Raw genomic sequence first — 144,179 nt, 5'->3', positions numbered from 1 at the left:
GACAGACTTTACTTTCAACGGAGTTATATGGTCACAGAATAATTGATTAGAAGATACAGATTCTCTATATACCCTCTGTACCCATATATGCAAGCTTCCCTTACTACCAACATCTCACATCACAGTAGTACATTTGTTACAATTGATGAATCAACACTGACAGATCTTAATCATCTGAAGTCCATAGTTCATATTAAGTTTCATGCTTGATGCACATTCTACGTGTTTTGACAAATGTATAATGACATGTATATATCATTACAATATCATACAGAATACTTTCACTGCCCCCAAATCCTGTGCTCCACTCACTTATCTTCCCCTTCCCTCTAACTGCTGGAAATCCTTGCTTTTTAAATTATCTCTACAGTTTTGCCTTTTCTAGAATGTCTTATAGTTGGAATTATGCAGTATGTAATCTTTTCAGATCAGCTTCTTTCACTTACTAATATTTATTCAAATTTCCATCATGTTTCATGGCTTGATTGCTCGTATCTTTTTTTTTTTTTTTTTTTTTTTTTTTTTTTTGAGACAAAGTCTCACTCTTGTCCCTCAGGCTGGAGTGCAATGGCACAATCTCGGCTCACTGCAACCTCTGTCTCCTGGGTTCAAGTGATTCTCCTGCCTCAGCCTCCTTAGTAGCTGGGATTACAGGCGCCTGCCACAACGCCAGGCTAATTTTGTACTTTTAGTAGAGATGCGGTTTCATCATGTTGGCCAGGCTGAACTCCTGACCTCAGGTGATCTGCCAGCCTTGGCCTCCCAAAGTGCTTGGATTACAGGCGTGAGCCACCTCACCCAGCTGCTCATATATTTTTAATACTGAATAATCTTCTATTGTCTGGATGTACCACAGGTTTTTAGAAATCCATTCAACTACTGAGGGACATCTTGATTACTTCCAAGTTTTGGCAGTTATGAATAAAGCTGTAATAAACACTTATATGGTGATTTCTGTGTGGAAAAAAAAAGTTTTATACCAAAGGTCAACTAGATTTTTGTTTCTCTTCTATATTATGTTCTAGGAGATTTACAGTTTTGCTCTTTATATTTAGGTAATTAATCCATTTTGAGTTATTTTTTGTGAAAGATAAAAGACCTGTACCTAGATTTATTAATTTTTGCATGTAGATGGTTGCACTGGTCTGTTTGCACACTACTGATAAAGACATACCTGAGACTGGGAAATCTACGGAAGAAAGAGGTTTAATGGACTTATATTTTCACATTGGTTGGGGAGGTCTCACAATCATGGCAGAAGGCATAAGGAGCAAGTCACATCTTACATGGTTGTCAGCAGGAAAAAAGAGAGCTTATGCAGGAAAACTCCCCCTTATGAAACCATCAGATGTCACGAGACTTATTCACTATCATGAGAATAGCATGGGAAAGACCCATGCCCATGGTTCAATCACCTCCCACTGGGTCCCTCCCACAACACATAGAAATTCAAGATGAAATTTGGGTGGGGACACAGCCAAGTCATATCATTCCACCCCTGACCCTTCCTAAATCTCATGTTCTCACATTTCAAAACCAATCATGCCTTCTTAACAGTCCCCCAAAACCTTTACTCAATTCAGCATTTACTCAAAAGTCTGCAGTCCAGAGTCTCATCTGAGACAAGGCAAGTCCCTTCCGCCTATGAGCCTGCAAAATCCAAAGGAAGTTAGTTGCTTCCTAGATACAATGGGTGTACAGGCATTGGGTAATTACAACCAATGGAGAAATCAGCCAAAACAAAGGGGTTACCGGCCCCATGCAAGTCCAAAATCCAGTGGTGCAGTCAAATCTTAAAACTTCAAAAATGATCTCCTTTGACTCCATGTCTCATATCCAAGTCGCACTGATACAAGAGGTGGACTTCCATGACCTTAGGCAGTTCTGCCTTTGTGGCTTTGCAGGGTATAGCCCCCATCCTGTCTGTCTTCACAAGCTGGTGTTGAGTGCCTGAAGTTTTTCCAGGCACACGTGGCAAGCTGTCAGTGTATCTACCATTCTGGGGTCAGGAGTATGGTGGTCCTCTTCTCACAGCTCATACTAGGCAGTGCCCCAGTAGAGATTCTGTGTGGGACTCTGACCCCACATCTCCCTTCTGCACTGCCCTAGCAGAGGTTCTCCATGAGGGCCCTGCCCCTGCAGCAAATGTCTGCCTGGGCGTCCAGGCATTTCCATACATCTTCTGAAACAGGCTGAGGTTCAACTGTCAGGCTGCAGATTTTACAAATTTTATGGTCTGGTTCCCTTTTAAAACTGAATATCTTTAATAGCATTCAGGTCACATCTTGAATGCTTTGCTGCTTAGAAATTTCTTCTGCCAGACACCCTAAATCATTTCTCTTAAGCTCAAAGTTCCACAAATCTCTAGGGCAGGGGCAAAATGCTGCTAGTCTCTTTGCTAAAACATAACAACAGTATCTTTACTTAAGTTCCCAGCAAGTTCCTCATCTCCATCTGAGACCACCTTAGCCTGGATTTCATTGTCCATATCATTATCAGCATTTTTTGTCAAATCCATTCAATGAGTCTAGGGAGTTCCAAATCTTCCCACATTTTCCTGTCTTCTTCTAAACCCTCCAAACTCTTCCAACTTCTATCTGTTACCCCTTTTCAAAGTTGCTTCTACATTTTCATGTATCTTTTCAGCAGCACCCCACTCTACTGGTACCAATTTACTGTATTAGTTCGTTTTCACACTGCTGATGAAGACATACCTGAGACTGGGCAATTTACAAAAGAAAGAGGTTTAATGAGCTCTCAGTTCCACTTGGCTGGGGAGGTCTCACAATCATGGCAGAAAGTGAAAAGCACGTCTTACATGGTGGCAGACAAGAGAAGAGATCTTGTGGAGGGAAACTTCCCTTTATAAAACCACCAGATCTGGTGAGACTTTTTCACCATCATGAGAATAGCATGGTAAAGACTCACTCCCATGATTCAGTTTCCTCCCACTGGGTCCCTTCTACAACACATAGGGATTGTGGGAGTTATAATTCAAGACGAGATTTGGGTGAGGACACAGCCAAATCATATCAACATAATTTGTTTAAGCAATTACATTTTCTCCATTGTATTGCTTCTGCTTTTTAAAAAAAGTCATTTGACTCTATTTAAGTGGGTCTATTTCTGGACTCTCTGTTCTACTTCATTGACCCATTGACCTATTTGTCTATTTTATTTTATTTTGTATCAGTAATACAGTATGTTGATTTGTAGCTTTAAGTAAGTCTGAAGGTGAGTAGTATCAGTCCCCTGACTTCGATTTCCTTCAATATTATGTTGGCTATTCTGGGTCTTTAGTCTCTCAATGTAAATATTATTAGTTTATCAATATCCACAAAACAATTTGCTAGAATTTTGATTGGGATTCCATGGAATTTATAAATGAAATTGGGAAAGACTAACATGTTGACAGTATTGAAGTTTCCTATTTATGAACTAGAATGTCTCTCCAATTTTTGGTTTCTATTTAATTTCTTTTGTGAGAGTTTCATAGTTTTCTTCATATAGATATTTAGATCTTATATATATTTTGTTAGATTTATAACTAAATATTTTCAATTTAAAATTCCATTTTTTTCATTACTGATAGTTAGGAAAGTGATTGACTTTTGTATATTAACTTTGTGTCCTGCAACTTTGCTATAACTGCTTACTAGTTCCAGGCTTTTGCTATACAGGCTTACTAGTTTTCTTTTCTTTTTGGTCGGTTATTTCAGATTTTCTACATAGACAGTTATGCCATCTGAGAACAATGACAATTTAATTTTTTTTTCTCAATCTACATACCATGTATTTTATCTTCTCATCTTATTGTACTAGCTGGAACTTCCAAGACAATGTTGAAAAGAAGTGGTAAGAAGACATTCTTATATTTTCCTGGTCTTAATAGAAAAGTTTTCAGTTTTTCATCATTAAGTAGGATATTTGCTGAGGTTTCAATAGACATTCTTCATAAAGTTGAGAAAGTTCCCTCTCTTTCTACTTTTCTGAGAGTGGCTGCTGGGTTGTATCAAATGTTTTTCCTGTATCTATTGATATGAACATGTGCCTTTTCTTCCTTACCTTGTTGATGTGACATGTTACATTACCTTCTTTTTGAACCTTGAACCAGTCTTGCATTGCTGGGATAAATCCCACTTGGTTATGGTGTATAATTCTCTTAATGCATTGCTGAATTCAATTTTCTAATATTTTGTTGAGGATTTTTTATCTGTGTTCATGAGAGACATTTTTCTGTAGTTTTCTTTTTTTGTAATATCTTTGTTTGGTTTTGGTATTGGGGCAATACTGAACTCACAGAATGAATTAGGAAATACTTCCCCTGTGTCCATCTTTTGGAAGAGATTGTAGAGAATTGGTATAATTTTTTACTTAAATACATGGTAGAATTCACCACTGAATACATTTGAGTCAATTAAACCATTACTTTAAATTCATTTATTATACTTTTCTAGAATTCATGGAAGTGATATTTAAAAACATTTGTTTGATCTGCCATGGCTATAGAGAAATACAACAATTATGAAATAATTGACATAATAAGAACCATTTTTGCAGTGGATTTTCATTTTGACAATGGAAAAAACTAGAAGAAAAAGATGATATGGTGATTTGGAAATAAGAGGTTTGCTACGTCTCCAGATGACCTATCATAAACAATCTGAATCAAGGGGAAATTGTAGAGAGAATCAGGTGCTGCTTGTGTTTCCTAATCCAAGAAAGGATAAAGATTTAAAAAATGTTTAGCCAGCGATACATTTGATTCATATAATAGACTGTTGTTTTTACCATACAATTCTTATTGGAGTTTGTGACTTTTAAGTTGAGTACATGCCAAAGAGACAATAATAAGATTTTGTTAGGTGATTTTGAGAGTAATGGAGATTGGCATAGACTACGTATCAGAATAGAAATTGAAAATATGGTAAGCACTGAAGGATAACTTTGACTGATATTCTAGCTGTTAATTACATGTGAGCAACTGCATGAAAATTTCCAGAGATGACAGAGAGTGACTTTGAATGTGACTAGAAATTATTATATGAGTAAGTAAGGTTAGAAACCTTTTTTGACAGGATTATAGCTACTACCATTAACTTATTTTTACCTCCAGGGAAAATAAACCTTGGAAAAACTTAGGCACATCTCATTTATTAGCTTTATTATAATCATATTGTCCCTTTTGCAATGAACTTCAAGTCCCCTTTGAAAATACTGTGACATAAATCTTTTATATAACTTACTATTCAGATTGAGTAAATTGAATCATATAGTTAAATATTTTCAGGTTAGAGAAAAATGGGAGGTCTTATTCAATAATGTTAATGATGTACTGATCTCAGGTATATATTTTATTGTAAAAGGCCAATTAAGGAATGCAGAATAGAATTTTCTAATATTTGATAGCATGGTAGTATTTCAAAATGTAGATTAAACACTTAACAGGTAAACTAATTGAGAAGAGTCATGGAAAGACTGTAGGGTATATTTAGAAATTAAAGATACTACACTATAGAAGAGTTAATACTCAAAGTACATGTATTTTTTAAACTACTTGATTCAAGATTAACATGAATTTATTGTAGTCAAGAAAATGTAGTTTTAGTAAGAGGATAAACACATTGATAGATTGAATATAAGAGAGAAAACTATAAGTACAACCACCAACATCATTTTCCACAAATGGCGCTGAGACAATTAGATATCCACATGCAAAAAAGAACTTCAAGTCATACCTTAAACTAAATTTGAAACTAAATTGAAATGATTCATAGGCATAAATTTAAAACCTAAAACTGTAAAACTTTCAGAAAATATAAATATTCAGAAATTTTAATTTCTTAGGCCACAAAACGCATCATTCATAAAAGAAAAATCTAATACAATAGAAGTTATCAAAGTTTTAAAATTATGGTCTTCAAAATACGTCACTTTTTTCCAAAGAAGAAGAAATGACAAGCCACAGACAGGTAGAAAATATTTGCAAAGTACAGAGGTGACAAAGGACTGGTAACCAAGTTATGTAAAGAACTTTCAAATCTCATTATAAAGAAAATAAACAATCCAATTAAAAGGTGAATGTTTGTCACAGTATTTTACTGAAGAAGATATACAACTAGTAAATAAGCACATAAATGTCGTAAGTCATTAAGGAAATGGAAATTAAAACTCCAATAGATAGTACCATGCACCTATTAGCATGGATCAAATAAATAAAAACTGACACTAATAAATTCTGTTGAAGTTGAAGAATAACAGTGCTCTCAGATAATGTTGGTAGGAATGCAAAATACTACATCCATATTGCAAATCAGTTTGACAGAGCATCTCTTATAAACTTACACATTCCCATCCTACCCAGAAATCCTCTCCTAGATACTTAACCGAGAGCAATGAGGACACATGTTCATGTAAAACCTGTATGCCAACATTTAGAGCTGCTCTATTGATAATATCACATACTAGAAATAACATGAACTGGTAGATTGGTAAGTGATATGATTTAGATTTGTGTCCCCATCAAAATCTCATGTTGAATCATAATACCCAGTGTTGGAGGTGGGGTCTGGTAGGAGGTGATTGTGTCACGGGGGCAGATGCCCCTGACCCCATTGCTGCTCTTGTGATAGTGAGTGCTCAGATCTGATTATTTAAAAGTGTGTAACACCTTCCCCCCTCTCTCTTCCTCCTGCTCTGCCCATGTAAGATGTGGCTGCTTCTCCTTCACTCTTTTGCCTGACTTATTACACTTAACATAATGATCTCCAGTTACACCCATGTTGTTGCAAATGACAGGATATCATTTTTCTTATGGATGAATAGTACTCCATTGTGTGCATGTACCACATTTTACTTAACCATGTATCTGTTGATGGACACTTAGTTTGCTTCCAAATCTTGGCTATTGTGAATAGTGCTACAATAAACATGAGACTGTAGATATTTATTCAATATACCATTTTTTTTTCTTTTGGATATATACCTGGGAGTCGAATTGCAGGATCATATGGTAGCTCAATTTTAGATTTTTGAGGAACTGCTAAATTGTTCTCCATGGTGATTGCACTAATTTCTATCTCTAGCAAGAGTGCACAGTGGTTCCCTTTTCTAAACACCCATCCTCTGCGGCACTTGTTATTGTCTGCCTTTTGAATCAAAGCCATTTTAACTGGGAAGTGATATCTCATTGTACTTTTGATTTGCATTTCTCTGATGATCACTGGTGTTGAGCACTTTTTCCTACATCTCTTTGCCATTGAATGTCTTCTTCCGAGAAATGTCCATTGATAGCTTTTGTACATTTCACAATTATTAAATTATTAAATTATTATACAGCGTTGTTTTAGGTCCTTATATATTCTTGTTATTGAACCCTTGTCAAGCGGATAGTTTGTAAATATTTTCTCCCACTCTGTGGGTTTTCTCTTCACATTGTTGATTGTTTCCTTCACTGTGTAGAAGCTTTTTAACTTGGTGTGATCTCATTTGTCAATATTTGCTTTGGTTACCTGTTCTTGTGGGATATTACTCAAGAAAAATTTGCCCAGTTCAATATCCTGGAGATTTTCCCCAATATTTTCTTGTAGTAGTTTCATAGTTTTAAGTCTTAGACTTAACTCTTTAATCCATTTTTATTTGATTTTTGCATATGGCCAAAGATAGAGGTCGAATTTCATTCTTCGGCATATGGAGACTCAGGTTTCCCAATACCATTTATAGAAGAGACTGTCCTTCCCTAACGTATGTTCTTGGCACTTTTATTGAAAATGAGTTCGCTGTAAATGTATTGTTATGTTTCTGGGTCCTTTATTCTGTTCCATTGGTTTATGTGTCCATTTTAATGTCAGTACCATGCTGTTTGGTTACTACTATACCTCTGTAGTAGAATTTGAAGTCATATAATGTCATTTCTCCAGTATTTTTTTTTCTTTTGCTCAGGATATCTTTGACCGTACTGAATGTTTTGTGGTTCCATATATGTTGAGCTGATATCCAAGTTGCGCAATAAAATCCTCTTTACTTTTCCCCCTCCTCTCCTCAAATTGAATTAAAAGGTATTTTTTGGAACTGTGAACTGTGCTGCCTGGGATTGGGGTAGGGGTGGTGCAAGTACTCCGTTAGCTGCTCAGTCTCATATCTTACTAGGTAACATGCTCCCCAAATCGACTGGCTTTGAACCCAGCAGAGCCCTAGGACTTGTCTAAGAGTTGCATTCCTTGTGTCGTAGACAGTCTTTCAAGTTTATTCAGGACCCCAGAGCACTTTTTAGCCTGCTATGGGAAAGCTCACTGAACCTCAAGTTCTGACTGCTGGGATGGGCGATTCCACTCTGGCTAGGGCTTGTGTGAATACTCCCTTCAAGAATGTTTGCTGATTTCTGCCTGGTGTTGGCAGCCCTGAGTTCCAGTGCAAAGTTCCACAATCGCTATTCTCTTCCTCCCACAGGCACACAGAATCACTATGCTGTTCCTCCCACAGGCCCACAGATTATCTCTTTTTGCCAAGTGTCTTCTACCGGGAGGCGGGGGAGGGCTGATGTTGCCAGTTCAAGACTGTCTTTCCTATCCTCTTCAGTGCATCTTTCAGTGATATAAAGTTAAAATCAGGTACTGGCATCAATGACCTGATTTTTGTTTCTTATGAAGGTGCTCTTTTTTTCTGTAGATAATTGTAAAATTTGGTGTTCCTATAGGGAGGACAGTCAGTGGATAATTCTAGTCACTCATCTTTCTCCACCTCTAAAATCCAACAAGAGTTTCCTCTGAATTTGTTTTATACTTCTAGTTATGTATTATAAATTGAAATATATAATAAAAATTGATATTATATAATGAAATTTACAGTGCAGGGTGTATACCTTATGTTTATAGTTTAATCAACTTTGACAAGTTCTTACACATGTGTAACCCACAACACCATTACATAGAAAATTTTCGTCACTCCATAAAGTTCCATTGCACCCCTTCTTAGTCAATCCCCACCCCTCTATCTTGAGGCAAATTTGGACTTTTATCACTATAGCTTAGTTTCACTTGTTCTAGAACTTCATGTAAGTAGAATCATATGATATAATCTTTTGTGTCTGGTTTCTTTAACCATAATAATTTTGAGATACATTCACTATTGGTGAGGAGTGTTCCATTTTATAATTGTTTGTTTATCCATTTTCTGTTCTTAAGTATTCTGGGCTTTAGCTAGTATGAATTTAGCTATTGTAAATAATTTTGTATGAACATTTTATGTGGGCATATGTTTTAATTTATCTTGCACACCTACATAAAAGATGAATCACTAGGTCACAGAAGAAGTAAATATGCATGGTTATGAGAAATTATTAATTTTCCATGTTTATTTTTATCATGTTACTCAACCACTACTAATTAGAAAAGCTCCAGTTGCTGTATATTCATAGTAACCTGTGGTTTTGTCAATCTTTTAAAATTTTAGCCATTTTAGGAATGTATGGTAGTCACCTATTTTGATTTTATGTTTCCTTGACAACTAATAATGTTGGGCACATTTTTACATGCTTATTAGCTATTTTGTCATTCTTTTTCATACATCTGTTCAGAATTTTGACCATTTTTAATTGATTTTTCTTTGTGTTACTGATGTATAATTCTTTATCTAGTCTGATTATGAGTCCTTTTTCTGGTATATGGATTGGAAATAATTTTCCCCACTCTATGGCTTGCCAATCATTTTCTTAATGGTTCTTTTGAAAAATAGAACTTTTAATTTTGTGAAATTTCAATTATTATTTTTCTTTCATATTTTTGTACTTTTGTGCTAGTTCATATATTTAATGTCAAATAAAATACCAAATAACAGGATACGCTTACCAACAAAGTATATATTTTGATGATAAACTTTTCATAGGCTCAGTAGAAAAAGCACAGGTGCCTATTCAAGTATAAAGCCATTGAGAGGGCAAATTGAATCTATCCACTATGAATAGCATTACAAATGTTATTATATGCTGTGCAATATAACTTAGCCAAACACTCAAGATAAAATACTAAAGAACAATTGATATTCAGGTTATAGCAAAAGACAGCAAAAACCCAAAGGAATGTTTAAGTAGCATGGATGAAAAATATTCTGTCCTGTCCAAATTTTAAAAAAAATGAAGGAATAAAATAACTTGAGGATATTGTGTGATCTGAAATAAAAATAATTTTCTCAGAGGTTCCAGATCTTAAAGTGATATGTATTTTAACTCATTCAATTATTTACTCCCATATTCCCTGAATTTGATCCATTCATTTATTCAAGAAATATTGATTGAAGAGCTACTGTGAACTTTGATTTGATCCAATAATGAAGAAATGCTAAAGTAAAGCCTCTGAGTTAAATCAGGAGAGGGTACTATTTGCATCATTCTGTTACTTCATTAGGTTTTTAAGTATTTTATTTTTTTAAAATTGACATAAAATTGTATATTTTTAGTGTACACACAATGGTAACTTGAAATGTATACACATTGTGGAATAGCTAAATCAAGCTAATTAACATACTTTACCTGACGTAGTTATCATTTTTTGATGAGAACACTTAAAATCTACTCTCAGCATTTCTCAAGAATACAATATACTGTTGTTAACTACAATCATTTCAAAGGTTACTCTTAAAAGAAGAAAAAGGACAAAGAGAAAGAGAAGGAAGAAAGAGGAGGGAAAACAAGACAGCTAATTATTTGTGAGTCTACCAGAGAAACATTTAAGAACTATAGTTTCTAGGCTGGGCGCAGTGGCTCATGCCTGTAATCCCAGCACTTTGGGAGGCTGAGGTGAGCGGTCACTTTAGGTTAGGAGTTCAAGACCAGCTTGGCTAACATGGTGAAACTCCATCTCTACTAAAAATACAGAAACAAAATTAGCTGAGCATGCTGGTGGGCGTCTGTAATCCCAGCTACTTGGAAGGCTAAGGCAGGGGAATCGCTTGAACCTGGGAGGCTGAGGTTGCAGTGAACCCAGATTACAACATTGCACTCCAGCCTGAGTGACAAAGTGAGACACAATTTCAAAACAAACAAACAAAAAAAAAGACAAAAAAAACACCACCACCAACAAAAAACTATAGTTTCTAATCAATTGACTTGGCAACATAAGCTAAACAGTGGCTGTTTTATTTTATTTTACCAAATCTACCTAAGGAAGGAATATTTCTAATCTAGGGATTTCATTGGCTCTTGTTTGTTCTCTATACTATTTTTCTTTCATGTAGATCATAGTAGGTACTTTATAACTTATATGTATACACTAGGCAGGCAAGTAAACGACCCTGAACTATAAATTAAAGAACAATTAGTGACAAAAGGAAAATATAATATGAGATACTTCTCATTTCTTTACCACTTGGCTTCTAGATATTTCAATATTTTCCAAGTATTTATTTGAGACTAAGCTGATTAAACTATTTCTGAATGTATCATCTTTATGACTTTTAAAGCAGCGGTCCCCACATTCTGCGTCACGGACTGGTACAGGTCTGTGGCCTGTTAGAAACTGGGCTGCACAGCAGAAGGTGAGCAGCAGGTGAATCAGCATTATTGCGGGCGTTTTGTCTCATGTTAGATCAGCGACTTCACATTCTCATAGGAGTGCGAACCTTATTGTGAACTAGGCATGCGAGGAATCTAGGCTGTGCTTACTTTTATGAGAATCTAACTAATGCCTGATGATCTGAGGTGGAACAACTTCATCCCCAAACCACCACCCTCATCCGTGGAAAAGTTGTCTTCCATGAAACCAGTCCCTGGTGATCAAAGGTTGGGGACTGCTGTTTTAAAGAATAAGTACACTAAGTCAAGGTGCTATGAAGTTGTTAAAGTTTAAGGGACATTCTTAAGAAGGAATTACTTAAGTAAATATTACTCTTCTCGCTTTCAAGGACGTGAAAAAGTAAAGGATGGTCTAGCACTATATTACATTTTTTTGACTTGTACTAAATATATGTACTTAGAAGATTTACATCTATAACTAGAAAGTATACTAATCCAAGGTCTGGTTATTAGGCCAGAGTCTTGTTCAGTTATTTTTATATCTGTCAAAAGTTAAAGTAATATTGCCTCCTTTTTAGTAAGATTCTACGAGAGTTTTTTAACTATTAAAGTGATTTCTTAAGGAGTAGCTCTTGTACTTCCTCTACTCTCTTTTTCAGTTTCCATAAATAGTTGTTTTCTTAGCATTACTCCAAATACAGTTCTTTGGTGTGCAAAAAAAAAAAAAAAAAAAAAAAAAAAAAAAAAAAAAAAAAAGAATAAGTAATGGCTGTGCGCGGTGGCTTACGCCTGCTATCCCAGCAGTTTGGGAGGCCGAGGCAGGCGGATCACAAGATCAGGAGATGGAGACCATCCTGGCGAACACGGTGAAACTCTGTCTCCACTAAAAAATACAAAAAATTAGCCGGGCGTGGTGGCAGGCACCTGTAGTCACAGCAACTCAGGAGGCTAAGGCAGGAGAACGGCGTGAACCCTGGAGGCGGAGCTTGCAGTGAGCTGAGATCGCGCCACTGCACTCCAGCCTGGGCAACAGAGAGACTCCGTCTCAAAAAAAAAAAAAAAAAAAAAAAAGTCATTGCATCGAGAAAGTTCTGCATTGTTCTGAGTGATATTCTTCAATCTCAATTTACTAATAAGTTTCATTTTAGAGGTAGGTGATGTGATGACTCATCTTTAGATATGCTGTCTTATTTCTAAAATATTTACAAGAACTGACTTAAGTTTCCATTTTTTATAGTTTTATACTTCCAACTATTGTGTAGGTCATAATTCCCACTGCTTAAAGTAGGAAAATGATTGTTACAAATGTCGTATTATTTTAGAAGACATTAGACAGAAAAGATTCCCAGTTGAGTAGAAGTTCTTACCGCCCCCCTCTCCATGGATTTTATTGCTTTTTCCTAAGGGAACATTTGCATATCTGAGCATGGACTGTGGACCAGGCTTACATAAGTAGGAAGAGTTTGCTGGGCTAAAGATAAGCCAGTGGAGCTCTTGATTGCTGCATTGGCTGGTGTGACAGTTTGAAACCTGGAAAGGCCTAAATATAGGGCTGCCAATTTTCTCCCACTGGACTTTAGCTGAATGCTGAGGCAGTTAGGGGTTGGATGGAAACGTGCAATGAAGCTCCATACAGTTAAACAGTGCTTAAAAGTCATAGTCCTGGCAGATGGAAGGATGTTTAATAACATCAGACAAGTTGTGCCCTTAAAATCTTTGAAACCAGAGTGAAAATGAGACAAACGCAAACTGTAACCCATCCCTGAGATGCTTATTTCTTGATTGGATGAAGGTGATCCATCCATCATTCTGGCTACCTGTACAAGAAAAAGGCTTAATATCTCCGGGGAAATGCGCATCAAATTCAGCTTTTATGTCATTTTAGAAACAGTCTGGCATTTAGACAAAATTGGGTAGATACGTTAAGAAGCAATAATATGTGACCCAGTGCATATATTATTGAAAAACAGAGGCAATAAAACCATATATTTATATGATTTATATGTTAAATGAACAAAAAGAACTTTAGTATTGCTACTATAAGCATGTAAAAGAGCATGAAGAGAAGTTTAATTATACTGCATAAAAATTAATAAATTTACCAGAGAAATGATATGCATTAAAAAAGTACATAAACACTGAAAAATCCAATATTTGTAAGCATTCCCTGGATGTGTTCAGCATTAAAAACAAACAGCTAAAGAAAATCAATAGAACCTATTAAAACTAAAGCTTAGAGAAAAATAGTGAAAAAAAAGAAAACCAGAGTAAAACAAAACACCATGAAATACATAAAGAGACACTGTAAAAGATTTTACCACATACACTTAGGAGTTCTAGAAGAAAAGGAGAGAAAGAATATGGCAAGAAACTATGCTTCAGGAAATAATTATATATATTTTTTCAAAATGGATGAAGGTAATCAACTACACATTAAAGCATTGCATTACATTTCAAAAAGAATTTTGGAATTAGTTTTTAAAACACATCAAAATCAAATTGCTGAAAATGAAAGAGCAAGAGAAAATCTGAAACGAAAAAAAAGAAAAAGCAAAACCAGTTGAGGAAAAAAGATAAATTTTTTCCAAAAGGGCAACACTGAACCTGACGACAGACTTCTTAACAGAATTATGAAAGCCAGAAAACAATAAATGGACAACTTTAATGTGATAAGCAAAAAGTTTTGCTGACTAGATTTCTATAACCAGCAAAATATACCTGAAAAACCAAGGTGCAAGATAAAGATTTCAAAAAAACACAAGTTGAGAGAAATTGTGACCAACAGAGTCATACTACCTTAGATACTAAAAGATCTTTGAATGGAAGATTAATAAAGATCCCAGGTGGAGACAGGAAAGTTAAAGACAAAATAAATAATAATTAAAATTGAAAAGTATGCCGGTTTCCAGAAATAATGTCAATAATTATTAAAGGAACAATTGTGATGTTTTATGGATTATTTATTTTTTAAAAATTCTTCTCAAAATAATAATGGTAATACACATTTTTAGTATGTTTTCTATGAGTTTTTGAAAATAGATTCATGTAACTGTGACCACAAATGTGTTACAGAGCAATTTCCCTCCAAGCATCCTTATGTATTTTAGAGTTCTTTATATATTCAGGATTGAATCCTATTTTGAATATGTGGTTTCAAAATATTTTCACCCAGTCAGTTGCTTCTCATCAAACAGGTGGAAGATACTTGACAAATTATGTACAAGACCTGTGTGCTGAAAAGCATAAACCATGTATGATGGTTAGTTTCATGTGTCAACTTGACTGGATGATGGGATGCCCAGAGACTCAGTTAAAAATGATTTCTGAGTCTATCTGTGCAGGTGTTTCTGGAGGAGATCTGTATTTGAATAAGTAGATGGAGTAAAGCAGATTGCCCTCCCAAATATGGGTGGGCATAATCCAACCCAGTGAGGTCCTGAACACAATAAAAAGCCAGGGGAAAAGAGAATTCACTCTTTCTACTTGGCTACTTGAGCTGGAACTTTGGTTTCCTGACCTCAAACTGGAGTTTATATTATTGATGTTTCTGGTTCTCAGGCCTTTGGCCTTGGGCCAGGGCTACACTTTCAGGTTTTCTTGGGATCCAGTTTGCAGAAGGCAGATCATAGTACTTCCTAGCCCTTCTATAATCACAGGAGCTATTTCCTTATAACTACACACACACACACACACACAGACATGTGCACACATATATATGTCCATATCCTACTGGTCCTGTTTCTTTGGAGAACACTGACTAATACACCATGTTTGTAGTAATTAAAGAGACTAAATTGAAAGATTTATTATGATCATGGATTAGATGACTCAATATTGCTAAGCTATCAATCATTCCTAAAATTGATTCACAGATTTAAAATAATTCCAAATTTCTGGCGTCTTTTTTCTTAAAAATTGACATGCTGACTTAATTATTTACATTTGAAAATGCAAAGGAAAATATCTAACCAAAAGACGTTTTGAAAAAAAAGAGCAAAGTTGGAGGATTTCACTATCTGAAAAAAATCTTAGTAAAAAACTGTTGCATTCAAGACAGTAGGGTGTTGGCATAAATAAACACATGTAGCTCAATGAATTTCTCCAACATAGGGGATCTACAAGTACACTAATTATCTATCTATCTATCTATCTATCTATCTATCTATCTATCTATCTATCCATCCATCTATTATCTATCTATCTATCTGGCAAATTGATTTTCAACAATGGTATCAAAGTAATTCAGTGTGGAAAGGATAGTCTTTTCATCAAGTGGTGCTGAAACAATTAAATATTAATTAAAAAATAAACCACACCGTCTGTCTTCTTCACACCAAATACAAAAAGAGGCTTTTGTTTCTATTGCTTTGTGTCAGTATATTTTTGAGATTGATCCATTTTGTGATGAGTCATTGCAACAGTTCTTTCTTTTCATCACTGTGTAGTAGTCCACTTTATTATTATAACAACCTGTTCTTTTTAACAGCTTTATTGAGATAAAGTTCACCTATCATTAAATTCACTCTTTTAAATAGTTAAGTTAAAAGGCTTTTAGTATATTCTCAGAGTTGTGCAACTATCATCATTATTTAATTTTAAAAATTTTTCATTGCATGTTCACTTCATTCTTATTATTCTGAGGTAGTATAATACAAAATAATTATATTCTGAAATGTGGAGGTAAAACATGAAAATTTAGAAGAAAAAAAATTAGAATGGTATAGGCAAAGATTTGTTAGACAGGACACAGGAAAAAGTACTATCTATAGAAGACAACATAAAGTTAACTTGATCTAAATCAAAATTTTCTACTCTTCAAAAGTTATTAAGAAAATTTAAAGGCAAGTTACATGTATTGAAATAAAATAGATTATACATATATATTCTAAAGTCTTATGCCATGAATATATAAAAAACTCTTACAACTCAATATGGAGAAGACAAAAAACTCCAGTGAAAAATAATCAAGTATTTGAGTACATGTTTCACAAAGGAAGATTAACAATTAGCCAGTATTTAAATTACTGATGCTTAATATCAGTAATTATCAAGGACATGTAAATTAAATCTACGATGTAATTCTACTATACAACTTCAATAATGGTTAATGTTAATAGTACTGACAATATCAAGTATTGAAGAGATTATGTTGCAATTTTAATATGCACCAATTATAATATGTGGCTCTCCTATATTACTGGAGATATTGAAGAATTGTACAACCAATTTGGAAAAATGTTTAGCAATTTTTAGTTGTCCAAATTTACAATTCATGTAACTCAGAAATTAATGTAAATGATGTCAAATAAACAAGAATTTTCATAGCATATTTCATTATGGCCCCAAAGTGGAAGCAAATGAATGCTATCAATGGGTGAATGAATAGGTAAACTGTGGTATATCTTGTATTACTTCATTTATTTGAAACATCCGGAATATACAAATTCATAGAGCCAGAAAATAGGTAAGTGGTTTCCAGGGGCTGAGGAGCAAGGTTATGGGGACTGACTGCTAAAGTGTTTGGAATTTCTTCTTAGAGCAATGAAAAAGTTTTAAAATTAAATAATGACGATAGTTGTACAACTCTGAGAATATACTCAAAATCTTTTAATTTAGCGATTTAAAAGGGTGAATTTAATGGTATGTAAACTATAGCTCAATAAAGCTGTTAAAAGAACAAACATAATAATAAAACGGACTACTACACAACATTAAAGAGAATGAATTGCTACCATGACTCATCACAAAATGGATCAATCTCAAAAATACACTGACACAGAGAAATAGAAACAAAAGAGGGAATTCTGTTTTACTTCATTTACATATATATATATATATATATATATATATATATATATATTTTTTTTTTTTTTTTTTTAAGACAAAGTCTCGCTCTGTCGCCCAGGCTGGAGTGCAGTGGCGCGATCTCAGCTCACTGCAAGCTCCGCCTCCCAGGTTCACGCCATTTTCTTGCCTCAGCCTCCTGAGCAGCTGGGACTACAGACCCCGGCCACCAAGCCCGGCTAACTTTTTTTTTTATTTTTTAGTGAAGACGAGGTTTCACCGTGTTAGCCAGGATTGTCTAGATCCTCTGACCTCATGATCAGCCCGCCTCAGCCTCCCAAAGTGCTAGGATTACAGTCGTGAGCCACCGTGCCCGGCCCATTTACATGTTTTTAAGAAGATGTAACATATAGAGATGATCACAGGTCACAACAGTTAGTCTACACTAATAATAACTGGAGGTATTCTGGAAGGTGGCATACATGGAAAGCGTCATCTTAGTGCATGCATGGAAAAGCATCATCTTAAGGAAATGTTTTATGTCTTCGTCGGTTTGATTATATGAATGTATATATTTTTATGTTAACATTTCTGAGACACACACAAAGGATTGGTACACTTTATGCAACTTATTGTATATATAATATCTTGTAAAAAGAGTCCAATTTGTTGTTATATTGTGAAATGTTATCAGAAACTGTATAAAGTAGTCCATTTTTTGATTACTTAAGTGGTTATATAAAAATTACTCTTCTTAATTATTTTTCTTTCTGTGCTTATTAATAATGATTTAACTGCAAATAATACAATGTCTCACTCTTTTGTTTTCTCAACCTTGATGGGACTATGGGTAAGAAAAAGCTTATTAGGCAAATATTGCACAGCTTCAGGTTTTAGGGATATAATTTTTTGCTCTAACTAATACTCTTATGGTGACCCCATTTGTAATTCCAAAAGAGAAAAAAATATAATGTTGAAATGATGTGTAATAAACTATGCTTAGAATATTATAAGTGAAAAAATATTTTGCAAAATACCATGGGATGAAAAGGTAGGGAGATATGAATTTGGAGTAGTATATTTTATATATATATATATATATATATATATATATATATATATATATAAATAAATAGGTGATGGTTGGAATTTTTCAGAAGTAACTTAAATGCTAATGTATCTGGTCAAATCTTTCAGCTGGGAAACAAGTGGGCCTGTTTTTGTTGTTTGTTCTCCCAGCTTCTAATTTCTGTCTACCAAGAAAAATCATTTTATGAATTAATAAAAGCTTTCCAGAATGAAAATAAAGGGATACACAGCTTAATGGCTAGAATGTGTTGCCAGGATTTTGTAATTTATACAGTTTGTTATGACTAGAACAATGTTCCAATGCACTGAACTTTAATGATGAAATATCAGCTTCCTACTGAGCAGTTCAGGAGCCAGGCCCACACCTCTTTGCTTATAGAAGAGTCATCATTCATATCCACCTCCAGCAAGCAAAATTGTGAAGCTGGTATGATGATATTATGCACTGTTCATCTTCCAAATAAAAATAAAAAACATTTACAAATAAAACATTTTGAAATGTTCCGTACTTCAATTTTCTTCAACACTGAAGAAAAGGGTGGCAGAAGATGAAAAGATCTGGTAAGAAAGACCCAGATGAACCTTTTTATTTTATCTTGAATTCAAGCCCTTTCAAAACAATGTGTTTACTGTTCCTGAAAAAATCACAATTTTTTAAGTCATTACTTTTCATGTTGACCCATGAGTAATAGATGCAGTCCAATTCAGTGACTAAGGGAGATCAAAGGTGGCTTGATATTAAAGTCAAGCTACAAAGAATAAAAGACTTTCCATGTCACCACCTAAATAATAATATCTTTAATGTTCTTAGTTTATCCATGAGGCACTAGAATAATTAATTTGATTAATGAGTGAATTATTATTATCAAGGGATTTGTTTCAAGTAATTCAAAGCAGGATTATGGCTTTTACCAAGTTAATCACTACTACCTGTGATATCCTTTCCTTTTTATTCACTTGTTCTTAGAAACTAATTTTGTAGAAAATAAAAACTCAGACAGGAAATGCATCTTTAGAGAATGGGGACACACAGAACACCTGTCATTGGATCCTACTTTGTGAACCCACAGTGACTGGACTTTTGATTCAGACCTAGATGTTAACTTAAAATATACACATGTGCACTCTTACCAATTTTTTACCATGAGCCCACTGATACTTCCCCTTGATATTTCTTGTGTGTGCTTATCCATAATATCTTATTTTCCATTTCCAGTGTTATTTTTATTTAGAGGGGAGTGAGAAATCAAAAGGCGTTGCAAAGTGATTGATGGCATCATCATTCATTAATTTTATAAATCATTTCTAGGTTTATACATTTGTTCCTAAGTAGTGCATTTTTTAAAAATTATTTTAGGTTTGGGGGTACACGTGAAGATTTGTTAAATAGGTAAAATTGTGTCATGGGGCTTTATTGTACATATGATTACATCACACAGGTATTAACTCAGTACCCAATAGTTATCTTTTCTTCTCCTCTCTCTCTTCCTACCCTCCCCCTGTCAAGTAGACCCCAGGGTCTGTTGTTTCCTTCTTTGTGTTCATAAGTTCTTACCCTTTAGCTCCCACTTACAAGTGAGAACATTCGAGTTGGTTTCCTGTTCCTGCATTAGTTTGCTAAAGATAATAACCTCTTACTGCATGTTCCTGCAAAATACATGATCGTGCTCTCTCTTTTTTTATGGCTGCATAATATTGCATGGTGTATATGTACCACATTTTCTTTATGAAGTCTGTAATTGATGGGCATTTAGGTCGATTCCATGTCTTTGCTATTGGGAATAGTGCTGCAATGAGCATTCGTATGCATGTGTCTTTATAGTAGAATGACTTATATTCTTCTGGGCATATGCCTGGTAATGGGATTGCTGGGTCGAATGGTACATCTGCTTTTACCTCTTTGAGGAACCGCCATACTGCTTTCTGCAACACTCCCACCAACAATGTGTAAGAGTTCCCTTTTCTCCATGACCTCACCAGCATCTGTTATTTTTTTGACTTTTTGCTAATGATCATTCTGACTGGTGTGAGATGATATCTCATTGGGTTTTTCATTTGCTTTTCTCTAGCGATCAATGATGTTGAGCTTATTTTTCATATGCTTGTTGGCTGAATGTATGTATTCTTTTGAGAAGTGTCTGTTCATGTCCTTTGGTTACTTTTTAAATGGGGTTGTTTTATTTTCCCTTGTAAATTTGTTTAAGTTTTTTGTAGATGCTGGATATTAGACCTTTGTCCAATGCATAATTTACAAAAATTTTCCCCATTATGTAGGTTGTCTGTTCACTTTGTTGATAGTTTCCTCTGCTGTGCAGAAGCTCTTTAGTTTAATTAGATCCCATTTGTCAATTTTTGCTTTGTCGCAATTGCTTTTGGTGTCTTTGTCATGAAATCTTTGTCTGTTCCCATGTCCTGGATGGTATTACCTAGGTTGTCTTTCAGGGTTTATATAGTTTTGGGTTTTACATTTCAGTCTTTAATCCATATTGAGTTGATTTTTGTATATTGTGTGAGGAAGGGATCCAACTTCAATCTTCTGCATCTGACTAGCCAGTTATTCCAGCAACATTTATTGAATAGGGAGTCTTTTTCCCATTACTTGTGTCTGTCAGCTTTGTCTCAGATCAGATGGTAGTAGACGTGTGGCCTTATTTCTGGGCTCTCTATTCTGTTCCATTGGTCTATGTGTCGGTTTTTGTACCAATACTATGCTGTTTTGGTCACTGTAGCCTTGTAGTATAGTTTGAAGTCAGGTAATGTGATTCCTCCAGCTTTGTGCTGTTGTTGTTTGTTTTGTTTTGTTTTGTTTTTGTTTTGCTTAGGATTGCCTTGACTATTTGGGCAATTTTTTTGGTTCCATATACATTTTAAAATACTTTTTGTAGTTCTGTGGAGAATGCCACTGGTAGTTTGACAGAAATAGCATTGAATCTGTAAATTGCTTTGGGCAGTATAGTCATTTTAATGATATTGATTCTTTTTATCCATGAGCATAAAATGTTTTCCATTTGTTTGTGCTTTATCTGATCCCTTCAACCAGTGTTTCCTAATTCTCACTGTAGAGATTTTTCACCTCCCTGGTTAGCTGTATTCCTAAGTCGTTTTTTTTCTGTGTGGCAATTGAGAATGGGATTTAAGTAGTGCATTTTGAAATACTGTTTTCTGGTGGTAACAGGTAAGGACAACATTGTCTCAAACACTTAACTTGGTTTCCTTCAAAAAACTATCATTTTCTATTCATATTTACTTATTTTACACATTTTTAACAAAGCTATGTAGTCACAACAACTTTACATAAAGGTATAGAGCTAGCGGAAACAGAAGAACATGGGTTTATGGGAAAATAAGACACCATGCTTTAATGTCCCACGGTTTCTTAGCTGGTGTTCAGTGAGCAACAGATAGGATGAACTTCTCTGTTAAATGATGAAGTGAATGTCACTTAAGAGAGGATCTACTGTTTAAAATGAAAATAAAATCAGCTATATTCATTCATTCTAGTATCTGACTGGATATGAAATCTCAGATGTGATTCTTAACCAATGATTTGAGGAAGTTCTAAAATGCAGTTGGTTATTATCCTGTTTAATAAAATCTACTTATTTAGATATAAACTGTCTGGAAACTTCACAGGGAAGATGTTCAAATAGTATTTAAAAGAGAAGAGAAGATAGAAGGAGGAGAAAGTAAACATGGCTGGTCCCTTTAGATTTGCTAGAATGCTTCACTTTTAAAGGTTCATTGGTGTTTACTCTTGCTCCCATTTTTTTTTCCTGTAATCATGTCTGATGGAATATGTCCAAAGATTCACTTATCTAATGTGAAAAAATACATTTTTCATTTATTTTGTATAAATAGTGTTGTATGGTAGTCTCTATAATGCCTTATCCTCTCACCATAAGAAAAGTGCAAGATACAGACCATTTTAATGTCCCGATTTGCTACCTATAAGTGTAGCTGAAGAAAGTATAAAAGTATTGCATACTTTTAGGTTTGTTTTAATATTATTTTATTAATTAGATATAATTAATTCTCTGTATAATACATAAGATTGATAATAGTAACCATTTTAATGTGTTTTACATGTTTAAACTTGTAAGTGGAGATTTTGAAGATCCATGTTCTTGTGTTAGAAGGTGAAGAAAGATAAAATATAACTACAGAGTATTTTGAAAGGCATGTTTTAATATTACATAAGTAAAATAAAAACAGTAATTTATAGAGTAGTAAGGATATCCCAAAAGATGTACTGACCAACACAATACACAGTCCAAATTTAAATGGTATTTTGTCAGATTTTAGGAAAATCTCAGCAAGTACTATGGTATGAACATCTGTGTCCCTCCAAGATTCCTGTTGAAAGTTAATCCCCAATGGAACAGTTTTTAAGAGGTGGGGCCTTTAGGAGGTGGTAAGACTATGAGAGATCTGCCCTCAAGGATAGGATTAGTGTCCTTTAGGCTGGAGGGAGCTAGCTAGACCCGTTGTGTTTTTCATCTCTTTTGCTGTGTGAGGACACAGTGTTCATCCCTTTTTCTCTCTTCCACCATGTGAGGACACCTAGATGATGTCATTTTATGAGGAAAGGGCCTTCATCAGACTCTGATCCCACTGGTGCCTTGATCTTGGACTTCCTACTCTCCAGAACTGTGAGAAATAGATTTTTATTTTTAAATTACCTAGTCTCAGGTATTTTGTGATAGCAGCAAAAAGAGAGCTAGTATGAGACCTCTAGAGCATGGGAAAGAAAATAGCAAGAGGAAAGATGTTTAGATTTTAAGCTTACACCTGCCCAAGAATTACTTGGGTTACTCAGTAAATATGCATATCTCTTGTTTCCAATAGATTTTCTAATTCAGTAGATCCATGGTGATGTGTAGGGATCTACCTTTTAAATATTAGACTGTTAGAACTACTAAAATGTAATCTCTGTGAAAGTAGAAAAAAAATTATTTGTAACTTTTCTTCTTCATTGATATATCCTCAAAAGCTAGGACATTTCCTGGAATACAGTATGTTTTCAATAAAAGTTTGTTGAATAAACAAACTTACAAGATAACAATAGTACACGTTGAAAACTAAAGAAAGTTTTAAAAAATACTATTATCTTAGGCACATCATTAAAACATCAACTTTGGCAGAGAGGTGGAACAAGATGACTGAATAGAAGGCTCTACTGATCATTCCCCACCACTTCAATGGGAACACCAAGTTTGACATCTACACAAAGGGAGCACCGTCAAAGGAAAAAAAAATCAAGTGAGCACTGACAATGCCTGGTTTTGAGGGTAGGAAAAATAGTCTTAAATTCCTGACATCATCCCTCTCCCATTCCCCAGCAGCAGCTGTGTGGCATGGAGGGCTGTGCACTTGGGAGGGAAACTACAGTGATTGTGATGCTTTGCATTGAACTTGGTGCTTCCTTGTCACAGTGGAAAGCAGAACTAGACTGTACTTATCTAATGCTTCCCTACAGAGGAAATGTTTGGACAGACCTTAGCCAGAGGGGAATGGTCATCCCAGTGGTCAAAATTTGAGTTCCAGCAAGCCTAGCTCCTAAGTGCTGAGCTGGTCTCAGAGCCAGTGGACTTGGGGGATATGCACCCTATTGAGATACCAGCAAGGGTGGCGAAGGGAGTGCTTGCATCATCCCTTTCCCAACCCCAGGCAGCACAGCTCACAGCTCCAAAAGAGACCCCTTCCTTCTACTTGAGGAGAGGAGAGGAAAGAGTAAACAGGACTTTTTCTTGCATCTTGAATAAGAGCTCAGCCACAATAGAGTAGAGCCCCAATAAAGGATATAAGGCCCCATTGCAAGCCCTAGCTCCCAGATGACATTTCTAGATCCATCCTGGGCCACAAGGGAACATACTGCTTTGAAGGAAAGGATCCAGTCCAAGCAGAATCTATCACCTACTGACTAATGAGTACTTGGGACCTGAAGAACCAGCAGCAATACCCAGCTGTGAGATATGAATGAGATTCATAGACATGCTGGCATCAGGAAGAACCAGCACATTCCCAGCTGTGGAGGCTATGAGGAGAAACTCCTTCTATTTAAGAAAAGCAAAGGGAAAAGCAAAGGGGACTTTGTGTTGCATCTTAGGTACCAGCTCAGCCATGGTAGGGTTGAGCACCAAGCAGGCACATCAGGTCCCCAGTCACAGGCCTTGGTTCATGCATGGCATTTTAGGGCCTGCCCTAGGCCAAGGGGAGCCCACTGCCATGAAGAATGAGTCCCAGGCCTGGCAGCACTCACCACAAGCTGACTAAAGATCCTTTGGGCATTAACTGAACTTTGGCAGTAGCCTGTTAGTACTTCCCATGGGCTTATGATGGTGGAGGCCATGGGGTGAGGCTCCTCTGCCTTTAGAAAGGGAAGGAAGAATGGGGAAGGATTCCATTTTGTGGTTTGAGTACCAGCTCAGCTCCAGGGGAACAGAATGCAAGGTAAATTTCTAAAGATTTTTCTTCAGTACCTGGCTCCTAGATGGCATCTCTAGACCCACCCAGGGCCTGGGGGAACTTGCTACCCTGAAAGGAAGGGCACAATACTGGCTGGCTTTACCACCTGCTGATTGTAGAGACCCAGGACCTTGAACGAACATAGGTAGTAGCCTAGTAGTGGTCACATTGAACATTGGGCAAGAACTAGAGCTGTGCTGACTTCAGTTCTGATTCAGCGGTGTCCCAGGGGTGATGGCTACAAAGGTGCTTGTGTTATGCCATCCTCAGCTCCAGGAAGCTCAGCACAAAAAGAGAAACTCCACTGGTTTTGGAGAAAGTAAGGAATGAGAACAAGAGTCTCTGCCTGGTAATCCAGATAATTCTTCCAGATCTTATCCAAGACTACTTAAGTGGTACTTCTATGAGTCTACAAGGATCACAGTGTTGCTGGGCTTGGGGTGCCACTTAATGCATATACAGTTTAGATCACAACTCCCAAGTCCTTTTGAATACTTAAGAAGCCTTCCCAAGGAGAAATGGTACAAACAAGCCCAGTCGGTGATGACTGTAATAAGTACCTATCATATGGTGTCAATGCTCAGACACCAAAGAACTTCCACAAGCATCAAGAACATTCAGGGAACATGATCTCACCAAATAGAGTAAATAAGGCACAAGGAACCAATCCTGGAGAAACAGATACGTGACATTTCAGACAGAGTATTATTATGAAAATAGCTGTTTTGAAGAAACTCAAAGAAATTCAAGATAACACAGAGAAGGAATTCAGAATCTTATAAGGTATATTTAACAAAGAAAGTAAAATAATTAAAATGAATCAAGAAGAAATTCTGGAGTTGAAAAATACAATTGACAAACTGAAGAATGCATCAGAGTCTATTAATAGCAGATTCAATCAAGCAGGAGAAAGAATTAGTGAGCTTGAAGACAGGCTATTTGAAATACGCAGAGGACACAAAAGAAAAAAAGAATAAAAATAAAGAACACCTTCAGGATCTAGAAAATAGCGTCAAAAGGGAAAAATCTAAGAGTTATTGGCCTTTGATGGGAGGTAGAGGAAGGGATGGAGTAGAAAGTTTATCTGAGGGGATAATAACAGAGAAACTCAAACCTATAGAAAGATATACATATCCAAGGATAAGAAGGTTATAGAATGCCAATGTGATTTAACCAAAAGAAGACTACCTGAAGGCATTTAATAATCAAACTTCCAAAAGTGAAGGAATAAGAAAGGATTCTGAAAGTAGCAAGATAAAAAAAATAAATAAATAACATACAATGGAGCTTCAGTATGTCTGGCAGCAGACATTTCTGTGGAAACCTTAAGGTCAGGACAGAGTGGCATGACATAGTTAAAGTACTAAAAGAAAAAAAAAAAGCTTATACTTTAGAATAGTACATTCAGGGTAGATATTCTTCAAACATGAAGGAGAGACAAAGACTCAGACAAACAAAAGCTGAGGGATTTCATCAACACCAGGCCTGTCCTCCAAGAGATGCTAAAAGGAATACATTAATCACAAGAAAAATAGATGTAAATGAGTAAAAAGAAATCATCGGAAGGTACAAAACTCACTGGTAATAGTAAGTAGACTGAAAAACACAGAATATAAAAACACTGTAGCTGTGTTGTGTAAAGTATCCTTGTCTTAAGTAGAAAGAATAAAACAGGAACCAATCAAAAACAATAACTACAACAACTTTTCAAGACATAGATTGTATGATAAGATATAAATAGAAATAACAATAAGGAAGTGTGAGAGGAATTTTAAGTGTAGAGTTTTTATCAGTTTTCTTTTTGCTTGTTGGTTTGTTTACTTATGCAAGCAGTGTTAAGTTTTTATCAACTGAAAATGTGTTATAAGATATTATTTGCAAGCCTCATGGTAACCTGAAATCAAAAAAACATATAATGTACACATGAAAAAAAAAAAGCCAGACATTAAATCACAGCACCTGAGAAAATCACCTTTGCTAAAAGGAAGACAGGTAAGAGGAAAAGAAGGAAGAACAGACCACAAAACCACCAGAAAATAAATAACAAAATAGCAGGAGTAAGTTCTTACTTATCAATAATAACATTGATTATAAGTTGACTAAACTTTCAAATTAAAAAACAGAGTGATTGAATGAATAAAAAACCAAGAGTCAATAATCTGTTGCCTACAAGAAGCACATTGCACCTATAAAGACATACAAAAACTGAAAATGAAGGGATGGAAAGATATATTTCATGCAAATGAAAATTTAAAAAAAAAGAATAGGAGTAGGTATAGTTACATCAGACAAAATAGGTTTCAAGACAAAACTGTAAGAAGAGACAAAGTAGGTCACTATGTACGAATAAGGGATCAATTCACCAGGAGGATATAAACGTTATAAAAATATATATACCCAACACTGGAGCACTTAGACATATAACAGAAATATTATTAGAGCTAAACGAAGAGATAGACCACAATACAATAATAGCTGCAGATTCCATTATTCCACTTTTAGCACTGGACAGATTTTAGACAGAAAATTTTAAAAAATCAGACTTACCTACACTATAGATCAAATAAACCTAGTTAGATATTTAAAGACCATTTTGTCCAAGAGCTGCAGAACGCACATTCTTTTCCTTAGTACATGAGTCATTCTCAATAATAAGCCATATGTTATGTCACAAAACAAGTCTTAAAACATTCATAAAATTGAAATGCTCTCAAGTATCTTCTCTGAGCATGATGAAGTAAAACTAGAAATCAATAACAAATGAATTTTGAAAAATATAAAAGCACATGGAGATTAAACAATATGCTCCTGAATGACCAGTGGGTCAAAGAAGAAATTAAAACGAAATTGAAAAATTTATTGAAACAAATGATAATGGAAACATAACATACCAAAATCTATGGGATATAGCAAAAGGAGAACTAAGATGGAAGTTTATAGCTATGAATGTCTATATCAGAAAAGAAGACAAAATTTAAATAAAAAAGTTTAATAACATATCTTAAAAAACTAGACCATCAAGAACAAATCAAACAGAAATTAGTAGAAGAAAACATTAAAATTCAGAGTAGAGATAAATAAATTTAAATGAAGAAAACAATACCAAATATCAATGAAACAAAAAGATGCTTTTTGAAAAGATAAACAAATTGACAAAATTTTAGCCAGACTAAGAAAATAAAAAAAGATCCAAATAAATATATTCAGAGATGAAAGAGGAGACATTACAACCAATACAATAGAAATTCAAAGAATCCTTAGTAGCTACTATGAGAAACTATATGCTAATTAATTGGAAAATCTGGAAGAAATAAATTTCTAGACATATACAACTTTTCAAGATTGAACCATGAAGAAATCTAAAGCTGACTAGACAAATAATAACAAGATTGAATCCATAATAAGTCTTCTAGTAAAAAAAAGTCAGGCAGGAATCCAATTGGTTTGCCCTGGATTCTGCCAAACATTTAAAGAATTAGTACCCCATCCTATTCAAAAGATTCTGAAAAATAGAGGAGGAGGGAATACTTCCATTCTCATACTATGAGGCCAGTGTTACGCTGATACCAAACTGAGGCAAAGACATCAAAAAAGAAAGCTACAGGCCAATATCATTGATTAATATTAATGCAAAAATCAAAATACTATTAAGACAAATTCAACAACACATGAAAAAGATCATTCATCACGACCAAGTGATATTGATCCCAGAGATGCAAAGATATTCTACATATGCAAATCACCCAGTGTGATGCATCATATCAAAGAATGAAGGGAAAAAATACAGGATCATTGCAACTTATGCTGAAAAAGCATTTGATAAAATTCAACATTTCTTCATGAAGAAAACACTCCAAAATCTTGGTATAACAGGAACATACCTCGACATAATAGCATATCTGACAGACACAAAGTTTTCATAATATCATATTGAATGGGGAATATCTGAAAGCCTTTCCTCTAAGATCTGAAATGGGATACCCACTTTCACCACTATTAGTTAATGTGTTACTGGAAGTCCTAGCTAGCGCACTTAGACAATAGAAAGAAATAAAGGACATCCAATTGGAAAGGAAGAAGTCAAATTTTCCTTGTTTACGGATGATATAGTCTTATAGTTGGGAAAATCTAAAGACACTACCAAATCTTTTAGAACTGATAAACTAATTCAGTAAAGTTGCAGAATAAAATATCAACACACAAAATCAGTAGTACTTCCATATGCTACAAGTGAACAATCTGAAAAAGAAATCAAGAAAGTAATCCCATTTGTAATAGCTACAAATAAAATAAAATAAAATAAAATACCTAGGAATTAACCAAAGAAATGAAAGATCTCTATAATTAAAGTTATAAAAAATTGTTGGAAGAAAGTGAAGATGCTAAAAAAATGCAAAGATATTCCACACTCATGGGATTGGAAGAATCAATATTTTTTAAATGTCCAGACTATCTAAAGAAATATACAGTTTCAGTGCAATCCCTATCAAAATAACTATGATGCCAATGACATTTTCACAAAATTAGAAAAAGCAATTTTAAAATTTATATGGAACCATGAAAGATCCAGAGTAGCCAAAGCTATCCTAAGCAAAAAGACCAAAACTGTAGGGATCATATTTACCCTGATGGTATTACTATGCACTATATGACTGTATCAAAATATGTCAACATACACTCCTCTGTGTACCTACAAAATTTTAAAAAATCAACTTTGCTACTAGGAACTAGACCACAAAGGACAAACACACACACAGGAAAGAGAAGATCAAACATAGCATAAGAAATTAGAGAAAGTAAGAAAAAGAATGAGAAGAAAATAAAGAGGAAAATGAAAACAAAAGCTTTCTAAAAATGAGCCTGCAAATGAAATTCCTAAACATAAGTAGGTACATAAAGATATCTAAAGCTAAGACAATGAAAAAAATCAACAATAAGAAATAAATTTCATCCAGAGTAGTCTGACAAAGATTAACATATATTCGGATTAAGCTAGATAACTGAATACAAACATGTATTTTAGTTCGAGAGTGAATTAACAAATAAGTTGCAGTCAATTGAATTTTTAAGCTATAAAATCACAAAGAACAGAATTCCAAAGACAACAAAATTTTGCCTTTAAAACATTATCTTCAGCTTCTTCTTTCTGCTCCAGATATGGTAAAAAAAAAAAAAAAAAAAAAAAAAAAAAAAGAAAAGAAAAAGGTTAATGAAACTCTCTTAAAGACTCGAGAAATCACTACTAGTGATGGAAATGCACTTTCTAGAAAGTCAGTGAAATGTACAAGACCAATTATGTAATCTCTTCTTTGCTAAACTGCATAGAACAGGGCTCATTCAAGCTAATATGGCATAAAAATCCCCATAGGTAAAACATAGTTTAAATATATTCCTGCTGGAATAAAGTCTTCTAACTAAAATCATCATCTTTTTAATCCTATCTAATATATGTTTATAATCTCCCATAACTATTGCTAAACTGAAATACCAAATAATTAATCAAAGCTACAATGGGAATTTGAGTGTTTTGTACATTTTTTTCATTTAATATTGTTTCATAGTAAACTGGCCAATGATACCTTTTCCCCATATTTCCCTCTTCATACTACAACAAAATATCATTTCTGTAAGAAAAATTCTGCACATGTATGATTACTCTTTTTATCTCTATGAAGTGATAATTTCTTTATCCTTGATTATGCCATCTGAATTTTTCTGACAGAAGTGCCACCTTCATAATCATTTGGCTTTAGAGCCATTTTTAAAAATCAGAATTATATTTATCATAAGTTATAATGATTTCAGGGTATTTGCTATCTTTGTAACAGAGCAGCTGGATTTATGTATACTTTGCTGCTGGATAAGTCTTTTCTCCAAAATTATAAATACAAGATGTTGAAAGCATATACAATATTTACACACACATATACACACATACATATATATGTGTGTATATGGTATATGTGTACATATATATTTAATAAACTTATAATCACTCAAAAACACATCAGTGTCAGGGTGACAGATGCTTTCACAGTAAGCCAATATGGAAAGACAGAAAGGACAGAATAAAAAAGTTTTTTTAAATTTATCAGTGTGTCTATCAAAGGAACTGGAGGACATGCACCAGTTACCTAAAACAATCAGCTCTTACAATTTTTGAAGTCTACATTATTCATATCTTCAAGTATATTCTACATTTGTTCCCAGAGATTGTGACTAGCATTACAGTATGAGATACAGACTAAAAGGCAATAATGAAACTCTTGAATGTAAATATATGCATCAAATTATAATAAAATTTATCCTGTAAACTTGTTCCATGGAATTTACTGTAATGAGCCTTGCAAAATTGTGCTCCCTCTTGGGTTAATGTTTATGCTTTCTTCTTAAAGTACTGAAAGGGTGAAATAATGATACCAAACAGCCAATATTTAATGATATATGTTTGTAGCTGAGTTTTCAATGTCCATGGAAAAATGCTTAGTATAATTCAGATAAAATATTCAAGGCAAGTGTGTAGTCTATTAAATAATCAATGGGAAAATCTTACCCAGAAAAGGCAAAGGTGAGTTGAATAAAGATCCCAAGCTATAGAACATTGTTTACAAATGCAGATAGATCCACAAACAAATTTTGCCGTGTTCAATGTCAGATTCAGGGAAGTGAATATAAGAGAACATATTGAAAGAAGAAAGCATACCTTCAAAATCAATCTCACTGATGGATTTACTAGTAATGAAAAGCATATTTGAATGCGAATACCAACATTTTAAAATATTGATTTCTGAATTTAGAAGTTTTAGAGTTTTCTTTTTGGATTAAGAAATTCATCTGTTCACTCAGATCAATCATCAGCTTTTCAGGCTGTTTTCCCCAATGGCTAAAATATAAAATTAATACTTCCTCTTTGCCATCAGCATTATGTATTGTTCATATTTTAGTATAATCCATACCACATTCTAATTCAATGATTTGTTTCTATTTTTTTCTCTTCATATGCCTGTGAGCTAACTCTGCCAGCCTGTTTTGATTATCTTTGTATCCTTAGTAATATAGACTGATGCATTAGAGAGTCAAATGTTTAAATTCATGAACAAATCATGTCAAAAAAGAAATAACATTCTCAGCATGTTTTCCGTAAGTGGCACGTTGGTAAAACAATTCCAGCATCTGGCACTCATCTTTTTTTTTTTTTTTTTTTGGATTAGCTTGATTAAAAATGCACACATTATACCAGTCGATTTGAGATTATATGTCCAAGATATAACTATTGCCTCTAAATCAGCAGAATTAACAAGTGGAATTTTCTTTCAGTTAAGATCAGTCTAGAAAAAAAACAAAACCCAGCATCAAGACAAAAACAAACTCAACCTGGGTCTATGAGCTCTTTTGGATGCAAAAATAGAATATATAATTTAAGTTTTTCCTGAATTTTCTTTTGATAATGATATTTAAAAAAATCTATTGGACTTGTGTATATAAGGTTGTTATTATGGTCTAATTATGATATTTACCTCTGTTTTATAAAAGGAAGCAAATGCAATCTGTATGTTAAGAAAAAAGAAATGTGGGCCGGGCGCGGTGGCTCAAGCCTGTAATCCCAGCACTTTGGGAGGCCGAGACGGGCGGATCACGAGGTCAGGAGATCGAGACCATCCTGGCTAACACAGTGAAACCCCGTTTCTACTAAAAAATACAAAAAAATAGCCGGGCGAGGTGGCGGGCGCCTGTAGTCCCAGCTACTCGGGAGGCTGAGGCAGGAGAATGGCGCAAACCCGGGAGGCGGAGCTTGCAGTGAGCTGAGATCCAGCCACTGCACTCCAGCCTGGGCGACGGAGCCAGACTCCGTTTCAAAAAAAAAAAAAAAAAAAAAAAAAAAAAAAAAAAAAGAAGAAGAAAAAATGTGATATAGCAGGTGGATTGTGGTGTTTCAGAACAGATAATTAGAATCTCCTATATGAATTGGGTAAATTGCTTAAGGTTGATTATATTTCATATCCTCATTTTAAGAAGCAGATTTAACAGTAAAAAGAATGTTATGAGGGTTGAACAAAAAAATATGTATAAATTGTTTGGTAACTGGAAGGTAAACCTTCTATTTGTATTTTTCTATTCTACATAAAGCTTTAGCTTGTTATGTTAACAAACAAATGAAGTCTATGTGTTACTTTGCCATCTTAAACAAATGTATGTGTATCTATGTATTGGTGTGGCACTTTTTTTTTTCTGGATCCCTCTTAAAAGTTCAGCCAAGAAAGCCGAGGTCAAATTAGAGGGCCAAAATAAGATCAACTGATGGCAAAACACACAAGATGGGAATGGTGTGGAGAGCTCCTTTTGGCATTCTAGTTCCTATTTCTTCTGTTAAATGATGACTATAATGTTGAAAAATAATAAAACACTTCTGTGTATGCAGCTTTTTGCCTTGGGGTCAAATAATTTACTCCTACAGTCACCAAACTAATTTTCCAGTTAGTTAAATGCATGTTCATAGCGCTTTATTATTAAATCAAATTTGTTGAGGTGTATTTTAAGTGTACAGTTCTATTGTCTACTTCATTTATTTATATGTTACATTTTTATATTTTCTTTCTCTACCAAATTTGGGTTTGGTGGTTTTCTTACCCTTTCTTAAAGTGATAGTGTAGGTCATTACTTTTTATATTAATTATTTTTAATGCAGGCATATCTCAGAGATTTGCAGGTTTAGCTCCAGATCATTGCAATAATGCAAATATCAAAATAAAGAGAGTCACACACATTTTTTGGCTTCCTAGTGCACAAAAAAAATTATGTTTACACTGTATTATAGTCTATTTAGTGTGCAATAGCATTATGTCTGAAAAACAATGCTGTTACTTTCATTTAAACACACTTTATTGCTAAAAAATGCTAATAACCATCTGAACCTTCTTTTTGCTAGTGGAAGGTCTTGACTCAATGTTGATGGTTGCTAATTTACTAGGGTGATGGTTGCTGAAGGTTGGGGTAACTGTGTGACAATTTCTTAAAATAAGATAAGAATGAACTCTACTGTATCAATTAACTCTTCCTTTTACAAATATATATATATACATATATATATAATATGTATATATATATCTGTAGCATGTGATGCTGTTGAATAGCATTTGACCTACAGTGGAACTTATTTCAAAATTGAAGTCAATCCTCTGAAACCCTGCCACTGCTTTATAATTTAGTTTATGTAATATCCTAAATATTTTGTTGTCATTTCAACAACATTCTCAACATGTTCACCAGAAGTAGATTTCAGCTCTATAAGCCACTTTCTTAATCTTCTGTAAGAAGCAACTTTTCATGCATTAAAGTTTTATTGGAGATTGCAGGAATTCAGTCACATCTTCATTCTCGACTTTTAATTCTAGTTCTCTTTCTGTTTCCACCACATCTGAAGTTCTTCCTCCCCTAAAATCTTGAACCCCCAAAATCATCCATAACAGTTGGAATTTACTTCTTTTAAGCTTCTGATAATGTTGATAGTTGACCTCCTCCCATGAATCACAAATGTTCTTAATGGCCTCTAGGATGGTGAATCTTTTTCAGAAGGGTTTCAATTTAATTTGCCCAGATATATCAGAGAAATGCTACCTGTGGCAGCTATTGCCTTAAGAAATGCATTTCTGAAATAATAAGACTTATAAGTCCAAACTTTCTGATCTGTGGGCTACAGAATGGATGTTGTAGTAGCACGCATGGAAACGACATGAATTTCCTTATATATCTTTGGGTGGCTAGATGCATTGCCAATGAGCAGTAATTAATTTTAGGCATTTTTTTCAACTTTTATCTTAGGTTTAGGGAGGACCTGTACAGGTTTGTTACATGAGTAAGTTACATGTTGCTGAGGTTTGCTGCAAGAGTGACCCCATCATGTAGGTAGCGAGCATAGTACCCGATTGGTAGTTTTTCAAACCCCGCCCCTCTCTAACACTCCCTGCTTTGGTAGTTCATAGTGTCTATTGTTCCCATCTTTATATCCATTTATTCTTAAAGTTTAGTTCCCACTTATAAGTGAGAATATGTGGTATTTGGTTTTCTATTTTGAATCGTATCATTTTGAAAGAAACCTGTTTTTCTGAGGATTAAATCTCAACAGTGGGCTTAAAATAGTCAGTAAGTCATGTTAAAAACAGAAGTGTTTTCATACAGGCTTTGCTATCCCATTTGTAGAGGATAGGTGCAGCAGGGTTAGCATAATTCTTAAAGTTCCTAGAAGTTTTGGAATGATAAATTAGTATTAATTTCTATTTAAAGTCAACAGCTATCTGAGTCCCTAACAAGAATCAGACTATCCTTTGAAGCTTTGGAGCAAGACATTGACATCTCCTTTTGGGCTATGAAATTCCTAGATAGCATCTTCTTCCAAAAGAAGGTTGTTTTATCTGCATGAAAAATCTGTTTAGATTTTCACCAACTATCTCTACTAGATTTGCATAACTTGCCACATCTTCTCTATCAGCACCTGCTGCTCTACCTTTCACCTTCATGCTATGGGGATGGCTTCTTTCCTGAAACTTTGTGAAGCAAGTTCTGCTAGCCTGCAACTTTTATTCAGCAGCTTCCTCACCTCTCTGATGCTTCATGGAATTGAAGAGCTAGGGCCTTGCTCCGGATCAGGATTTGGCTTAAGATAACGAGGTGGCTGGTTTGATCTTCTGTGCTGACCACCCATCTTTCTCCATATCAGTAATAATGCTGTTTTGCTTTCTTATCCTTCGTAGAGACTTAGACTCCCACACAATAATAGTGGGAGACTTTAACACCCCACTGACAATACTAGACAGGTCATGGAAGCAGAAAATTAATAAAGTTATTCAGTACCTGAACTGAGCACTGGATCAAATAGACCTGATAGACATCTACAGAACTCTCCAACACAAAACAACAGAATATACATTATTCTCATCACATGGCACATACTCTAAAATCAGTCACATAATTTGAAGTAAAACACTCCTCAGCAAATGCAAAAGAACTGAAATCATGAACAGTCTCTCAAACTACAAGGTAATCAAATTGGAAACCAAAACTAAGAAATTCACTCGAAACAATACAGTTACATGGAAACTGAATAACCTGTTCCTGAATGACTTGTGGGTAAATAATGAAATTACGGCAGAAATAAAAGTTTTTTGAAACTAATAAGATCAAATATACAACATACTAGAATCTCTGGGACACAGCTACAAGAGTGTTAAGAGGAATTATATTTTTTTAATCTGGGCATTTAGTGCTATAAATGTTTAGCGCTATAAATTTAGTGCTATAAATGCCCACATCAAAAAGTTGCAAGGATCTCAATGTAACACCCTAACATCACAACTAAAAGAACTGGAGAATCAAGAGCAAACAAGTTCCAAAGTTAGCAGAAGACAATAAATAACCAAAATAGGAACTGAACTGAAGGAAATTGAGACACCAAAAACAATTCAAAAGATCAACTAGGCCAGGCATGGTGGCTCACGCCTATAATCTCAGCACTTTGGGAGGCCGAGGTGGGCGGATCCCGAGGCCAGAAGATCGAGACCATGCTGGCTAACACAGTGAAACCCCGTCTCTACCCAAAATACGAAAAATTAGCCGGGTATTATGGGGGGTGCCTGTAGTCCCAGCTACTCGGGAGACTGAGGCAGGAGAATGGCGTGAACCCAGGAGGCGGAGCTTGAAGTCAGCCAAGATCGCCGCCACTGAGCTCCAGCCTGGGCGATAGAGCGAGATTCCGTCTCAAACAAACAAAGAAAAGATATGCACTGTCTAGACTGATAAAGAAGAAAATAGAGAAGATCCAAATAAACACAATCAGAAATGACAAGTGGGATATTACTACTGACCCTCAAAAATACAAATAACCATCAGAGAATATTACAAACACCTCTCTTCACGTAAACTAGAAAATGTAGGAGAAATGAAAATAATTCTGGACACATGTACCCTCCCAAGACTGAACCAGGAAGAAACTAAGTCCTTAAACAGATCAGTAATGAGCTCTGAAAAAGCCCAGGACCAGACAGATTCACAGCTGAATTCTACTAGATGTACAAGAAAGAGCTGGTAGCATTCCTGCTGAACTATCCCAAAAATTGAGGAGGAGGAATTCCTCCCTAACTCATTCTTTGAGGCCAGCATCATCGTGATACCAAAACCTGGCAAAGACACACACAAAGAGAAAACTTCAGGCCAATATCCTGATGAACAGTGGTGCAAAAATCCTCAAAAAAATACTGGCACACCGAATCCAGCAGCACACTAAAATGCATCCACCACAATGAAGTAGGATTTATCCCTAGGATGGAAGTTTGGTTCCACATACACAAATCAATAAAAGTGATTCATCACATAAATAGAACTAAAGACAAAAACCGCATGATTATCTCAATAGATGTAAAAATTGCTTTTGATAAAATTAAACACCTGAATGTTCAAAACTCTCAGTAGTCTAGGTATAGAAGAAACATACCTCAAAATAATAAGAACTATCTATGACAAACCCACAACCAACCTCTTACTGAGTGGACAAAAGCTGGACTCCTATTCAACATAGTATTAGAAGTCCTGGCCAGGCAATCAGGCAAGAGAAGGAAATAAAGGAGATTCAAATAGGAAGACAAGAAGTCAAACTATCCCTGCTTGTAGATGACATGATCCTATATCTAGAAAATTCCAGAGTCTCAGTCCACAAACTCCTTAAGCTGATAAACAACTCCAGCAAAGTCTCAGGATCCAAACTCGATATGCAAAAATCACTACACTCCTCTACACCAACAACAGTCAAACCGAGAGCCTAATCAGGAATCCAATCCCAGTCACAATTGCTACAAAACAGTAAAAATACCTAGGAATACAGCTAAACAGGGAGATGAAAGACCTCCACAAGGAGAATTACAAAACACTACTCAAAGAAATCAGAAATGACACAAACAAATGGAAAAACATTCCATGCTCAAGGATATTGTTTTTATGTTCCACTATTAAGATATGAGCTCTAAGTTTTGTTTTGTTTTGTAGCTCGACTTTATCAGTTTGAGAATGTTCTTTTCTGTTGATAGTGTGAATACTTTTTGCCTTTAATGGATGTTTGATTCTATTAAATGACATTGTCTTTCACTTGTAAAATATAGTCTAAAAGTACCACAAATGCACGTAAATATTTTAATGATTAAGTATCATGTAATTAATAGTAGTTAAACTGGTGTTCAAGTCCAAGTTCAAGTACGATAAGAAAGTACTACACAGTGGGGAATTTACAAAGAATAGAAGTTAATTTGTCTCACTCCAAAAAAATAGCACCAGCAGCTGGCCAGTGTTATCCCATGGCCAGCTATAAGCCACTTTCTTATACATCACACGATGAGGAAGCATGGGCACATGCTTTCGAGGGAGAGGGAACAAGAGAGAGAGAGAGAGAGGAACGAGGCCAGGCTTTTTTTTTTTTTTTTTTTTTTTTTTTTTTTTTTTTTTTTTGAGACGGAGTCTCGCTGTGTCTCCCAGGCTGGAGTGCAGTGGCGTGATCTCGGCTCACTGCAAGCTCCGCCTCCCGGGTTCACGCCATTCTCCCGCCTCAGCCTCCCAAGTAGCTGAGACTACAGGCGCCCGCCACCACGCCCGGCTAGTTTTTTGTATTTTTAGTAGAGACGGGGTTTCACCATGTTAGCCAGGCTAGTCTCGATCTACTGACCTCGTGATCCACCCGCCTCGGCCTCCCAAAGTGCTGGGATTACAGGCTTGAGCCACCGCGCCCGGCCGAGGCCAGGCTTATCAGGAGTGCACTCCCTTGAGAACTCACTTACTCCCATGATAATGACATTAATCCATTTATGAGGTCTCTCAAGGTCTAATTACCTCTAAAAGACCCCACATCTTAATATTATTAAAATGGCAATGTTTCCAACACATAAAATTTTGGGGGACACATTCAAACCATAGTACATAGTATATTGTAATGGTGACGAATTATAATTGCTATTGAGGTCATCGGTTAATTTGATTTTGTTTTACATTTAGACCTTGAGCATGTTTACAAATTATTTCCATGGATGAATATTTCAACCTGAGAGAACCATCCATCTTTATCACTTAGAAACATATTTTTATTTGGAAAGAAAAAGACTATTAAGCGTATTTTTATTTGAAGTTACATTGTATTATTTCATCGCAAATAATCAAGGATTCTTTACCATGGTAGTCCTTACCACCTGCACTCCATATCTGCTTTCTTAGTTGGCAAACTGTACTCATGTTTCACAATCTAATAAATGGCCATGCATCTGTGAAGTTATTTGTAACTCTGCTTCAGGCACAACTGAGGTTGTCTCATATGTGCTTCCAAGGCTACTTGAGATATCAAATCAAATCACAGGAATCACGAATCTTGCCCATACCCAACCTGTTAATGACTCAAAGAATATAGGCAAAATTAATACCCTTTCTCTTCTGCATCAAGTGTATTTTGGTTTTTGAATAACAGACAAGTTGAGAATTTGTGTAACATATATAGAAATATTATTTTGCCTTTTTGGTGTTTTTACTGTCCTCTGCACAGACAGAAAATTGCTTACATGACTAACTTATTTCTTCAAACTGCTATGCCCCATATATTCATATTCCAGACTTATTTACAGTAAAGAATTTGGACACATTTGGTATGTTTTACCCAAATCCTTTTATATATAGAAACTTTCTGTTATCTATGCTGTTAGCATGTTTACAAAGACTCTTAGGGGAGGACCTGCAGATAATTTATTCACTTGGGCCTCCTTTGGGGTATAAATTATACATCAACTTACCATTAACCTTTTTTTTTTCTCTCCAGGTTAGTGGTTAGGAGCGTTGGTTTTGGTGTCAAATAGTGTTGTATAAAATATAAACCATGAAGACTTTCTAACAATCTTGAAGAAGCTTCTTTAACCTCTGTGTGTTTCAGTTTCCTCATCTGTAAAACAGATAAAATATTTGTCTATATTTGACTTATTTTGACAATTAAATATGATAAAGTAAATAAAAATTCAGTTTATGATTGCCTATTAATACAGCACAGATCACACTGAATTGTATATATTTATAAATATACGTCTTTCTATTTTCTTATCACGTTACTAGCAAATTTTACAAAAGGGAGAAACATAGCATCTTTTTGTTCTTTTTTTCTAAGTATTGGTGCAATGTCATTTACAAAATAAGTTAGCTTAAAATCTAAGTGGAAGAAGGTGAAACCTCTTGTCTGTTAAGCTTTAAGTTTAGCAACTCAAGAAACCCTTGATATTGTGAACTTAATAGATTTTTACATAGTATACTTAAAATGCAGTTTTGTTATAAATGTTTGAAATATCACATGATGCCAACTGTGCTTATTTCTTACATATATATTTCCTAATGCTTTTTTATTTTAAAATATAGATTGCTCACATTGGAAATAGAGAGATAAATTTACACCTTCTATAGGTGATCATTCATCATTAACAACTAAGTGATTTATTAGCAAGAGCTATATAAATGCTTATTATAAAGAATCAATTGGCAGTGAAATAAGTCTATTTTACTCTTCGTCATGTATGTTTACCAAAATGTAAGAATTCTTTATTTCATACTTAATAATTTCCTGATATTCATTTGTCATATTTTTAGTTAACTATTATATTTCTCAGAAATATATGACATTGAAACTTCAAAATCTAGGACAAAGAAATATTCAGTAGCTTTGAAATATCCAGTATTTATCTCATCCATTCTGTATCTTTCTATCAAAAATTTTTTTTTTTAATCAGAATTTCTGTCAAAGAAATGCATTGGATACCTTTTTCTGCTTAGGCAGGGCATAAAAGAAGACTCTTAGGATTTAGTTAGAAATCCACAGCTAGCATCACCCTACCGAAGTAATTACTCTTGCTAATACTACCAATGATTTATAGAGAAACACATTGAATATTTCTCTGTGTCTCTCTTATTCAACTTTTCTCCATCATTTCATACAGTTGTCCACTAAACATTGGAAATTTATTTTGTCAGTTGAGTCCAAACTGAGAAATAGCTTATTCTTATCGCTTGCCATCTAGGTCTCCACTTCAACATCAATTTCCGTCTTTTTCTCTGATTGCTCATTTTCATTGTTCCAGGATCTTTCAGTTTCTTCTGTGCTTTAAATATTTAATTTTTTGAAGTTCTCTTTAGGCTCAAATTTCTTGCTGTCCTCCTTTTGCAATCTCATCCATATCCATGGCTTTAATTACTACACATATGTCAATGATTCAAATGATTCAATGACACATTAATAAGGAGGTTTTTCCAGCCTTTCTCTGAGCTCTCTCTCTCTCTTTCTCTGTCTATCTCTATCTCTCTCTCTCTTTCTCTTACACACACACACACACACACACACACACACACACACACACATTTGCTACCTACTGGTATTACTTATTGTGCATTTCCACTACATATGTCAGAAAACATTCAAATTCAACTTACATGAAACTGATCTTATCATCTCCTCATCTCCTCTTCCTGAGTCCTTCCATCTCAATTTACTATCCTGATGGAAAGCTGGGTTATTTACCTAACTACTAAGACTATCTCCTTTTTCCCTTTCCTAAAACCTATCTCCAAAAAAATTGCTAAATCCTATTTTTATATTTTGACTCTCTAATACACTTTTCCATCACTGTATCTCATACTTTTTGTTGGCCCTTGTCATTGATATGGTCAACATCTTCTGTTTGGCCTTTTTGTATCCAGCCTCACCTTCCTTCTTTACCATGGTACCAAATAGATTTTTCTAAAATACAAATGCATTTATGCTATTATGTCTATATGCATATTTAAGTGTCACTTTTAGGATAAAATCTACACCATTAGTCATCTTAGATCAACTAGTACCCGCTCTTTAACCAAACATCTCCAAGTTGAACTTACACATCTGCTGGCTGTCTGCTTACCTAATGAAGATATCTAGGTTGTCTTTGAAGAATTTCTCACTAGGAAGCAGCACATTCTTTTACTTCATGATGCCATTTAAATCCATGAATTCTAAACAATAAAGTGAAAACTGAGATGAATTAATTTTTAGAAATCAGAATTTTAATAATATGAGAAGCAACATAGAGTAGTGATTAAGGACACAGATGTGAATCAAACAGATAAAAAAATCTTATTTGCCCTTTACTTCTTGGGTTACCTTGGACAATCTACCAAAAGTCTTTGCAACTCAGTTTTTACTTCTATAGAGTTGGTAAAAATTGTAAGTAAAATGATTCCCTTAAAAGAATTTGCTAAAAGCCAATTCCTGAAAATAACATTTTCCAAAGAGAAAATTTGTTAAAATTTATGTGGGAAAAAATCAACTTGCAAAAATATCATTGCATGGATAATTTAACAGATATAATTGGATTGTTTATCTACGTCTCATTCATTTTAAATTGTTTAATGCCTCTTTCTATTGTTTCAAATCTGAGATGTTTAGTACCATCCTTAATTTTATTTCTCGTAAGTAAAAATATACACCACAATTAAGTTAAATTACCTGGGATAAACCAGATGTATTAAAATTCCATGCCTCTACCAGAGAACAGTTTGAGTACACTAACTAGAAGCATTTTACAGGTGAAAAACTGTTAAACGCAGGTAAAAAAAATGGCAATATGCTATCTGTTTTGTAGTTCAAATTTGATACAATTTAATTGCAGATAGAAAATAAAAGATTAAAAATTTAGTTAAATCATAAAACGACAAAGTTGGAAGATAAAGTTTGGCAAGACTAAATCATACAGAAGACTAAACATAATTACTGACTAAAAATTCCCATAAAAATGATTTTTAAAAAAGATGAAATATATTTATTGTAAATAATATTCTTAAATTTATTATTTCAATATCTCATAATATATTGCTTATAACTGTACTTCATATTCTTGCTGCTGTATCTCTAGTTTTTGTTAAAACCATTTTTGGTAAAGTAGTAAATATTTTAATTTAACAAATTTGGAAAATTGAAAATCTACAAACTAATCATTAGCTAATTGGATTTTCAGCAAATTGGTCACTTGGCGAATTGAATATTGGAGAATTTGATATCAGCAATGTGAAATAACAAATCATACATATAATTCATGATAAGGAAAAATGTGATTATGCATGCAAATTTTTGCCGCATAATATATACCTAGCATTAGTAGCCATTGATACAGATTTCTCATAATTATTTTATTTTCCATCATTATTTTTGTTAGCACCAGCGATTATTATATTCTTGTCTCTGCCTAACTTTGCAACTTCACTTGTTACCATGTATTAAATTTTATGAGCTATCCAGAAGATAGTTACATTGGAGCTGATCTTCTTGACTCAAATAGAACAACTTTATTGGATCTCATTGTGCAAATATGTAAGGTAGGTAAAACATCCTACCTTGACAGAGTGTTACATTAGGACTTGTTCTGGTGTTCAGTAGAAACTTTCTGTCATGATATCCCTACGGGAAAGGATAGAACCTTTTGCATAAGAAGCCAATTGACTTCTTGTGAAAGAAGTGATCAAAATCAGATACCCAGTGCTTTATGTTGAAAAACAAAGGGTGGCCCTGGATAAGGCTTATTGGAAGAATAGGGGAAAATGGACACCAGTGGTCCCAATAAGAACTCAACAAGACGGGGGCTAAGTTTTGAACTAATGAACAGAACTCAACACATAGACAGACAGATTTGGATTGAAATGGAAGATTTGGGCACATCATATGTTAATGCTGCAGATCTAGCACCCTGACAGAGTGACATGATTTAGAAATAATGGCAGAGCTTGTTGGAAAAGCAAACTAACATCTTGCACTAACCAACCCAATTGGTCTCTTTCATCACATAGTATTATTAGAGCACTACAGAGTGAGAGGGAGATTTCCCCCGGCATGTTCAAATCAAGATAACAAAACAGATGAAAGATTGAGTCATTTTCTGTATGTTCACTAGGAGAAACAACTTTATCCCTGATTTTTGTAAAACCCTGACAGTCATTGACAGATTTAATTTTATAAAACTAGTATTGATTCATTATTAACAGATTACTAATATCCTTGGTAAACTCATTTACTTTACTTACTCGGTGTGTTTGTGTGTGTGTGTGTGCGTGCGTGTAATTTGGTAATAACAAAGTTCTGAAATTTGTATTTCTTGCAACGAAAATTTAAAAGTATTTTTTTCCTGAATCATTTTTTTCTAATCTTTATTTTACAGATTACATTCCCATTGAGGCAAGCAAATGGATCTAGCCACAGCTCTGACGATACTGCTTTGCTGATGATGGTACCTTCCATTAGTCTGTTGCACCAAGGTGCACGTTCTTCAGTTTACATAGTGGATTTCATCATTCTACTAGAAAGCTTCCACTTTGCTTCTGATTCAGTTTCAGTTTCCAAACCAGGTGCTTTGCCTCTCACTGACTGTTGTGGATAATCTCTAGTTTTTCGTCAAGATTCTAAATTTAGTTTGGCTTTTATTGGTCACCATTTTAATTCCCACTTTTTGTTTTGGTGCTGTTGATTGTATAATCCAACCATCTTTACCTTTCAATGTTTGTGGATTTCTTTTTTCCTGTTTGTCTTGAGCATTCTGATTTCTCCTAACCTTTGAGTCACCTGCCTCTGTTTTACCCTGTCAATGAATTATGGTTTAGTCAAGTGGAAAGACAAGCTCCTGTCACTGCCGATAGCACTGCCTAGTTTCCTTCCAATTATCAATAAAATTCTTTCTTATTAGCTTTCTTCTGTTCCACTATGAGCTCAAGTAATTTACAACAATAAAACAAGACAAAAATAATTAACATTCACGAGAATAAAGAGCAGCCATTAAATCATGAAGTTATCAGGATAAGTATGCCTTTGAGATGGTCTGTGCCTCTCTGACCTTCTGTTCTGGAACTGATGTACCCAATCAGTCAATTTTACTGATACACAACAAATTATGTTCTATATTTTCTCAAACAATTGCTGACATTTGAACACCAAGGCTACCAACTTCTCTCTCTGTACTTTTTACTTAAACTGGAAAAAATTAATATTTTGCTCTTCTCAAAAAATGAAGATAATTTTCCTCTTTCTTACAACAATCTTTATATTTTTAGTTCTTTCTGTATCTATATCTTGCTATTTTTTCTATCTTTTTTCTGTTTCATTTTTGAATAATTTATGTTTATTAGTTGGTCAAAACTTTTAATACATTTACTACATTTAAGCTCACCTAATTCAAAAATTTATATTTATTATCAACAGAGGGAAATTTTGTAACTTTAAAAAAAATTAGCTTTGAAAATGGAGATCTCTGATTTCTAACATAAGAATCTGCTTGATTAAAATAGCAATTGTAAGGACCTGACTGATTGTGTTTTTGAATAAGAACTTAAATGATACAAGATTGATTGCTTCTGGCCTGCCAAGAGCTTTATCATCTCTCAAGACAGTTGAAGGACTCTGAGTGCACAAGATTTCCTCCCTCATATCTCCAAAGTAAATAGAAAATCTCCATAGAAATACATAAATATACCAAATAAATATGTGAGGAAATGTTTTATGTGCTGAAAATAAGATGTAAATACATTTAATTTTGAAACTTCAGCTTGACCTGCAATGTAAATGAACAATTACTAAAGAAAACAGTATAATGTAGTATGGAGAACTTCAGTTCTAAACTCCCCCAGATTTCCACAGCTTACTCTAGATTTTAAGATTCATCTATCCTATGAATAGAAAATATTTTCTGAGCAAATTACTGTAACTTTCTCTGTTGTTTTACTTATCCATTGCTACTTAGCAAATCACTCTATAACTTTGCAGCTAAATACACCAATTTATTATGTTTGTTGGGTCTGCATGGTCACTGGACTTGGCAGGTGGTTCTAATTTTTGGTGTCTCAAGAAATTGAGGTCAGATAGTGACTAGGGCTACAAATAGCAGAAGGCTCAACTGAATGGTTTTTCACATGGCTGGCAGATGAAGCTTCCTGACATCTGGAAGTTCAGCTGGGGCTGTTGGCACGAACATCTACACTTGGTCTATCAAATGGCTTGGGCTTCTTACAGTTTGGCAGCTGGGTTCTGAGAGGGAATATCTGAAAAGCAAGTGTTCCAAGAGGCCCAGTGGAAGTCAGAAGGCTTATGACCCAGACATGGTAATCACACTGAGTCTGTCCCATCACATTCTACTGGTCAAATCAACTCACAAGCCCAGCCCAGTTTCAAGGAGAAGGGAAATAGATTCCACTTCCCAATGCAGATGTTGCAAATCAACTGTGGTCATGTATAATAAACCACAGTCGGCCACGAATTATTTGTATTCCTTGGGCATGGAATAGACACTTATCTCCTCTCACAGTTCCTAGAAGCTTCATCTATAATATCAAGACCAGACTTGAGGACCAGCAGCTCATTATCTTACATCCAGATATGGATGCAATGCCTTGGGTATGGTTCTTCAAGTGCAGATTCTTGAGTCAGATTACTCTCCACTATGAGTCATCCTTTCTATTTATAAGAAATGGTTGACTTTTCGCAGCTGTGTGTTGAAGGTTCAGGAGCATGTTTTCATTTCGAACCATCTCTGACGTCTTTTCAGTCTAAGCTGACAGGCAGTGTTTCTACTTGTAAAACACTCTTAGAAAGGTTGTGAGTTTCCCAAGCATCTTATTGGGATTCTCCATTGCCATAAATCTCTGAGACAGTCCTTCTGTATCTTGGGAGAGAGGGTACTGTGAGATAATAGCCTTAAAAACTTTTAGAAGACCTTTGGTTTAGCTAAAGTCAGTTAATATTCTTGGAAGACTTTTACGTGACTGAGAAGGAATAGAGGGTACACAAGAGTCGGAGAAATTTTTTGGTTTATTTGCCATAGTCTAAGAGTGCCTTAAATCTTTCTAAAACCTTAAAAAAACATGTTACAGTCACACTTGGATCAGGGATTTATCCAAAACCACATTTTAATCATGACCCCTTGGATTTGATTTTTGTCCTGTAAAACTTGAATTTTTCATAACATTTTGGTCTCCGGGTAGTCTTATTTATTACATGGCAGCTAACTTCAAAGAGGTGGCATAAGCAGGGGACATCCTAAGAACAAATATTTCAAGAGGCTTGGATGGAAATTGAAAAACATTTGGTGACTTACTCTCAGATTTCATACAGCAAATCTGGCATGAAAACTTTTTGGCCAGATTTAAAGTAAAAGAAAACAGAGTAACAATGAATTTATGACCATTTCAATCTATCTCTTTTATAGAAATAAAACTAATAGTTATTATAGATTACAAAGCCTTTTAAATGTAAAGAAAAACTCTGATTAGATGACAGAAAATGATAAAGTGCATCCATAAATTTAAAATGTAAGAATTTAAGAATTTTGAGGAAAGAAAAAAATAACACCTCTTGCTTTGGAAATTTTGGATTGTTATGAATGCTTTAGACACTTGCTGAAGCAGTAACTCAAGGAGCAAATGCCAGTTGCATAGAGAAATAGCTAAATGAACATGGCTGTTAAGTAATAAGATAAGGAGTAAGTACATTGGAAGTGATATTAGGCTGGCTAGTAAGTGGAATGTGAAAATGTAAACAGTGATTGTTAATCCAAAACAATAATGACGATTATTTTAAAAATCATAAATTCTATCTATCTATCTATCTATCTATCTATCTATCTATCTATCTATCTATCATCTATCTATCATCTATGTTGATCTGTCTCTATATATCCTAATATGTGTGAACCCCTGAACAAATCAAATGAGTTTAAACATTTTCTCTTAGAATCAAGTAGGAACATTTTCCATGATTGCATAAAATGTAAAAAAAAAAAAAAAAGTATTAGCATAATAGTTTAATTTACAAAAGTAAATAGTATCATTTACAAATAAACTTCGATTTATTTTCTTATGGAAAAGATAAATTAATTTAAATAATCTTATTTTCCCCAGTTAAATTTTTGGTCAAGTTTTGTTGGTTGTGGTATTTTTCCCCACAAATAGTTTAAAGGTATAAAAATGTAAAAATAATGTGAGCAATTAAATTAAATATTATTATTTGGTATCTTCAAAAAGCAGTAAGCTCTTATGGACTTCAGGTATTGCTGAACATTATGTAATTTACTTCTTCTACTTAAAATATCTAAGTGAAATATTTATGAACACTTACAATATTAGTAGTAATCTGTGTGGTTTTTGTATGGTGATATGCATCAGATTAAATAAAGTAAATTATTGGATTAAATTATATATGTAAATGGATTCATAGAAGAAAATCTAAGTGACCTTAGGGTTGGCAATATATTTTTAAAACAATACTAAAGGGGTTGTCCAAGAAAAGAAAAATAATATAACTATTAATATTAATAAATAATGTATTAATAATTAATTATTAACTTATAATTTTTCAATTTATTATATAATAACTATGAAATGTAAATTGGTCTTCTGCTGAAGATGCTATTAAGATAATCATACCACAAATCAACAAGGAAAATATTTGCAAACCATGTATCTTATAAAGGACTTTTATCTAAAATCTAAAAAATATAGGACTCTTTAAGCCAGCAATTTAAAAACAAAACTAAAAACAATCGAGAATAGGCAAAAAATCTGAACAGATAGCCAGCTAAAGAAAATATACAGAGGGCAAATAAGCATATGGGAAAATGTTCAACACTATTGGTCATTAGGGAATTGCAAATCAAACAACAATGAGATACTACTTACAACAAACTTTTTTTTTTTCCTTCAAATTTCATTTTAAGTTCCTGGATATATGTGCAGGATGTGCAAGTTTACTATATAGATAAACATGTGCCATGGTGATCTGCTGCACAGATCAACATATCACCTAGGTATTAAGCCCAGCATCCATTAGCTATTCTTACTGATGCTCTTCCCCCTCCTTCCCCCCTGACAGGCCCCAGTGTGTGTTTTTCTCCCACATGTGTCCATGTGTTCTCATTGTTCAGTTCCAACTTATAAATGAGAACATGTGGTGTTTGGCTTTCTGTTCCTGCATTAGTTTGCTGAGGATAATGGCATCCACCTCCATCCATGTCCCTGCAAATGACATGGTTTCGTGTCTTTTTATGGCTGCATAGTATTCCATGGTGTACATGTACCATGTAGTCTTTATCCAGTCTATAATTGATGGACATTTGGGTTGATTTCATGTCTCTGCTATTGTGAATAGTGCTGCAATGAACATATGTGTGCGTGCATCTATAACAGGATGATTGGTATTCCTTTGGGGATATACCCAGTAATGACATTGCTGGATCAAATGGTGTTTCTGCTTCTAGATCTTGGAGGGATCACCACACTTTCTTCCACTGTAATTGAACTAATTTGCTCTCCCATCAACAGTGTCAAAGTGTTCCTTTTTCTCCACAATCTTGCCAGCATCTGTTCTTGCTGGACTTTTTAATAATCGCTATTCTGACTGGCGTTAAGATTATATCTCATTGTGGTTTAGATTTGCATTTCTCTAATGATTAGTGACATTGAGCTTTTTTCATGTGTTTGTTGGCTACATGAAGGTTTTCTTTTGAGAAGTGTCTGTTCATGTTCTTTGCCTACTTTTTAATGGAGTTGTTTGGGTTTTTGTGTGAATTTGTTTAAGTTCTTTGTATACTCTGGATATTGGACCTTTGTCAGATGGAGAGATTGCAAAAATTTTCTCCCACTCTGTAGGTTGTCTCTTCATTCTGATGATAGTTTCTTTTGCTGTGCAAAAGCTCTTTAGTTTAATTAAATACCATTGTCAATTTTTGCTTTTGTTGCAATTGCTTTTGGCATTTTCATCATGAAATTTTTGCCTGTGGCTATGTCCTGAATGGTATTGACTAGATTTTCTTCTAGGGTTTTTATAGTTTTGAGTTTTGCATTTAAGTCTTTAATCCGTCTTGAGTTAATTTTGTATAAGGTGTAAGCAAGGAGTCCAGTTTCAATTTTCTGCACATAGCTAGCCAGTTCTCCCACCACCATTTATTAAATAGGAAATCCTTTCCCCATTGCTTTTTTTTTTTTTTTTTTGTCAGGTTCTACAAACATTTTTGAATAGATAAAATTTAAAACAACAGCAACAACAATACTAAGTGCTGGTGAAAATGTGGAGCAACAGAAACTCTCATTCATTGCTGTTAGGAATACAAAATGGTAGAGCCACTTTAGAAATTTCCTAAAATAGTTTTACCGTGTACACAGTACTTGAGCTTCTAAGTATTTACCCAGTTGATTTGAAAACTTAAATCCACACAAAGTACTGTATATAAATATTTATGGCAGCCTTTTTCATAATCATCAAACACTGTCAATAACCAAGATATCCTTCAATAGATGACTAGATTAAAAAATAATAATAACTGTAATACAGTCATATAATGTAAAGTTATTCGGTGACAGAAAAAATAATGAGTTATTAAGACAGAGAAAAACAGGGAAGAACCCCAAATGTTCATTGCCTGAAAAAAGTCTGAAAATGCTGTATACTATGTGCTCCTAATTTTATGAAACTCTGAAAAGACAAAACTATCAAGACAGTAAACAGAAAACAGTGGTTACCAGTGGTTCAGATAAAGTGGAAGAGAATATATAGATGAAGAATGAGAGTTTTCACACAGTGAAACTATTCTGTATGTCACTTGGTACATGACATCATGCATTTGTTAAAACCCATAGAGTTTTAGAGCATAAAGGTGAACCTTAACATATGCATGTTTTAAAACATCATTCAGGAGGTCAGGGGATTCCAGAAAGGAATGCAGACTGTGATGAGTAAATCTATCTGGATCATGTATGTATATGTAACAACCTCACTGAACATGGTATGGAGAAAAGTGATAACTTAGGTTAGTCTGGAAATGACTGGGCTCTGTAGGACTAAAGAGGAAATAAATTGCATAAACCTTGTGTATTCTAGCTGACAACATTTTTTCCATGGAGCTAAAGGTTAATACTTCTGATATTGCTACACATATATGGATATTGCAATTGAACAATTAAACAAATGAATGGTAGATGGTTGCATTCAGGTTTCTAACTGTTGGAGTGGGAATCCACAGATGAGGGGAACAATCTAGAGTGAACCGTGTGACAATAGATCAGAGCTGGAACAGCTGTATGAACTCATGTTTAGCTTAAGACAAATAGATATAATTACATACAGAAATACTTATAGACTTGTGCCTATACAAGGTTTCTGAACATACAGACATATCATTGATTTGTCAGCTAAGAGAGCATACAATAAAAGATACCTGATTATCAAGGAGCATACCTAGATCCTAGATCTTGCTTTCTAATACTGTTTTCCAATTAAAAGAACCAAGGCTCCTGAGAGAAAAGACTGCTTCTAGGACTGGGACAGGAAATATACAAGATGAGTCTGAAGCATCTTGTAATTTATAAGGAGGTGCTAAAAATTCCAATATAATGGGAGCACGTAAGAACGACACAGGAGCAAACTGAAAGAGCTCCCCATGGCCAAAGTTGGAACAATTTAAGCAACAAAATAAATGACCAAAGTAGTACTGGATTATAATCCAAAGCATAAAATACATATCTTATTATTCTGTACCTATGCAAATAAATGAGTGAATAAATATATGAACGGGGGAAAAGTGGTAAACTCACATGCATAAGAATTCTTCATAATTTGTATAGATACTCCACCCTTAAGGAAGGACAGCAGAACTACCCACTTCATAATTGGAAGCTGCATGTAGTAACTTTCTTCCAAAGAATACAGCATGAAATAAGTAAAAAAAAAAATAACTTCACAGTGGAGAAATCTGATAAACACTAGCTTAGTTAGGTTGTCAAGGTCAACACCAACAGCGATAAGTCAGGTTGATAGAATGTATCTTTGATTTAATGTGATAAACATGGTGGTCTTTTTCTCTGTCGTCATCCTCTCAATAACTCGTAACCACAATTTTATCATAAGAAAAACATCAAAAATATTCCAAAGTGGAGCATCTTACACAATATACCTGACCTGTATAAAACTGTTGAGGTCATAAAAATAATAGAAGTCTGAGAAACTGCCACAGCAAAAAGGAGCCTAAGGAGACAGAATGAGCAAATATAATGTGGTGCCCTGGAAAGGATCCTGGAGATACACACACAAACACAGAAACACACACACACACACACACACACACACACACACACACACACAGCATTAGGTAAAAAGTAAGGAACTCTAAATAAATTATGGAGTATAGTAAATAACAGTATATTAATACTGTTTCATTAATTATCACAATTTTAACATTCCAATGTAAGATGTTAAGGAGAAACTGGGTATGAGGTATTTGGGAACTCTCTGTACCATCCTCTCAACTTGTATATAAGTATCAAAATGTCCTAAAAGGTAAAGTCTATTAATTTTTTTTTTTTTTTTAAAGAACATGTATGCCTATGGAAGGATTGCCTTACTGGAGATAATGTGGATTTGCTAAGGTACAAGTGAATGATAGTTCACTTTTAATTACTCCCACAGTTTTTCAGTGTCTTAATGGGAATAAAAGTCGTATACCTAGGTTCACTACACTAGGTATAATCATTTTAAAGAAACATGAATGTATATTTAAGATAATGGATGTATTTTATTTATTAAAATATTTTGTTCATAAAAATAAGTATTGTCTTAAAAAAAGTCCTGTTTTGCCAGACTGTGACTATGTACATAACATATATAATATATACATATATAATTATATATAATACATAATGTATATAAAATACACAAATAATAACAAATCTAAAAGACAAATTTTAAAAGAAATATATTAAAGGCCGACAAAGTTGGGCCAGTTTTTATAGATTGTGAAAAATGCAAAATTTTACATGGGTTCTATGCAAAAAAGTGAAATAATTTTTTTCTTGCCTTTAAAAAGACAAATATATCCTGCTCTTTATACGAAAATGCAAAAAAAAAAAACATATTTGATGATTAGATGGATGAGATTCCTAATATTGCGCAAATGCCCTCACTTGAAGCCTGCTACTTTATGTACCTCTTTTTACATTTTTTAAATTATTAACAAGTATTTTTCACTTTTGAAAAGACAGATTTTCTAATAATTATTACTTCTTGTGTTCACCTTAAATATTGTCACTTTAAATCAAAATTGAAGCCGTTTATTCTCTTTAGATACTAAAGATTATTATCTTGTATTTTCTAAGACAACTTTTTGATATGGGCTTTCTTAAATTCAAATTTAAGAACTCATTTCTGAATAATAAAACTGTTAGTCTTCTTTATACCCAGAATGCCTTTGAGATTTCCTAGAAAAGTAATTGATGCCAAGTTCTTTTCCCTCATTTTACAACAGAAGGGATACAAAAAGTTTGTGTATTATTGATCGTCTCCGTATTGTATTTTTAATTAGCTTAAAATATACAGACAGCTGTGCTGGTTTTAAAACCTTCACTATGGAAAGTATTGACAAACCAAAAGGAGAAATAAAAATAGGTTCTCTCGCTTGAACCCTGGAGGCAGAGGTTGCAGTGAGCCGAGATATCGCCAGCACATTCCAGCCTGGGTGACAGAGTGAGACTCTGTCTCTAAATAAATAAATAAATAAATAAATAAATAAATAAATAAAATAAAATAAAATAAAATAAAATAAAAACCAAAAACACGTTCTCTAGGTTAAAAAGATACCAGTGGCATGTTAAAAAATATTTCAGGGGTTGTGTCCCTTTCAAGACAGATAAAAGCACAATCATGCTGATGTATATAGAATGTCAGTAACTGCCATCAAATTGATGTATAAGAGTATTTTGTAATCTCTTGTCAATTCATGATCAGCACAACAAACACTTTCTCAGATGAATTAGACGTTTCTGGAGATTTGTCAATACTTCACCGTTCACAATATTTTCTTACTGTCAGGATTGTTATTGATTGAATCATTATGAACTGAGTATTATCTCAGTAAAGCACTCAATTCTCCTTCATTCTGAAATTTCAGTATCCTGCATTAAATTAACCAGAATGCCATAATCTGATTATTGGCAGGTGGTTTCTTCACTTCCCTTACACTTGTTTACAGGCTTGGATAAGTATTCTGGGAAAAAGTCAAAAGAATAACTCAGTACATAACACTCACAGTTATTTTTTACAATTAATATTTCAGGGCATAGACCCATGGACAGGCTTCTCAAGTTCAAACTGACATTGTCACTATAAAGAGATCCTTTTCATCTTGTGAAACTGAGTTAAGATTTCCAAAGCTCTCTTAGCCTAGTAGCTGACAACTTCATGCATGAACATTCTTAACTACACCAAGATAATCACAACAATAATTAATTTCTTAGGATCTAATAAAATGAATTTATTATGACCAAAGTTTTGTTGTCTAATGGACATAGAGAAACATCCTTTTCTTTTCTACTTTAGCTATAATAATGTAACAGATTATATTTGTATAAACTTTAATGAAACATTATCTAGTTTCTTATTCAAGTTGGCCCTGCACAATCCAGAAAATATAGCTTATAAAAATTCTTAAGTATAAGGTAATAAATCAATAGGGAAGGTTAAAGGTAATGGATCTACCATAGTAGAAATATAGACACACAGATTGATAGATTTGCCTTGCCTGCAAAATTACTCAGAACTATTGTTAAATATGGAATAAAGTACACTGACAAGGTTCCTTACTATTCACGACCATGTGGTTATTTACAAAGTTTATTAAGAACTCATATTTTAGTTAAGACTGTACTTCATTTGTGTATCTGAGGCCTAAGTGGTCTCTCACAAATTAGCATAGTATGTGTTCTATAGCTAATGGAAATCTATCCTTATATGCTGTAACAAATGTTTCTTCCTCACAGGTCAAGTATATTCAAACATGTGCTGATTTTAAAAATAAATAACTGGTTAAATAAAAGGATATCCTTGGATTGATATATCCTCCTGGCCACCCCAGTAAGAATGAGTCATATCATTATTTTTCTAGCCTCGAAGTGGTTGGGATGAGCTCATAAGGGCAATAAAACCTATTTCTGGCTATAGGTGTGACTGAATTGCGATTCTGTAATAGGTACTTTGGAGTACAGTACCTAAAGGAACATTAAGTCTTAAGCCTTAGGATAATCAAGTATTGTACTCGCAGTTTTGTTAACCATGACATGGCATTTTTACGTATTAATTAATTAATGTATCTTGTGGCATTCATGGTAAAAGAGAAACACAAAGCATAACATTTCCGACATTAAACAACAAATTACTTAATATAATTAAATGCTGAAATCATGCTTTAGAGGAACCTAAATACAAGGAGAAAATGAAATAGCAAATTGACACTGTGTCTTCCTGCCATAATTGATAAACATGTACATTACATCTACCTGTCAAAAGAAAAGCAAATAACAAATACAATTTTGAGGCCGGGCGCGGTGGCTCAAGCCTGTAATCCCAGCACTTTGGGAGGCCGAGACGGGCGGATCACGAGGTCAGGAGATCGAGAGACGATCCCGGCTAACACGGTGAAACCCCGTCTCTACTAAAAAATACAAAAAAATAGCCGGGCGAGGTGGCGGGCGCCTGTAGTCCCAGCTACTCGGGAGGCTGAGGCAGGAGAATGGCGTAAAACCCGGGAGGCGGAGCTTGCAGTGAGCTGAGATCCGGCAACTGCACTCCAGCCTGGGTGACAGAGCAAGACTCCGTCTCAAAAAAAAAAAAAAAAAAAAAACAAATACAATTTTGAAAACTCACTTTATGCCTTGAGATAAACAATTGTGAAAACAGCAACTGAACAAAAACAACAGCAGGTTTTTCTCATACCTGGAAAAATAAAAGAGTGGTATCCAGTGTTTCAACTATCAAATGGTAAGTATTGCTAATATTTTTGATATGGTGTATTATCTCCCTACAACTTATTTCCTCTATGACTTCACCAGGCTCTTCTCTATTCATGTGAAATCTTTCCTCTCCTACAAAGAAGTTGGCAGCTTCTTTCTAATGCTCCCAGTGTATCTTGTGCCTACCTTTATTAACATGATCAGCATTTTGACATAAACTCCAGCTTCTCAGTTTCCCTCATTTGATTATTAACTTCTTGAAAATTATACCTTATTAATATATATGTCCAGTGAATGACATCATATATGGCTCTCAATAAATGTTTGTTGAATTATCCACTGGTAGATTTTTAAAAATAACCTATTTTATTTCTCAATTGTTTAGAATATCTTGCTTATTCATATAGAACGTATGATAGCCACTGACACCGTCTAAGAGGTCTTTCTACTCACAGTGTTATTACATATACTTTTCTCAAATTGTTTTACCTAAACAAAATAAATTCATAAGATGGACTCTGATAGACGATCAATTATTGCCTTTTATCCACTTGAAAACATAACTGAATGATAAAATATTCTTTTTTAAGAAAGAATACAAATTTCTATATAAGACTGTTTACATTTTCAGATAAGGAGAACACTGGAATTTTATTTGACTTAATTTGTTTAAGCTTGGATACATTTAATTATGCATCTGTGGTTTAATTATCACTAGGAAGTTAAAGAACTTGGAGTAGTATTGTCTTGCAACAACAGCATATTGAGAAATGAATGCTAAAATACCCAAGAAAATCTTCACTGGGAGGATTCCAGGATGTGCACTTAAGAATGGCATAGACTGGGTTAAAGAACAACAAAAAGCAAACAAACAAAACTTCAGTTGACTGCTGAGAAGTTGTTCTCTTCCAAAACCAGTGCTTTAGAGCAGTACTACTGAAATTGTAGCAAACAAATTTCCAGTACACTCTGAAACAGTGAATTATTTATACAATTTCTAAAATAAATATGAGTAAAACTTCAATTAATGCATATGTCCAGGTTTCCTGTAAAGTAAATGACATGTGGTTGCTTAATTAAATCTTTTGCCCATTTACCTATTAAGTGGAGTACAAAGACTGCACTGTATACTCTATGAGTATATTCAGAGGAAGTGGAAGTGAATGTAAGCTTGCTTTTCACTCTTCTGATAAAATGTTATGCTTACTAAATAATCTATGAACTCTTTAATATCTGCTTTGTGTATGTCATTTCCTCCACCTGAACTGTCTCCTTCTCCCATTCTATTCTCCCTAATATCTTTTGCTGCTCCAATGCCAATTAAAATCCTACTTTATCCCTCAAGTTTTGGCTCAGACATTTGCAATTCAAGCATAGTGTCAAACAAGCCTATGATTTATATTCTGTTGCAAGATTATTATGCCCTCTGAGGGTTTTTCTTCTCCTGTTCCTGTTCCTGGGGTATCTTGATCTCACTTGTTTCTCACTGTCAGGCTCTGATATTTTTCTTTCAGCCATCCCATGCTGTCCCATATTCTTGATTTACACACACACACACACACACACACACGCCTTTATATTGATATATTATTACACATTTCCTTACTTCATTTTCTCCACCAATTATGTACCAGAGCTTCAGTCTATCCATATATTGCCACTGTTTTAAATTTTATTTTATTATTTTATTAATTTGAGACAGGTCTCACTCTGTTGCCTAGCCTGCAGTGCAGTGGCATGATCATAGCTCAGTGTAGCCTTCATCTCCTAGGCACAAGTGATCCTCCCGCCTCAGACTCTCAAGCATATGGGACCACAGATGTGTGCCACTACACCTGGCTAATTTTTGACTTTTTTTTCTTTTTTAAGCGATAGGGTCTCACAGTGTTGCCCAAGCTTATCTTAAGGTCCTAGCCTCAAGCAATCTTCCTGCCTCAGTCTCCCAAAGTGTTGGGATTACAGGAGTGAACCATAGTGCCTGATCTCAGTAGCCACTCTTACTTGCTCCTGCTACTTGCTAGTAATTACAAAATCGTTACATTCTTGTATTCTTGGTACCCAGAATGGAGGAAGTGTTTTATTCACGATGCATCTCAAACATCCTTCATAGTGCTTGCCATACAACAAATCAAAAATCCTAGCTAAATAAATACATATGTGTGTCTCTAAATCACAGGTTTTCATATAAGCCATTTGTGAACAATAAAAGTTTAGTATGACTCATTTTATTATATATTTTTGATTATAAATAAATAATGATGCAAAGCACCATGTTACTGGTATTTTTCTCGCATTTAGTTTTAGTCTCCCAATGTACAAATTATCTTCTGGAAAAATAATGTAGCATTAGAAGTCTAAGAATGCTTTAATAACCTTTATTATCAGTGAATTTTGCATTAATTCAATGATCTGCTTTATAATACCTAATCCAGGTGACTATAATCTTACACACCTGGAAAATACTTTTTCCCCATTGTGCGTTCAGAGAGTATCTGTCCAGCTTGTATTTTACAAGTTCATACCCATGGAGGTTTATCTAGACTCTATGGATATTACTCTTCAAAATATCAGTGAAAAAAATAAATATTTAATGAAACACTGGGTTCTATATTCTTTAAATTTAAGTTTAGAGGAAAAGTGCTGAAGGAATTGTAACCGTAATCACGACTGCTAAAATAGGTTGAGATGAACTATAAACTCTCTACAGATTGAATATGTTTAAAGAAAATAAGCCTAATATTCTGCAAAAAAAGTTCATCACAGAACAAAAATAATGAGGCAAATTGTTATTTAGTTATCTGCTGTCCCATCTATAGCTGTCATATTTTACACCGGAGTGTCTTAACTCTTTGCCAGACTTCTGAGTCCATAGTTTTTCAAGGTTTATCGTTATATTTACATAAACTATTATATTCCCACATCACTGTGAGTATAGAAAGCTTCATTTTAATTCAAAATATATGAACAGGCAACATATATTTTCAAATCTCTTTTAGCTCTGATGCTGACAGTTGCAAAATTTATGTGATTCATAGTACTTCTATGTGGGTAAAATACCTTCTCTTTAAAGATTTCTCTGAAAAATTAGGACTAGTTTATATGAAAATAAAAAACTGGCAGAGCTTGTGATTGGCCACCTGATCTGAACTTTCTGTGCCCTTTTAGTCTCTTTCTCTCAGAAGTGCGGTCATCAGCTCCTTCTGTCATATATATATATATATTTTTTATATATATGTATATATTTACATTTTATATTCTGATAACTTAGAATGGAGAATGTGGACATTGTGCAGGGGCCAACAATGAGCTGATAAAAATTTATCTGAAGAGAAGTGACCTTCTCACTCCAGGTTTTATTCTGGAAATAGATTGAGAAAAGAAAAGGAGGATCCTACAGTGAAACACTACCCAATAGGAAATTACTTCTGGAAAAAAAACCAGCATATTTATCACAAAGTAAATACATCTTATTATAAAATGGAAAATTTTGAATGAATAGGGAGAAAATAAATTAGTTCAAATACCAACTGTCTTAAAAGCAAAGACCTTGAGTGAATATGACTAATTATATATACAATTAAAATTCATATTTGTGAGCTAAATTTCATTTATGATATTATAGATTGGATTCATACCGCTTTGAAATTTTAGACTTTAAAAGATTATTTTGCCAACATTTAATATACATATTTATTAAATATGTAGTATTTAAGACATGATTTATCAAGTATGTATCTTATAATTGCTTCTTTTTATTCTTATTCTATGTTTATGGCCATTTTGCAATTTATTTATTCTAAGATAATTATTACACAAGCAATATCTTACCATTTGGATTATTTTATTAGAATTTATTCTGAAAATAAGATTACTAGTGGAAGTTATATGAACATTTTTCATGGCTTGCTGTCCTTTAAAGTTGCTAATGTAATTTTTGTGACTTTTTTTGTTTACCAATCAGAGTCAGACAATTCAACAAATAATTCTTAAAAAAACAAAAACAAAAAAATGTTGTGTAGGTGAACAATTTCTGAATTCCCTCCCCTCCCTATATTAGTTCAAATATTTTAAGCAAAACTGGAGTCACAGAAGTTTCCACCACAAAGACAGCCTATGCAGATCACAGGCATCTTTGACAGAGGATGTTTTCGGAAAACCCAAAATAAGACTCCAATAAATATAATAAAGTCCTGCAGCTATCAATTATCTTTGTGCAAAAGTTTCTAAGTCTCCTTACAATATAGTGCATCCTCAGAATAAAATCCTTAGGTATAACTTCTATGAAATATATTCAAGACCTATAAGTAAAACTACAAAAGTCTGAGAAAAGACATTTTAAAAAACTAAGAAAATAAAGAGATGTTCCATGTTCATGAGTAGTAAGACTCAATATTGTCAAGACATCAGTTCTTGCTCACTTGGTCTATAGATTCTCAATATGGATCTATAAATTTCATGCAATCCAACTCCAGTAAGTTATTTTATAAATATCAACTGACTCTAAAGTTATTGTAAAGAGGTAAACAACCCAGAATAGCAAACATGAAATGTTAACAATCTAATTTTGTTGAAGATTTTAGCATGTATGTATATGAAAGATGGTGGTTTTTAGTTTTCTTTTGAAGTCTTTTTCTGATTTTGGTATTAGCACAATATAGCCTTATAGACTGATATAGGAAACACTTCTTCTGAAATCACTGGTAGAATTCACTGGTAAACCCATCGGGGCCACATGTTGTTTTAGGAACTTATTAACTAATGATTCAATTTATTTTATACATATATATATATATATATATAGGCCTGTTCACATTGTCTGTTTCTTCTTGTATATGTTTTGACATGTTGTGCCTTTAATGAAATTAGTCAATTTTATCTAGTTTATCATATTTTAGGGCATAGAGTTATTCATACTATTCCTTTATTTCCTTTTATTGTTCTTGGGATCTGTAGTGATATCCCTCTTTCATTTCTGATATTAGTAATTTGTTTATCCTTTTTATTTTTCTTAGTTAGCTGGCCAGATGCTTATTGATTTTATTATTTAAGAAAAAAAACAAGGTTTTGGTTTTGTAGATTTCTCTGTTTAGTTCCTGTGTTTTATTTCGTCGATTTCTGCTCTAATTCTTATTATTTCTTTTTTTTTTTTCAGTTTTCTTTAGATTTAATTTTCTTGTCTTTTTCTATTTCTCTGAAGTGAGAGGTGTATTACTCATTTTATATCCTTATTTATTTATAATATATGCATTGAAAGTTATAAATCTACCTTTAAACATTACTTTAGCTGCATTCCATAAATTTTGGTTAAGTTGTATTTTCTATCTTCATTTAATTCAAAATATTTCTAAATTTCTCTTGACAGTTATTTTTTGATACATGTGCTATTTAAAAGCGTGTTGTTCACACACTGGGGTTTGTAGGGGTTGGGTAGGGGGAGAGAGAACATCAGGAATAATAGCTAATGCAGGCTGGGTAATAGATTGATGGGTACAGCCATCCACCATGGCATACATTTACCTATGTAACAAACCTGCATGTCCTGCACATGTATCCTGAAACTTAAAATAAAATTTAAAAAATTAATAAATAAAATAAGTATATTTTTAAATCTCAAAGTATTTTGAGATTTCCTAGCTCTTTCTGTTATTGGTTTCTCGGTTGATTCCCATGTTTAATTCTGTCATTAATTTCCTTGTTTCCCAGGTAGATTCACATAGAAAATCTATTTCTGAAATTTAATATGGTAATTCAGGATGTTAACTAGCTATGAAGAGCTGAAACACTGGAAGTAACCAGCTCTGGTTACAACATTTGTACTGTCATACGATCAATCCTGGAGCTGTCAAAGAAAAGTTACAGTGGACAGAATTAAACAGAGAATGAGTTTACTGAAGTCTATTGCAATAGGGGTGAAGACTATTATTATAGAAAAGGGGAGAGGAACTGAACACCACTGAAACAATGGTGGAGAGTTACTGTTTTTTATTTTGTTTTGTTTTTGGAGACAGAGTTTCTGCTCTTGTTGCCCAGGCTGGAGTGCAATGGAGCAATCTCAGCTCCTGGGTTCTTCAACCTCCACCTCCCAGGTTCAAGTTATTGTCCTGCTTCAGCCTCCCGAGTAGCTGGGATTACAGGCATGTGCCACCATGCCCGTCTAATTTTCTATTTTTAGTCCAGACGGGGTTTCTCCATGTTGGTCAGTCTGGTCTGGAACTTCCGACCTCAGGTGATCCACCCGCCTTCGCCTCCCAAAGTGCTGGGACCACAGGCGTGAGCCACCGTGCTGTCTAGTGGAGAGTTTTGGAGCATAGAGATGAGCTAATGGGAAAAGTATTGGATGAACTTAGTCGGGGGAGGTTGGTCATCTGCATTTGTTAATTAGAGCTTATTAAAATTAGGTTCCTACCCTCCCACAGAGACTGGAAGATAGGGCACTTTTCTTGATGATTACATTTCAAAAGGATGCTCCCAGGTCCTCGAGAAATTTATTTCTGGTTGTGAAACTGTCAAGAGGCTGTGAGAAGATTCACAACTTAAAGAGGCAGAGAAGAATATACAATTACAAGTTTTTTTTAAGTAAATGTCAGAAAAGGGACATCAGAGACCTATAGTCAGGGAGAAACCTTTCAAATATTTCATCAAGTTGAGAGGAATGTTAAGACTGTCTTGTCAGGGTAAATTCCAGATAAATAAAAACTGTCTTCATGAATTGTATGTCTTAGATAGCAAACACATATATAAGCCCCACTGATATTTTATCAGCCTATACAGAGATGACTTAAAAAATTAAATTACCAACATTTTAACTTAGTGCTTGGCAAAAAAAGAAAAATCTGACTATTTCCTTGGCTAAACTTACCTACAGTTTTGTCTCACACTTCACTGGTAGTTTGGTTTGATATAATTCTAGGTTCAAATTCATATTTTTTTTAAAGTATGAAGAATTTGTTCTATTTGTTTATAACATATATAATAGCTGTTAAGAACTCTGATCTGATTTTTTTAAGGAGCAGTTTCTTATTTGTTTTTATTTGCTTTATGTTTAATGTCTAAGATTCATAGTGATGTGGCTGACTTTTATTTATATATTCTGCTCAGCATTCACAGAACACTTTCAGTATGAAAAATCTCATTTCTTTAAAATGTTTATGGTTTTCTATTCTCAGTTTTAAAGTTTCTCTTTTTGTGGATAGTGTGAGGCAGGAGAATAGGGTCTAGAGGCAGGGACCATAAGGCCGATTCATGCTGACTTCCTAGAATTAAATTAAATGAAAACACTGCATCTATGACAGGCAATATCTACACAGGGCGTAAACCAAGTAAATGAGTTTGTAACTTTACTTCATCCTCTTCATTTACATATGGCATACACCAAGTATCCAATGGAAACCTCTAGAGTGTATTTAAACTGCAAAAAAAATTCTATTATGTGGCTCTTGAGCCCCTATTCTCCGCCCACTCCCATCCTGTGGAGTGTACTTTCATTTTCAGTACATCTTTGCTTTTATTGTTTCCTTCTTTCCTTGCTTTGTTTGTGCGTTTTGTCCAATTCTTTGTTCAAGACACCAAGAATCTGGACCCCTCCACTGGTAACAAGTGGACCAACTTCTTTTATATGTTTTTGTTTTTCTCACATTTTCTTTCTGCCTTTTAAAGCAATATGTTGAAAATTTGTATGAACTTATCACATAAATTAATTAGTCAACAATATACTGTTTTATGACTGCAATGTACGTATAAATCACATCAGCTCCACAGATTGTGTTTTTTAAATATTCCCTAGTTTGTTAAATTATTCTTTTATCTCCGGCAATAATGTTTCCTGTTATTTTATTCTGGTCTCTTTTACATGGTCTTTCTTCTCATCTTTCTGTGTTGACTTCATTATTCATTTATATTTTATAATTAAGAACTGGTTTGGATAATTCATGCTTCTAAAGTTGTTTTTCTGAGGAGCCCCTCGCAGATGTAAGGAAACTCTCAGGCATGTACATATGGGATAGGAGCTTGACACAAAGAATGCAAGTTGTTATAGGCTGAATTGTGCCCTCTTCCTAACTCATATGTTGAAATCCTAAAGCCTAGTATCTCAGAATGTGGCTGAATTTGGAAACAGGATCTTTGCAGATGTAATTAAGTTACAATGAATTCATTAGAGTGGGCCCTAATTCAATATGACTGGAGTCCTTAAAGAAGAGGAAATTTGAACACCGACATATGCAAAAGCAAGGCCATGTGAAGACACAGGAAGACAAGGATCTGCAAACCTCGGAGGAAGTCTTCAGTAAAAATCAACTCTGCTGACACCTTGATCTCAGACTTTTTGCCTACAGAATCGTGAGAAAATAAATTCCTGATAGCTCTAAAAATAACGAATAATTCTACAAATTTGAAAGTATGCAAGTAACATTTACCAATATAAATATGCAGTATGATTAAAAACCAATTACAAAAAGGAAAGGCTACCTAACTGGAGATAAGAATCTTTTAAAAAATAAATCTCGAGTCAAAAGAAATATACAAATCAAAATTATAGAAGTTCTAGAAAGAGATGCTTATAGAAACTGTGTTCACATTTTTAGGAAATAGTTGAAAGAAAATAAAAGAAATAAACATTCCATTTAAAAGGTAAGAAAATAGACAAAGACACTAAAAAGTCAAAATAAGAAAAGAGTAAGAAAATCAAGTGGAAAAGTCAATAAATTAGAACAGAAAAAAAATTTTTTTAAAATCCAAGTTATTTAAATATAACGACAAAGTTGACAATCCAGTAACCAGAAAACAGAAGGAATGAAAAATGGAGAAAGAATATTCAAAATAAGAAGTGGTAAGAAGAAAATAATCGAACCTCAAATAGAGAGGTTTTTAATGTTTGTAAGAAACCACTTTTCCAACTGTGTGCCAAAGAAATTTGAAGCCTAGAGGAAATGGATAATTTTCCAGGAAAAATATAAGTTACCCAAACTGATCCCAGCACAGAATTATAAACAGCCTGATTTTTACAGAGGCTATCATTAAAGACCTGCCCCCAAATAAGCACTTGACTTAGGTGAGGATTCAAAGACCAGATAATCCCAGGGTTACCCAAACTGCGTTAGTGAATAGGAAAAAACAAATCAAAACCAAAAAAAAAAAAAAAAAAAGAGAAAATCTTCTGAATTCCTTTTATGTAATAACCTACCCCAGTCATTTCCATGTTCTCAGATATGTTTCTGCCCTTCTGTGATCTAGTCTGTGGGGCAGGATCGGGACCCCACAAGCTACAGTTCCCAGACACCCACACCAAATAAATGATCTCCAGCTGGGGTTGGCAAATGAATTACCCTCATGAGATGTTAGACAGGATGAGGAGGGAAGAACTGATTCTTACCCCTTCTCTTTGGCATGGCATTTCTGGCTGCACAAATAGGAGCAGCAACCATAGTGTTCAGAGTGTTGAGAGTGACACTTGCAGCCACAAAGAGGAACAAAGGCCTGGGAATGCAGACTCCTTAACCTCCTCCTCAGGCAGTGTAGTTCCCAGCAAAGATAGCTCTGGTCTAGACATGACACTGACAGGCTCCCCATTAGGAGGATTTGACTTGCAGCAAAAGCCACTTTATCGGTGTTCCACAGAGATCTTGGGCTTGCAGCATCACTGTTTACTGGTTTGCAGCAATTTAATTTTTAGAAATGTTATCTTCACTTCTGCTCCTCTAATCTTTTCAAATTGTATAACTAATTTATCCATAAATTGCTTCTGTTTGGAATACCTACTGTGGTGTCTGATTTCCAGATGGAACATAACAGATGCACAGGCATAATATTAATATTTAAATCCAATAATGATTTCACATAAAGTATAACTGCAGATCAAGCTCATCTGTACAAATACTGTTGAAGATATTTGAAATAAAGTAATATTAACACTAGAGGTAATAGCACATTAAAATTAATGAATAATGACTAAGATTTATTGCAGCTATCCAGAGATAAAAAATTAGAAACTCAATTAATATAATTCATGCTATTGAATAGATATAATGAGAAAAAATTATATAATTTCTAGGAAAAATTTTACACAAAATTAAATATCTTTTCACGGGTAAATACTTAACTCACATAAAATTAAATAAAAATGCTCAATAGAAGAGAAATTGATTGGATGTTTCTTATATCTAAGTAATCATATATTAAATAATAGGAAAATGTTGAACTAGGATCTATAAAATTTCAGAGAAAAGGTAAACGAGGCTCGTTATTGCTACAGTTTTAAACATTGTGTTGAAATTATTAAAAAATAAAACCAGACCAGAAGAAAATGATTAAAAACGTATGAGTTAGAAAGCATAAAGGTAAAATTATCTCTATTTGCAGATTCTGTGATAAAATATCTATAAAACTACAGAAAATCAAAGAAAAGGAGATGGTGAAAGTGGGGGAAATATCTCTCTCACTCTCTCTCTCTCCCTCTCTCTCAAGAGAGAGATGAAATAAAGATTAAATAATTGAGTAAGTAACAGAATATGGATATAAAATTAATATTCTAAGAGTAAAGTACCTTGTGATGGTTAATTTTATGTGTCAGCTTGATGGCCAGGCCACAGTGTCCAGATATTTGGTCAAACACTATTCTAGATGTTTCTGTGGAGGTATTTTTAGATGAGATTAACATTTCAATCAGTAGACTTTGAGTAAAACAAGTTACCCTATAAAATATGCATGAGCTTCATCCAATCAGTCACAAGTTTTAAAAGAAAAAAAATGACCTCTCCCGAGAAAGAGGAAAATGTCAGGAGTCTACCTCTGGTCTCGAGATGCAGTACCAGCTCTTCCTTGCGCCTCCAGCCTGCTCATCTACTTTGCAGATTTTGAATTTATCAGCTTCTCCCGTCATGTGACCTATTCTTAAAATGGATCTCTCCCAACACCCCTCCCACACCTACCCGCTGACATGCACATCATTTCTGTCTTTCTGGAGAACTCCCACTAACAGTGTAATTTATAGAAGGACCCATTATAACTAAAAGGTAGTATCTGTAGGTAATAGTCCTATGAATACATGTATCAAGAAAGTTACAAAATCTGACTGAGGAAAACTATAAAACATCTCAAAAGGAAAGAAGGAAAGCCCATGTAGTAGGATAAGATGATACATCATGGAGATGTTAATTTACCCCAAGTCAATATAAATTTAATATAATCTCAATATGTCATTTCATCTTTTGTTCAGGAGTCCCCCCAAAAAATGGTTCTCAAAATGGTCATTTCTAAGTCAACATTAAAAACTATAGTTCTCAATATATAATGGAGTTATGTTAAATAAATCTGACATGTAACTCTAAAAAAGGAAAACACATATATAATAGAAAAAATGAGTGAATTTCTGCATAATTTAGGAGTCTATAAACCTATCTCACTGTGACTTAAAATCCAAAAGCAGTACAGATAAATATTGATAAATTTGATAATATAAAATAAAATATATATATATTGGGTAGATATTGACCCTCTTGGCCATTAGACCAATGACTTGGTTTAAGTCACAGCACAATCAAGCTAAGGAGATGCTGGCTATGAAAACAAAGGGAAAGAAGTACTACCTAACAAGGGGACCACTTATGCCCCATCACCTCTTCTTTTTCGCTATTAATCTGCAACTAATAACTTATAAAACTGAATGCTTCATCCATTGAGGCCTTGTGACTCTCTGACATTTTCATTTTAGAGTAGGTCAACTTGGAGTCAATGACTGATAAGGCAGGATGGGTCCAACAGGACTTGCTGGGCAAATGGAGATGATATTTCCAAGAACACAGCAAGTCTGGTCCTGTTAGAACTGTTGATTCTTAAACAAGTGGTACTTTTCACTGTAGGGAATCATTATCCCTGCCTTCAACACCCAACACAAAGTTACTGGCTCCCAGCACCATGGATTTATAGAGGTCTCTCTGAATGCATGAGAATGGTTCATTCATGGTTAAGGTGACAGCAATGAATGGTAGACAGCATTCATGAATGCTGTCATGTCATGGTTAAGGTGACAGAACCATGAAGGTTCATTCATGGATAAGGTGCCATTGGCCCATCCAGGGCCAGTGACAACTCAGGGAGTTTGACTTGAGTAAGAAAGTCAAAACAAAGGGCTGAATTGCCATAGACAGTGCTCCCAAGGGCCAGCATTTTTACATTTTTAGCAACTTTTAGACTGATGCTAATGTCCCAACCATCTGGTCTGCCGCTTACTTGAAAGACTGCAGATGATCAGGTTAAAGATAGCCCTCTTTGGGGTGTGAACTATGGCAACAAATTATAATGGTAATCAGTTTGAGCTACCCATGTAGATGCTCAGATAAGAGACTTAGTGGAATTAGGATGCTGATCAAAACTGTACTTTCTAGCATCACCATGGCCACCTGGACTTTCATTGCATCAGGCACGGCCCTGGTGTGATGAAATCTACCATCACAGATTGTCCACATAATAAAGGATTATGCATTTGTTATGAAGAAGCTACTACTGTATACTAGGCACGTGATTCCTGTCTAAAGTTGGCCCATTTGTCTTGCAGTGAAGAAGGCCATATTGCATGGGACATTGACTCTAGTGTGCTCCCAGAAAATTGACTATATTTTAACTTTGATCCCTGGTTAAAGCTACCAATGGAAGCTCACAGCTGTTTACACATTTTTAGGATATGATGTTGTAACAGGCTGTTCTTTCACTGCTGTAAAGAAATACCTGAGACTGGATAACTTATAAAGAAAAGAAGTTTAATTGGCTCATGGCTCTGCAGGCTGTACAGAAAGCATGGCTGGGGAGGCCTCAGGAAACTTACAACCATGGCAGAAGGTGAAGGGAAAGCAGGCACTTCTTACATGGCCGGAGCAGGAGGAAGCAAGAGAAGGGGTGGTGGAGGGTGGAGGGGATGCTACACACTTTCAAACAAGATCTCGTGAGAACTCATGAGAATAGCAAGGGGGATTTCTGCCCCCATGATTCAGTCACCTCCTACCAAGCCCCTCCTTCAACACTGGGGACTATGATTTGACATGAGATTTGGGCTGGGGACACAGACCCAAATTATGTCAGATGTTATTTCAATCTGATGAGCATTTTCTGGTCACACTATGGCGGCCCATCAAATTAATTTTTATCATGTTTTCAGTGTTTTGGACCATTTTCAGTCTGACATTGTTATGGCTTTTGTTGAGTAGGCCACTTATAATGGACCAATAGTCAACGTACTTGACAGGCAATCCAGATTCCTTATAAGCTGCAGACATCTAGCATTATTGAAAAGCAGAATTAACTCCTCAAAATTAAGATCAAAAGGATATCTCACTCTACTTCTGCCCTCTCTCTCTTTGTTCCATGAGCCTTAGGCAGTTTGATCATTGAATGTAGCCATGCCAAAACAGGATTCTCTTCTTGTTGATTACTCCCCAGTTAATGATCAAATGAAAGAAGTGGAGGATCATGTATACTGCTTTTGAAAATTTTAATTACACCTTGACCATTTCTGGACATGATGATTTTTTTGTATTCTATCAAAAACTACAGGCCAGTGTGATCTGTACACAATGTGACATCCTACCAAAATGGGGCCTACTATACACAAACTTAATTTTGGATTAGCCACCTGGATTATTTTGTTGGATTGACATGATCCTAGATCATAAAGGTAATGACAACTTGGTAGAGTACACTGGTAGCCAAGAACCATATAGTGACCCATGTATGCTAAGGCAGAGTATATAATGAGTCTCTCTGTACATTGTATAAAACTGTCCTTGTTCTTCTTGCACTTGACCTGCCAGATGAAAGGTCTGGGCATAAGTAGGAGGTAATTGAAGAAGGGTGAAGCCGTAGCTACTAGGATGAGACACACTTGTTTTGTGAACTTGAAAGAGCAGTAACAACCCCAGAACCTAAGGAAGAGATACCCACATTAGACCCTGAGAGGTTCAGGGAGTGGAAAACAATTAATGTTGTTTGTCCTCTAGATCCCAAACCGCAACCTGGCAAAACAATCATTAAGCAGTAGTTGTGACTTATAACTGACCTACTGCTGGGTTATGAAAATAGAAGTAAATTCCTTTGGATGTGACTAGCCCTGAAATGTTCTGATGCCTCAGAAGCCATCAATGGTAGCTCCTAATGTGGAGTTTCACCTCCCTGCCCTATACATGTAGAAGAACATGGGCCAGAACTGTCTTGCTTCAGGCTAATGGATACAAATTTATATTCTGTTTCTGATATGTGAGTGGCCTCAGCTTGTTCCTTGGTGGCAAGAGAGGCTGCAACTATTTGGTCATGGCTCAAGTGGCTTAGTCAAATCAATGTAATGATGATCAAAGTCAAGTTTAACAATAAACCCTGAACTGGAATGACCTGAGTCACTTCAGATTATATGTTTATATGTTTAAGAGAGCCTGCCATGGAGCATCTTTTCATTAGGGATGGGGTTGCTTTCTGGCCACTCTGTGGGCAGTAATTATTGGCAAAACTCCCCAATTCAGAAAGTCAATCTAGGTTGTGAATTGAAATAAATAAAAGACTGGTCTTAAGCTATATCCTTGCTGCCTGAAATAAGACCTGCTGGCCCCCTCTAAGACTTACTTATATTTGGTTGAGTCTGTGATTTTGAAAGGCCTAGTTTCAGTCAATAATACAAATTGGTTTTATCCTAATGCCTGGATTCTGGTTAATAGTACTCTTAATTTAAAATTTCATAAAAATTAAACTGATTTGTTCTCACCCTCTGCTGGTAAGATTATTCCAAATGGCCAACCAATTGGCATACTCATGAGAAAATTTGACTTCAGCCAAGAATGTGTTAGAAGCAGGAGTAGATTGGTGGGAGAGGCAACTCACCGAAGCCCTGAGTATCCATCCCTGTATTTTCTTGCTAGAATCCCAAGAAAAGAAGGTCCTGACTGCTCTTTATTTGGGCTGTTTCTCAGGGTTTGAAGGCATTAACACTAAGAGATGAAGTAATATTTCTCTTTAGTACAAAGAACAGTCTTGTGTAACATCCATATGGATCATATCGTGCCACACCTGTGGGACTTGGGGGCAAGGGAAAGTGACATGAATGTGCTGATGCTCATGTTGCTCACTGTGCTGTGAGCAAGAACGTCCCTTGTTTTTCTCCTGGAAATCTCATGTCTTCTTCCAGCAGCAATGAAAGGGTAATGGACTAAGTTAATAGCTTGTGAGATAAAGTTAAATCCAAGATCTGACAATAATGTTGACCTTTTAACTGATAGATTTCTTTTTTGTGATCAGCTCCCCATCCTCATTGTTTTGGAAATTTTTCACTCTATTTCTCACTTCTATGTCACTATAATGGAATTTTAATTCTTTTGCATAGTAATTTTGTATAAATTTTGTTACGGTTTCCAATGGTAATTTCTCATGTAAATTCAGTCCCAGAGTCTTATGAGAACAGTTTTTTTGGCTGTGAATTCTCTGAGGAAAGTATTATCATTATCTTTTTTCCACCTTGAGCTGGCCAAGCCAAATAAGATTCCCTGATGGGTTCTCTTTCTAACTGATCGAATTTTTCCAGTCACCCTTTCAATGAGGATGCAATCTCGTTAGAATCTTGGCTTTGTGATAGTCACACTTTCAGCTTTCAATTTTTCATAGTCCCAAGCCTTGTTCTCTTATTCTCTTATGTTTGATTGTTAACCAACAAAGCCCTGGGGTCATTTCCAGTGCAGTTCTGGCTCTTACGTTCACTTGTCACTTTTTTTCAGATAATTGTTTATCCTTTGGCTTCAGGGAATTCTCTTATTTTGCTGTGAGCTCAACAATGCGTAAAAAAGTCATATATTATGTAGATCCTGTGTCTTTTTCAAAAAAAGCATTTGAAAATATTGAAGCCATCATATTGTTTTTGCTAAGATTTATATTTAATAGCAAACAATTCAGAATCTCCTTTATTTATACAATTCTTGAATTAATAAATGTATATAATTTGACAAACATTTTAATTTTGTAAATATTAATTTAAAAATCTGTTTAGAGTAAGTGTGAAATAGCTGTATTTTCTCTTTTTGTGTGTTATAGACACAGTAAGAATATTGGAGTTGGTGAGGGTGTCTTCATAATTTTTGACAAGTTTCTTGTTTTCTGTTTTTAAATTTCTTCATAGAAAATGGGAAATAAATACCATCTCAAAGTCTAGTTGAGGTGTTTAAATGAGATGATATGTTTTAAAATTTAGTAAAGTATAAGAAGAGGTGATATACTGCCTTTCCATTATTTTTCTGGTTTCTGATAATAATATCTGTGTTTCCATCTGGTAAACTACTCTCCCACCATTGCTTACAATGTTAGTTGGATCATCATTCAAAGTGTTAATTTCAGGCCAAACTAAGCCAAGCAAACTTGCTTACCTTATGAATTTGAATCTTGAGTCAAGTTATTTGAAGACAGGGCTTACTCATTCTAAAAGTAGCATTCTGAAGACACTTTTCATTCGTTGTTGTTACTTAGCTTCTCATCTCTGTCCTTTTGAAGTCTTGGTTTATCAGAATTTTCTTTCTTCTTTGAGTCACCCTATATTTTTCCAGTAAATTCTAATATTAAAGTTGGTCCAATTATTTTTCAATCAAATATTCCTAATGAATAAATTTGATATTAACAGTAATATTCAGTTATATCTGTTAAATTAACAAATATTTGTTGAATATGTATCAAGCACTTTATAAAACATTCAACACATTCAAAAGTTTAGTAGTCTAGTATTTTCATCCGCCTTTTTATATACCTTTCCCATAACTTTCTGTGCCTTCCCTTTCAAGTGCTCATTTAGATTTCACACTTTCTGAAATTGGTCAGCTACCTGAAAATCAAAATTCACAGAAGATAATCAGATTTTCTTTCTCTTTAGACCCTACACATGGTTACCTATGGTTTTCATGCCTACACCCCTGCTTTTCTCTCTTTTATTCTCTGAAACCCCTCTGCAGAGGTAGAATATTTCCCTTCCATAATATTAGTAAGCTTAAATTAAAATTTTAAGAGTGTTGAAAGGATGAATGGTAGAGTAAAATATACAGGTCCAAATAATTTTCATGTGCTTTTATCATAGATGACAAATTACTGAAAAATCAAACATGAAAGATTTGCTTTTATTGAATCCATCTTTTTTGCATGGTATGTTTTCTTTCTCTCTTTTCTTTCACCTCCACGGAATTATATCATCTGGCTAGAGGAGTACACACTGAAAGTTTTTGTTATTTCTGGGCTGAAGTTCAGAGGAAATGAAGCAAAGTTTCTTTCTCAGACAAGCTCTGCTCCCAAGGAATCAATGGCACATTTTCTTTGTTTTTATTAGCTTGTTCCTCTAGTATGTTAGTATTCTAATTTCTCTAGTGCTCATTAGTATTCTCAGTGTTGAATTGAAAATACAAGCTCATTGCAGTGAGCCAAGATCACGCCACTGCACTCCAGCCTGGGCGGCAGAGCGAGACTCCGTCTCAAAAAAAAAAAAAAAAAAAAGAAAAGAAAATACAAGCTCAAGGCCTCAATGTATGGCTTGCCTCTATTTCAGGTCTGATGCTAAAAGGGTAAAATGCTGTCCTGAAGGTTTCTATGTAGCCAGCTCACCTCACAAAGATGGGAGACTTAGAGAGATATGGTACTAACAATAATATTTGAAGAATCAATTTGTTGGCAGTGACTCCTATGCAAATATGTCTTATTAAATGAGGATGATTTGTGGTTCTAACTATTCCCAAATATGTCAAAACTAAGCAGCCTTGAGAGACCAAAACATCCTGACCTTATATTATAGCCACCAGGTGTCCAGGTCTCAGAGTAAAAAATAAAATGTATTGTTTTTCTACCTAATTCCAATCATAGAGTTGCCCCCCCCCTCATAATTATAATGTCAATATATTTCTGTGTAAAAAAAATAGTTCTTATTGAAATGTGTACTACATGGAAAATTAATTTTAGATATTTTAGCTTATCCCACATAAATAAAAAGTAAAAATGATGTTTGCTATATTTTAATTGTAATTACCTGGAAGAGGCATGTTTTATAAATGTGTACCTGTAAACCTCAAGATGCCTTTTGAAGTAGCAGGGGAAATTACTAGAGAAATGGAAGAAAGAGACGTGTCCCCCCTCTATCCTTAGTAGGTTGTCTTAAAACGCTTCTGAATATTTTGTTTTTATTTACTGTCTCAATAAACTTGCATATTTCTTTCTTTATAGAATTAGGCTTTATTTTTCCATGTTTTCAAAATGATGCCATTGCAAGGGAGTGACTTTTTTCACTTATTCTTGGCAAGAATTTAATATTCTTTCTATGAAGTAATCTCTGAAAAATTAAAAAACAGCATTTAAAAGTCACTTCTACTATCAGCTTAGACTGGTGAGAAGCATTGAAATATGATTTCCAAACAGTGCAAGAGGTGAAATGAAGGTACTTTATTATTTTTGTAATGGCCAGTGGGATTTCAAATTTTGACTTTTGCTTTCTGAATTTATCTATTGTTTGGTATGTTGTATAAAAACTGTCTAGTCCATTATTTTCTAGTCTTCTACATGTTATAAATAACATGTTTGAGACAGACTTTAATTCTATTGTGTGAGGTTGTCTAATAATGCTTATAAATAAATTTATAAAACCAGATACAGTTTATAAAAATGTTTATTGGAGAGCATTTTGTCAGAGAGGCTTGTTTAATGAGCAAAGGATTTGAGCAGAGCAGAATCTATTCCTCATATTTTGCAACAGAATATTATTTATCACTGAGTGCTGAATAGACAATAGAAACAACATAGTCTCTGTCCATTGAGAAGAAAGGTATTATCGGTTTTAATAACTTTAGCTTCTTTCAAACAACCACTGGAAATAGAGCAGCAATTGCCTATTCTTCCACATCAAAGGTTATGTAGTATAGAGTGATTTGTAGAGATGTGTTTTGGAGGATTCATTAGTGTAACATTTGACAAAAAGACACATATGGGCAAAAGAATTCAAGAGCATGTGTGATTTTCAAGCTGACTTTGCCTTGCCCTCTTCTTCTTTTCTTTCTTCTCTTTATAGTTTATAATACTATAGTTTTCCTTCAGATTTTCCATTTTAATCACTCTCATTATCATCCTCATTATTATCATTTTCAGATTTGATGTTGAAAGTACTAATCCACATATTAAACAGTTAGTGATTAATAATTAATTTACGTAATCTAAATTGAATATAAACTTAAATTGCAGTTTTATAAGGGGAATATTAAGGTAGGCAAATGCTTTTATTTTCCATAAGTAAATATGTTGCATTAGGGAAAAAGGTAACTTTATTTTATTCAGAATTTTTGGTTTAGCTGCTATCTCCGGACCAAGTTATCATTTGCTTTCAGGCCATCTCCTTACCTTAATTAGAGCTAGCTTCTCCCTTTGTGAAAGTGTGGAATTACAGCCCCCTCACAAAATGTGTTTTTTCCTCCTCTCATGCTCCATGGCCCACTGTGCCAGCAAGTGGAGAGGGTGGAAGGAAGCATTATCCTATATCTTCATTTAGAATCTGATTTTTCCATTGTCATGTTATATCATTTAATTTTCCTAGTAATCTTATGAAGTAGATACTATTATCTGTTTTATAATAAGGAAACAGGCACCAAGAGTTAAGAAACTTGTAAAAGCCCCAAAGCTTGGAAGTTGATGGGCTGTGATATGAACCTAGGCAATATGGTTCCAAAGCTCATCTCCTAAACCCTATACCATGCTCCTCCTTTTTATTTGCTATATGTATGTTTGTCTTTCCCTTGAGGGCGGGTATTTTTGTCTGTTTAGTTTATTGATGCCTCTAAGGTGCCAAGAGTGGTGTCTGGAGCCTGTTAGGTGTTTAGTTAATACTTGATCTATGATTGTGTGCCAGGTAATGTAGTATATTACAAAATCTGCAGTTTCCTCAGGTTAGCAGAGGGAATGAAATCACCATTAGATGAGTAATATGAGAAATAAATGCCTAGATGCAAATATTGACAAGTACTATGGAGGAAAACACAGAGTGCCACGAAAGGGTTTCTCATTATTCAGGCTGCGGGATCTAAAAATGTCTTGATTTTTAAAAAATGAAATAAAGACTTGAAGAATTGAGCACAATTTATCCCATAAATTGGTGAAAAAAAGAGTTTTTCAGAGATTGGAGACCAGATATGTTAAATCTCGCAGGTGAAACTACACCACAATTTAAGAATTAGAATTTCCATGTAACCGAAAGCTATGGATATAAGGTAGCTAGGAGTTCCATTGTCAAGGACCTTAAAATTCATGTTAACGTGGTTGGATTTTATATTAAGATTGTGGAAAACAATTAGAATTTTAAACAGTGAATTACATAATTCAATTTACATTTTGGATATCTGAATTCATTCAAATAATAGATTTAAAGCAAGCAAGAGAGAGGATAAGGAGGCAATGTTGGAAGCTGCTAAACAATATAGTGATCCAGACAAGAGACTATAGTGTTTTAAACTAGGCTTGGGAATGGAGACAACTGTACAGAAATGCGGGGGGAGAATCTGTTGGATTCACCTGTGGATTAGGTGTTCGAGATGAAGAAGGGAAAGGAATAAAGGAAAATTCCCTAGATTCTGATTTAAACAATTGCTTTTGCTGACATTTAATAACAAGAAAATTAAAAAATATGGATGAGTACATTTTAGGAAGTAAATCCTAAATTCAATTTTGGGTAGTTTAAGCATGTCTACGTGAGGCTCTGAAGAGGGATGTTGGTTGGACACAGAGATTTGTCATTTCTTGGCACATAGAATCTATTACTCCCAGTTAATGTTATTGGAGGGAAATAGAATGACTGGTGAGAGACTTCAAAGTGAGAATAAAAGATTATCTACAAGAATGAGCGCCTTTATGATGACAATCAGAATTTTAGAAATGGCTAGAGCAAGAAAAGCGCAAAACACTGAAAATAAATGGCAAAATATATGCGAATGCTTATCACATTATTGTTTATGGTAGTAGAGAAGTGGAATCAATCTAAATGTTCATTATTAAAGGGATGGATAAATATGTTGAAAGCACACTATGTATTACTATGCCTTCTTAGAACATTAAGCTAGATATACATATAGATAGGTGGGTTGATTTTGCACTAAGTAACAAAAGAATATAGAATAAGATATCTAAGATATCACCACTATGTAATTAAATATGCATGTGCACATACATACAAACACTATATATTCTTAAGTATATTTTATATACATACACAAATATTAAATACATTATACTAGATATGTATATGTAGAAAGAAATATAAATACAAATCATAAATTTAAAAAGGGAAAATAGTATGGGATCTTGTATAGATGTTAATCGTGTGTCTTTGTCCTGAAAAATAGGATTAACTTAATTTTCTGCACTTGAGTTAAAAAGTAAGAAACATTTAAGAATACTGTCAACAGAATCAGCTGCTGTCATAACATTAAGGAATATAAGAACGAGGATGTACTTATTGGCATTAGTAAAATGGTGGTTATTAACTGCCTTAAAAATGTGTGTACAATAAAAAACAAGACAGAGACAGATTCTTGACTTCCTAGGAGTCTAGCTAATCTTTGGAATCAGTCAAGAATAAGAAAAAATATGCCATTCTTTAAAACTAAGTAAAGAAAAGGCATCCTTATTAGACACAAGAGCACAAATATTTGCCATTCTTCCTGGTGCAAAGGGTAGAAAAACAGTGTCTTGCAAATATGAACATTCAAGATTTTACCACAAAGGCAGTTCAGGTCTAAATTCAAAATGCCCACTTGGTTAAAACATGCAACTTTGAAAAATATGATTAAGCTTGGCTTAATCTGGAGAAACATGTAAGGGCTTCCTAAAGTAGTTAAAACACAAACATATTAGGAACACTTTTGCAATTCAGGGCTCACAGGAGTTTCAGGGAAAACCAAGTCACTCCGATGAGCTAACCCATGCAAAACTAAAAATAAGACCCCTTCCTCCCCAAAACAAAGTAGATGGGGAAGTAAGTAGATACAATGAACTAAAAAACCCTGAACTACTATAACTGGTTTAAAATCTTCATGGAGAGAGAGAGAGAGAGAGAGAGAGAGAGAGAGAGAGAGAGAGAACCCTTAGACAAAAAATAGCACTTAAAAAAAGAAGAATATTGAATGAGAAACAAATACAAATTCTAGAGAGGAAACATAGTAATAGAAAAGTGTTGGAACAGACAAATATGCATAAAGATACATAAAAGAAAAGAACAATATGACAGAATTACTTATATTAAAGTACACATGAGATAGAAAGGTGGACACATGAAAGGGACAATGAAGGAGGACTAGAATGACTCATTTCTAATAATACATCCAGAAAAAAAGTAAGTGCAGATAGGACAGAAAAAAAAAATCATAAAGATTGTGGATGAGAAATTTTCAGAATTTAAGAATTGGTAAATGTGTAGATTGAGGAAGAACAGAGAGGCCTGAGAGGAATAAGAAAAGCAAGCATGTCAAAAGCATCAATACCTATTGACAAAGGTATTGTCAATAGGACAAAGGACAAAGAGAAAAACTGAAAAGCAACTAATGAGAAAAAAATCACACAGAAACAATACATATATGCATATATTGCAATACATATATTGGTGTTGATTGAGAAGTTCATATACAAGAAAATTCTAAATGAATGTTTTCAAAATACAGGGAAAAAGAACTGTCAGTCCCAATTCAAAAACTATTGAATTTATCATTCAAGAATGAGGCAGCATAAAGATATTTTAAAATATGCAATGACTGAGAAAGTTTACTGTTTAATGATTTTATATAAAGAAGTAGAAAATGAACAATTTATATACTGGGAAGGCGGGAGAATAGAATTTAAATAAACACAAAAAATGGAAGTTAAAATGGGGTATCCATTTGTAATAGAAACAAAGGCAAAGGATTAAAGTGACTAAGTATTCAAAGACTAAAATTGCCCCAAAAAGACATGAGACATGAAAGAAGCTTAAATGCGTAAGATGAAAGAAGTTAAAATGAAAAGACTACACATTATACAGTTTCAACTAGTTGATATTCTTGGAAAGGCAAAACTATGGAGACAGTAAAAAATATCAATTACCAGAGGCTGGAGAGGATGGAGGAAAGATTGAATAGGTGTACGAGAGGGGAATTTTATAGGGTAGTGAAACTAGTTTATATGATACTATAATGGTGGGTACATATATTATACATTTGTCAAAACCCATAGAATGTAGAACACCGAGAATTAACCCTAATCTAAATGTTAACAATAACATATCCATATATCTTAGTCAATTTTATGCTGCTATAGCAGAATACAATGGATGGGGTAATTTATTTTGCACATTTACTTAGGCTGGGAAGTCCAATACCATGGCACCAGCATCTGGTGAGGATCATCCACGGCAGAAGAGCCAGAAGCCGGGGGGAGAACCTGAGAAAATGAGGGAAGTGGGCTGAAATCATCTCTTTCATTAGGAACCCACTCTCAAGATAACTAACCAATTTGGAACTAATGTATTCATGGAAGCAGAGTCCTCATGGCCTGATCATCTCTTAAAGACCTCATCTCCCAATGCCACTATTATGTCAATGAAGTTTTCAACACATGAACTTTTGGGGAACATATTCAAACCATAGCACCATATTTGCTCATCAGTCATAACAAATGTTGCCAAACTGTTGCAAGGTGTTAACAATAAGGGAAACTATGAGGGTGTGATGGTTAATATTAAGTGTCAACTTGATTGGCTTGAAGGATGCAAAGTATTGTTTCTGGGTGTATCTGGGTATTTCTGGGTGTTGCCCAAAGAGATTAATATTTGAGTCAGTGGACTGGGAGAGGAAGACCCACCCTCACAAAGACCCACCCACAATGTGGTTGGGCACCATCCAATCTGCTGCCTGCAAGGCTAGAAAAAGCAGGCAGAAGAAGGTGGAAGCAGCAGACTTGCTGAGTCTTACAATATTCATCTTTCTCCCATGCTGGATTCTTCCTGCCCTCGAAGATCAGACCCCAAGTTCTTTGGCTTTTAGACTCTTGGAATTACACCACTAGGGGCAAGGGGCTCTCAGGCCTTTGGCTATAGACTGAAGAACCACCGTTGGTTCCCATACTTTTGAGGTGTTGGGACTTGGACTGAGTCACTGCTGGCTTCCTTGGTCCTCAACTTGCAGACGGCCTATCATGGGACTTCACCTTGTGATCACGTGAGTCAATTCCCCTTAATAAACTCCCTTTTATAAATACATATATCCTATGAGTTCCGTCCCTCCAGAGAACCCTAACTAATACAGTGGGTGTGGTCAGCAAGCAGGATGACTTGAGGGAGTGTATGGGAACTCTGAACTTTTGCTAATTTTATCTATAAATCCACAGCTGCCAAAAAGTCTATAATTTACTTTTAAAATGCTGAAATTATTTAAAAGAATTAAAAATAAAACACATTGAACTTTATTCTAACCATATTCTGTTTTAAAAGTTGAAAGTTAAACATTGTGGTAGAAAATTGGAATACAAGACTAGTGAATAAAATGTATACCAGGAAAATTCTAAGCAAAAGAAATCAGGTGTATGACCAAAAAAGTTTTAAAAACAAGAATATTAATAGGCATTATTTGCAAGATTATTAGTAAATGAAAAAATATAAAATCAACAAAGACAGTATGCAAACATAGAATCTGTATTCACTTAATGACAGAGCCTCAACATGCATAGAGCAAATGACAGAAATACAAAGAGAAATAGAAAAAACCACATACTTCGTATTATATCTACCTAAAATAGATAAATAAATAGTAATATGACAGAATATTTGAACAATGAAATGGACAAACATGATATAACTGGCATAAATAAAATTCTACACTCAAAACAGATTCTGTATTCATTTGTAGCTGAACTGTCCTAGGCCAAAACAGGAAGCCTCAACAAATTCTAAAGAATTTTTATCTTATATGTCATAAGTTCTCTCCATTAATCTGTAAAATTAGAAATAAATAATAAAATAGTAGAAAAATTAATACACCATTTATGAATGTACCAATGTAATTCTAAATAATTCATAATTAATAAGAATAAGGGAGATTTTAAAATAATTGAACTTTATATACTAAATAAATCAATACATATCAAAAAATTACAAGATAGATAAAATGGGAATTATAAAGACGTGTATTTCAAATAGATGTATTTCTTTTTATTTAATAAAATATTGGAAGCAAGTGCTAAACAAATGTAGTTGTATGTCATATTTCTGGAGATAAATTGTAAATAAGATTAAAACATCAGCTTTTCAGAGAATAATATATTCATGTTCTGCAATTCTAATTTAAATTTCAGTGCTTTTAGATTTGGAATCTTAATTTTCATATGAAAAAATAAAAGTCTGAGACTTACCACATAATTCAAATAAAAGCAGAATAGTGAGAGCACTTGTCATATCTGGTATTGAAACATATTATGATAATAATTAAATAAACAGAGGACTAGGTGTGTATCATTGGAATAGAGTCCTTGAAAATACATAAAGATATATAAAAGCAATTGAACATTTGACAAATGTTGTATTTTAATTTACTGGGGAAAAAATGGTGATGTAGAAGTATAACCATACCGTAAGAGATTTAATAACTTTCATATGGATTATAAATACCAATCATAAACCATAAAACAATAAAAACAATACAATTTAGGATAGTTTATATTTATGCTGTAGTTTGTATAAATTGCTTTGGTCAAGATGAGATATACAAAAATTATGGAATAAGCTATATATTTGATTTTTTTAAATTATACTTATAACATAAACAATCTTTAAATTCTATTGCAAAACATTGTCTATACATAAGAGACAAAGTATTAATATTTTTGTATTTTTAAGGGGTGTTTCTGTGGGTAAATAATGTCATGAACATGTGAGTTCTGATTTTTTTCCTCTGAAGTATTAGAATGGTGCAAAAGTAATTGTGGTTTTTGTCATTAATGGCAAAATGCCATTAAAATGGAAAAAGTAAATTTTAGTGGCAAAATGCCATTAAAAGTAATGACGAAAACTACAATTACTTTTCCACCAACCTAATACCTTTCCAATACCCACTCCAGCTGTCCAAGAGGCAGTTGTGTGTCAACTTCTTTTCTTCTAGCATAGAACCAGTAGCCTCAGAGAGAATAGCTTCTCTAATGGCCAGTTCTGTATTGTTCTGGGAGTCATTCCGGATGGCCCATCCAAGGACCCAATTCTTTAGAAAATTCAGTAACCTGTAAGCACCTGATTCCTTTTCTGATTAAAATGCCTACAGTAGGTTAATCTTTCTTGCAGAAACTGATGTCTGAATACAGGGTAGAGATTCTTGGCAGAAAAAAAAACCCAACAGATGTCCACACTAAGCCACTACTTGCCTGAGAGGCATCCATACACCTTCTTTTACCCTTATATATAATTTCAAAGACTCTAATGATCATAGATTTAAGGAATTTTAAAGAGAATGATGACTGTGCTATCTACTGGCTATGAGAAACTAAGATTATTAAATCTAAAACAAACAAACAACTGTTGTGTTTCCTTTTACAAATTAATCCAAATCCTAAGGTTATATATAAAATTGGGCTATATTTATAACATGTTTTTCTGGGAGCAACTACTTATTTTATGCTCTTTTTTTGAAATCCAAAGAAATGAAGAAGAAATGTTGCTTGTAGGTAATAATGTAAAAGACAGAATGTATGCTTGTGTATATGTCTGTGTGAAGGTTAAGTTATGCTTGCATGTCCATGACTTTCTATGAAGAGTGCAATTTGCTAGACTTTAAATTTCATTACTGGACATTTTACTTGATTATAGAACACTAAATCTCTTAGAATAAATATTCTGGCTTCTCTCATTTTGAAGGCATTTGCAGATTTAATAACTGAGCTAACCAAATGCATTTTTAACTTTAATTTCTCTCTAGAAAATGTACTAAATAGCATTTATTGACATAACTACAATAGTTATTTAAATATCAATCAGATTCTTCAAATTATACCCAAAAGCAGCTGGTGAAGCAAGTAAATTTGCCCTATGTTATGAAAAACAGCAACTGATAATCAGATCAATAGCCTGTGTTTAGAGTCACAAAAATGTACCTGAGAAAAGGCTGCTTTGGGCGATTTCCAGATAATTGTTTAAATCAAACTAGTTAGGGTGAATTGTTTAAATCAAACTAGTTAAGATGAATCAAGAAATTCTAAGGAAATTGGTTCTAAGGGTCAATTTCTAATCACTGTCTAAAATAACAGGCTCCCATTTCCTCCTCTAGGATATATGAACAGAGAATGACTTGCACATATTACTAACAGTAAGAACTTTGGAAAGGCACTTGGTATAAGAATCTGTATTTCATAGTAGATGTGATGAAATTCATGTCCAACAATTTAAGAAAAAAAATCACTCACAATCTGTTTATTTTTTTAAGATCTACCAATATGAGAAAAAAAATATTTTTAAAAAATTTATTTTTACTAGAGTGATGAAATCTCCTTGGAAAATGAAGAAAAGTTGGAGAGCACTATCTCTGTAACATAATCCACAGTTCTTAATTTCTGTTCTTTCATGTCTCCATAAAACATATGTTTTGTTCCCTTGAAATCTGAGATGAATTCCTCTAACTCTCTAGATTTTAAATTTAATTTTACCTTTTACTCTGGGCAGTATAGGAAAAGTTCAAAATTTAAGTATTTATAGAGACAGTTTTACCTAGACATAATTCATATACCATAAAGTTTCACCCTTTTACAGTGTACAATTTCATGGGTTTCAGTAGATTTACAAAGTTGCATCAATCACTAATCTAATTCCAGAACATTTCTTCATCTTCCCCCAAATATTCTATACCGATTAGCAATCACTCCCTATTTCTCCCTCCTCCAGCTCTCGCACCCACTAATCTACTTTCTGTCTTTAGGTTTACCTATTCTTGATATTTCCTATAAGTAGAATCATACAATATGTGGCCTTTGGTATCTGGATTCTTTCTTCAGTACAATGTTTCCAGGTTCACACATGCTGTGGCTTGAATCAATACTTCATTTCATTTCTTTCTTTTTTTTTTTTTTTTTTTTTGAGATGGAATTTTGCTCTTGTTGCCCAGGCTGGAGTGCAATGGCATGATCTCGGCTTACCACAACCTCCGCCTCCTGTGTTCAAGCGATTCTCCTGCCTCAGCCTCCCGAATAGCTGGGATTACAGGCATGTGCCACCACTCCTGACTAATTTTGTATTTTTAGTAGAGATGGGGTTTCTCCATGTTGGTCAGGCTGGTCTCGAACTCCCAAGCTCGGGTGATCTGCCGGCCTTGGCCTCCCAAAGTGTTGGAATTACAGGTGTGAGTCACCCTGCCTGGCCCATTTCTTTTTATGGCTGAATAAGAGACCATTTTATAAAATATAATACCTTATTATTCTGGTTAGTTTATCTTATACCTCTTCATCTCATTCTTTTTCTGATTTTTGTTCCTGATATTTTATTTCCACAAATTTTTCTCGTATTTCACACACTTCATGGATTAATTATCAACATGCTGAAGGCAATCTCTGGTCAATACTTGTTCTGTTTTGTTTGTTTTTTGTCTTTCTAGACCACAATCACACGGATTTAATCATTACCAACATGGAAAATGTCATTGAATTTGGTAGTAAAGTCCTGCTTATTTCTCTTCCTTTTCAGAATTTTCTTAGTTATTTATTTTACCCTTTTATTTTGTGCAAAGTTTGGACTGATTTTTTGGATTTTTTCCTTCTCCACTGGTGATTTTTCCATCCACATCCCACTCCCTTCCTCCCGACTCTACTGATCTGCAGTGTCTGTTTTACCATTTTTATGTCCATGAGCTCCCAGTGTTTGGCTTCCACCTACAAGTGAGAACATGCAGTATTTTGTTTTCTGTTCCTGTGTTAATTTGTTTAGGACTATGGCCTCCAGCTGTATCCGTTTTACTGCAAAAGACATACTTTTCTTCTTTTTTGTGGCTACATAGTATACCGTGGTGTATGTATGTACCACATTTTCTTTATTCAATCCATCGTTGATAGACACTTAGGTTGATTCCATATCTTTGCTATTGTGAGTAGTGTGGCGATGAACATACAAATACACACATCTTTTTGGTAGAATAGTTTATTGTTGTTTGGGTATATACCCAATAATGGGATTGCTGGGTCAAATGGTAGTTCTAAGTTCTTTAAGAAATGTCTAAACTGCTTTCTACAGTGACTGAAGTAATTGGTATTCCCATAGCAATGTATAAGTGTTCCCTTTTCTCTGCAGTCCCACTAGTATCTGTTGTTTTTTGACTTTTTAATCATAGTCATTCTGATTGGTGTGAAATGTTATCTCACTATAGTTTTGATTTACATTTCTCTGTTGATCAGTAATGATGAGCATTTTTTCATATATTTGTTGGCCTCTTGTTTGTCTTCTTTTAATAAGTGTCTGTTCATATCCTTTGCCCATTTTTAATGGGGTTATTTGGTTTTTGCTTGTTCGTTTAAGTTCCTCATAGACTATGGACATTAGACCTTTGTTGGATGCATAGTTTGTGGATATTTTCTGCTTTCTCTAAGGGTTCTGTTTACCTTGTTGATAGCTTGCTTTGCTGTGCAGAAGCTCTTCAGTTTAAGGAAGTTCCATTTTCAATTTTTGTTTTTGTTACAATTGTTTTGGGGGCTTAGCCAAAAAATTATTTGCCAAGGCCCATGTCAAGAAGGGTATTTCATAAGTTTTCTTCTGTGATTTTTATAGTTTTACATTTAGATGTCTAATTCATCTTGAGTTAATTTTTGTATATGGTGAAAGTTAAGGGTCCAGTTTTATTCTTTTGTATATGGCTTGCCAGTTATCACCGCACTATTTATTGAATAGGGAGTCTTTTCTCTGTTGCTTGTTTTTTGTCATCCTTGTTGATGATCAGATAGATATAAGTATACAGCTTTGAAATTTCATTTGAAGTTTTATTGTATTTATATATCAGTTTCGGAAAAGTACTATGTTTTCAATGATACATTTCTAACATTTATAATCCAGTAACATCATTGACCTCTCCAACTTTTTCTTCTCTTACTTCAATTACATTTCTAAAATGGTATTTTGAACTTCTGTTTAGCTATCTACTGTTCAGACTGCTATAATAAAACATCACAGACCAGATGGCTTAAATAACAAATACTTATTTTTCACATTTCTGGAGTCTGGTAGTCTTGAGATCAGGAGGCCAGTATGGTTGAGGGCTTGATGAAGGCACTCATCCTGGTTTCCAGATAGCTGCCTTTTCACAGTATCCTCACATAGTGGTGACAGGGCGAGAGGAGTAGGAAGAGAGTGAGCGTGTACACAGTCTTCCTAGTGTCTCTACTTATAAAAGCACTGATCCTATCATAAGAGACTCACCCTTATGACCCCATAATACTTCCCAAAGACTCAGTCTTCAAATATCATCACTTTGGGGATTAGGGTTTCAACAGTGAATTTTGGGGGAATCACAAACATTAAATTCATAGCATCTACCAATTACTTATAATTGCTATGCTATTGTAAATATCTCTTATTTCTGACTTAAGTTTTCAAATTAGATACTCCTCATGTTAGAACTGACACCTCCGGTGATGACCAGATACTTCAGCCCATTTATCATGCCATGTGCCCAGTCCCAGGCCTATAAATGCTTGGCTGCTATGGGTCACCCCTGGGACTCTTAAAGGGCTATTCCTCCTCTCATGATGGAGAGCTTACATTGTCTGTTTTACTCCTACTCTCATTTTCCTATGTAGATTGTAGCCAATAACTGTCTAGAGTAAAAGTTCACAACCAAAATGAGACTAACTCTGAGATATAATTTAAAATCTGTAGCTCATTGTGGGATTAGGTTGAAGTTGTGACTGCTCATGTTTTCATGCACTTCTTGTTGACTTTTTCCAGTTTCCTGACCTGATTCCATCACTTGCTTTCTCATATCTTATAGAAGAGTTCCTTGAAAAATCACTTGTGCCTGATCTTTAGATCAGGATCTGCTTCTACGAGAATTTAAACTAACAATGTTTCATGGGAGTGGATTTGATTTTTTAATATTCATCTTGTATCCACTAGCAATGTGGAGACTCTTCTTAGTTTTAATAGGTAGTCTGTAGGTTCTTTTAGATTACCAAAGAGAATTGAAAATGATAAGAAGCTGGTCCATGTGCGCTCGCTCACGCCCGTAATCTTAGCACATTAGGAGGCCAAGGTGGGAAGATTGCTTGAGGTTAGGAGTTCAAGACCAGCCTGGGCAACGAGGTGAGACCCTCATATCTACAAAAAATAAGAAAATTATCCAGGTGTTTTGGCATGCAACTGTAATCTCAGCTACACAAGAGGCTGAGGCAAAAGGAGAGTTTGAGCCCAGGAGTTAGATGTTGCAGCAGTGAATCTTCATCATGCCATTGCATCTCAGAGTCTGGGTGATGGAGCAAGAGCCTGTCTCTAAAGCAAAAGGACAAAAACAGGAAGTAAGAGAGTTGAGTCCCAAGGAAACATCCACCACATAATTATATGTCCACATTTCTTAGACTTTAGTAGGTAACTCTTGTTCTGTGTCCTTGTAATAGAATCCCAATTTATTTTAGTGATTTTCTTACTGATTCATTCAAAGACATAGATGTGCTGTGTGTTACTCTTGTTATCATTCTGTTCATAAACCTGGCATCACATGTTTCATCTAAATTGAGGTAACTCAGTCAATCATCCTGGCTCTAGTTCTGACTTGCAACATATTGCCCCTAGCCTGCAGTACTTATTTTGCTAAAGTAGATCAATTGTGGGAGCATCATATCAGGTGGTTGAGTTTCAGGACAATGCATGTATTCTTATGCAGCTTTCTTTGTTAAACGCTGTTTGTTTTCCTCATTTCTGGACCTGATCAGGGAGTGCTGCTGAAAACAACAAATACAATATGGTTGGGCTTCCTAAATTGAAACTTCTGGTCCGAGATGATAGTTCAGCACAAAGTTAGGAAGAAAAAAGTGTGAAGGCAACATTCTCTTTCCCAACCTTTTCCTGTCCAGAGCCATCATTCCTCTAATCACATGCCTGAGTGTTTATCATAATTTATCCTCATGATTAAATGTGACTTTACAGTGAATTAGATCTGTCTTATGTTTTATGGCATGATTTGAAAACATCAAGGAAATTACCTGTATCTTATCTTTAGTTTAAAACATTTTGGCGGGAAGGATTTTTAAAAGTTTGTACTACACCTTGGTAATTGACTTGATGTACAGATTTTACAAAACTAAGGATAGGATGGGAGTAGTTGCACCATTTTATAGCCATAGTGAATGATTTGGAAGGGGCGAGTGTCACATGGAGAAGGCAATGATTTTTGCAGAATAACATATTAATCTTCAATGGGGAAATACATATTTGTGAATCCTAAAAATCAGGCATTTAATTCTATAATTTCCTTTCTTAATAGTGGATGAACCATGGCTGCATTAGTGAGAGTATGTTAGATTATACTGTGGTGACCAATGACCCCAAAACTTCAATAGCTTACAAAACCACATTTAGTTTTTATTCAGTCTACATGTTTATAATATGTAGGGTTGCTAGAGAAAATACTCAATATCAAATCAATCTTAAATATTGGATAAACAAAAGTTTATCTTTTTAGTATTACTATATTCCATGTAATAGTTAGGAATTACTTATACTGAAAACAATATTTATTGACTGGGCGCGGTGGCTCACATCTGTAATCCCAGCACTTTGGGAGGCGTAGGCGGGCAGATCACCTGAGGTCAGGACTTTTAGAACAGCCTGGCCAACATGGTGAAAACCTGTGTCTACTAAAAATACAAAAATCAGCCAGGCGTGGTGGTGCACGTCTATAATCCCAGTTACTCCAGAGGCTGAGAAAGGAGAATTGCTTGAACCCTGGAGGCAGAGGTTGCAGTGAGCCGAGATGGTGCCACTGCACTCCCGCCTGGGCACCAGAGTGAGACTCTGTCTCAATAAAAAAGAAAAAGAAAAAAATTATTATTTCTATGAAATTCAGATTTAATGGACAGGCTGTATTTTAATTTCTTGTATCTGAAAACCCTAATTGAAATCCATCTGGGAGCACTACTTATTGCTGTCAGTAAAGAAGCAGGTTGATAAAGTCTCCATCTCATCACATGTATCACAGTTGTAGAGACAGGAAATGGAGGAAGAATGTGTCCTCTGTGTCTGTGGGGAGGGTATCATAACTTCAGTTTTTGACATGCTACTCAGAGGTTTTAATGAAATATCCAAGGGGAGATCCTGAGCAGCCGCTTGATATACCCATCTGTAATTCTGAAGAAAAAAAAAGTATTTATGATTTAATTTGGAAGGAATCAGTGAAATACCTGGATTTTGAACTAGGGCAGAGATAGAAAGGAACATTTATGCTGCTTTTAAATGGCATCTTTGAATCCATTTTTTATCTGCATTGCACTTTTGGTCATTTACGGCATTTCTCATTTCGTTATTTTACTTAATGCATCCAACTATCTATCTTCTTGTTTATTCAAATTTAACAACAATTTTGAAATTATTTTATGAATTTAATGTTTGTTCCTTCCTAAATGGATCCTTCCTAAATACTGGTGTGTTCGGTGGGAAAAGATTTAGAGGTTTTTGCATTCCCTTGCCAGGCACTATGTGATATTATCAAACTCTCTGTAATGTGATTTAAGTAAGTAAGGGAGGGGGTGACATAGTAACGACTGCCCAAATGAAACAAGAGATGAAAAATGCAGGTCATGAGTAGTGGGGTGGGTTGATCAAAGAATGACATTTTTCAAGTTGTGAACATTTTGAGCACATTCAAATACTGATGGCAATGATATAATAGAGTGAAACTGGAGATACAGAAAAGAAAAGGGCAACTAATATTATAAATACCCTGTGAATATGGGTATGGATCGACTCCACAGAATGGGTAAAGATACCAGCTTTTAGGGGAAAGAAAGAGAAGTTTGTAAATGCTGGAGCGATGCAGGTGGAATAATTTCTGTTATTCTGCAAGTGGAAGTGGGAAAGAGGGGAAGATAAGTCTGGGGTTTGAGAAGAATGAAAAAAGTTAGCAGTATATGTTACAGTACTTAGAAAGTAAATTGATGACCAAAAGGTAGTGAGGTTGTCAGGAATGGTAATATGGAATCATAGTCACTGTCAGTTAAATTAATGAAAACTAAAAATTATATGAGTAGTACAGTAGCAGAAAAATGATTTTTTGAAAGATCTTGGCAATAGAAGGATTACACCCTCCAGCCATCTTCCTGAATAATACTTTGTTCCAATTCAGCCAACTGTATCTGTTTTCCTGTCCCTCTGAATTCAGGCCTTCAGGGGACTAATAACTTTGACTTTAAATAGATGCCTGTAAAGAATTCTGGCTTACAGAACCTTCAAGCCACCGAGGAACCTCTAGTATTCCATTACCAGCACTGATGATCAGGACTCCAAGTCAAAATTATACATTCTTATTGTGTCTACTATTTATCTTTGACTCCAGCCTCACATCGTCCACAAAGGGGTGACAACGTGGGACTCAGGGCTCTAACCTGTATTTTCTGCCTTGTTTTCTGTCTTCTCTAATTTCGTGTTTGCTATACCAGGCCTCGAAGGCATGCTTACTCCTTTCTTGCTTCCCTAAACTCTCAACTTTCCTGTTTCAAAGTGCATACCTGTATGTAGGGTTCTCTGTTTATGCATTCCTCTTTCTAAATTCAATTTTGGCTTGCTTTAATGATGCTATTTTACTTTTTTTCCCATGACAGGATCTCATCAGGCCTCTACTGGATCAATAAAATAAAAACAAACAAGTGTGATTTGTAAGTACACTGTCTTTTCTCTATAAAGTAGTATGCAATGATTATCTGAAAGGAAGAAAGCTGAAGAGGGGTTTGGGCCTGCGTTAATTTACATTTAATTTTAGCCTCAGAGACTCTTAAAGGCGGTGGTTATGTCTGCATGTGAATAGGGATATTTAATCAGTCCGGGCTGTCAGGTTGATAGTAGTGCTTATCAAGAAATTAGAGAAAAAATGTGCTCCCCAATCCATCCTCCTGCCATATAAGGAGTAACAAATCAGATATGGAAAGTCAAACACTATGATTAAAAAGCTCATCTTCCCTAGGGAGTCTTTCATATATTATATATTTAATATTCAACTTGGGTGTACTACTCTGCAGACAGCGTTTTCTATGTCTTAGCAGTTTTAATTGCAATACCTCCTCCACTGAAAAGGCAGAGGTTTTTATTTTATTTTATTTTTTTATTCCTTTTAAGTAACACTACTGCTTAGTAATACTTTAAAACTATTGAAGAGCACAGAAGTGTTGGAGGAAAATTTTGGTGTTTTTCAAACAAGTGTCTTTTACTAGGCAGGTGGTAAAATGTCACCTAAAATACATATAAAATGTTTATATTTCACTGTGCAACATATATGAATGTTCTCCTTTCAAAATGAATTTTGCTATTAAAGGTATAGCTGTGAACACTAACAAGTGTGATTTACAATACTTTACAAGGATGAGTATTTTCAGATTCTCCGAATAGTAGAAAAGCAGTTTTTACTTGCCCTGACTGCATGATTTTTGTTTGTTTGTTTGTTTAATTTGAGATGGAGTTTCACTCTTGTCACCAAGGCTGGAGTGCAATGGTGTGATCTCGGCTCACTGCAACCTCCGCCTCCAGTGTTCAAGTAATTCTTCTGCCTCAGCCTCCCGAGTAGCTGAGATTACAGGCACCGCCACCACACGCCGCTAATTTTTTGTGTATTTTTTCAGTACAGATGGGGTTTCACCATGTTAGCCAGGCAGGTCTTGAACTACTGACCTTGCGTGATCCACCCGCCTCGGCTTCCCAAGGTGCTGGGATTAGAGGCGTGAGCCACCGCGCCTGGCCAACTCCATGATTTTAAGAGCATCAGGTTGCATCTGAGACTGGCCTTTTGTGAGGATTCCGGGGACTCCATGAGTAAGCCTCAGAGTCTTTTTGTGACATTCTCCCAAGTCATAAGCTATAGATAAAACCTGGCTGTGTCAATTAGCCTTTATGTATTTGAGCACTTAGAACCAGTATTCCTGCCCAGGGAATCCATTGCTCAGTGTCTAGAATGCCCTTGCTGTCTTAGCAGGCAGAAGACTCACCATCAAGGTCCATGGTATCTTTTCTGTGAGGCACAACCTGGTTGTTTTCCCAGAACTTGGAACCACTAAGGCAATGACTCCTTTGTCTAAGGTATCTGTTTCGTATTCACTAAATAATATCTTCTGCACTATAATATGTACTAAACCTCAAAGATATCAGTATTTTCCTTCTTTAAAGCAAGGAACTACTGGTTTACTTCTTCTATATTTATACCAGGACTGTATTAGCCAGTGTTCTCTAGAGAAAAAGAACCAATAGGATGTATCTATATCTATATCTATATCTGTATCTGTATTTTTATCTATCTATCTATCATCTATCAAGATAAATTTATTTTAAGAAATTGTCTTGGCAAGTCCAAAATTTGCAGAACAAGCTATTAGGCTAGACATTTCTAAGTTACGGTTTTGAAGGGAATTTCTTCTTTAGAAAACCTGCTCTTAAGACTATCAACTAATTAGATGAGGCCCATCCACACTAAAAAGGGTAACCTGCTTATCAAAAGTCTATTAATTTAAATATTAATCACATCTAAAAACTACCTTAATAGTAACACTTAGACTGATGTTTAACCAAAGAACTTGGCACCATAATCTAGCCAAGTTGACATGTAAGATTAACTATCACTAGAATGTTTTACTTTGTAACCTCCTATCAACCAAATCTGAAAATAATGTGAAATATTTATGGAAAATACATAAGAAATAGAGATGTACAGGAGAAAAATGATGAAGTTGTGGTCAGCTTGTTATTTTATTTTTTAAGGTTTTAACAAAGGACTCTAGATGTCTCTTCTAAACTGTTGAAGATGGTGCGCAGTATGTACTTACTGAGCCACGGAAAAAGAAAATTAATTTATAAAAACCAGCAAAAGATCTTCACAAAAAATCAAGTTAAATATCAGATACAAAGATGATGAGATGTATATGATTACACGTACATGATTACATGATATAGATTATATTGCCCTTCTTGCTGGAATTCCTCACGCCCTTGCTGGCTTTGTGGAAGTCATCGGTTATGCTAAATAGTCCCATGTGGCAAAACCCTATGGCAGCCTTTAGACAGCCAGCAGAAAAATAAAACCACTAGTCTTAAAGCTACGGTGAAATGAATTCTGCAACAAACTGAATGAGCTTGGAATTAATTATTTCCTCAGTCAAGCATTCTGATGACACCCTCAAGCCCAGGCTCACACCTTCATTAAAACCTTGGGGAGGACACTCCTAACCTGTGCCAGGACACTCCTAACCTGTGCCAAGATTGCTGACTCATAGAAAACGTGAAAAAATAAATGTGTGGTTTTAAGCTGCTAAATTTGCAGTAATATTGTTATGCAGCAGCAATTGATAGCTAACACAATTCATGTAAGATGTTGATCCAGTATTTTGATTATCCTTCTGCAATCAAACTTTCTCCTTTTAAGTAAAATATAAAAGTGCATTTTTTTAAATCAAAACAAAATGAATTAAGAAATCAGGAACAGAAATTTATCTGGAAAATGTTCAAATATTTGGAAATAAATCAACATAGTCATAATTAACCTTAAGTTGAATTTTTAAAAAATTCACAAGAGACATTAGAGAGCATTTTTAAATAAATGATAGTGAAAGTAAAGCAGATCAAAAATTGTGGAATGGAGTATAAACTCTTATTAGATGGACATTTATAACATTAAATAGTTATTTAAGAAAGAAAAATATGAAAAAATAAAGAAAAGTATTTTTAAGAAGTTGAAAAAGTAGTAGTCAGATACCTGTATCTATCTGCTTATCTCTTTAATTATCTATACTGCCTACCTACCTACCTATCTACCTACATACCTACCTATGTACCTACCTATCTTTATCCTATTGTTTCTGAGCAAAGGCCTAAACTGTTGAAAGAATATTCAGAACAATAGCTATGCCAGTCCATTTCCTCTGATTTTTCTTTTGTAGGAGGCATGTGGCATGCTTTGTCTTCAAAAGAATGAGTGGTATTTGGTTAATTTCAATGCAGCTGAATTTTATGCCTGAATTCCAAGGGGACAAAATATCAGAGAATGTTATTTCATGATTAGCCTTTCCTGTAATCCCTCTAGTAAGCATTTCTGTAGCAAGTAAATCATGTAAACATTCCATAGCTGGCAGGCATTCAGCTTTCTTCCTTGTGCTTCTAATTTATTGAACTGTATCTTCTTCGGCAACTTCTTCTTTAGTGCACCTTATGAAAGCTACGGCATAAATCAAAGCTGCCCTGTCAGAGACTCATGCCAACAGAATTTGTTCAGCATTGTTATCAACTCTTGTTTTATGGGAGATTAGATATAATGTTTTTCAGAGCTCTGTGATACTATATTTTAAATGAATATAAAAATTGTAAGTCTCCAGTCTTCAATCATTTCTTTAACAATCCTAGTTAAAAAAAAATTATTATGGCCTATGTATCCAAGATACATATCAGAGCTGTTGTCAGGCACATATGGAAGTTTAGTAGATGTTTTTAAACAACTTAATATTGGTTTATTTAAGTTACCGCTTACTGTGTTCAAACTTTGAAACAGTTTAATCATACTAAACTTGTGTGCTATCTCTGTAGTTTCTGATACAGTGATCAGAAAATTATTTCGCTCTATATATTTAAGACTGTGGTCACACTGGATATAACAGTTACAAGGACACTTGCTCTGAACTTTATGAGAGATAATAGTGCCTTCACAAATGTAAGGCATAATTGTTGTCAGGAATATAATTGAATGAATCCCTATGTATGGCATATATTAATATTGTAAAATAAAAAGGATAACATCCCCTGTGAAACCCAACTTTCAAGTCAAGGACAGTTTAAAGCCTGAAAACTGAGCCACCAGTTCTATGTGAGTCCACTATGAGAGTGAACTTCTATCCTCCTCTTACTCACTCTCTCTTGATTGGTTCCTTCGGAATGATACCTTTTAGTCAATCAAATAGTGCTTTTTACAAAACCACCCATGGACCAATTAAGCACACACTCTCCCATTCCAATCCCATAAAAACCCTGGACTCAGCCTCAAAGGAGATACCCACTTTCCGGTCCCCTCTAACAGCTGAGAGCTTTCTTTCTGTCATTCAATAAAATTCTACTCTGCCTTACTCACTCTCTGGTGTCTGCATACCTTGGTCCTGGGACAAGAACCTGGAACTTGCTGAACTACGGCAGTGAAAGAGTATAATGCTCCTGCTTGTTGAGCTGTGGGTTGTGGGAGTAAAAGAGCTGTAACACTTTTTCCTGCTTGCAGAACAATGAGAGAGAAGAAGCCGCTAGCGCCATACCCTCCGCCTCACCAAACTACAGAATTGAGAAAGCTGAAACATCAGGATGGAAAACCAAATACCATATGTTCTCACTTATAAGTGGGAGCTAAGCTATGAGTACACAAAATCTTATAGAGTGATATAATGGACTTTGGAGACTCTGAAAAGGAGGAGAGTGGGAAGTGGGTGTGGAATAAAAAACTACATATTAGTTACAATGTATACCACTCTGGTGACAGGTGCACTAAAAATCTTGGAATTCACTATTACATAATTCATCCAGGTAATCAAAAACCACTTGTATCCCAAAAGCTATTGAAATAAAATAAATTTAAATAAAGAAATCAGATTTCTTGACAAGTTGAGACCTTGAAGATTTCCCTAATCTCCTACAGATCCTCACATTTTTTTCATTCATGAGATAAGCATGGTATTAGCCAGCGATTAGGTTCTCTAAGATAATCAAATGAACAAATGAACATATTTTAAGTGAACTACTAAGAGCAAATAGTAGTCATGATGTCTGAATATAGAAGCACTCAAGAACTGCTGGTTTACTTTCACTTACACCACACGTCATTATCTGTTAGTAGGCTTTTGAGAAATAATCCACTGCCAAGTGTTCAATAATTACATCACAAGGTAGGTAAAATTCCACTGGATTTTATTTATTTATTTATTACTTATTTATTTATTTATCTTTTGGTATAGGATCTCACTCTGTGGCCCAGGCTGGAGTGTAATGGTGCAATGATAGGCTTATTGCAATCTCAGCCTCCTGGGCTCAAGTGACCCTCCCACATCAGCCTCCGGAGTAGCGGGACTATAGGTACATGCCACCATGCCCAGGTAATTCTGTTCTCTAATCTTATTCTTTTTTATTTTTTTAATTTGTTAATTTTTGTTTTAGAGAAAGGGTCTTGCTTTGTTGCTGGAGCTGGTGTCAAACTCCTGAATGCTTTCTAGCATCTTGTTTATGAGAAACCTACTCATTCTCTCTATTTATGATATTTTCTACTGCTTCAAATTTTTCCTGACCTTAGTTTATAAATGTCCCTTTCTACCTAGGAATTTATCTATCTCCAGTTGCTATTTCTGAGTTATTTCATTCAGAATAATTGCCTCCAGCTCCATCCAAGTTGCTGTAGGGGACATTATTTTGTTCCTTTTCTGGCTGAGTAGTATTACATTGTGTATATAATATCACATTTTCTTTAACCACTCATTGGTCAAAGGGCACGCAGGTTGGTTCCATAACTTTGCAATTGTGAATTTGGCTGCAATAATCATATGTTTGCGTGTGTCTTTTTCATATAATTACTTATTTTCCTTTGGGCAAATATAATCCCTTAGTTAAAAAATACTTTGGCCAATGATCATCCAAGGCTTCAGCGAATTATAATCTTTTTGCTGATGGAGGGCCTTACCTCAATATTGATGGCTGCTGACTGACCAGGGTGGTGGTTGCTGAAGATTAGGGTGGCTGTGGCATTTTTTAACAATGAAAACAACAATGAAGTTGGTCACATCTATTGACTGTTCCTATCATGAGAAATCTCTCTGTAGCATGCATTACTGTTTGATAGCATTTGAACTACAGTAGAACTTCTTTCAAAATTGGGGTCAGTCTTCCAAACCCTGCCTCTGCTTTTTAAACTCAGTTTACGTAATTTATTAAATCCTTTGTTGTCATTTCAACAATGTTCACATAATTTTCAGCAGGAGTAGTTTCCATCTCAAGAAATCACCTTCTTTGCTCATCCATAAGAAGCATTTTCTCATTTGCTTAAGCATTTTTATGAGATTACAGCAATTCAGTTACATCTTCCACCTCCACTTCTATGACTAGTTCTATTGCTATTTTCACTACATCTGCAGTCACTTCCTCCATAGAGGTCTTGAACAATGCAAATTCATCCATGAGGATTGTAATCAACTTCTCCAAATTAGTATTAATGTTGGTATTTTGATCTTCACCCATGAATCACGAATATTCTTAATGACATGTAGAATGGTAAATCCTTTCTAGAAAGTTTTCAATTTACTTTATCCAGATCTATCAGGGGATTCACCGTGTATGGCATCTACAGCCTTACAAAATGTATTTTTTAAATAACGTGACTTGGAAGTTGAAATTACTCTTTCACTCATGGACTGCAGAACAAATGTTGCATCAGCAGGTACAAAACCAACATGTTCATATATCAGAGCTCTTGGGTGAGTAGGTGCATTGTCCATGAGCAGTAATATTTTGAAAGGAATCTATATTTTTGAATGGTAGGTCTCAACAGTGGTCTTAAAATACTTAGTACGCCATGCTGCAAACAGATGTACTATCTTTCAGGCTTTGTTCTTTCATTTATAGAGAATACATATGGTAGATTTTGTATAATTCTTAAAGTCCATAATGTTTTCAAAATGATAAATGAATATTGACTTTAATTTAAAGTCACTAACTGCATTAGCCTCTAAAAAGAGAGTCAGCCTGTCCTTTGAAGCTTTAAAGCTGGGCATCGACTTCTCTCTAGCTATAAAAGTGTTAGATGACAACTTCTTCCAGTAGAAGGCTGTTTTGTCTCATGGAAAGTGTTGTTTAGTGTTGTTACAGTTATCTGAAGGAGATCTTCTGGATAACTGCAGTTTCCACCTCAGCACTTGCTGCTTTACTTCACTCTTTTATGTTATGGAGATGACTTCTTCCCTTAAACCTCATGAACTTATATCTGCTAGCTTCAGCCATTTCTTCTACCGCTTCTTTATCCTACTCACCCTTCATCGAGTTGAAGAGTGTTAGGGCCTTGCTCTGGATTAGGCATTGGCTTTAGGGAACGTTGTGGTTGGTTTGATCTTCTATTAAGACTGCAAAAACTTTCTCCGTATAAACAATAAAGGCTGTTTTGTTTGTGCATTCACTGAATTAGCACGTTTAATACCTTTTAAGATAATTTTCCTTTGCCTTCAACTTGGCTAACTACTTGGCTCAAGAGGCCTACCTTTCAGCCTATCTCAGGCTTTGGCATATCTTCCTCATTGAGCTTAGTCATTCTAGTTTTTGATTTAAAGAGATGTGTGGCTGTTTTTTCACTTGAACATTTAGAGGTCATTGTAGGGTTATTCATTGACCTAATTTCAATATTGGTGTGTCTCAGCGAAATGGAAGGTCCAAGGAAAGGGGGAGAGACAGGAGAAGGTGTGATCTGTGGAACAGACTAGAACACAATGTATTGACTAAGTTCATCATCATATACAGTTGCATTTTATGGACCCCAAAACAGTGACAATAGTAACATCAAATATCACCATAACTGATATAATCATATCGAAAAGCTTGAAAAATTGGAAGAATTACCAAAATGTTATACAAGAATATGAAGTGAGTACATGGTGTTGGAAAAATGGTGCCAATAGACTTGCTCAAAGCAGGGTTGCTTTAAGCCTTCGATTTGTAAAACACACAGTAACTGCAAAGTGCCATAAAGAGAAGCACAATAAAATAACGTACACTTGTATAATGCTTGATGACAGGCAGCTTTCTTGAAAGATCATTTCACATCCCATCAGTTTCATTCAATATTCTGATTTCTACTAAAATTGAAAAATCTAGCCCACATTGATGAATATTAAGAAAATAGCAGAGATTATGTCGGAGTTGTGTGGATTTCTGAGTGGACTATGGACTTCAAAACTAAGGGGAAAGTTTCCTGAGTGCAATTTGTTCTAATTGCTGCTAATGGATGAAAGGATTATTTTCAAAAACTAGAAGGTTCTTTGTTTAACATGAAAGATAACCATTAGTAATTGATCTCTTTAAATATGCTGAGCTATGGAAAATACTTCATCACATTTTACATGCAGTATTTCCATGCTGACTTTAACTGCGCCCTAAAATAGTTGACTGATGTTTCTGGCATGAAGAGAGGAGAAAATCAATTATTTTTTTAAAATGCAACAATTTCTTAAACATTTTATTGACAATAATATACATAAAGAAAATTGCTCAAATTGTAACTGTGCAGTGTGAGAAATTTTTGTCAAGTGAACATACCCATAAAACCAGCACCCAAAACAGTAACAAAACATTACTGTTCCCTAAAACCTACTTTTGTGAACCCTTCTGTTCACTACCTTTTCCAAAGATGTTCACTATCCTGCATTCTAACACCATAGACTTCTGTTGCCTAATTATAAAAATTCTGTAGATGAATCATAACAGATATTTTGTTGTATATGGTTTCTTATATTTGTGAGATCCATCTAAGTTGTTGTATGTAGTTACAGTGCATTCCTTTTCAACTGATCATGGTAATACGTTGTATGGATGAAACACTATTTATTCTAGTGATGTATGAAATATTGAGTTGTTCCAGGTTTTGTCTACTACAGATAACACTTCCAGAGCATGTATTTTGGTGCAGATTGTACTTATTTTGGTTTGTTTTTATATAAGGGGAAAATTTGAGTAGTGGATTATGCTTTTATTTGGCTTTTATAAATAAGTTTAAAAAAAAGGTTGTAGCAATTTAAATCCCTAGAGTGGTGTATGAGGGTACTAATTACTCTGTTTTCTCACAAGACATCTTTATTTGGCCATTTTGGAGGATATACAAAAGCCTATTGGTGATTTTAATTTGTAATTAGCTTATATGTTTACTTATTAACTTGAGAATATTTTCATATATGTATTTTATTTTTTAGTGGAATGCAGGTCCACGAAAAACTGCTTGTTTTTTTTTTTTTTTTTTTTTTTTTTCTTGAGATGGAGTCTTGCTCAGTCACCCAGGCTGGAGGGCAGTGATGTGATCTTGGCTCACTGCAACCTTTTCCTCCCAGTTTCAAGCTATTCTCCCGTCTCAGTCTTGCAAGTAGTTGGGATTGCAGGCACCCACCACCAAGCCCGGCTAAGTTTTCGCATTTTTAGTAGAGACAGGTTTTCACCATGTTAGCCAGGCTGGTCTCAAACTCCTGACTTCAAGCAATCTGCCTGCCTCAGCCTCCCAAAGTGCTGGGATTACAGACATGAGTACCTGGCCTAAAGTCTGATTCTTTTGCCTAATGTCTACCAGGTTCCTGTTCTTTTCCTTTAGATTTTTAGAGTTCTTACAAATTCAGGATATGAATCCTTTGTTAGAAGATTATTAAAATTATCTTTTCCTCTTTGGCTTTATTTTAACCCTAGCAATAGTGTTTAGTTTTTGCAATAAGCTTTTTGTTTTTTTAAAAAGTCAGTTTGCGGAAAAATTATAACAGTGTAGAGAATTCTCACATACTGCTTATCGTCTCAATTTTTCCTAATGTTAGCAGCTCACATCACTATGGTATATTTGTTGAAATTAAGAAGCCTACATTGGTAAATTTTAATTAACTAAGCTTCAGACTTTATTTGAATTTCACTAGTTTTTTTTTCCATTAGTGATCTGTTTCTCTTCCAGGATCCAATCGAGGCTACCATATTGCATTTAATTGTCATGTCTCCTCAGCCTCCTCAGGTCTGTGACAGTTTCTGTCTCTCCTTATTTTTCATGACCTTAACAGTTTTGCCTACTGGTCAGGTATTTCCTAGCATGTGTGTCAAGGTGGGTATGTCTGATGTTTTTTCATTATTAGACTGAAGTTATGTTTCCTTTTGAAAGAACACCACAGAGATGAAGTATCCTTCTCATCACATCACACCAGGAGGTACATAATAACCACATCATATCACTGGTGATAGTAATTATAATATTGTCTTTTGATTAACTTGTCTTAATATTAATGCAATCTAGTTTAGCAAGCTTGTGTCTTTTTAAAAATATTTACATACCAAAAGATAATGAAGATTTGCTTCTATATTTTATTCCAGAAGTATTATTGTTTTACATTTTGAATTTAGATATATAATCCACCTCGCCTCTATTATTAGAGATAAGGTTTCAAGATGTTTTTCTGTATGAATATTAAATGTAATCCAACACCAATTAAAAAGGTAATTATTTCCATAATGTTGCTGCAATATGCACCAATGCATTCATAAGTCACATGACTGCCTGTGTGTGGATCTGTTGTTACACTCTCTGTTATCATCCACTAGTATAATTATCCATGCTTGCACCAAAACCATGTTTAATTACAGGTGCTTCAAACAAGTTATGATGTCTGGTGACATAACTGCTTTACATTTTTAATGGTCTTTATTGTTTAGAGCGGTTTTAGATTCACAGCAAAATTGAGGACAAAGTACAGATTTCCCATGTACCATCTTCCCCGACAGACTCACTGATTCCCTCATTGTCAGTATCCCCCACCAGAGTGGTATATTTGTTGCAACTGATGAACCTCCCTCTTGTGTAGTCTATGGGTTTGGACAAATTTATAATACCATGTATCCATCATTATAGTACCATACAGAGTATTTCCACTGCCCTAAACAATCTCTGTGTTCTGCCTTATCATCCCTCGCTGCTCCCTAACCCTAAAAACCATGGATCTTTTTACTGTCTCCATAGTTTTGCCTTTTTTAGATATCATATAGTTGGATTACACACTATGCAGCCTTTTCAGATTGGCTTCTTTCACTGAGCAATAAGCATTTCAGTTTGTTTCATGTCTTTTCATGGCTTGACACCTCATTCCTTTTTAGCACTGAATAATATCCCATTGGTTGGATGTACCACAGTTTATTTATACATTCACCTACTGAAAGACACCTTGATTGCTTTCAAGATTGCAATTATAAATAAAACTGCAGGGTTTTTTGTATACACAAATTTTCAACTTTTTGGCTAAATACCAAGGAGCATGACTGCTCAATTGTGTGGTCAAAGTATTTTTATTAATACTTTTCTAAGAAGCTGCCAAACTGCGTTTCAAAGTGGCTATACTATTTTGCATTTCCAAAAACAATGAATGAGAGTTCCTTTTACTCCACATCCTTGCCAGTATTTGATATTGTCATTGTTACTCATTTTGGCTGTTCTAATAGGCATGTGGTGCTATCTTGTTTTAATTGGCATTTCCATGATGCCATATGACATGCAGCATCTTTCAATATGTTTATTACACACACACACACAGACACACACACACACACACGTACGTCTTCTATGATGAAGTGTCTATTAAGATCTTTGATCTATTTTAATAGTGTTACTTTTGTTTTGATTTTCAGTTTTGAGAGATCCAATCCCTTATCAAATGTCTTTTGCAATATTTTCTTTCGCTCTGTGGCTTGTCTTTTCATTCTCTTGACAATAACTTTTGTAAAGCAGAAATATTTCATTTTAATTAAGTTCAGCTTTTTAATTCTTTTATAGATTGTGCTTTCATTGTTGGATCTAAAATTTACTCACAAATTCAAGGTCATCTAGATTTTCTCTCTCTCTTTTTTTTTCTCCGAAGGTTGTATAGTTTTATGTGTTACATTTAGGACTTTGATCCATTTTGAAGTGTTTATTTTTGTCAAGGGAGTACAGTCTGTGTCTATGTTCATTTTCTTTTTTTTTTATGTGGATATCTAGAAGTTTCAACACCATTTGTTGAAAAGAATATCTTTTCTCCATTGTATTGCCTCTACCCCTTTGTCAAACACCATTTGACTATATGTGTGTGGGTCTACTTCTCAGTCTCATTTTTGTTCTATGTATTTATTCCTCTTACTCTTTTTTTTTTTTTTTTTTTTTTAGATAGAGTCTCGCTCTGTCACCCAGGCTGGAGTGCAGTGGCATGACGTCGACTCACTGCAACCTCCACCTCCCGGGTTCATGCCATTCTCTTGCTTCAGCCTCCTGAGTAGCTGGGACTAGAGGTGCCTGCCACCATACTTGGCTAATTTTTTGTATTTTTAGTAGAGACAGGGTTTCACTGTGTTAGCCAGATGGTCTCGATCTCCTGACCTTGTGATCTGCTTGCCTCGGCCTCGCAAAGTGCTGGGATTACAGGCGTGAGCCACCGCACCCCGTCTTCCTTTACTCTTTTAGCAATAACACACAGTCTTGATGATTCTGGCTTTATAGTAGAGATGTTCCTCAACTTACAATGTGGTTACATCCCAATAAACACACAGTAAGTCTTAAGTTGAAAATCCATTTGATACCTCAGTAAACCCATTGTAAAGTTGAAAGATGGACCATCCTAAGTTTAGATGCCCCTCCACTTATGATGTTGTTATGTTCCAATTAGCCAATCATAAAACAAAAATATCATAAGTCAAACCATCATAAGTCAGGAATTGCCTGTAAACCTTGAAACTGGGTAATGTCAGTCCTTCAACTTTATTTCTTCAATATTGTTTTGGCTATTCTGGAACTTTCGCATCTCCATGTAAATTTTAGAATCAGTTTGTTGAGGCCAGGCATGGTGACTCACACCTATAATCCCAGCACTTTGGGAGACTAAGGCAGGCAGATCATTTTAGGTCAGGAGTTCGAGACCAGTCTGGCCAACATAGTAAAACTCTGTCTCTACCAAAAAAACAAAAACAAAAACAAAAACAACCAACGAAACAAACAAACAAACAAAAATAGCCGATGCAGTAGCACACACCTGTAATACCTGTAATCCCAGCCACTTGGGAGGCTGAGGAATGAGACTTGTTTGAGCCTGGGAGGTGGAGGTTGTGGTGAGCTGAGATTGTGCCACTGCACAACCAGCCTAGGTGACAGAGTGGGACTCTGTCAAAAAAAAAAAAAAAAAAAAAAATGGAATCTGTCGATATCCGTAAAATAACTTGCTGAGATTTTGATTGAGATTGCCTTGAATCTATAGATCTAGTTGGCAGGGACTAACATCTTGACTGTGTTCAGTCTTCCTATCCATGGACATAAAATATCTCCCCATTTATTTGGTTCCTTGATTTCTTTCATCAACATTTTCTAGTTTTCCTTATATAGAACCTTGCACATATTTTGTAATATTTATACTTAAGTATTTTATTTGGGGCATTATTTTGTAAAGAGTATTGGTTTTTAATTTCAAATATACTTGTTCACCACTGCTCTATAGGAAAGCAGTTTACTGCTTTGTCTTAAGCTTGTATTCTGCAACCCTGCTGTAACTGCTGATTAGCTCCAGGAGGTTTTCTGCCTATCCTTTTTGGTTTCCTACATAGACAATAATGTTGTCTGTGAACAAAGACAGTGTTATTTATTTCTTCTCCATTTGTATACCTTTTTATCTTTTCCCAGTTGTATTCCAATAACTAAGCATGCCTTTACTTTTTCAAGTTTGCCTTTGCTGATTTAACTAAATGCATTTCTATATAAATTTTAGACACAGTTTGTCAATTTCCACAAAAATATGACATACATTTGTGGAGAAATGCTATCTATTCAATTTTTATATTTCTCTTTTATGAGCAAAGTACACTTCTCATTGCTATAGATTTTCTATTGTCACACACATTTCTATAGATTTATTTCTAGGTACTTTACATGATTAATGTTGAATAATATCATTTACAAGATTTCATTTTCTGTAATTTTTAGTGTTTTGTAAAAACACAATTTACTTTTGTATTTTTACACTTTATTTGTTAACCTTAATAAATTCATTTATTAAATCTAAATGACCTGTATATGTATATATATATATTTATGTTTTACATACACAATTATGTTATTTGTGAAAAAGAAATTTGTTTTCCCTTTCAATTGCTACCTTATACTTACTTTATTTTATTTTATTTGTTGCTTATTTATGCTGGCTGAGACCTCCTTTGTGATGTTAAACCAAAAGTGTTCATATTTGGCATTCTTGATTCTTTCCTTTTTTGTTGTATTTGCTCTATTTTATTATTAGGTACTGCGTTAACCTTTTATCGAACTTACTTTATTAATTAAATTTTATGATAGATAATTTAGGAAAAGGTTTAGGTTATTTTTGATCTTAGAGGAAAACTTTTAGTACTTGTATTAGCCTGTTTGTGCATTGCTATAAAGAAATATCTGAGACTGGGTAATTTATAAAGAAAAGAGGTTTAATTGAATCACTGTTCTACAGGCTGTACAGGAAGGGTGGTACTGGCTTCTGCCTCTCAGAAGGCCTCCAAAAGCTTACAATCATGGAGGAAGGTGAAGCAGGAGCTTGCACATCAAATGGCAAAAGAAGGAGCAAGTGAGAGTAGGAGGAGGTGCCACACACTTAAACAATCAGATCTACTAAACATAAATATAATTTTCTTCATTGCATTTTGTATTAGTTTGTTCTCACACTGCTGTAAAGAATTACCTGCGACTGGCTAACTTACAAAGAAAAGAGATTTAATTGACACACAGTTCCATAGGCTGTACAGGAAGCATGGCTGGGAGACCTCAGGAAACTTACAATCATGCAGAAGGTGAAGGGGAAGCAGACACATCTTACCATGGCAGAGCAGGAGAGAAAGAGACAGTGAAGAGAGCCATACATTTTTAAACCATCAGGTCACATAAGAACTCACTCACTATCATGAGAACAGAAAGGGGGAAATCCACCCCCATGATCCAGCCAACTCCCACTAGTCCCCTTCCTTGACAGGGGGACACAGAGTCAAACCATATCACAATCCTAAAAGTTTCAGTTACAAATTTGATGTATTTCTGTTTTCATCTTGAAAAAGAGAAAAGACAGTGGGTCAACATGACTTACTAATTTTCTTTGGCTTCATAACATATGAAGTAGCTTGAAACAACACAGATTCATTCTCTTCCAGTTTCAGTAGATCTGAAACTCAGTATAGCATGACTGGGTTATCTGTTCAAGGTATCATCAGGCTAAATATGTGGTAAGGGGGTTTCTTCCTCAAACTTCAGTTTATTTTATTTTACATATGGTCCCTTTGATCTTCAAGCATCAATGGCATATCAAGTCTTTCTTGTGCTTTTAACTTCCTTCCACACTAGCTGAAAAAGTTATCTGTTTTAAGGTCTCAGGTAATTACAGTAAATTCACCTAAATAATCTATTTTTGGATATATAATGTAATGTGATTATGGGGGTTACACAAGGTCGTTCTGCCCACTATTAATCTGGTTAATCAATCTGGTTCTGCCCACTATTAATCTGGTTAATCTAATTAATCTGTCCATTAATACCATTCATGGACATGTAAACATTATGTTCAGAAAAATGTCTATGCATATATGAATTTGGAAGGGACCTACTTACATAATATAATTAAATATATGGTACAGAAAAGGCAACTTGTTCACAAAGTAACCTTCCTTTCTTCCCCACCTCATTTGACCTAATATAAAACAATAATTCTCTCCACTTGGCCTCTGGGACATTTATTTATTCACTTGCTTATCAAGTATAAACCACACTGCATATCATAAATAACAAAGGTAAGAAAATTAATATCATTTTAAACATTGTACTGGGAAACACAAACATTAGCTGGCTGTTTGAGTTATCCAGGCCTGTTAGATGGATTAAACTACTTGAAGTATGACCTTATAGTTCTATTTTCTGCCTAGCATGCAACCTGGAAAGCACCATTTTAATAAAAATTACAAACCAAGGTTAAATGTTCTGCATTTAGAACCACAGTCCTCAGTAAGTAGTAACCTTATACAACAAAACGATAACTCTAAGTACAGATTTCTTTCTGAGTGGAAGTGGTGTGTTCTTGAATGTAACGGAGGAATGGCAAAATGAGATGTTTGAAATTAAATCTTAGTCACTTCACTTTTTTTCTCATGTGACAGCCATACATATAGTAATTTATAAACACAAGCATTCTTATTAACAAGTGTGAGAAATTAAGAATTTTAAAACTGAAAACTGAGAACCTGAGTAGTTCTAAAAGTTTCTTTAGAAACAAGACTTAACTACTATATTTTTTATGCAAAGAATTTAATAACTGTCAATTTATAGTTCATACATTTTAGTTTCAAATTACTTAGCATTTTCAAGCTTGAGATAAACCTCAGTTAAGTGTTAATAAATATTATTTTGCTAATATTAGCTAATATTAGTTTAGTTATGAAGAATTCATGGATGAATACACCAAATAGACCTTAATTTATTTTCATTACATAATTTTAAAATTATTTCAAGACTTACATGTAGCCTATAAAAATCATTAAAAAAATTCACAACATTTAGGAAATATAACTATATTTATAATGCCAATTACTTTTTAATTTTTTACATTTTAGTTCTTGAAGGACTTAGGTTGAAACCGTAAATTCTCTTTAATGTTGCAAATATGACTTCCAAGTTACTTCTACTTGCTAGATTAATAAAATTTGTTTTTGTTTGTTTGACAAATAATTAATAATTTACTGATAAGAACACGGAAACATAAACTATAGACTGGGAAAAATTACTTGCAGGTCATATTTCTAATAAAGCACTTACATCTTGAATATAAAAAAATCCTATAACTGTAATTCAATATTAACAAGAAAATTCATTTAAAAAACACATTTAAAGAGAGACTTCTTCAAAAAAGATATAAAAATGGGCAGTAAGCACGCTGAGAGATGCTAAATATAGTTAGTTGTTTGAGGGATACAAATATTAGGTTGGTGCAAAAGCAATTGACGTTTTTGCATTGTTGAAATTTGTCCTTTGATATTGGAATCATTTTAATGTGCATTTCTCACTTTATTCTTTTCTGATAATGACTTCTTACTTCCTATTTATTTTACATTTATTTTAGACTTTGGAAATGACGCTAGACAAAAAGCAAATCTGAGCGATTTTAATATTTGATTTCAAAATGGGTGGTAAAGCAGCAGAGACAACTTGCAACAACAGTGCATTTGCCCAGGAACTGCTAATGAATGTACAGTGCAGTGGTGGTTCAAGAAGTTTTACAAAGGGGATGGGAGTCTTGAAGAGGAGAAGCGCAGTTGTCAGCCATCGGAAGTTGACAATAACTAATTGAGAACCATCATTGAAGTTGGTTCTCTTACAACTACAGAAGAAGTTGCCGAAGAACTCAACATTGACCATGCTATGGTGGTTCAGTATTTCAAGCAAATTGGAAAAGTGAAAAAGCTCAATAAGTGTGTGCCTCATGAGCTGACCGAAAATAAAAAAAAGTTCTCATTTTGAAATGTCTTCTCTTATTCAATGCAACAATGATGAAGCGTTTCTCAATCGGATTTTGACGTGCAATGAAAAGTGGATTTTATATGACAACCGTGACAACTGGCAATAATCACCTCAGTGGTTGGATCGAGAAGCTCCAAAGCACTTCACAAGGTCAAATTTGCACCCAAAAAAAGTCATGGTCACTGGTGGTCTGCTGCTGGTCTGATCCACTACAATTTTCTGAATCCCGGCGAAACCATTACATCTGAGCTGTATGTTCAGCAGATCTATGAGATGCACCGGAAACTGTAACACCTGCAGCCAGCATTGGGCAACAGAAGGGGCCCAATTCTTCTCCACGACGACACCTGACCACACGTCTCACAACCAACACTTCAAAAGTTGAAAGAATTGGGCTACAAAGTTTTGCTTCATCCGCTGTATTCACCTGACCTCTCTCACACCGACTACCACTTCTTCAAGCATCTCCACAACTTTTTGCAAGGTAAATGCTTCCACAACCAGCAGCACGCAGAAAATGCCTTCCAAGAGTTTGCCAAATGCCGAAGCATGGATTTTTACACTACAGGAATAAACAAACTTATTTCTTGGTGGCAAAAATGTTCCCTTGGTTGTAATGGTTCTTATTTTCATTAATAAAGATGTTCTTGAGCCTAATTATAATGATTTAAAATTCACAGTCCAAAATCGAAAATGCCCTGCTACTTTCCACCCTCTGTGATGGCGATAATAAAAAAGATAGACAATGAGAAGTGTTGGTGAGGAAGTGGGGAGATTGGAGCCCTTAAGTAAATTGATACAGCCATTTTGGAAAATAGTTTGGCAGCTACTTAAAAAGTTAAAAATGTACCATATAGTCTACCAATTCCACTCTTGGGCGTCCAACCAATAAAAATTAAATATATGTATTTCCACAAATAAACTTGGATGTTAATGCTCATGGAAACATTATTTCTTAATACCATAACTGGAAACAATTTAAATGTCCATCAGCACACTGTAGCTTATCTGTATAGTAGAATGTTATTCAGCAATGGAAAAGAGTAAAGTACTGAAACATAGTACAATATGATCTCAAAAATATTTTGCTAAGTGACAGAAGTCTGTCACAAACTACTGTATGATTCAACATACGTGAATTTCCCAGAAAAGGCAAATCTGTAGAGACAGACTCAGATCATTTGTTGCCTGAGACTGGAGGTGAGAACAGGAATTCACTTCAAATGGGCAGAATACGTGTTGGAGGGTGATGGAAATGTTCTAAAACTTGATGTTTGTGATAGTTGCACAACTCTACTGTTGTGTTAAAAGCTAATTCTTTGCTTGCAATAAGTGCATCTTATAGATGGAAATAATACTTTGTTATATAAAGTTATTTTTTAAAATATTGAATCAATTTCTCTCATATTCAGCTGGGAAATTTGTGCTTCAGATTTTTCATATCTTGGATCTTTGGCTAAATCCTCTTATTTGGCAAAGCTGTAGTATTTAATCAGGTGAAAACAAAACAATTTCCTCAAACATCAGCATCACGAGATGACGATGATATGAGCTACATTTTCTTTAAATATAATTTAATTATTATTTTTTTCTCCACGAGAAACCGTTTTTTGTTGTTGTTGTTGTTGTTGTTGTTTTTCTCTGTATTTTGGGAGATTAGCTGAGAAGACCACTGTTTTCCATGCCCCATAGATTTCCTTTTGAAGTTCTAGTCCCAGAGATCATGTGTGTATGTACATAGCATACAAATAAGAGTTTCTAAGCATGCTAGAATCTGATATAGGTGATAATATTTCTTTTCATACATAGTACATAGCAAATGATATTGTAAAAATAAGTCTTACAATTTAAATCAAACAGAATTCTGGAAAATAAATAACCTTTCTAAGCTCACGATCTTTTTTTAATTTGAAAAATATTCATCCTATGAACATTTTAAAAATTAACTTTCATAATGGACTTTTTACTAGCTTTTGCTAGGTTTAATATTTTATTTTTATAACTATTTTTATTTACTTGCATAATATAATATAATCAGAAATTTAAATTTCAAGTCCATACATTTAAATAATTTGTAAAAGTTTAACAACCAATTTAACTTCCTATGTACAACAAATCTATTAGTATTAAGAAGAGAAGTTGTAATTCATATTTACAAATTCAGTTACCTTTCCTACAAAACAAAAATAAAAATGTATTAACAGCTCTTATTGAGCAACAGTCTTTGGGCATCATCTATGTGCCAAGCCCACGCCTGAGTATTGGAGTTACACATATTTCCTCTGTTTCAGTCCATCTGAACATAAGAGGATTCAAGCAATTGTGCATAATATGCAACCTTCAACTCCCAGTTGAGTTTTTACCTTCTCAATCAAACTTTGTCTTCTCCTGATATTCTAGATAACATTACTTATCAGAAATTTAAACAACATATATTTGGGAACACAAGAAAGGTCATTTAATTTAATTCCTTATAACCTGAGTTAATCACCAACATTTTTGCTTGCTGGTTGTGTGTGCCAATTCTAAAATACACTACATTTTACTTTCAAGAATACAAATATCTTACCACCCTTATAATGTACAGTTCATTCTAGTTTTTAATAATTAAAGTTAATAAAATTTGGAATTACTTAAAATTAAAAGAAAGCACAAATTGATTATATAAAGAATATTGAAATTACTTATTGGAGTAATCTCTTAAATAAATTGGATCTATGTGCTAGACATATATTAAGCTTTCTGAAAACATTGTTATGTTTTCATCTCACTATAGTTTGGTTTCCTCCTAAAACAGCTTTGAATACAAATAGGTTTGAATAAAACAAAGGCTTCATAATCAAACGTGTAACAGTTATATTTATATATGCGACAATGTCTTGGTTTCATGGAACACTGAAGAAATAAATAATGTTTACCTTTCGATTCAGAAAGAACAAAACAGAGTGAAAACATATAATATTTAATTAAGCTGAAAGAAAGCTTTACCAACATAACTTTCTTTTCTCCCTTTACTCAATGCATAATATTTTCTAATCAAACCATAAAGTAAAGTTTTCTTTATTTTATCAAGGACCTTGTTCAGTTCAGTTTATTTTCATTTCTGCTTTTATTGCTTGGCCTTAGGCCTATTTCTAAAATGCTTCTTTGAAATTAATAAAAAATATTTTTTTATCTTGTAGTTTTTTTTATTGTAGTTGCTTTTCTGGATTGCTTTTTAACCAAGAATACTGTATTATCCCAGTCTATAGGATATATATATATAATTATATATATATATAATTATATAATTATAATATATATATAATTATATAATTATATATATATAATTAGTTTGCTCTGTTGAGAGTTTTGAAATTCATTGTAGTAGCAATTTCACCTGCCACAAGGCCCTGTAACTTCAGAATGTCAGAAAATCTAATTAGTCTGATTTAGGGGCTCATTAAAAGAAATGACCTTATTTGGTTTAAAATTATGTGAAGATATCAAGAGTTGACAATAGACAAAGAGATAATGTGAAAAATGTGCAGACCATAGATGGAGATGCACCCAATAGCCACCCAATAAGATTGCTATGTGTTCTGTGGTGTCAACTAACCAGAAATCAATCAAAATTTCTGAGAAAACATTTACAAAATCATATTTTGACAAATGTAATATTATCCATTAATCTATAAGCAGAGGCCAATATCACCTGAGTGATACAAATAGGTGAATACATAACTTATTGAGCACTGTAAAACATAGACAGCATAGTCTATAGGTGTTGTCTCTCTCTTTTCCTTCTTCCTTGTTTCATGGATTAGAAGAAGGGATCAGGCTGGCCCTTGATTTCCTCTATTGGTTAGTAAATATGCATACTTTGGCAAGCCATTATTTTTTCTTCCAGCTTCCCTGGTTATTACTAAATTGATGAATCAGTGTTTGGTAGCTCCCTAGGCTAAATTTGGCTATACAGCAATACAGCTTAGCTAGTATTAAAGACGATAAAATATTTTGATCCAATGTTAATACCTTGCTGTCTATTATTTACAAATGCTAAGTGTATAAATAATTAGTAACCTTAAACAAAGACAATTTAAGAAAGCATTTCTGGAACATTCCACATCATTCTAGATACTTGACTAAGAATATTTTATAAAAATTTTCAAAAAAGTAGATGTACTGATGGGTTATATTTTATAGCCTGACATGAATTATGCACTTTTTCAGAATTTAGTAAAGTTTGTTTTGAGCCTCAGTGTTCAAAATATTTGGCTTCAGATCAAAATTTCCCATATGTCATATGTCATTCATTGCTCAAACTTACCTTCCCCCCAACCCCCCACAGAAATGATAAAGTGGAAAAATATGCTAACAACATTTGTGAATTGCAGTGAACAAAATACAGTCACATTTTAATTATTTTTACAACTTTTTGATAAGTCAGAAATAATTTCAAAACAAAATGTTTAAAAATACGTATTTTTGAATTCATAGCAGCTATGATGACTTTACCCGATACCGTCTAGACTGATTTTTCAAGATAAAAAGAGAGAATTACAATTTTTTAAATTGAAATTAAAAATTTAAAAATTAAAAATAAAATAAAAATAAAAAATAGACAAAACCCAAAAACAAAACCAAAAAACAATTACGAATAATTCTTATTGAATAAAAACTGCAATAATTTATATTTTCAAGGTTTCTAATATACTGTTTGACGTTATTTGGGAACTTTGTGATTCAAAATAACTTTTAATTAAAAACTAGGTGTTTTGGTGAATTAGTATTTTGGATAATTTAATATTTACACTCTTAGAGAAGTTATTACTTTATAATGTGAGATTCTGTGTTTAACTTTTTGAATTGGAATGTTTGAGTGGATATAAAGTTATGTAGGATCACACAAGATCATATAACAAAACAGCTTATTACTGGAAGGTGTTGCCCAAACCAACAATTGAGTTGATATATTTTCTTTAAAATATCCTAGATCCTATGTCGTGATGGAGTAGATAAACTGAATAATCATGGAGGGCCAAAAACCAAAGCTTGATGCCTTTATACAGCAGCAATTTATTACAAATCCAATATCTTTCAACTTTGATACTGTTATTTGTGATGTGACTACACTCCAAGAATAGAAATTTGAAAGATAAATTACAAAATGTCTGAAAGAAAATAAAATCTATAGAAAAGGCTTTTCCTTGTGGGTTCATTGTTTGTTTTTAATCAGAGTCAATTACCTTATAGTGCTCTTTTTGCCCTTTACTTTTTCTCATTTAGAAAACATCAATGTAGCAGGTAAAGTCACCATGGCTGCTATGAATCAGAAGTATACATATTGTTTAAACATTTTATTTTGAAATGATTTCTAACTTTTTTGGTTCATTGTTTGTTTTTAACCAGAGTCAATTATCTTATAGTGCTCTTGTTGCCCTAGAAGGGCAGTGTCATTTGATTATGTTACAATGAATCATGACTTCTTATATTCCTTTTTGTTTATATGCCCAATGATGAGGCTGGATTAAGCCATCAGTTATTCTTGACATATGTAACTTCCTGATTTTCTGAATGTTCTAAAGAACTAAACTGAAAATAGTGTATTTGTGTTCTTTCAAATAAAGTGTATTCTACATAAATATGTCTAATTTTCAAAAAGTCTGACATATTCTAGGGTAGCATCCAAGACACAGTTTCTCCAGGCCCTCTGTTGTTTGTAATTTAATCATCTTGCAATAAGTATATTATATAACACAGAGATTTAAAATGAAATAGATGGAAAAATATTGGATACTTTCACTACATAAATAATTCTAGTTTCAGAAATAATGACAGAGTACCAATAGTAGTCTCCTATGAATTTCTGAGTTGAATTACTGACTTATCAGTGTATAATATCTCTAGTTAATAGTATAAATATGTGTAATATTTATAATAAGTTTTATGAATGAGTATTTAACACAACTGTATCTTAGTCATTTTTCTTCTTAAACAGAAATATGCACACAACTCAGGATATGTACTATTATTAAATCATTGATTTTTTTTTCTTTCTTTTTTTTTATTATTATTATACTTTAAGTTCTAGGGTACATGTGCATAACGTGCAGGTTTGTTACATATGTATACTTGTGCCATGTTGCTGTGCTGCACCCATCAACTCGTCAGCACCCATCAACTCGTCATTTACATCAGGTATAACTCCCAATGCAATCCCTCTCCCTTCCCCCCTCCCCCCTCCCCATGATAGGCCCCGGTGTGTGATGTTCCCCTTCCTGAGTCCAAGTGATCTCATTGTTCAGTTCCCACCTATGAGTGAGAACATGCGGTGTTTGGTTTTCTGTTCTTGTGATAGTTTGCTAAGAATGATGGTTTCCAGCTGCATCCATGTCCCTATAAAGGACACAAACTCATCCTTTTTTTATGGCATAAATCATTGATTTTTAAATGAGGTTAAAATAATTCATTACATTCCGTTTTCGTAGTTATTTGAATTATAAGTACATAAATAATATTCAGATTAGAAGACTTTCTGGACAATAATTTCTTTCTTAGAAGTTATGAACATGCTTTATATGATGCAGATAAAGTACTTAACATAGTACCTGTAACAGAGAAAGTGCCCAATAAATAGGTCAATATTTATTATTTCTATCATATTACAAGTAAAACTTTAAATATTAGGTTGTCTTCAAGAAATTCTTAATGTACAAGCATTTCTGTACATTCATAGTAGAGAAACATAGATAAATATTCAGGAAAATCTTAATATACAAGCATTCTTGTACATTCATAGTAGAGAAATGTAGATAAACATTAAGTATTAAATAATTATAGTTGTAATTTAAATCCCACAGTGTAAACTTTAACATTTTGCATGAAGAAATAAATGCTTATCGTCAAAAGATGAAAACACTAGACATCCTCTGTTTGAGAAGTATATATATAGATTTTTAAAAATTAATTAACAGATTGTTTGCTAAGCAGTTTTAGGTTTACAATAACACTGGTCAAAAAGTACAGAGTTCCCATATACTTACTTCCTTCTTCATCATCCCTGTCCACAGTTTCTCCTATTAGTAACCCTTTTCCTGTTTAGAAAAAAAAAAAAAAGTGCATCTTGCTGCCAGTGCTCATTTAATTTTACATAAACACACTCTTTGAGGCTGAAGCAAATCTGACTGATTTTCCATGTGAAAATAAAATATAAGAACTATCCTTGGAATGATTTCTAAACAGAACTAACATCAAAATTGTCTGAATCATCAGAATTATCTATTTTAGAAAAGTCAGGTTCGTCAAATGAATCTTCAGGCAACAACTCTTCGAGAGTGATGCTAACATCACGGGTAGGAAAGCTACGTTTTCTAGGGTGTGACATTTTCTGCAATAGAGAATTACTATATTTTGTAAATAGATATACAACTATTAAAACAAAATGCTATAAATAGAATGATATAGAATGATATATTTTGTTTCCAACATCTGTATAACGGAGGGACGTTAAAATAATAATAAAAGTGAGATATTACATGGATATTTCTCGGGGTAAACATGGCAGCTGCAAGCACCCTGACAAGTATTCTCAGGGCAAATGGGAAAAGGGTCAGCATCTTGCGTTGGTGTGGTACACTTTTTATGATCAATAGACCAATATTAATGTATTGTTATTAACTAAAGTTCATAGTTTACATTAAGTTTCACTGATTATGCTCTATGGTTTTTGGGTTTTGACTAATTCATAGTATCATGTATTCACCATTACAGTATCCATACAAAATGTTTTGCTGCCCTATATGTTTTTATTTTTATTCAGTTCTTAGTGCTTTATTCTCTAAAATCAGCTGGATCTTACTGTTGGTCCAAGAAATATGTCTTTTTCATTTTTGAAAACTTCAAATAGGTAGAAATTCTGTCTACTGAGGCTCATCCATACTAACTATAGTTATATATCAGCAACATATAACTGACATTTTTCACAGTATTACACTGAAACGTTTATAGGTACATAGATCAGTAAAGATGTGTGTGAAGGAGATATTGTGCTTCTGAATATTAAAGGAAACACTAATAACCAAAGTTAGATTAAACAATGAATTTCATTTCATATTCATAAAATAATTGACACTCTCATAACCATAAAAAATCCACTATTTATTAAGGAATTAATATTTTCCAGTTACTCTGGTAGGTATTTTATATATATGTGTGTGTATACATACATAAAATACATATACACATATATAAAAAAATACCCACCAGAGTAACTGGAAAATATATATATTTTATATATGTGTATATATACACATAAAATATATATACACATATATAAAATATATATATACACATATAAAATATATATATACACACACATATATATATATATATTTTTTTTTTTTCTAAAACTCTCATAGTCCTGCAGCATATGTTTCCAAATTTACAGGTTAGGAAATACTTTTTCGATTATAGTGCTCATAAAAGTTAAACATTTCATCCAAAGACAGAAAAACCAAAAAATCAAACTGAAATATGCCTGATTCCAGGACCTCTGAACTTTGCATTATATCATGTAACCCAGGAAAAACACATTTGTATAAACAGAGAGGTGAAAAAGAAGAGGTGGAAGAGGAAAAGGAGAAGAAGGGAGAGAGCAACAAAATATAGGGAAAAATCAAAAGAAGAAGAAAAGGACAAAGAAGAGAAAAAAAGGAGAAGGAAGAGGAAGGAAAGAAAGAAGTCCCATAATACACATTGATTATACCCATATTTCAGAAAAAAAATCTTTACCTTTATCCAAAATTATGAAATCATATCTGAATCCATAACATCATTTATGAGTATACTGCTCATTTGCATTGGCTATAAAAATTACCTTCTGAGTACCTATGCAGTCTGTAGAGTTTCCTGCAACATAGTGTAAGTAGGCTACAAGACAAACCAGAACTCAGCAATTCCTCTCAGAAATATTGGCTTTTTAGTTTTAGTTTTTATTTCATAAAAAGGTGGAGGGAGAAGAGACGGAGAGAGAGACGGGGGGAGAGAGAGAGAGAGAGAGAGAGAAAGAGAGGATCTTTAAAATATGAAATGGCATTTTCACGTTTTAAAAAATGTTATATCCTAATTCCTTCCTTTTCCCTCCTTTACTGAGCCCCCTTGTGGTAGTATCTGTAAGTTGTCCCTTTGGGACAGCTTTTTAAAGGCTTTCAAGTATTTGTTTTCCTGCATGCTCCATACTGCATTCTATAATTTAAATCATAATTCACTGCTAAAGGAAAAAATAATTCATATTATTTTCTTTTAAAATTATATTTATCTTTTTTTTCTTTGAGGTGGAGTCTTGCTGTGTTGCCCAGGCTGGAGCACAGTGGCATGTTGTCTGTCACTGGAACCTCTGCTTCCCAGGGTCAAGTGATTCTCCTGCCTAAGCCTCCTAAGTATCTGGGATTACAGGCTTGTGCCACTACACCTGACTCATTTTTGTATTTTTAGTAGAGATGGGGTTTCGCCATGTTGGCCAGGCTGGTCTCGAACTCCTGACCTCAAGTGATCCGCCCACCTCGGCCCCTCAAAGTGCTGGGATTACAGGTAGGCACAGGTCCCGGCCTTCTTTTAAATATATAAATAAACCTGGCATTTTAAAATATATGTGATGGTTCTCTTGTTGAAATTCACATATACACATTTATATACAAGTATAAATCAGGTATGTTTGGCTAGAATTGATAGCAGGATAATAATTTTCTTCAAGGCTGTATTTTTTTGTGTTGTTATCAATGGTTTCTTAACAGACATCAAAAGCATCACAGCCAGCTTCATGGTATAATTTATAGAATGGCCTGGGGAAAATTTCCTCTTAGTAAACATAAAGAGTGAGAGAACCACCACACAAAACGAGAAAAAAATATATATTGCTAAGTATGTCATTTGCTAGCAAGTAGATCTAATATCTTTCAAAGTTCCTTGACTTATTTTCCTTCTTCTCTTTCCATTTCACCAACTTGGTTCCATTCCCAATGGGACTTCCTTGCAAATGCCAATATCTTTAATTTTATTACTCATGGCTAAAGATTTAAAAATTTTTTGAAATATTTCAAAACGTAAAAACTATGATCTTTAGGGGAAGAATGTTGGTACTCAAGAAGCTGGTACGATTCGTGCATTTATCAAACATCTTTTAATTAAAAATTTGACACTGTCCAAGGTCTTCATATAATGCATACTATATGAGAACACAAAAGTGATAGAACGTGTTCCACAAGAAGGCAGAGAAATATGAAATAGAATAGAAAAATGAAATGTTGAAGTTTACTGCACAAAGTAAGTTTAAATATTGTTTTGTGGAATTTTATTTCAACTGTGTGTAATTGGGTGCATATGCATGTATTATGGATCACGAAAAAATTTTTTTTACTACAGGTCATTTTGAAAATATTTGAATATCAGTGTAATGCACCCTAAGTATATAATAATACTGCTCCACACTAGACAAAAAGCAGCTGAATAGCTAAAGTTAGTAGTCAAGATTAGAATGGCTCAGAGACATGGTACAGCAGCTGACAGTTATTATACTCTTGATGATTATTCAAAATCTGTAGTTTCCCTTTGAATTTGAAATACATCCTTATTTGATAGTGTATGTCTTTCCTGTTGGTGGCACTGTGCACATAGGAGTTATGAAAAAAAAAGTTATGAAAAACTTATGGGAAAGACCACTTTATTTATAGCTATAAATTCACCATTTGAATGATGCCTGTCTTTTTAAAAATTCCACAGCAGCACCTTACACTTCTCAGAACCATGATATTCCAATCTTTTTAAAAATATATTTCTGTGCTATCCTTTACTTAATACTCATTGGCAATATGGAGATTCCTGTGAATTCAGCTGACCTACATTTTTAAAACTATTGAATCTTGTTTGCCTAACTTATCAAATTTTTGGTGAAAAATAGTCATTGTTCTCTATTTTAGGCTTCCATGACATAGTCTATAATAAAAGTTTAAAAATGGCAAAAATCCTTAAAATCAATGAAGAAACATCAACTTTGTGATCTACTTACGTGCTTTATCAATTTCTTTCTATTGTTTTGTATTCTTTTTGTAACAAGGAAACTACACACTGAAAAATATTGGAAGCTGTCAAGAAAATATTAGAAGGCACTTTCTAGAATCTCAATTAAGGCCTGTGAATGAATATGTAGCCCTCCGGTGAGATTTAACAGGATGAAAGGAATTGATCTGGCACAGCTAATTCAGAAAATGTTGAAGCATAGAGATTTAAGCAAAATAGATATGAGCATTATATAATATGAGAGGTGGCCTTAAACAGACACTGCCCCAAAACAAAGAGTTTATATTATGCTCACTACTCATTACAAATGATGTTTGGCTGTGAATTTCTGCTCTTGGATCTTAAAACAATAATACAAGTATCTACACGAAATATCAATAATGTATTAGTTACATGAACTGAAAATCACATTAGCAGATAAGAGAGTATCAGATTCTTCAATCTGTGTATGAGCATTGCAATTTCACTCCTTTATAGAGCAATATTTTTATTATTCTTTCTTTTCCTTAATCATTTCAATCTATATTAAAAAACATTTAAAAATTTTCTTTGGCTTTTAACAAAATCAATTGGCTCACATGAACAATATTTTTCAACAACTGAGTTATTTTAAATGCAAAGAAAAGAAACTCCCACTTAAAATCTGCTCATTTCAGCAAGGCAAATGAGCAGCACAGATAAAATCTAAAGCACGTGCCAAAAAAAAAAAAAAAAAAAACATATATATATATCAGATTTTACTGTGTTCTACCAAAGCTGTTCTTCAGAATTCTTTGAAATAACTAACCCTCTCTCTATTCATGCTGATATCAAGATCACCAAATTAAAAATAATCAAAATTTAGTGGCATACCAATATTTAATTATGCATTATTCTATTTTCTAGAAAGCAATCATTATAGATGAAATGTTTATGTCTCCCCAAAATTTATATATTGAAATCTAATCTCTAATGTGATAGTGTTTGGAGGTGGTGAGGTAATTAGGTCATGAGGATGGAGCTTTTGTGAAAGGGGACCCTTGCAAGGAAGTCCAGAAAGTTAATTCTCTCTCTTTCTACCTTGTGAGGACAGAGTAGGTGGTTTACAATCTAGAAGAGAGTCTTCACCAAAATCCACCAAGCTGAGTCTACAATCTAGAAGAAGGTCTTCATCCAAATCGACCAGGCTGATACCCTGATCTGGAGCTTCCACCCTCTGGAACTGTGAGAAATAAATTTCTGTTGTTTATAAGCCACTCATTCTATGATACTTTGTTAAAGCAGTCCAAACTGTTTAAGATAGTAATATTTAGATATAATTTATCTGTAATTATATTGACTCTTTTTTATATCACAAAAAACAATGTTGATTCTTAAGGACACAATAATTAATTCGATCAAAGAATCAATAAGTGGATAGGAATGTATATAAGTAAGATTTTGAATAGACCACCAATAAAATCCCTAGGGAAATACAGGGTAGATTATGTTTGATTTTAATATACTTCCGATTTATGTTCAGATGTCAATTACCTATGGTTTTGCTCAACACTATTATATTCTATAAAATTTTACTGAATTCTGTCATCTTTGTTATCCTGAAGACAAATCTGTCTAGTTATTGAATAAGACCCACATTTAGTGTTCTTTTAATGGTGCTTCATTTTATAAAAAAATTAATAGACATTTTAAAGCAGTTTATTTAACAGCAAAATTGAGCAGAAAGTACGGAGTTCTATATATACCCTGCTCTACATATGCATACCTCCCCCATCATCAATATCTCACACCAGGCAGGTACATTTGCTACAGCTGATGAACCTACATTGACACATCCTTACCTCCTGGGTTCTATAGTTTACATTAGGGTTTACTCTTGCTGGTGTAGTTTCTATGGGCTCAGATAAATGTGTAATGACATGTATACATCATTAGAATATCATACAAAATATTTTACTGCCCTAAAATCCTTGTGTTCTGTTTCTCATCATTCCCTCCCTCCTAGCTCCTGATGTTTTTATTGCTACCACAGTTATAATTTTTTCCAGAATGTCATATATTTGGATATGGTACTGTAGCCTTGTAAGACTGGACTCTTTTACTTAGTAATATACATTTAAGTTTCCTCTGTGTCTTTGTATGGCTTGATAGCTCATAATTTTCAATGCTGAATCATATTCATTATTCTGGATATACCACAGTTTATCTATCCATTTGCTTATTAATGGACATCATCTATTAGAATATACAAGTGCACGTGCCTTTTTGCTAGAAATATTTATTTTCTTTTGGGTATACTCCCAATAATGAGATTGCTTGGTCAAATGATAGTTCTGCTTTAAGTTCTTTGAGAAAATCTACAAACTGCTTTCCCCAGTGGCTGAACTAATTTACATTCTCACCAACAATGTATAAGCATTCCTTTTTCTCTTCAGTCTTTCCAGTATCTGTTATTTTTTGACTTTTTGATAAAAGACATTCTGACTGGTGTGAAATGATATCTCATTGTGATTTTGATTTTCATTTCTCTGGTGGTTGGTGTTGACGAACATTTTTTCATATATTTTTTTACTTGTATGTCATCTTTTGGAAAGTGTCAGTTTATGTGTTTTGCCCATTTTACAATGGAATTATTTGTTGAATTAAGTTCCTGATAGATTCTAAATCTGAGACCTTAGTCAGCTGCACAATTTGCAAATATTTTCTCCCATTCTGTAGCTTGTCTGTTTACTCTGTTGATAGGTTTTTGTTGTTGTTGTTTTTGTTTTTTTGTTTTGTTTTGTTTTTGCAGTGCAGAAGCTTTTTAGTTTAATTAGGACCCACTTATCATTTTTTGTTTTTATTGCAAATGCTTTTAAAAACTTAGTCATAAATTTTCTCCCAATGCTGATGTCCAGAATGATGTTTCCTAGGTTTTCCTCTAGGATTCTTATAGTTTGAGGTCTTACATTTAAATCTCCAATTCATCTTGAATTAAGTGTTGTCTATGGTGAAAAGTAGGGGTCCAGCCTCAGTCTTATGCATATAATCAGTCAACTGTCTCAGCACTATTTATTGAATAGGGAGTCCTTTTCCTATTGCTTCTTTTTGTTGACTTTGTTGAAGATCAGGTGGCTGTACATGTAAAGCTTTATTTCTTGGTTATCTATAATGTTCCATTGATCTATGCGTCTGTTTTTGTGCCAGTATCATGCTATTTTAATTAATGTAGACTTATAGTATAGTTTGAAGTCAGGTAATGTGATACCTCCAGTTTTGTTCTCTTTATTTATAATTACTTTGGTGATTTGGGCTCTTTTTTGCTTCCATATGAATTTTAGAATAGTATTTTCTAATTCTTTGAACAATAACATTGGTAGTTGATAGAAGAGCATTGAATCTGAAGATTGCTTTGGCAGCATTGCCATTTCAACAACAATGATCTTTCTAATCCATGAAGAAGGAATTATTTTTTGTTTGTTTGTGTCATCTATTATTTCTTCAGTATTTTGTGGTTCTCCTTGTATAGGTCTTTCACCTCCATGATTAGGTATCTTTTTGTGTGTATAGCTATTGTAAATGGGATTGCATTTTTAATTTGGCTTCCATCTTGAACTCTGTTGGTGTATAAAATTGCTACTGTGGCGTATATTCATTTTGTGTCCTGAAATTTTACTGAAGTCATTTATAAGTTCCAGGAGTCTTTTGGAGGAGTTTTTAGGGTTTTTCTAGACGTAGAATAATATCATGAGCAAAGAGCAGTAATTTGACTTCTTTTCCTATTTGATACCTTTTATTTCTTCTTCTTGTGTTATTGCATTGGCTATGACTTTCAGTATTATGGTAAACAGGAGTGGTAAGAGTGGACATTCTTGTCTTGTTCCAGTTCTCAAGGGGAATGGTTCAAGCTTTAGTCCATTCAGTATGATGTTGGCTGTGGGTTTGTGATACATGGCTCTTATTGTTTTGAGTTTGTGATACATGGCTCTTATTGTTTTGAGGTATGTTTCTTCAATGCCTAGTTTGTGGAGGATTTTTATCACGAAGGGATGATGGATTTTATCAAAAGCTTTCTCTGTGTCTATTGATATGATCATTTGAGTTTTGTTTCTAATTCTGTTTATGTGGTGAATCACATTCATTGATTTGCATATATTGAATCAACCCTGCGTTCCAAGAATGAAGCCTATTTGATTGTGGTAGATTAATTTTTTGATGTGCTGCTGGATTTTGTTTGCTACTATTTTGTGGAGGATTTTTACATTTATGTTCATCAGGGATATTGGCCTGTCTTTCTCGTCGTTGTTGTTGCTGTTGTTGTTATGTCTTTGCAAGATTTTGGTATTAGGGTTATGCCAGCTTCATAGAATGACTTAGGGAGGAGTCTTTCCTCCTGGTTATTTGGAATAGTTTTAGTAGAATTGATATTAGCTCTTCTTTATACATCTGGTAGAATTCAGCCATAAATCCCTCTAATCTGGGGCTGTTTTAAGTTGGCAAGTTTTTACTAATGATTTAATTTTAGAACTTGATATTAGTGTGCTCAGGGTATCAATTTAATCCTGGTTCAATCTTTAGAGGTTATGTTTTTGCAGGAATTTTTCCGTTTCCTCTAGATTTTCTAGTTTGTATTCATGGATATGTTGAGGATCTTTTCTATTTCTGTGGGATAAGTTGTAATGTTACCTTTGTAGTGGTCTATCAATCTTGTTTATTCTCTCAAAAACAAACTTTTAGTTTCATTGATACTTTGTATGGACCTCTGGGGTCTCAATTTTGTTCAATTCTGCTGTGGTTTTAGTTATTTATTTTCTTCTGCTAGACTTTGGGTCAGCTTATTCTTGTTTTTCTAGTTCCTCTAGGTGTCAGTTAATTTGAGATCTGTTTAACTATTTGAGGTAAGTCTTTACTACTATAAATTTTCCTCTTAACACTCCTTTTTTTTTCATCTCACAGATTTTGGTATGTTGGGTCTCTTTATTAAATTCAGATAACATCTTATTTCTGCCTTAATTTCATTATTTACCCAAAAATTATTCAGGAGAAACTTAATTTCCATGTAATTTTGTGGTTTAGGGATATCTTCTTTGTGTTGATTTACATTTTTATTACACTGTGATCTGGGAATATAGTTGGTATGATTTTGATAATTTTTGAATTTATTATGACTTGCGTAATGTCTGAGTACGTGGTCAATCTTGAATTATGTTTAATGTGTAGATGAGAAGAATGTATATTCTGTGGCTGGTACATGGAGTATTTGGTAGACGTCTATTAGGTCCAATTGATCAAGGGTCTAATTTAAGTCCAGTGTTGTTAGTTTTCTGCCTCAATGATCTGTCTAATGTTGTAAGTAGGGTGTTGAAGTCTCTCATTATCATTGTGGGCTGTCTAAGTCTTCTCAAAGGCCTAGAATTTTTTTTTCTTTTGAACTTGCCTTTCCAATGTTGGGTGCATACATATTTAGGCTAGTTAAGTTTTCTTGTTGAATTGACCCTTCGCAATTATGTAATGCCCTTCTTTGTTCTTTTTTACCATTATTGTTTTCAAGTCTGTTTTTTCTAAAATGAGGATTGCATCTTCTTCTTTTTTCTGTTTATCACTTGCTTGGTAAATTTTTTTCCCATCCCTTTATTTTGACCCTATGGATGTCATTGTCCATGAAATGAGTCTCTGAAGACAGCAGAAAGATGGGTCTTATTTTTTATCCAACTTGTAATTATGCCTTTTAAGTGGGGCTTTTAATATTAATATGTGAGATTGTGATCCTATTTTGAAGTTCTTAGATGTTTACTTTATAGTTTCTATTATGTGTTTGCATTATAGGCTATGTAATTAAAGTATGTTTTTGTGGTAACAGTTATTTTTCTTTCATTTCCATGTGTAGAACTCTTTTAAGTAAGAATCTCTTCAAATGTTGGTCAAATGGTAACAACTTTCCTTACCACTAGCTTATCTGGAAAATATTTTATTTTTCTTTCACTTATGAAGCTTCATTTGTCAGAGTATGAAATTCTTGTTTGGAATTTCTTTTCCTTAAGGATGCTGAAAGTAGGCCCCAGATTAGTGCTGGACTGTTAGGTTTCTGGTGAGAAGTCCATTGTTAGCCTGATGAAGTTTTCTGTATGTGATCTTACCTTTTTCTTTGCCTGCTTTTAAGAATTTTTCTTTAGTGTTGACCTTGGACAGTCTAGTGACTTTGGTGATGTTTATTTTGCATGGTATCTTGCAGATGTTCTATGGATTTCCTGAATATATACCTGTCTGGCAGCATTAGGGAAATTTTCTTGAATTAGTCCCTCAAATTTGTTTACCAGGTTGTTTAAATTTTCTTCTTCTGTCTTAGGAATACCACTACCTTGTAGATTTGTTCACTTAACAGAATCCTATATTCCTCGATATGTATGTTTTATAAAATATACATATATATGTATATTTTAATTTGACTGGGTTAATTCAAAAGACTGGTCTTTAAGCTCTGAAATGTTTTTCTGCTTTGTCCAGGCTACTGTTAAAGCTTTCAATTTTATTTTGAAATTCCTTGTGTTTTTCAATTCTAGAAGCTCTGATTGATTTATTTTTATGATGCTTATCTCTTGAGTTTTCTTGCAATCCGTGCTTTGCACTTTATGTTTGTTTGTTTGTTTTGTTTTGTTTTGTTTTGTTTTGAGAAAGGATCTTGCTCTGATGACCAGGCTGGAGTACAGTGGCATGATGTCAGCTCACTGCAGCCTCCGCTTCCTGGGTTCAAGTGATTCTTATGCCTCAGACTTCCAAGTAGCTGGGGCTACAGGCTTGTGCCACCACACCCAGCTAATGTTTTGTATTTCTCTATTTAGTAGAGATGGGATTTTACCATGTTGGCCAGGCTGGTCTTGAACTCCTGAACTCAACTGATCCACCCACCTCAGCCTCCCCAAAATGTTGATATTACAAGTGTGAGCCACTGTACCCAGCCTATGCTTTGAATTATTTATCTGTCTCTTCTGAGTTTTCATTTTGGTTTTGGACTACTGCTGGAGAGTGAGTGTAGTCCTTTGATCATGCCACTACATTCAGATTTTTTATGGTGCCAGGATTCTTGCACTGGTTCCTTCTCATTTGGAGATGTTGGTACTTCTAGCTTTTGTAAAATTTTCATGTGGATAGAATTTTTCTTTTCCTTTCTTTTCCTATAATACTACTGCTTTTTTTCCCCCTCCTTTTCCTTCTCTTTTCCCGAGGGGATGTGACTGTAGGGAGTGTTCAATAAGGCCTTTTGGCTTTGCTTCTATAGCCCAATGCACTTCTTTTGGCTGGATTTATATTAGGCTGTGTGGTTTGACCTATAAGCCAGTAGATGGTGCTTATACATAAGAACAAACTGTGGTCAACACGGCTCAGTATATACTTGATTCTTACTTACTGGGAGAAATTATCTGTTGCTTCAGGCAGTGGGTTGATTTCTGGGGTGCACAGTGGCCTGACCTCCCTGGCTAGGCCCCAGTGATGGCAGTGGGCCATATAGGTGAGGCCAGATCAGGAACATTTGCCTATAGGTGCCCTAATGGCAGGCATGCATAAGCACCAGCACTGAGGGATCATCCAGTGGGAAAGCACCAAGAACCCAGAGGTGTGCTTAGCCTAGGAGGTGGGAAACATTCTTCGCTCCAATTTCCCTACATTCAGAGTTGGTGACATAAACTCCTAATCCGTGAAAGTAGGTGTTCCAGATCCTGGAGATCTACCTGGATGTGCAGGTAGATCATCCTGGAGATCTACCTGGATGTGCAGCATAGGGGACTCTGCTGCATCATAATATCTGCACAGGAAAGGTGAGGTGGCTCAGGCTGCTAATCAAGGTGGATGGGTGATAGGACTACCTGAAAATATATCTGGGCATGTGGCAGAGAGGGTCCCACTGCACCACAGTCTTTTCACAGGTAGGGTGGAGCAGCTCAGGTTGCTGATACAGGCAAACAAGTGCTCTGAATGTCTGTAGATCAGCCTGAGCATGGAGCAGGAAAGTTGTCACTGCAGTGAGATGTCTGAAGAGGAATGATAAGGCAGCTTAGGCTGCTGGTTCAGGCAAGTGGGTGCTCCAGCTACCTGGGAGGTACCCCCTGCACCAAGCAGAGAGGTACCCCCTGCACCAAGATCTCTACACATGACAGGTAGAACAATGCAGTGTGCTGAACCAAGAAAGCAGGTGTTCTAAATGCCTGGAGAGCTGCCTGGGTGTGGAGAAGAAAGAGCAATACTGCTACCAGATCTCTGCCCAGGAAGGGTCGCGAGACATCAGCTGCTGATCTAGGTGAGTAGATGCTCTGAATGCCTGATGATGTGTCTGGGCGTAGAGCAAAGAGGTTTCACTGCAACATAATCTATGACCAACAAGGATGGAGGCTGCTAAGACTGCTGGCCCTGGGAAACATGTGCCCCAAATGCCTGGATTTCTGCTTGAGGATGGAACGGAAAGGCCCTGCTGCACCACAAACTCAGGGGAGCAGGCTGAAGCATCCAATAAAGCAATACGCAGACTAGTCCCAGGTTGCCAAACTGGCCCTTCCTGCAAGTCTCATAGTCCAGGAAAAATCACAGCTGCAGCAGTCCTCCTCCTGCCGCAGGCCTGTGACAGAGAAAACATAATTCCAGTGCCTGCTGTTGAGGCACTTCCCACAGTTTTGTCTATGGAGAGCCCTACTCTGCTCTAGAGCAAGTGCTTCAGTTTTTGGCAAGAGACTAAATGTCTGTGTGACCATGCTGCTAAGTTGTCAAAGAATGACTGTCTCTGTATGTGCCTAGATTAAAAATGTCATCCTGCTCTCAGTCCTAGGGCTGAAAAAAATGCCTGCAGATGTTCCCACTTTGTTTCCCCCTCTGTGCCTCCAAGCCACTCCCCACACTAGCTCCAGGGAAGAAGCAAAGTGTTGTCTCTTGGACTGTGTTGATTGAATCCCCAGTGAAAACGTGAGTCACAGAGGGAGACTCTCTGCCTCTCTCATGTACTGGGGCTTCACTCACTTTTATCAGTCAGATGCCATCACGGGGCTTGTTGGCACATATTTTCCCGGGGATCTGAGATGTCCTTCAGGATTCTGATGGATTTCCATTTTCCTTCTTGAATTAAAACTCACAGAATTTATCTTTCTGCACTACCTTGGTATTTCCAAGTGGCTAAGGCATGTTAAAAGCCTCCAATCCACCATCTTGGAAAAAATAAAATACTATCTCGACTTTTAGAACAATGGCAAAATACTGAGAGGTATAGTGTATGAGTATCAGTACAAGCAAAATCAGTCTCTTGCTGTGATAATTCTCTTGCTATACCAAATAAATCCTAAAAGAACTGTCAATTTTGTGGTCCTGCATTATTAAGCCCCACCTTTGGTTCCCCAGTTGCTTCTGCCCATGTCTAGTTCTAATTATTTAATTTGACATCTTCCATTCTCACTCCTAGTTCACACCTTGTTAAAATTCAGATTAATGATGTAATAATTTTCCCCTTGGCCTATCTGAAGACATTTTTCCCTTTAAGTGTATTAAGGGTAGTATAAATGAGGCCATTCACGCTTCTAAATAGTATTGAAACTGTTAGGATAGATGGAAAAGTAGAATTCCATGAAGCCTAATGACCAGCATAGGGTATGAAAAAAATAAAAATTAAAACAGACACAGAGAGAGAGAGAAGAGTTTTTCTGATACAGAAAAAGTCAATAAGAGAGGTAGTTTTATTTTATTAATAGCATTCACTAGGATAATATTTATTCAGTCATTCATCACACATATATTTAGACATGTTGATGAATAAATGAGAAAAAAATAAATGGCCCATGTGCTTTGGACATTAAATTATATAGGGGAATAAAGACATTACATCAGTAGTCACAAATGAGGTAAAGATGAAAATAAATGAAATAGTTAAGAAATCTGTAGTAGAAAACCTAACCTAGTATGATCAAAGATAGACTCACTGAGAAAGTGACAGCAATTGTGAAGGCCTGGAGGCAGGAAAGTTGTGTCCTTCTTCACAAATTAAAGGATGTTCATTGTGTTTTCAGCTCCACTTGTTAGTGAGAACTTGACATAAGATTGGGCTGGATAAGAAGTCTGAGAATACACCATATATCATGGAAGGCTTTATAAGCCCAATGTAGGGATTTTACTTGGGATCTAGGTATAACTAGAAACCATATGAAGGTATTATTCAAGGAAGTAACATGATAAAGTCTGAGCTAATTTTGGCAGTACTTTGGAGAAAAGAGACAGAAATTTTAAGTAATCAAGACAGAGATTGGAGTGTTTATAACAAATGCAGTGGCAATAGAGCTGCTTAGAAATACAGAGTAGACTGGGTAATAATTTAGGAAGTGAATACAACAGTATTTGGTGACTGACCAGGTGTGTTTAAAGAGGGAGAGATAGCAACAAAAGACATGGGGCAATCAATGTGGAGTTGCTTTACTTAAAAATACAGGATATTCGTTAAATTTGAATTTCAGAAAAATAATGAATAATCTTTTAGCATGTGTATGCCTTTTGTACTGTGCAAGATTTGCCTATACAAAGGTATTTACTATTTCCCTGAAATTCAAATTTAACTGGGCATTCTGTTTTACTTGGTAACCCTCTATCTGTGGAATTAGAAATTTATAAAAAGGTTAGTAGTTGGTTTCATATACTAACTTTGTTAATGAAAAAGTTTAGTAGGAGGTGCCAGTATGATATTCAAGAGGAAAGCCAGAGTAGGTTTTTTAGATATATGGGTCTAGATTTCAAGTGAAAAGATTCTTGCTGTGATAATTGTCTTGCTGTGATAATTCTCTTGCTATACCAAATAAATCCTAAAAGAATAGAAATAGATAATTTTTTTTTCTTGTATAGTATATGGAGTGAGAACAAGATAATATGGGAGACAAACAAAATTTTAAGGCTAGATAGAAGAATGATTCAATTTTTCAAGAACATAGGAGCCTTGAATGAAACAGGACAATAAGGAGACCTGGTAACACAAAATCCCAGGGAAACAAGTTATTTGAGAAGTAGAGATTGCTAGAAGAGGTCATTTCTGTACATCTTTCTTTATCTCAGCGTGCAATAGGTGTTGCTTATTTCCCTGCCATATCCTTATCATTTCAGTGCAAAATTGTCGGATTCCCAACTGCCAGCATCTGTATCTCTTTTCCTATGAGCAAAGTGTATGTAACCCCCCAGTAACCACTCAGAGCTCAGGCTCGTAAATGGTCAAAAATAGTTTCCCTTTACCCCACTATGGGAGCAGCTCCCATCCAATAATTACTGGGAGTTGGTGTGTAAATACAGCTACACTGTCATTACTTCTGAAACTCATATTCTTCACTGACTCTCAAAGTTCTCTGGTTCTCATTAGGTTCCAAGTATTCTCAAGGATAACTTGCTTGATAAGATACTTAATTAGTCTTCTTTCCTTTTCTATGTCCCGTCTCACTCCTTAACAAATGTTTTGCGAGATCTGCAACCAATAAACCAGTCCTTCCTTGGGATCTGAATCTGGCGAGAATCAAGCTAAGATGCAGTACTTTGACAGAAATTTGTTTTTCTTTCTTCAGTCAGAATCACAGGGATAATTTGAAAATGTTAATATTTATCTGGCCATGAAAGGTTCTAAGAAAATCTGGACGTAAAACTGAGTGTATTTTCCATCTATGTAGCCTTCCCCCAAAACACTGAGATGTTGAGAACACTCCCTAGCATCCAGCAACCTGTCTGTAGTAGACTTATCAGGGGATCCTGCCCAAGCAAAAGTGGAAGAGGAAATTACAAGTACAATCTAGGTAAATATCAAGGGTTGATTTGATAGTCTTTGGGAAAAGTTTTAAAGCACTTTCATACAACTGAGTTCTGCTGCTTTCCCTAGATTAGGCAATGAGAAATACAATCTCAAAAGTATTTTGCTATTTTCAAGATTGTTGAGTGTGGTTACTCTAAAATGAAAAGGCATAAGTGTCTAGGAGTTTACAGACTTGAGAGCTCCATTATTGGAATGGATTATGTCACCCTAAAAGCCAATAGAACAAAATGTTTTAATAAGAATGAAGTGCTAAATTCTGAGAAATACTTCTGAGAGATTAACAAAATCAAAATATGTACTTCAGATTTGGCTGCAGGAAGGCCATAAGATTTTCAGAGAAAAAGTCAAGGGAAAAATAAACTAAATGTTTCCAGAAAGAAAAGTAAGATAACCTAGAAAAGGTACAAGAATCCACCTGGAATCTCATTATTCCTCAGCAATAATAGATGCTAGAATACAGTGGATATTGTAATACAGTCTTAGAGATTCTAAGGGAAAATAATTTTTTTTTTTTTTTTTTTTTTTTTGAGATGGAGTCTCGCTCTGTCGCCCAGGCTGGAGTGCAGTGGCCGGATCTCAGCTCACTGCAAGCTCCGCCTCCCGGGTTCCCGCCATTCTCCTGCCTCAGCCTCCCGAGTAGCTGGGACTACAGGCGCCCGCCACCTTGCCCAGCTAGTTTTTTGTTTGTTTGTTTGTTTTAGTAGAGACGGGGTTTCACCGTGTTAGCCGGGATGGTCTCGATCTCGTGACCTTGTGATCCGCCCGTCTCGGCCTCCCAAAGTGCTGGGATTACAGGCTTGAGCCACCGCGCCCGGCCGGGAAAATAATTTTTAAGCTTAAATTATGTAAACAGTCAGGCTTTTGGTTAGTTATTCTCAGACACCTAAGGGATCAAAGTTGTGGAATTTATCTTTTTAGGGATGTCACTTCAACAAGTATGGGAATAAAACAAAGTGAAAATCAAGAAAAGTTCAGTAAAGAAAAAAAATTCAAGATGATTCTCTGCAATTGACCTAGAAAATAAGAGGTACAACTTAGAACAGAAAACAAGTGGATTTTTTAAAAAGATATGTTTAAGAAGATAGTAATGAATTTCAGCCCACAAAAAGAATGAGCAAGCGCTAGAGATTATTGGTGATATAGAGAATGAAGTATATAACATTTTTCAATACTAAAACAAAATGTTAAGGGATCTTTGTAATTTGGAGGCGGGACTCAGAAATAATCTTAGTGCAAATGTAAAATAAAATAAATGTTTAAGTAATGTATAAGTAGTTAAAACATTTTCTTTGATGAAGTAAATGTTGCATTGTTTGAAAATTAGCAAAGGAAGTGAGTTAGCTCTGTAATCAACAATATTTCTATAATTATAATCATGTAAATAGCACTCATTTTTTCAACTTTTAGAGTTAACCTATCAATAGAGCACAGAAGAGTTGATTGTGGTTTTAAAATATAAATATGAATCTCAAAAAGGAAATCTAAAATATAACTAAAATAAGCAAGATAAAATTCTGTGGAAAGCTAGAAGGAAAGGTGAAGATACTGTAATCTTTGTTTAAAAGTGGACTAGAAGAGCAATATATATATATTTTTTTTGAGGAAAAAAGCATGGTAGTTACCAATATGCACAGCCAAGTAGTGAAGACCCAATTGAAAGCACAGGAGAAAGCAAAACTCCCTAAGAGCAACCTCTTTAATAAAGTAGAAAAAATGAAATTCGGAACATTTAAAATATTTTCATTAGCATCATGAAAGCCAAACAAACACTATTATATAAAAAAAAAAAACCCCTCCAGTTTGCTTAATCTCAATTTGATTAACCTATCTGAGAATAACTGTTTTATTCCAAAGAGGATGACATTATACAAATAATACTGCTGTTTCCCCATTTTTTTTTTTTTTTTAGGATTTATGGTAAACTTGTGAAAACATAAAAATATAGGTCCTAGAAAGTGTTCTACTCGGTCTTCATTGAAATCTCAGACAGCTTCACCAAGAAATAGTTTTATGGCACCCTCCGTAAGAAATGTATGTTTTCTATTTATAGAAATAATCATCTTTGAGTCATTAGTAGACACAGACTCTCCTTGACTATATAGATTATGATTTTCTGTGATTATATAGAAATAGATGTTTTCTAGGACTAAATTAAATCTCCTTTCAGTCCTTCTAGAAAGCTTATCATTAAACTACATTTGGGTCAGACACAGTAATATGCTGGTAAAGGTCATGATGGGAATAATGTGATATTGGAAGTACTTTACAATAACAAAATTGTCATCAATTTGTCTTTCAGCAGTGAGTGATTTCCTAACAAAGAAGCAATTGTACATTCTGCAATATATTTAATTTCCTTATCAATAACATTGTTATGTTATTATTCTTTCTCATTTGCATAAACAGAAAAAGACTTGACTTTAGCGATTTATTTTATATTATCTGTTTTCCAAAGGAGAACTTATAAGACCTCAACTAAAGATAACTAATGCATAATGGCTATTTTAAAACAATTTGTAAGCTTCATTGAGAGATGAGTGAATGTAGTACAGTTTAAGAATGAATAAATATATATTGTACAATTTATAGAATTAATATTAATAGTGTTACACGTGTGAATTTTCTGGGTTTTGAAAGGATGCAACTAAAATTATTCTTGTATGTTTATATTTCTATCATGTATAGGCTTGGATACTACCATAAGTTGAAGCAGATCGATGTGTCAGGGTTTCACAAGCTCTAAGTATTGGAGAGCTCTGGTTGACTAGTCTATAGAAGCTATGTAGGTTCCATATTCACATACGTGGGATAATAGATGTTCACTGAAGTGGAAAGAACTACCCACAGGCAATATAACAGGTAGAAAGTTTACTACCAATTGGACATAGACATTTTTATTTTGAATGGATGGAAAAAGGAAACTATTTATTCTAGAGAAAGGACATTACAGATAAAGCTTACTGATCTGAACTAGTTGCCTTTCTATTAGACGTAAATTATGTATTTACCTAATGGTACAATAAGAGCATCCTACATCAATATATATCAAAAATATTGGATGCATTATGCCTTGAGGAAACCATTTGATGTATGTGACTGTGACGTCTAAAAGAGTAGAAATAAAATTTTATATATAGTGATATGATTAATATCATTAAGCTACAACTCACAGCTACCTTACCCCTCAAAGAGTCTTATGATGAGTATACCTCATTATATTGCATTTTACTTTACAGCATTTTGCAGATATGGTGGTTTTTACAAATTGAAAATTTGTACCAACCTTGCATCCATCATGTCTAATTGTGGCATTTTTTTAACAGAATATGCTCACTTTATGTCTCTGTCATATTGTAGTAATTCTCACAGCACTTCAAATTGTTAAATTATAATTCTATCTGTTATGGTGATCTTTGATGTCATTATAGTAAATTTGAGGGGCACCACAAATCACTCCCATATAAGACAGCAAACATAATTGATAGATATGTGTGTTCTGATTGCTCCATTGACCAGATTTTCCCCGTCTATCTCCCTCTCCTTGGGCCTCCCTGTTCCCTGTAGGTTATGACTCCTGAAAGAGTCATGTGGTTTGATGAAAGAAGCTCTTTCCATAACATAATAATGCAAAGTAAAGCAGCAAGGACTGATGTAGAAGCTGCAGCAAGTTACCCCGAAGATCTAGCTGAGATGATTGATGAATGTGGTTATACTAAACAATTTTCCATGTACATAAAATAGCCGTTTACTGGAACAAGGTGCCAATGCCTGGCTTCAAAGCCTCGAAGAATAGGCTGGCAATCTTGTTAGGGTCCAATACAGGTGGTGAAATTAAGTTAAAGCCAATGGTCGTTTACCATTTTGAAAATCCTAGGGCCCTTAAGAATTATGCTAAATCTACCATGCTTTGCTCTGTAAATGGAAAAACAAAACCTGGATGACAGCACATCTGTTTACAGGACGGTTTACTGAACATTGTAAGACCACTGATTAAACGTACTCCCCAGGAAAAAGGATTCCTTTCAAAATATTGCTGCTCATTGAAAATGCACCTGGTTACCCAAGAGCTCTGATAGAGATGTGCAGGGATATTAATGTTGTTTTCATGCCTGCTCATACAACATTCATTCTGCAGCCCATGAATAAGGGAGTAATTTTGACTTTCAAGTGTTGTATTTTAGGAAATTCTTTTCATGAGGCTATAGCTACCAGAGATAGTGATTCTTCTGATGGTTCTGCATACAGTAACTTGAAAACCTCCTGGAAAGAATTCACCATCTAGATGCTACTAAGGACCTTCATGATTCATAGGAGGAGGTCAAAATATCCACATTAACAATGGTTTGGAAGAAGTTAATCACAGCCCTCATGGATGACTTTCAGGGGATTGAGACTGCAGTGGAGGAAGTAACTGCAGATATAGTGGAAACAGCAAGAGAACTAGAATTAGAAGCAGAGCCTCAAAATGTGACTGAATTGCTATAATCTCATAATAAAACAAACATGAGGAATTGTTGCTTAAGGATGAGTAAAGAAAGTGGTTTCTTGTAAGTTTACTCCTGCTAAAGATGCTGTAAACATTGTTGAAATGACAACCAATGGTTTATAATACTACATAAACGGAGTTGATAAAGCCAAGGCAGAGTTTGGAAGATTGACACCAACTTTGAAAGAAGTTCTATGTACTGTGGGTAAAATGCTATCAAGCAGCATCACATGTTACAGATAAATCTTTCATGAAAGGAAGAGTCAATTAATGTGCCAAACTTTATTGTTGCCTTAATTTAAGGAATTGCCATAGCTTATCCCAAACTTCAGCAACTACTACCCTGATCAGTCAGCAGCCATCAACACTGAGGCACAACCTGCAACTAGCAAAAAAGTTATGACTCCTGAAAGACTTCAATAATTATTAGCATTTTTAACAATAAAGTGTTTTTAAATGAAGATATGTGCATTGTTTATTTAGGCGTAACACTATCACATACTTAGACTATATTATAGTGTAAACACAACTTTTATATGCACCTGAAAACAAAAAAATGTATGTGACTCACTTTATTGCAATATTTGTTTTATTATGATGACCTCAAACCAAACCTTCAATATCTCCAATATATAAATATATTGCAAATCACTTTACCTTTTAAACATTAAGATATTTCAGAAAGATAACACACATACAGAAAAGTAGAAAAATATGCATAAAATTTGATTAAACATCACAATAAAAGAGGCGCAACTTTCACATATGATACAAACAAGAGTATTATGAGCACTCAGAAGATCATTTTATGTTGCTTCCCAATCACTAATGTTTCACATCCAAAATCCAATTATTCAGACCTCTGACAAAATATAAGATTGCCTATCGTTGTACTTCATATTAATGGAATTGTATAGGAATATTTTTGTGGTTGCATTTATTTCTTATTTTTGGGGTGAGACACTCACATAGCATTGCATGCTGTAATTGTGCAGTTTTTCATTGTTATGTGGTGTTCTGCTATTGTTTGAACATCCCCTCCAAAATTCATGGTTAAATTTAATTGGCATTGTGACAGTTTCAGGAGGTCAAAGTTTAAGAGGTAATTAGGTCATCAGGGCTTTGCTCTCATGAATGGAATAATGCCATTATCATAGGAATGGGTTAGTTATTGTGAGAGTTAATTTCCCTTTTTCTTTCTGTCTCAAATGCTACTTTGAGATATGATGTCTTCATCAGAGGATAGCCCTCATCAGATACCATTGACATCCTCTTGGACTTTCCAGCCCCCAGAACCATTAGCCAAGTAAACTTCTATTCTTTATAAATTACTCAGTCTGTGGTATCTTGTTATAGAAGCAGGAAATGAAATAAGCCATATTCCATAGTATAAATATAACACAGTTCATTTCTCTTCTCTCTTACACTTCTGGGTTGCTTCCAGTGTAGAGATATTATGAATAATGCTGCTATAAATATGCTTGTACATGTCTTTTGGTACATATGTACACACATTTCTGTTGGATATAACTCAGCAATGGTAATTGCTTGCTAGAACACTCAACTTTAGTAAAAAATGTCAAAATTTTTTCCAAAGTGATTTAACCACATGCTATGATCAGAAAAATATGAGAGTATTTGTTTCTCTACATGCTAACCATGCTTTGCATTGCCAGTCTATTTAATATTTGACATTCTAGTAGGAGAGTAGTGATGGCTTAATGCGGTTTAATTTTAAATGATAACTAAAGAGGGTGAGTACCTTTCGGATCATTTCCCTAATGTCTTTTGTGAACTGTATACTCAATTGTATGCATATATTTCTATAGGATAATTTGTTTTGTTTATTTTTAGGAGGTTTTAAAATATATGCACTAGATGCACGTTGTAAATCTCATTCCATTACTTACCTCTTCATGTTGTTAGCTGAGATTTTGAGAACAAGATTCCTTAAATTTTATATATTAAAAATCACCAACATTTTCTGTGTATGTGTGTATATGTGTGTGTGTTTTACATTTAAATATGTAATCTAGAGGTTATTTTTGTTCTTTGTGTGAGACAAGAGTCAGGTTGCAACTTTTTTTTTATAATGCAAGACTCAGACGACTTTTTCTGAAAAGGATTGCATTATAACTACATCACTGTGATTTGTGGTGGATGCCAATCAGTGGTGAGAAGCAATGAAAGCAACACATACAGTCTCTGTTGCAACTAATCAACCCCTTACTGTAGTGTGAAAGGAATCATAGATAATATGTAAACAAACAGACAAAAAATATTGCTGAGTTTTACTAAAACTACAGATATTGACATTTTAGTGTTATATAATTTGCATATGTAATGAAATATTTTTCTTTTAATTTTATTGTATTTATTTATTCCTTCAATGTCTGGTAGTGTTCTCAAGTGAAGCCATCCTCCCAGGAGACTTCGTTATGGAGACATGTTTAATTATGAAGTCAATTATTTAATAGAAATGGGGCAATTTGATTATTTTTTTCATTCTCTTTTGGAAATTTATATATTTTTAATTTTATAAATTTAATAAGCTTATTAAATTTAATAAAATTATAAATTTATGGCTTGTTCATTTAAACACTTGTCAAATATATTATCATAGGACTTTTTTTAATATTCCCTTATTAATATTTACTTGCCTGTAGGATCTATAGTTAGAACACATATTTCACTCCTGATCTTAATTTATCTCCTCTTTTTCAGGTGATCAAATTTATTAATTAAAAAACCTTTTTGTTTGAGGTTTTTCTATTCTTCATTTTCCCGTTTGTTGATTTGTGTTTTGCCTTTATTATTTTTTTCTGTCCTTTAGCTTTGGTTTTAATTTTCTTTTTTTTTTTTTTTTATTATACTTTAAGTTCTAGGGTACATGTGCACAACGTGCAGGTTTGTTACATATGTATACATGTGTCATGTTGGTGTGCTGCACCCATTAACTCGTCATTTACATTAGGTATATCTCCTAATGCTATCTCTCCCCCCACCCCCTCCCCACAATAGGACCCAGTGTGTGATGTTCCCCTTCCTGTGTCCAAGTGATCTCATTGTTCAATTCCCACCTATCAGTGAGAACATTCAGTATTTGGTTTTCTGTTCTTGCAAAAGTTTGCTGAGAATGATGGTTTCCAGCTGCATCCATGTCCCTACAAAGGACACAAACTCATCCTTTTTTATGGCTGCATAGTATTCCATGGTGTATATGTGCCACATTTCCTTAATCCAGTCTGTCACTGATGGACATTTGGGTTGATTCCAAGTCTTTGCTATCATGAATAGTGCCACAATAAACATACATGTGCATGTGTCTTTACAGCAGCATGACTTATAATCCTTTGGGTATATCCCCAGTAATGGGATGTCTGGGTCAAATGGTATTTCTAGTTCTAGATCCTTGAGGAATCACCACATTGTTTTTCACAATGGTTGAACTAGTTTACAGTCCCACCAACAGTGTAAAAGTGTTCCTATTTCTCCACATCCTCTCAGCACCTGTTGTTTCCTGATTTTTTGATAATTTAATGATTTAATCATTAATTAAATCATTAAATGATTTAATCATTAATTAAATCATTAAATGATTTAATGATTTAATGATTGCCAAATGAGATGGTATCTCATTGTGGTTTTGATTTGCATTTCTCTGATGGCCAGTGATGATGAGCATTTTTTCATGTGTCTGTTGGCTGTGTGAATGTCCTCTTTTGAGAAGTGTCTGTTGATATCCTTTGCCCACTTTTTGATAGGGTTGTTTGTTTTTTCTTATAAATATGTTTGAGTTCTTTACAGGTTCTGGATATTAGCCATTTGTCAGATGAGTAGATTGCAAAAATTTTCTTCCATTCTGTAGGTTGCCTGTTCACTCTGATGGTAGTTTCTTTTGCTGTGCAGAAACTCTTCAGTTTAACTAGATCCCATTTATCAATTTTGGCTTTTATTGCATTGCTTTTGGTGTTTTAGACATGAAGTCCTTGCCCATGCCTATATCCTGAATGGTATTACCTAGGTTTTCTTCTAGGGATTTTATCGTATTAGGTCTAGCATTTAAGTCTCTAATCCATTTTGAATGAATTTTCATATAAGGAGTAAGGAAAGGATCCAGTTTCAGCTTTCTACTTATGGCTAACCAATTTTCCAAGCACTGTTTATTAAATAGGGAATCCTTTCCCCATTTCTTGTTTTTGTCAGGTTTGTCAAAGATCAGATGGCTGTAGATTTGTGGTATTCTTTCAGAGGGCTCTGTTCTGTTCCATTGGTCTATATCTCTGTTTTGGTATCAGCATCATGCTGTTTTGGTATCAGTATCATGCTGTTTTGGTTACTGTAGCCTTGTAGTCTAGTTTGAAGTCAGGTAGCGTGATGCTTCCAGCTTTGTTCTTTTGGCTTAGGATTGTCTTGGCAATGCGGGCTCTTTTTTGGTTCCATAGGAACTTTAAAGCAGTTTTTTCCAATTCTGTGAAGAAAGTCATTGGTAGCTTAATGGGGATGACATTGAATCTATAAATTACCATGGGCAGTATGGCCATTTTCACGATACTGATTCTTCCTATTCATGAGCATGATATGTTCTTCCATTTGTTTGTGTCCTCTTTTATTTCACTGTGCAGTAGTTTGTAGTTCTTCTTGAAGAGGTCCTTTCCATCCCTTGTAAGTTGGATTCCTAAGTAGTTTATTCTCTCTGAAGGTATTGTGAATGGGAGTTCATTCATGATTTGACTCTCTGTTTGTCTGTTACTGGTGTATAAGAATGCTTGTGATTTTTGCACATTGATTTGGTATCCTGAGACTTTGCTGAAGGTGCTTATCAGCTTAAGGAGATTTTGGACTGAGACAATGGGGTTTTCTAAATATACAATCATGTCATCTGCAAACAGGGACAATTTGAATTCTTCTTTTCCTAATGGAATACCCTTGTTTTCTTTCTCTTGCCTGATTGCCCGAGCCAGAACTTCCAACACTATGTTGAATAGGAGTGGTGAGAGAGGGCATACCTGTCTTGTGCCAGTTTTCAAAGAGAATGCTTCCAGGTTTTGCCCATTCAGTATGAAAATGGCTGTGGGTTTGTCATAATTAGCTCTTATTATTTTGAGATACATTCTATCAGTACTGAATTTATTGAGAGTTTTTAGCATGAAGGGCTATTGAATTTTGTCAAAGGCGTTTCCTGCATCTATTGAGATACCCATGTGGTTTTTGTCTTTGGTTCTGTTTATATGCTGGATTACATTTATTGATTTGTGTATGTTAAACCAGCCTTGAATCCCACTTGATCATGGTGAATAAGCTTTTTGATGTGCTGCTGGATTCGGTTTGCCAGTATTTTATTGAAGATTTTTGCATCAATGTTCATCAGGGATATTGGTCTAAAATTCTCTTTTTTTGTTGTGTCTCTGCCAGGCCTTGGTATCAGGAAGATGTTGGCCTCATAAAATGAGTTAGGGAGGATTCCCTTTTCTTCATTTCGTTATGTACCCAGTAGTCATTCAGGAGCAGGTTGTTCAGTTTCCATGTAGTTGAGCGGTTTTGATTGAGTTTCTTAGTCCTGATTTCTAGTTTAATTGCACTGTATTCTGAGAGACAGTTTGTTATAATTTCTGTTCTTGTACATTTGCTGAGGAGTGCGTTACTTTCAACTATGGGTCAATTTTGGAATAAGTGTGATGTGGTGCTGAGAAGAATGTGTATTTTGTTGATTTGGGGTGGAGAGTTCTGTAGATGTCTATTAGGTCCGCTTGGTGCAGAGTTGAGTTCAATTCCTGGATATCCTTGTTAATTTTCTGTCTCGTTGATCTGTCTAATGTTGACAGTGGGGTGTTAAAGTCTCCTGTATTATAGTATGGGAGTCTATGTCTCTTTTGTTTTATGAATCTGGGTGCTCCTGTATTGGGTGCATATATATTTAGGATAGTTAGCTCTTCCTGATGAATTGATCCCTTTACCATTATGTAATGGCCTTCTTTGTCTCTTTTGATCTTTGATGGTTTAAAGTCTGTTTTATCAGAGACTAGTATTGCAACCCCTGCTTTTGCTTGTTTCCCATTTGCTTGGTAGACCTTCCTCCATCCCTTTATTTTGAGGCTATGTGTGTCTCTGCATGTGAGATGGGTCTCCTGAATACAGCAAACTGACTGGTCTTGACTTTTTATCCAATTTACCAGTCTGTGTCTTTTAATTGGAGCTTTTAGTCCATTTACATTTAAGGTTAATATTGTTATGTGTGAAGTTGATCCTGTCATTATGATGTTAGCTTGTTATTTTGCTTGCTAGTTGATGCATGTTCTTCATAGCAATGATGGACTTTACATTTTGACATGTTTTTGCAATGGCTGGTACCAGTTGTTCCTTTCCATGTTTAGTACTTCCTTCAGGATCTCTTGTAGGGCAGGCCTGTTGGTGACAAAATCTCTAAGCACTTGCTTATCTGTAAAGGATTTTATTTCTCCTTCACTTATGAAACTTAGTTTGGCTGGATATGAAATTCTGGGTTGAAAATTCTTTTCTTTAAGGATGTTGAATATCTTCTTCTGGCTTGGAGAGTTTCTGCCGAGAGATCTGCTGTTAGTCTGATGGTCTTCCCTTTGTGGGTAACCTGACCTTTTTCTCTGGCTGCCCTTAACATTTCTTCCTTCATTTCAACTTTGGTGAATCTGACAATTATTTGTCTTGGAGTTACTCTTCTTGAGGAGTATCTTTGTGGCATTCTCTGTATTTCCTGAATTTGGATGTTGGCCTGCCTTACTAGGTTGGGGAAATTCTCCTGGATGATGTCGTGCAGAGTGTTTTCCAACTTGGTTCCATTTTCCTCTTCACTTTCAGGCACACCAGTCAGACATAGATTTGACCTTTTCATATAAAATCATACTTTGTGGAGGCTTTGTTCATTTCTTTTTACTCTTTCTTCTCCACACTTCTCTTCTTGCTTCATTTCATTCATTTGATCTTCAAACGCTGATACTCTTTCTTCCAGTTGATCCAGTCAGTTACTGAAGCTTGTGCATTTGTCACGTACTTCTCATGTTATGGTTTTCATCTCTATCAGTTCTTTTAAGGTCTTCTCTGCATTGGTTATTCTAGTTATCCATTCATCCATTCTTTTTTCAAGGTTTTTAGTTTCTTTGCACTGGTTACATAGTTTCTCCTTTAGCTCTGAGATGTTTGATTGACTGAAGCCTTCTTCTCTCAACTCGTCAAAGTCATTCTTTATCCAGCTTTGTTCCATTGCTGGTGATGAGCTGCATTTCTTTGGAGGGGAAGATGCGCTCTGATTTTTTGAATTTCCAGCTTTTCTGCACTGCTTTTTCCCCATCTTTGTGGTTTTCTCTGCCTTTGGTCTTTGATGATGGTGACATACTGATGGGGTTTTGGTGTGGGTGTCCTTTCTGTTTGTTTGTTTTCCTTCTAATAGTCAGGACCCTCAGCTGCAGGTCTGTTGGAGTTTGCTTGAGGTCCACTCCAGACGCTGTTTGCCTGGGTATCAGCAGCGGAGGTTGCAGAAGATACAATACTGCTGCACAGCGAGTGTTGCTGTCTGATTCTTGCTCTGGAAGCTTCATTTCAGGGTATACCCCACCATGTGAGGTGTGAGGTGTCAGTCTGTACCTAGTAGGGGATGTCTCCCAGTTAGGCTACTCAGGGGTCAGGGACCCACTTGAGCAGGCAGTCTGTCTATTCTCAGATCTCAACCTCTGTGCTAGGAGCTCCACTGTTCTCCTCAAAGCTATCAGACAAGGGCATTTACCTCTGCCATGGTTTCTGCTGCTTTTTGTTTAGCTATGCCCTGTCCTCAGAGGAGTAGTCTGCAGAGGCAAGCCGGCCTCCTTGAGCTGCTGTGAGCTCCACACAATTCGAGCTTCCTGGTGACATTGTTTACCCACTTAAGCCTCAACAATGGCAGGTGCCCCTCCCCCAGCCTCACTGCCCCCTTGCAGTTAGATCTCAGACTGCTGTGCTAGCAATGAGGGAGGCTCTGTGGGTGTGGGAACCTCCTGGCCAGGTGTGGGATATAATCTCCTAGTGTGCCATTTGCTAAGACCCTTGGTAAAGCACAGTATTAGGGTGGGAGTTACCCGATTTTCCAGGTGTTGTGTGTCTCAGTTTTCCTTGGCTAGGAAAAGGGATTCCCTTCCCCCTTGCACTTTCCAGGTGAGGTGATGCCTTGCCCTGTTTCAGCTCTTGCTGGTTGGGCTACACCAGCTGACGAGCACCGATTGACTGGCACTCCCCAGTGAGATGATCCCGGTACCTCAGTTGAAAATGCAGAAATCACCTGTCTTCTGTATCACTCACGCTGGGAGCTGGAGGCTGGAGCTGTTCTTATTTGACCATCTTGGGTGCGCCCTCTAATTCCGGTTTTAGTTTTCTATTTTAAGTTTCTATTTTAAGATGAAGCTTAGATTACTGATTTTAGGCCTTCTCTAATCAAATTTTTATGACTTAAAGCTATAAATTAATTTATAGCTGTTTTGAAGAATTGAATCCATTTTGAGAATTGTGTTTTTATTTTTACTCAATTCAAAATATTTTAAAATTTGCCTAATAATTTACCTTTGACTCAAAGGTTATTTAGAGATGTGCTTGTGGATTTTTCAGATATTTTTCTGTTTTGAATTTCTAATCTTTAAAAAGTTTTATTTTTCAAGCACATACTTTGGTTTATTTTTACCCTTATCTTTTTTTATAATCTAGAATATA

The sequence above is a fragment of the Macaca fascicularis genome, chromosome 4, assembly GCF_037993035.2.
Source record: "Macaca fascicularis isolate 582-1 chromosome 4, T2T-MFA8v1.1".
Classification (NCBI taxonomy): domain Eukaryota; kingdom Metazoa; phylum Chordata; class Mammalia; order Primates; family Cercopithecidae; genus Macaca; species Macaca fascicularis.
Note: the sequence above shows the minus strand (reverse complement) of the source record.